This window comes from Salvelinus alpinus, chromosome 32, assembly GCF_045679555.1.
Source record: "Salvelinus alpinus chromosome 32, SLU_Salpinus.1, whole genome shotgun sequence".
In the NCBI taxonomy this organism is placed as follows: Eukaryota; Metazoa; Chordata; class Actinopteri; order Salmoniformes; family Salmonidae; genus Salvelinus; species Salvelinus alpinus.
This window is the reverse complement of record NC_092117.1, coordinates 20,294,255-20,438,433: the sequence shown is the minus strand read 5'-3', so window position 1 is coordinate 20,438,433 and position 144,179 is coordinate 20,294,255. Positions and strand designations below refer to the sequence as shown.

At 43.0% G+C, this 144,179-nt stretch overlaps 3 protein-coding genes across 6 annotated transcripts; 1 reads left to right on the top strand and 2 right to left on the bottom strand.

Moving 5' to 3' along the window:
- The first annotated feature begins 23,058 nt into the window (after nt 1-23,058).
- LOC139562489 (G-protein coupled receptor 26-like) lies at nt 23,059-29,432 on the top strand. Its single transcript, XM_071380216.1, has 3 exons — nt 23,059-24,147; nt 25,129-25,242; nt 26,149-29,432. The coding sequence occupies exons 1-3, from the start codon at nt 23,477-23,479 to the stop codon at nt 26,387-26,389; spliced, it is 1,026 nt and encodes a 341-aa protein (XP_071236317.1). The 5' UTR covers nt 23,059-23,476; the 3' UTR covers nt 26,390-29,432.
- A 35,111-nt stretch (nt 29,433-64,543) lies between these two features.
- Nucleotides 64,544-103,197, bottom strand: LOC139562361 (carbohydrate sulfotransferase 15-like). Of its 4 annotated transcripts, none has more exons than XM_071380038.1 (9): nt 102,975-103,197; nt 74,908-75,052; nt 72,997-73,977; nt 72,487-72,829; nt 71,459-71,602; nt 70,740-70,896; nt 70,182-70,338; nt 66,650-66,793; nt 64,544-66,479 (listed from the first exon to the last, which is right to left on the bottom strand). In XM_071380038.1, the coding sequence occupies exons 3-9, from the start codon at nt 73,375-73,377 to the stop codon at nt 66,327-66,329; spliced, it is 1,479 nt and encodes a 492-aa protein (XP_071236139.1). In that variant the 5' UTR covers nt 73,378-73,977; nt 74,908-75,052; nt 102,975-103,197; the 3' UTR covers nt 64,544-66,326. The 4 variants fall into 4 exon arrangements, with proteins under 4 accessions (XP_071236139.1, XP_071236136.1, XP_071236137.1 ...); XM_071380035.1 differs by having other exon boundaries at nt 66,646-66,793; nt 102,975-103,196; XM_071380036.1 differs by having other exon boundaries at nt 66,646-66,793; nt 72,997-73,974; nt 102,975-103,196.
- Nucleotides 103,198-137,743: 34,546 nt separating this feature from the next.
- On the bottom strand, nt 137,744-140,822 carry nkx1.2la (NK1 transcription factor related 2-like,a). Its single transcript, XM_071380215.1, has 2 exons — nt 140,442-140,822; nt 137,744-139,141 (listed from the first exon to the last, which is right to left on the bottom strand). Exons 1-2 carry the CDS (start codon nt 140,659-140,661, stop codon nt 138,522-138,524), a joined length of 840 nt encoding a protein of 279 aa, XP_071236316.1. The 5' UTR covers nt 140,662-140,822; the 3' UTR covers nt 137,744-138,521.
- Between the last annotated feature and the right edge of the window lie 3,357 nt (nt 140,823-144,179).

The following is a 144,179-nucleotide window of genomic DNA, read 5'->3' as shown; positions in this document are numbered from 1 at the left end:
ACTCCAAGCAGGCTGTCATGTGCCTTTTACTGAGGAGTGGCTTCCGCCTGGCCACTCTACCATAAAGGCCTGATTGGTGAAGGGCTGCAGAGATGGTTGTCCTTCTGGAAGGTTTTCCCATCTCCACAGATAACTCTGGAGCTCTGTCAGAGTGATCATTGGGTTCTTGGTCATCTCCCTGACCAAGGCCATTTCCCTCCGATTGCTCAGTTTGGCCGTACGGCCAGCTTTAGGAAGAGTCTTGGTGGTTCCAAACTTTTTCCATTTAAGAATGATGACGGTCACTGTATTCTTGGGGACCTTCAATGCTGCAGACATTTTTTGGTACCCTTCCCCAGATCTGTGCCTCGACACAATCCTGTGTGTCGAGGTGTGTGCTTACCCTCACCAATCCTTGATGAGGGTAAAAAAAAAAATGTTACATTTTAGAATAAGGCTGTAACGTAACAAAATGTGGGAAAAGTCAAGGGGGCTGAATACTTTCCGAATGCACTGTATGTGCACAGTAACTAAGAAAGCAATACTAAGTGTATGTTGTGTAGTAAGCTGTTAGTAGCCCATGTATCTCACCCTAATACTTTGATCCCTTTACCCCTCATAACATAGCCTACTGTTCTGACTTGGTGGTGCACAAGTAGTCTATAGCCTGTTTTAGAGAAATGTCATCATCGAATATTGTAAGAGCTTTCATTTTCTGCTTATATGCCCCCTTTATTTATCCTACGGTTCTGACTTTGTGCACAGGGAGAATATTGTAAGAACGGCCAATATTCTGAATTCTGTCGCTGTACATTTCAAAAGTGCTGAACAAGTAGTCATATTGACTACGTCCGTCTTAGCTTCTTTCATTAATGACTTCATTGAAATTATGGATTGCCTCTTATCCGCTCATCTTTCCCTTATGCCATAGTTTGTACAAATCAATTGTCAGTAGAAACCACATTTGTTTAAGCAAGTCAGCCATATTAGCTATGTTTTTTTTTAAGCAGTAAATGAGGCTGAATGAATTGTTCCGCTGCCAGACAAGGCTCCGCTGCTAGCCAGGTGTAGCAGTGGTAAGGATTCACTCCATGGTGCTGAAAAGAAAGCTCTGCCGTTGGGACAGCTTTATGTAGGCCCTAACAGTTTGTGGGCACCGTTTGTCACCGTTATAGCGCAGTTAATGGATTGTTTCGTTTTGTGTTGTGTAGTGGCTTTGCTGGCATGCATCTAAAACTTTTTTTCCCCCACTAAGATTTACATGCTAAAATCGCCACAGATTGTGTCTGGATATCTTACAATTGCAGACAGATCTGGACAGAGAAATCATTTAAATCATAATTAATTATTCAATATGTATCTTACAAAAAATAAATATTATTTTGAAAGAATAGGTGTGAAATAATTTGCATAAAGGAAGGGACCAGGAAATCTGGTCACAATGCAGACACGGTGGACGGATAACAGACACATTTTAATACCATTTGTAGACATATTTCTGGAAATGTGGGCACAACTAGAATGTAGACAAGATTAGGCCAAGGACCCATGTTAGCACCAGGTATAAACATGGCTCTTGTTAACGTCCAAAAGCGGAAGTCGCATTTCCATTTCCCCTGAAAACCCTATGCATCCAGTTGTTTCTGACCCGCAGAGGGTGCCTGCTGCCCAACAGGTTATGAAAGTAGACTTCATACACTTTGAGAAGAGGATACGAGGTCCTCCAATCCAAGTGATTCTGGGAAATGTATAAGATTTTTAAAAAATTGCTTTGTATGTAGTATCACATTAACTTTTTTTTCCATTCGCAAATACACTTGCTTAAAACATTCGCCAGGGACCTTGTTACCTCACACAACAGGCTATGTAATATCATTGGACATTGTCTATATTAATTGTATATATATAGAACTACTGTAAATGCGGCTTACTTTGTAAAAATTTAATATTTGTATAGAGGCTCAGTTCTCTATAAAAAGTGGCCCTCTCTTTATGAAGTGGCCCCCAGGAGCCCTCCACCCATCCTCTCTGTCAGTGGGGCTTGTCTGACAACCGTCTGGACTTTAAAAAGGGGTGATAACTTAATTTCTACTCATGTCAACACTAGCACAGGGGCCAAGATGAAACTGTGGCTCTTTTGTGCATCTGTCATAACGTCCTACTTATTGCGGCCTCAAGAATGACAAATATTTAAGTGGCTTTGATGTCCGGGATCATGTTGAACTGCTCTGATGGCCCGCATATACTGGACTCCAGGGGCCCTCATCTCCTCCCTGCCAACCCACTAACACACATGCACACAAGCCCTGTGTATGATTGGAATATGTTATGTAAAATAAACCGACGGAAATTTCTGTCACTTACAGTATATACAAATATAGAGCCATAGGTCCAACCCAGGTTGTCAGTGTTATCGTGTGTGTGTGTGTGTGTGTGTGTGTGTGTGTGTGTGTGTGTGTGTGTGTGTGTGTGTGTGTGTGTGTGTGTGTGTGTGTGTGTGTGTGTGTGTGTGTGTGTGTGTGTGTGTGTGTGTGTGTGTGTGTGTGTGTGTGTGTGTGTGTGTGTGTGTGTGTGTGTGTGTGTGTGTGTGTGTGTGTGTGTGTGTGTGTGTGAGTGAGTGAGTGAGTGCGCTTCCCTTCAGCCAGTGGCCATGGCCTGAGTCGAACACAAGTGGAAGTCTTGTGTAGGAGCAACCCTGGGCCTGGGGGCGTTGACAGCAGCTTATATCTGCCAATCTCACTGTGGATATTGTTGCAGTACTGGCAGACAGACAGCCAGGGCTTGTGGATAGACAGATCCCCTCAGTCAGCGGGTTATCATTTCCAATTAAACCATGGCCCTTTCATCTACACGTACAGTCAACTCCCTGGCAACTCAGAAATGACCTCTCATTGTATCCAGAGGCCAGATGATTGGCAGATCTTTTAAGCATTATAGTTGTAGAATATTTTATTATCTTGACATCAAATAGTTTAGAACTTGGGGGCTGTGGTGGCTAAGGTCTATACTGCATGAAGAAATATACATTTGATTGACACACTGGTATTTCCTGTGAAACCTCAGTTATAATACAACAGCCTTCTTGTCTAATTTTGGTCTGACAGCACCAATAAGGACACCAGTGTCCCTATCAGCTACAGTATAAATAAGAGGAATGCTCACTGAATTCAATAAGTCTCTGTTGAAAACAGCCTCACAACATTTCATTTCCCTTCTTAAGATGGCCCCTGCGGCAAAGCAATGGCATCCGGATGAGCAAACTATATAAATGCAGATTAACCCCCCAAGTCATCATTGCCCAATCAATCATCAAGTGTGTGTGTGTGTGTGTGTGTGTGTGTGTGTGTGTGTGTGTGTGTGTGTGTGTGTGTGTGTGTGTGTGTGTGTGTGTGTGTGTGTGTGTGTGTGTGTGTGTGTGTGTGTGTGTGTGTGTGTGTGTGTGTGTGTGTGTGTGTGTGTGTGTGTGTGTGTGTGTGTGTGTGTGTGTGTGTGTGTGTGTGAACTCATCTTATCATGAAATGATTCCTATCAATATCCCATTTCAACATGTGAGAGGACTGAAGTAGTCAAGTACAGGCTTGCTCAGTACATGGCCATTCACCTAGACTCTCAATTTGTTGGCACTGGAAACTGAATAACCCCATACTTTTTAACTGGAATCAACTACAGTACATTGTCAAAATGTGCCGATACAGAATAACAAACCACAAGTGCATGTGTTGTATTTAAAAAGTATAAAAGGTTATGTATATTCGTGAGGCAAGGACCAATCAAATAACATTGACGCGGTACTCTGCTGTTAAGGCAGGACAAGTTACAGTGCAGAACGAGCTGCAACTGATACCCCCACCAGCAAATCCAGTCCAACTGTTCTGGCATGTGAATACACTTTGCGATCTGTCTTGTTTTACAAAGAGAGGTTTTAAGTGCAATTCAACTCACAATTTCCTCCTTTAACCCTACAGTGAGATATCCTGCAGCCTTCTAGAAATGTACCCCCTCTAACCCACACCAACTTCCTGCTCAAAGACACAAAAGTGGACACTATTAAAGCAGTCAAGAATTCCGATAAGTGCGGCATTAAACCCAATGTCAGACTTACTCCTTTCCCATTTTCTTAATCTGCTTTAAATCGGACAATAATACTTTATTTATTCAGAGTGGAAGGAAGGTACAATTGTCCAATGGTGAGATGTGGTTGCGCTTTAAAGAGTGCAATTCATGCAGAAACTAATCCTTTGGAAGAGAGGGATAGAGGAGAGGGAGAGAGAGAGAGGGGGGGGCAGGTGGGGGGAGAGGGGCGGGTGAGAGGGAGAAGGTAGGGGTAGCATAAATAAAGCGAGAGAGAAAGTTACCTTTACATGAAGTACTGTAAAAGTACACCCTCAGAAATTCTAAGCTAATCTGCTTAGTTCGAATGGTTTTGAAATTCTATGAAAGATTAGGTAAACAGTGTATTTGATTAATGGGAAGAGAAGTCAATTGGCCATGGAGCGTGAAGTAAAACCCTCAGTTCACAATGCTCCATTCATACAGCACATCCTACCCCTCACTGGAGGGATAATAACACTATGGATGTTTGCTTCAGAACTTTTTTTATACTCTCCTCTCCTCAAAATGCGATGTAACACATTTTTTGAAGGACTGATAGTTATAGTGGGAATCTTGAACAAGTGCCAGAACAAGTAGTTATGTAACCCAGACCTACCTCCTCTCCCCAGGCCTACCTCCTCTCCCCAAGCCTACCTCCTCTCCCCAGGCCTACCTCATCTCCCAAACACTACCTCATCTCCACAGCCCTACCTCATCTCCCCTGCTTTAAAGTTAGGTAACCTAGGTCTACCTCCTCTCCCCTATAGCTCAGTAAATGATAGATAACCCAGCCCTACCTCCTCTCTGCTGGCTCAGTTAAGCAGTAAAGTTGAGGTAACCCAGGTATACTTCCTCTCTGATGGCTGAGTTAAGCAGTAAAGTTGAGGTAAACCAGGTATACTTCCTCTCTGATGGCTCAGTTAAGCAGTAAAGTAGAGGTAACCAAGGTGCTTGCCCTCTAATTGATTCCTTTCCACCAGACCGGGGATTTGTGGCTGCCTCTGCAATGACCCATTCAAACTTAATGTCATCTTTACTTTTGAGAGTGAAATCCCTAAGGACCAGGACGTTCATATGGCGGGAGATGAGAGGGGGTTGTCGGCTAGCATGAGTGGCCTTTTCAAAGGCGCCTTTCACCTCCTGGGCCAAGCAGGGAATGTTTGGGCACGCTCTCACACACATACACACTGTTGCAGACACACACTCACTCGCGCACACAAAGACATTGCTGAGGAATGCATGTTTCAAGTGGGAAGCCTTTTAATTGCTGTATACAGTAAACATGGTAATAGGTTTGTCTTGGTTGCAGCATTTCACTTTCATGCATTGAGTGCATTCTTTGCAGAGAGGCTACACAGACTCTAAACCTCTTATTGACCTTGAAAAATGATACTACAGCTTTTCTCATCAATGAATTAACATTCTGTCACACCTAAAAAGCATTAAAATGTTATTACTATTTATATTCTATTTCATTGTACTCAATAACACACACACACACACACACACTTTCACATGCCTGGAGGTCACAGTCCACAGGATGCCACAGAGTCCACAGTAGCTGCTAAACCCTCTCTGTAGCCTGAGGCAGTGTAAGGCAGAGTAAACCCTCTCTGTAGCCTGAGGCAGTGTAAAGCAGAGTAAACCCTCTCTGTAGCCTGAGGCAGTGTAAGGCAGAGTAAACCCTCTCTGTAGCCTGAGGCAGTGTAAGGCAGAGTAAACCCTCTCTGTAGCCTGAGGCAGTGTAAGGCAGAGTAAACCCTCTCTGTAGCCTGAGGCAGTGTAAGGCAGAGTAAACCCTCTCTGTAGCCTGAGGCAGTGTAAGGCAGAGTAAACCCTCTCTGTAGCCTGAGGCAGTGTAAGGCAGAGTAAACCCTCTCTGTAGCCTGATGCAGTGTAAGGCAGAGTAAACCCTCTCCTATCCTCCCTGCTATCTTTCACCTGCTTATTTACTACTCTACAATCCCTCCGTTCCACTCACCCTCCCTCCTTCCATCCGTCCTTCCTCAAATCCATCACATAATCCTCTTTAAGGACATTACCTGCTAATATATCCAGTCATAAGGTATAAAAGCTCAGCTATTTATTTTCCGCCATAGGCAGTGTGCTAAAGAGCCCATTTAGGAAGGCAAGCGACCAGGGGATATCACTGTTTTGAACCTAAACACCGCTGAGTTATCTGTCTGAGTGTGTGTCAGGGGCGGAATGTTCCAAGTCTCCAGGACTATTGGATAAGAAAGGGGATTCTGGTGGTACAGATACGGTAGTGCAATAGGCTATATGGCATTAGACTTGATAGAGTCTCCTCTGGGGTAAAGTTCGCTATGACCCAGGATCTAGAACCTGCTTAAAGAAGTGTTCAATTAATGCTGTGTTTCAGGCAGGAAGAGCAGAAACCCTGGTGGGGAAGACACAGACAAGCTGCATGCAAATACATATCAGATAAAAAAACAAACAGACTTAAAAATCACTATGACAACAACCTAATGGTTCTGTCCTCATAGTTGTAAATAAAGCATTTTTACCTAACAGAGTGTGATCTTAATGGACCTGTCAAAGATCACTTGTTTAGTTTCTCAGAGGCCAAACAGCTGTTCATTGAGCCACAAATAAAGTGATATGCACGATAATGTAAGGAAAACCCACTAGTACATGCTGACAGGTATATCAAGGCTGTTTGGAGAGTAAAGAGTGCCCTCTGCTGGTTGGAATAGGGAATGACAGTTACCAGGAGTTGAGTGTTGGGTTCTGATACTCGTAAACACCATTGCTGTTCTTGTCTCCTTTCTTTCCTTCTCGGCAACTGATCTGAGAGGGACTGAATAGATGACAGGATAATAGGGAAACCCATTGAAGATTTCCTGGTCCAGTTATGTCCAGTTATGTCCAGCAACGGAAACCCAACGGAAGTAAACAGAGCATACGGAACAGGGAGGCGCCTACCTGAATTTGTCCAATAGAAACTCTCGTTTTCGTTGCAAAACGTTTTCCGGTTGGAGTAAACGTTTTGCAATAGACGAAACATTTTATTACAGAATCGGTGTAATGAATACACCCCTGCTCTCAGTACTGCCACACTGGTTTCCCTTTCTTGTCTCGTTGTCCACCGCTCCCTGTGAGAGATACAGCCAAAACCACAACAGGTCCGCTAGTTTTTCAAATGTTTCATTGATTATGTTGAGGCAGCAGGGGGAGCCACTGTTTCACTAATAATCAACGATAACCATACCTGAAGCACTCCAGGAATGTTAAGGTTGAACACTATTGCAGACGATACATTAGTGCATACATTAATTTCAGCAGCGTTATTTAGCCATTGTCAATCAGTCATTCAAATCCTCATTCAGACCCACCATAGAAACACAGTATTAGACAGTATGCACTCAGCCTCTCTAGTTAGGAATTAGAGGTGGCAGCACAGGTTCAAAAGTGGTATGGCAAAATGTGTAGGTATCTTTTCTGGGGCCTGGAGTTTTTCCTTATCTCATGACCTGGTCAGGTAAAACTCTGGGTCCTATTCCTAGGTTATGACAAAATATTATTATTATAGATAGCTTCCCTTTTCATCTGTGCTATGACTGGGCTGGGGTTTTTCTTGTTGGGTCATGTGTATTCAAAACCCTCCTGGCCTAACGTGGATCAAACCCTTTCAAATGACCACAAACCTTGTTATTATTCATTCTGCATCTGATATCAAAAGAGCCAGAGAGACAACAACTTCAATGGACAACATACTCTGTAATTTAGTGAACTACTGTAGCAGGGCTTGGCATTATGCAAATAATATTTTTAATGTCTTTCAATATTAATTTCACTCTATACAGACACATGTTAAGCAGTGGACTTTGAAAAATAAAAAAGACAGACATGTTTACATTTTTATGAAATAAAACCTATTATTTGTTAATCTGATTACGGGGCTCTTTTGCAATTATTCATTGTGTAAGGCAGGGTTACATTTAACACTATACACAGTAGACTCTAACAAAGCAGGGTTACATTTAACACTATACACAGTAGACTCTAACAAAGCAGGGTTACATTTAACACCATACACAGTAGACTCTAACAAAGCAGGGTTACATTTAACACTATGCACAGTATACTTTTTATGTGTAAGTCATGAAACCACTAATGTAGTTGTCCTGGTCTCCATCTGACCCATCAGAGGCTGGTTCCCTGGCGCTCACTGTAGGAACTGATTGCCTGTAAAATCCCCCTTTTCATTAAGAAGATTTTATTGAATGTCACTCATTCTATTGAACTCTATTCTAACCAAACCCGCATGACTATTTCTTATCAGTAGGTGTCACTATGCACTAGCTAGTAGAAAAAGACTGACGCCACTGGCTGCCTGTCTCTGTATATGTGAAAGTTATGGTGGTGCTAGAATCCACCAATCCTCTCTTTCTGCATTTGCCATCCATCTATTATGGTTGGACAAATATGTTCATATTGTCTGTGTAGACTGTTCTGTGGCAGAATAAATTTTTTAAACTTTTAAGACAGTGACATTTTCACCACAAACATTTGTGAATAATCACCAAATCAAAATGTATTGGTCACATAAACATATTTAGCAGATGTTATTGCGGGTTTAGCGAAATGCTTGTGTTCCTAGCTCCAACAGTGCAGTAGTATCTAACAATTCACAACAATACTCACAAATCTAAAAGTAAAAGAATGGAATTAAGAAATATATACATATTAGATCGAGCAATGTTGGAGTGGCATTGACTAAAATACAGTAGAATAGAATACAGTATATACACTGCTCAAAAAAATTAAGGGAACACTAAAATAACACATCCTAGATCTGAATGAATGAAATATTCTTATTAAATACTTTTTTCTTTACATAGTTGAATGTGCTGACAACAAAATCACACAAAAATTATCAATGGAAATCAAATTTATCAACCCATGGAGGTCTGGATTTGGAGTCTCACTCAAAATTAAAGTGGAAAACCACACTACAGGCTGATCCAACTTTGATGTAATGTCCTTAAAACAAGTCAAAATGAGGCTCAGTAGTGTGTGTGGCCTCCACGTGCCTGTATGACCTCCCTACAACGCCTGGGCATGCTCCTGATGAGGTGGCGGATGGTCTCCTGAGGCATCTCCTCCCAGACCTGGACTAAAGCATCCGCCAACTCCTGGACAGTCTGTGGTGCAACGTGGCGTTGGTGGATGGAGCGAGACATGATGTCCCAGATGTGCTCAATTGGATTCAGGTCTGGGGAACGGGCGGGCCATAGCATCACTGCCTTCCTCTTGCAGGAACTGCTGACACACTCCAGCCACATGAGGTCTAGCATTGTCTTGCATTAGGAGGAACCCAGGGCCAACCGCACCAGCATATGGTCTCACAAGGGGTCTGAGGATCTCATCTCGGTACCTAATGGCAGTCAGGCTACCTCTGGCGAGCACATGGAGGGCTGTGCGGGCCCCCAAAGAAATGCCACCCCACACCATGACTGACCCACCACCAAACCGGTCATGCTGGAGGATGTTGCAGGCAGCAGAACGTTCTCCACGGCGTCTCCAGACTCTGTCACGTGCTCAGTGTGAACCTGCTTTCATCTGTGAAGAGCACAGGGCGCCAGTGGCAAATTTGCCAATCTTGGTGTTCTCTGGCAAATGCCAAACATCCTGCACGGTGTTGGGCTGTAAGCACAACCCCCACCTGTGGACGTCGGGCCCTCATACCACCCTCATGGAGTCTGTTTCTGACCGTTTGAGCAGACACATGCACATTTGTGGCCTGCTGGAGGTCATTTTGCAGGGCTCTGGCAGTGCTCCTCCTGCTCAAAGGCGGAGGTAGCGGTCCTGCTGCTGGGTTGTTGCCCTCCTACGGCCTCCTCCACGTCTCCTGATGTACTGGCCTGTCTCCTGGTAGCGCCTCCATGCTCTGGACACTACGCTGACAGACACAGCAAACCTTCTTGCCACAGCTCGCATTGATGTGCCATCCTGGATGAGCTGCACTACCTGAGCCACTTGTGTGGGTTGTAGACTTCGTCTCATGCTACCACTAGAGTGAAAGCACCGCCAGCATTCAAAAGTGACCAAAACATCAGCCAGGAAGCATAGGAACTGAGAAGTGGTCTGTGGTCACCACCTGCAGAACCACTCCTTTATTGGGGGTGTCTTGCTAATTGCCTATAATTTCCACTTGTTGTCTATTCCATTTGCACAACAGCATGTGAAATGTATTGTCAATCAGTGTTGCTTCCTAAGTGGACAGTTTGATTTCACAGCAGTGTGATTGACTTGGAGTTACATTGTGTTGTTTAAGTGTTCCCTTTATTTTTTTGAGCAGTGTACATATGAGATGAGTAAAGCAGTATGTAAACATTATTTAAACGTTATTAAAGTGACTAGTGTTCCATTATCAAAGTGGCCAGTGATTCCAAGTCTATGTATATAGGGCAGCGGCCTCTAAGGTGCAGGGTTGCGTAACCGGGTGGACCCGGCTAGTGATGGCTATTAAACAGTCTGACGGCCTTGAGATAGAAGCTGATTTTCAGTCTCTCGATTCCAGCTTTGATGCACCTGTACTGACCTCAACTTCTGGATGATAGTGGTGTGAACAGGCCGTGGCTTGGGTGGTTGATGTCCTTGATGATCTTTTTGGCCTTCCTGTGACATTGGCTGCTGTAGGTGTCCTGGAGGGCAGGTAGTTTGCCCCCGGTGATGCATTGGGCAGACCGCACCACCCTCTGGAGAGCCCTGCAGTTGCGACCGGTGCAGTTGCCATACCAGCCGGTGATACAGCCCGACAGGATGCTCTCAATTGTGCATCTGTAAAAGCTTGTGAGGGTTTTAGGGGCCAAGCCAAATTTCTTCAGCCACCTAAGATTGAAGAGGTGCTGTTGTGCCTTCTTCACCACGCTGTCTGTGTGGTTGAACCGTTTCAGATCATTTGTGATGTGTACGCCGAGGAACTTGAAGCTTTCCCCCTTCTCCAATGCGGTCCCGTCGATGTGGATAGGGGCGTGCTCCCACTGCTGTTTCTTGAAGTCCACGATCAGCTCCTTTGTTTTGTTGATGTTGAGTAAGAGGTTATTTTCCTGGCACAACTCTCCCAGGGCCCTCACCTCCTCCCTGTAGGCTGTCTCGTCGTTGTTGGTAGTCAGGCTTACTACTGTTGCGTCGTCTGCATGATTGAGTTGATGATTGAGTTGGAGGCGTGTGTGGCCACGCAGTCATGGGTGAACAGGGAGAAAAGGAGGGGGCTGAGCACGCACCCTTGTGGGGTACCTGTGTTGAGGTTCAGTGAAGTGGAGGTGTTGTTTCCTACTTTCCCTACTTGGGGGCGGCCCGTCAGGATGTCCAGGACCCAGTTGCACAGGGCAGGGTTCAGACCCAGGGCTTAATGATGAGCTTGGAGGGTACTATGGTGTTGAATGCTGAGCTATAGTCAATGAACAGCATTCTTATATAGGTATTCCTCTTGTCCAGATGGAGTAGGGCAGTGTGCAGTGCGATGGCGATTGCACTGTCTGTGGATCTATTGGGACAGTAAGCAAATTGAAGTGGGTCTAGGGTGTTAGGTTGTCCAGCACAAGTACTACTGTCAATGTGTTGGTAGAACTTCGGTAGCATTTTCCTCAAATTTGCTTTGTTAAAATCCCCAGCTACAATAAATACGGCCTCAGGATATGTGGTTTCCAGTTTGCATAAGGTCCAGTGTAATTCTTTGAGGGTCGTTGTGGTATCGGCTTGAGGGGGAATATGCACGGCTCTTCGGAGGTAATACGGTCGACATTTGATTGTGAGTTATTCTAGATCGGGTGAACAAAAGGACTTGAGTTTCTGTATGTTATCACAATCACACCATGAGTAGTTAATCATGAAACATACACCCCTGCCTTTCTTCTTCCCAGAGAGTACCTTATTCCTGTATGCGCAATGTACTGAGAACCCAGCTGGCTGTATGGACAGGGACAGTATATCCCGAGAGAGCCATGTTTCTGTGAAGATGTGAACTAATCAATATGTCTGGTAAGCACGTTTGGTGCCGCTGCTTTTAAAGTGGTGTGGTGGCTCCACACCACATTGAAAAGTACTGGTGCAAATGCTGTCTCGCATTTTCTGGAGGCTCTGATAAGAATGTCTGCATAAATGACAAAGTATGAATAATGAATTCGGCCAGTCTGTCTGAGAGGATAGTTGGACGGATGAGCTTGTGCCTACGCCTCAGACAGGGTGGGCGTGATGAGGAGAAGTGACAACAGAGAAGTCTAATCAGGATGAGCAGGCAGACTCACAATGTGAACATTCTTCATTTCCACAGTCACTTTGTGTGTCGGCACAGAGCTTTTAAAAAGCTTTCACAAGGCCAACATGAGTCTGTGAAACAGCCATCCAATCAAACCTGGTTTCAAGTCAAGGCCCTTTCAAAATGGCAAATGGTTACAGTTGACAAAGAGTTCTGAGTCAGCCACCATCATAATGTTTACCTGGCTGTAAGAACAACTGAATGAAACCAACCTCTGTGACATACAGTGCCAGTCCTTGAAATGAATGCATTTGGCAAACAGCAAACAAGGACTGAAAATAAATTGAGCAACAATTCTGCAGGCCTTTTAGAGATATTTTGTTGAAAAGCATGAAACAATACAAGTGGTTGAAGCGCTCTCAAAATAATTGGGAGATGGGGGACAGGAGGGACGGGAGAAAACATTATCTCCATCACTCATAACCCACATGAGTCGCATACACCATCTGAATATTTGCAGTTGGGACCCACATTTCAAATAAATAATTTGTGACATGGCGGGAACATGAATATGTTAGTTTGACATGGTCTCTAGCATCATATTCAAATGTGCATTAACAAGTTTTGAAGTGTTGATGGAAAATATACATGACCCACATACCGCAGGTATATTCCCTTACAAAAAAAAACACATGAACAAATCACGTGAAAAATGTAATGTGTGAAGTCACATGATATTTCACATGACTCAGACATGTGATAGTGTAAGATTCACATGTGTGATTTTGTAACTGGCAGGATTAGAAATCAGGTCTCCCAATGTCATTCATTTTCAAGTCGCAGGCCGGGCTACCTCATCACTTGACCATGAGCAACCATGACCGACTCGTGTCCACTACACTTTCACATGTGCATTTTCACATTTTAATGTCAACCAGGGCTGTCAAATGACCAAAAATTTAATTGAGTTTATCACAGGGTTTTCTGTGATTAATCACGATTAACCACAAATTCATAATTTACATAACATCAAAGTCAACTTGTTTTGACATCACATCATTGTTTTTAGCTGTATAGATGGTGTATTATGGATGTTTTCATTGTAATTTGAATGTTTTTAGACAATAACCAGGTTTCCATCCAAAGTTATTTATGCGAGTAAGGTAGGTCGGATAAAAAATGTCACGACAGGCCTGACGGAAACAGAACATTTGTTGGTAAACTTTCCAAATTTTGACAAAACAAAATACGCTAGACAAGGTGGGATCTTTTTGTGTCTGTAAAATGTATTATATGAGAAATGGCGGTGGACACATCTTTATGCACAAATATTGACATAATAACCATCATATCGAAGTAAACTTGAAGTAAAGTAATGATATGTTGTTTGGTCCTCCCACTACAACTTGGGAAAGCATATAGTTTATTAGGCTACAGATTAAATACGTTATGATGAACTTCACATGGTGGTGAAAGTGCACGGTGATGAGCTTGAGGCTCCTTTCCAATAAATACTGAGGGTCTTATACTGGTGACATGATGATCGATGCTTGGCTGCCATTTGACAAATAAAAATGTATCTCATCATATAGGTAGCCTACCCGTACTGTATATAAGAGCTGTTGACTAGAGCGCAGATGCCAATACCAGACTGGGCACATTTGCTATATAATGCAAAATAAATTCTGACAAAACCATCAGTAGTTAAAAACATGATGGAAACCCATTTAACTTAAATGTTTTATTTGGTACGTGAATAGTTAAGAGCAAAAGTAATTTTATGTGGACTACGTCATCACGCACAGCCTTTTAACAACAACAAGTGAATTTGATGGAAACACATCCTGGTTGGAAAAGTTGCAATGTTTTTCATGCAGATTTTACAATAGTCACATGAAAATCTGTGGCCATTTGGATGAAAACCTAGTTTATGTGATAAAAAAATGTGATCTAAAGTTACAAAAAGTTAACTTGAGTTACTTTATTAATTCTGACAGTGCTAATTGTAACATGTTAAACAGGATAAATAAGGAGACACAGAGCTCTAGCTTCTCTGTTCTTTTCACTGGGCTTCTTCCAACGGTCACTGACAAACGTATGAAGAAGAGAGGCGCTTCTTAACACCCGCTCGCATAACCCGGAAGCCAGCAGCACCAATATGTTGGAGGAAACACTGTCCACCTGATGACTAAGATCTGCCTGCAGGCGTCTGGCCCACCACAAGGAGTCGCTAGAGCGTGATGAGCCAAGTAAAGCCCTCCCGGCCAAATCCTCCCCTAACCCAGACAACGCTGGGCCAATTGTGCGCAGCCCTATGGGACTCCAGATCACGGCCGGTTGTGATACAGCCCGGGATCGAACCCGGGTCTGTAGTGCCTTAGGGCTCCCGAGTGGCACAGCGGTCTAAGGCACAGCATCTAAGTGCTAGAGGCGTCACTACAGACCCTTGTCCGGTTCCAGGCTGTATCACAACCGGCTGTGATTGGCAGTCCCATAGGGCACAATTGGCCCAGCGTCATCCAGGTTAGGGTTTGGCCGGGGTAGGCTGTCATTGTAAATAATAATTTGTTCTTAACTGACTTGCCTAGTTAAAGGTTAAGTAAATAAAATAAATAAACCGCTGCGCCACTCGGGATGGCCCAGAAATAATAATTTTTTACCCACTTGAATTATTATACTTAGGTAGGCTAAGTTACCTTTTTACAGAATGGCATTACAGAATCTGCAATTCCATATGTGGAAACATTGCTACTGTGAGTTGTTTACACCACCTTTTCACGTGAGGAGACGAACACTATTTCACCACCACATGCGAACTTGCAATTCCACATATCGCCAGCAGCATACCACCCTGCATACCACTGCTGGCTTGCTTCTGAAGCTAAGCAGGGTTGGTCCTGGTCAGTCCCTGGATGGGAGACCAGATGCTGCTGGAAGTGGTGTTGGAGGGCCAGTAGGAGGCACTCTTTCCTCTGGTCTAAACAAAGATCCCAATGCCCCAGGGCAGTGATTGGGGACACTGCTCTGTGTAGGGTGCTGTCTTTTGGATGGGATGTTAAACAGGTGTCCTGACTCTCTGAGGTCATTAAAGATCCCATGGCACTTGTCGTAAGAGTAGGGGTGTTAACCCCGGTGTCCTGGCTAAATTCCCAATCTGGCCCTCAACCATCACGGTCACCTAATAATCCCCAGTTTACAATTGGCTCATTCATCCCCCTCCTCTCCCCTGTAACTATTCCCCAGGTCGTTGCTGCAAATGAGAATGTGTTCTCAGTCAACTTACCTGGTAAAATAACGGATAAATAAAAAAATAAATATGAAAGTGAGATTTTCACGTGAATGTTTTTACATGTGAAACTGCAAATTAGATTTTCACATGTGAATGGTTTTTACATGTGAAACCGGACGTATTGCATGTGCAACTACAATTCACATGTGAGGTGAAACATGTTTTTCTTCTCACATGTGAGAAAGGTGGTGTTAGCATGTGAACTACATGTAAATCATGTGAAAATATGGTTTACATGTTAAATTTAAGCTCAACGTGTGAAAACAGCGATTTTCACTCATTTTGACATGTTTTGTTGTTGTAAGGGCTGTCACAGTCCAGGAGTTAGGTGGCTTTGTTTACAATGTGATTCAGAGGACTTACTCCAGCTGTGACGGTGAAGCTGTAGCGTTTACATCATGGGTGTGATAGGTGCATCCTACGGACAAACTCCATGACAGCCAGGTAAGCGTATGATTGGAAAACACATATATAGGAGTAGAAACACCAGGGGGAAACCAATCATATTGACACACAGTAACTACAAAAGGGTTCTACGGCTGTCCCCATAGGTGAACCCTTTGAAGAACCCTTTTGGTTCCACGTAGAACCCTTTTGGATTCCATGTAGAACCCTTTCCACGTAGGGTTCTACATGGAACCCAAAATGGTTCTACCTCAAATCAAAAATATTTTTTTTTACCTCAAACCAAAAAGGGTTCGTCAAAGGGTTCTCCTATGGGGACAGTTGAAGAACTCTTTTGGAACCCTTTTTTTCTAAGAGTGTATATACTGAGGTGTTTCAAGTTTGCACTATTCCCCTTGTATTTACTGAGATCTCTAAGAGATATGTGTTGTATCCCGGCTTTAATCCGACATTTTGAACTATTAGTTGACACACAGCAAGGGGGCGACTGACCAGATTCTAGACTGTCAAAACATATTTTGAAAGACTCAGTTTCACTGATTTAAATAGTTCACTAGCCGTCTTCCAGAGGGAGAGAGGGAAGAGGGAGGGAGAGAGAGAGAGAGGGGGGGGGGGGGGGTGCCTGGAGAAAGGAGAGGGCTGCCCAAGCACAAACAAACAAAGGCTAGTGTGAAAAAACAGCATCTGAAATTGTGCATAAGCCAGTAGGGGCTGCATAGCTTAGCCAGGCGTGTGTTCATTCTGCTACGACATGAGTCACCCATCACCAACAACCATACACAGAGAGAGAGAGAGAGAGATTGTTGTTGTAGCTGTTATTAATGGTAATCCCATGTCCACTACTACTATTATTATTGCTGTTAATCCCACCATTTATTTATATATAAATATATATATATTTTGTGTATATATATACATATATATTTTATAATTTTTTTTCGATATGTATACTTTGACAATGTAAGTAATAATAACTTGCCATGTCAATAAAGTCAATTGAATTGAATTAGAGAGAGAGAGAGAGAGAGAGAGAGAGAGAGAGAGAGAGAGAGAGAGAGAGAGAGAGAGAGAGAGAGAGAGAGAGAGAGAGAGAGAGAGGGAGAGAGAGAGAGAGAGCAAAAGAGGATGACTGTCACGATCGTCAATGGGAGAGAGAGAGGACCAAGGCGCGGCGTGTGCAAAATACATCTTCTCTTTATTTAGAAGACAGGAAAAACCACACGAACCAAACACTAGACACAAACTAACAAAATAACAAACTGACGACCGTGAAGCTATATCTACCAATAGTGCTGACACAAACACTACACATAGACACAGACAATTACCCACAAAACCCTAGTGCCTATGGCTGCCTTAAATATGGCTCCCAATCAGAGACAATTAATGACATCTGTCTCTGATTGAGAACCATTCAGGCAACCATAGACACAGCTAGACTTCTATACTAAACATAAACCCAACTACTCAAATAAACCCCCTAAACCTTACAACCACCCTAGACACTACAAAAAACACATACATTCCCCATGTCACACCCTGACCTAACTAAAATAATAAAGAAAACAAAGAATACTAAGGCCAGGGTGTGACAGTACCCCCCCCCCCAAAGGTGCGGACTCCGACCGCACAAACTGACATAGAAAGGGGAGGGTCCGGGGTGGGCCCCATCATGGCGGCGGCTCGGGTGCGGGACGTGGCCCCCACTCCACCATTGTCCATACCCGCTTTGGTAGCCTCCTCCAAATGGCCACCCTCCAAATACCCCCACCTAAAATAATAGGCCTCAGCAGGACAAGGGGCAGCACCGGGACAAGGGGCAGCACCGGGACAAGGGGCAGCCCCGGGACAAGGAGCAGCACCGGGATAAAGGACGGCAGCTCCGGACTGAGGGGCGGATCCTGGCTGGCTGGCTCTGGCGGATCCTGGCTGGCTGGCTCTGGCGGATCCTGGCTGGCTGGCTCTGGCGGATCCTGGCTGGCTGGCTCTGGCGGATCCTGGCTGGCTGGCTCTGGCGGATCCTGGCTGGCTGGCTCTAGCGGATCCTGGCTGGCTGACGGCTCTGGCTGGTCATGGCTAGCTGACGGCTCTGGCTGGTCATGGCTAGCTGACGGCTCTGGCTGGTCATGGCTGGCTGACGGCTCTGGCTGGTCATGTCTGGCTGACGGCTCTGGCTGGTCATGTCTGGTTGGCGGCTCTGGCAGATCCTGTCTGGTTGGCGGCTCTGGCAGATCCTGTCTGGTTGGCGGCTCTGGCAGATCCTGTCTGGTTGGCGGCTCTGGCAGATCCTGTCTGGTTGGCGGCTCTGGCAGATCCTGTCTGGTTGGCGGCTCTGGCAGATCCTGACTGACTAACGGCTCTAGCGGCTCCTGACTGACTAACGGCTCTGACGGCTCGGGACAGACGGGCGGCTCTAATGGCTTTGTGCAGACGGATGGCTCAGATGGCGCTGGGTAGACGGATGGCTCAGATGGCGCTGGGTAGACGGATGGCTCAGATGGCGCTGGGTAGACGGATGGCTCAGATGGCGCTGGGTAGACGGATGGCTCAGATGGCGCTGGGTAGACGGATGGCTCAGATGGCGCTTGGCAGACGGATGGCTCTGGCTGATCCTGTCTGGCGGAAGGCTCTGGCTGATCCTGTCTGGCGGAAGGCTCTAGCGGCTCCTGTCTGGCGGACGGCTCTAAAGGCTCATGGCAGACGGGCGGCTTTGAAGGCTCAGTCCAGACGGGCAGTTCATGCGGCGCTTGGCAGACGGACAGTTCAGGCGCCGCTGGGCAGACGGCAGACTCTGGCCGGCTGAGACGCACTATAGGCCTGGTGCGTGGCGCCGGAACTGGAGGTACCGGGCTAAGGACACGCACCTTTAGGCTAGTGCGGGGAGCAGCAACAGGACGCACAGGACTCTGGGGACACACAGGAGGCTTGGTGCATGGTGTAGGCACTGGTGGTAATGGGCTGGAGACACGCACCATAGGGCTAGTGCGTGGAGGAGGAACAGGGCTCTGGAAACGCACTGGAAGCCTGGTGCGTGGTGTAGGCACTGGTGGTACTGGGCTGGGGCGGGGAGGTGGCGCCGGAAATACCGGACCGTGCAGGCGTACTGGCTCCCTTGAGCACTGAGCCTGCCCAACCTTACCTGGTTGTATGCTCCCCGTCGCCCGACCAGTGCGGGGAGGTGGAATAACCCGCACCGGGCTATGTAGGCGAACCGGGGACACCATGCGTAAGGCTGGTGCCATGTAAGCCGGCCCGAGGAGACGCACTGGTGGCCAGATGCGTTGGGCCGGCTTCATGACATCCGGCTCAACGCTCAATCTAGCCCGGCCGATACGTGGAGCTGGAATATACCGAACCGGGCTATGCACGCGTACAGGAGACACCATGCGCTCTACTGCGTAACACGGTGTCTGCCCGTACTCTCGCTCTCCACGGTTAGCCTGGGAAGTGGGCGCAGGTCTCCTACCTGCCCTCGGCCCACTACCTCTTAGCCCCCCCCAAGAAAATGTTGGGTTGTACTCACGGGCTTCCAGCCTTGCTTCCGTGCTGCCTCCTCATATCGCCGCCTCTCTGCTTTCGCTGCATCCAGCTCAGCTTTGGGGCGGCGATATTCTCCTGGTTGAGCCCAAGGTCCCTTACCATCCAATTCGTCCTCCCATGTCCAGAAATCCTGTGTAGGTGGGTCCTGTTGCCGCTTGACACGCCGCTTGGTCCGATTTAGGTGGGTAATTCTGTCACGATCGTCAATGGGAGAGAGAGAGGACCAAGGCGCAGCGTGTGCAAAATACATCTTCTCTTTATTTAGAAGACAGGAAAAACCACACGAACCAAACACTAGACACAAACTAACAAAATAACAAACTGACGACCGTGAAGCTATATCTACCAATAGTGCTGACACAAACACTACACATAGACACAGACAATTACCCACAAAAACCTAGTGCCTATGGCTGCCTTAAATATGGCTCCCAATCAGAGACAATTAATGACATCTGTCTCTGATTGAGAACCATTCAGGCAACCAAAGACACAGCTAGACTTCTATACTAAACATAAACCCAACTACTCTAATAAACCCCCTAAACCTTACAACCACCCTAGACACTACAAAAAACACATACATTCCCCATGTCACACCCTGACCTAACTAAAATAATAAAGAAAACAAAGAATACTAAGGCCAGGGTGTGACAATGACATGCTTACAAATGTATGAAGGTCTGATATAAACAATGTATTACTGATTACTGTCATATGAAACTATCAACTATCTTTTTTTTAATGAAAGAATATACCATGTACAGTTTAACCTCCCCTCCATACCAATTCGCTGCATTGTCACCCGTGATAATCTAATATGCCACTATTTCATAATGCTATCATACTGTAATTATCCCTGTAACATGCCAAAAATTATGACAGACTTAATGGCCCTAAACACCTACACCTTCACCTACACATATGCACATACACACACACCCGCACCGAAAGAGCACTGGCATCCATTACCACACTCACTCATTAACACTTCCTCTCCTTCCATCTTCAGAAGCAGACAGCTGCTGACTACCATGCCAATATATTGTATACTGTAACATCACGCTCATTACCAGGACAGCGCATCAAAGCAGATGGGAGAGCATGATTGGCTGGGCACAGACTGGTGACGTGTTACAGCCAGCCGGCCACGCAGGCCAGCACAGGGCATCACAGCCGGCAATCTACAGGAGAAAGACCATGATGATGGGGTCTAATTAAAAGTATGATAGGATAGGGTGTAGATAATTTGCATGTGCTGCTATCTCTGGCCAAGCCTTCACAGCTAATGGATCATATAAACTGGGTGGTTCGAGCCCTGAATACTGATTGGCTGACAGCCGTAGTATATCAGACCGCATACCACGGGTATGACAAAACATTTATTTTTACTGATATAATTACGTTGGTAACCAGTTTATAATAGCAATAAGGCACCTCGGGGGTTTGTGGTACATGGCAAATATACCACGGCTAAGGGCGTTGAGTCGTGCCTAAGAACAGCCCATAGCCGTATATTGGCCATATACCAGACGCCTTCGGGGCTTATTGCTTAAGTAGAGCACCACAAAACTCCTCCAACTACTGAATAGACATATCAGCAGAGGAGCAGTAGTGTCATATTTAGAATATGCAGTAGTACGCATCATATCAGCAAGCATGGACTTTTGTTTGTACTGTACCTGTCATATGTAAAGATATTTGGATAGCTTTATGGTTCAGAAAGTTTCAAATAATAACAGCCAACAAACTTTCGCTAACCATCTAGTTGTATCTCACAATCTCTGCCTTGTCAAAAGTGTACCATTAAAAATGATTTTCTTGGTTAAACTAATTAGAAAACTATCTGTAGACAATATCAATGCCTTGCGACTACCCAGAATTCCTGGATCACTGTCTTGACCACTTTCTATTCGAAGACTGATTGTGGTCCTCTCTGGTGGTGGAGAAATCTCTTTCAATCTAATTACATCATATCAATGCATTTAATTCAGCCCAGAAACAAATCTAATATATAAATGATTTTGTGCAAATTAGTCATTTCAACTTTCCTCTTTACTCTGGCCATTCTCATTGAGTATGTTAATTGAACTTTCCAATATAGAAAAAGATGGGAGGGAGGTGTCTGACAGTGTTAAATGAGTGCCATTTGATCATGTGTGATGATTGTGTGAACAGTCTGGGGCAAAAACTAGAGAGGAAAGAGACATGGCTTACAGGCCACGTATGCATCCCATGTCATAGTATGTTTAAATTCTCAATAAATACAAAATAATTTCTCTATTGATTGAGACATAACTATGTCTGTCTGGGTCTGTCTGTTCTATTCTGTGTTTACCAGATACACAAGTCCCCCATCTGGCCCTGCCGCTGTCATTGACGTGAATCCGTGCAATCACCTGTTGTCAACACCGTCAGCAGCAAAGTCCCATGTCCACTCCAGCAGCATCGCAACATGAACCATCCTCTCTTGTCTTGTGGAGAAATAACACATATTTGTAATTTCTCTACATTGTGTAATTCTCTTGTGTTATTCATTAACATTAATAGCATTCAACACTGAGCAGAAAAACAGTAGTAGCTACAGTTAGATACTCTCTCATACCATCCCATTTAGTATGAATGCCAACCTATGCCTGTAGGTCATGGGATGCTATCAGAGATCTTTCTAGACAGGGGGCTGTAAATAGTGTGTGTGTGTTGTGTGTGCCTAAGAAGCCAGTATACTATCTGTGCAACGGACCATACAAATATGGATGGGGACAAGCCGAGCATTAGTCATTGGAAAAGCAGTGTTTTTGAAAGAATGGCAGCTTCAGGCTTCAAAAAGCTTTTGTAGATAATCACGCTGGCTGTTCGTCCACACAATTAATAGAAAAGAATAGAATACAACTTTATTGTCCATTGGTTAGAACAAAGAACATTTTCTGCCTTTATCAACACCCCCAGATACATACAAACACATTGAGAGATACAGGGTCAGCAGAAGTGCAACACCACTGTGTGGAGAGAAAATGTGGGGGGTCAAGTGCTTTACTCATGGGCACAATGGCAGGAGATGGTGGTACATGGGATCAGAGACCAGCAGCCATCCAAGTATGATTTCAGTTCCATTCTCATTTTTGTGTTGCCCTGCCTGGGGCTTGAACCAGAAACCTTCTGGCTGCTGGACAGCCTCTCCAACCTCTAGGGCTTAAAAGCTACTGCTGCCGATATGTTGTGTGTATAATATCTATAATTATAAATTGTGATATCAGTCATTTAAATGCTCCATACTCTTGTGGATTAACTACATCCTGGTTCACTCCTATAACGCAGTAATATGGGATTTAGATCAGCTAGAGATAACACAAAGATACATTTGTTGTATAATGTTTATCGATTTGTAGGGTCTAGCACGATGTCAGTTACATGAGTTAACACTTACCGCATGATATTGAAGAAAAATACATTGTTGGTTGCTTTGGGGAGGCGATGGAGTGTGTAGCATATGGGTGTGGGTGAGGTGTGACATACGACATAAGCATCGCCAGAGACAGACCATCCGAGAGACTGCGCTGGGCGTTTGCAAAGCTGTCCATCAGTGCACTACGCAATTGCGCAATAAGCGGATGTTGTACGAGCAGTGGCAATAAATAAATAGTTAGAAACTTAGTGCAGCCACACGTGCAGGGGTGTGTCTGTTTGTAATCACCCATCCCTGGAGACACTGGGTTCAGCACATCGAGGATACTTGGATGCCCCTTCTTGCGACTCTCCATAGTGAGCCGGCTGTATCGTTACATGGAGACACGAGAAGGACAACGAAGAATAACCGTGGAACTGTGTCGGATGTTTGCTTGTTGGACCTCGTAGTTCCAGCACGATGCTATATGTAATTTGTTTCAGAAGCTGGACGGTGGATACAATTGTCAAAAGTGCGGATATCTGAGCGGGACGCACGCACAATGCACATTGCGGACATGGCTGTCTCTGTGTTTGTAGTAGTGATCATCGCCGTCTCGTTTCTGTCCAACGTGGTGGTACTGATCTGCTTTCTGTACAACCAGGAGATTCGAAAGCAGGTGCCCGGGTTGTTTATCCTCAACCTAACCGTCTGCAACCTGTTGCTCACCGTGTCCAATATGCCTCTAACTCTGGTCGGACTTATCAACAAAGGAAACACTGGAGGCAGCGGGTTCTGTCAAACTGTGGGTTTCCTGGACATTTTTCTCACCACCAACTCAATGCTCAGTATGGGGGCTTTGAGCATCGATCGATGGGTGGCAGTGGTTTTTCCGCTGAGCTACCACTCCAGAATACGACACCGGGACGCAGTGATAGGGCTTGGATACACGTGGATGCACTCGCTCTCGTTCTCCACGGTGGCCACTTGCTCTTCCTGGGTTGGGTACCATCACCTTTACGCATCATGTACGCTCTGCAATGCGAGAGCAAGCGGCTCCCGTACGCAGTTTATCATCTACACTGTGGTTTTACACTCTCTCACTTTTCTCTTGACCTTAATCGTGTTGTGTGTAACGTACCTGAAAGTTCTGAAAGTTGCGCGGTTTCACTGTAAACGCATCGACGTGATCACTATGCAGACCTTATTGCTGCTTGTGGATATTCACCCGAGGTAAGCCGTTGAGCCTAGTCTGAGTCATTTGCTTTTGACATTTTTTCAGATTATCCCACGAATTGTAATTGCAAAATTCCCAAAGCGACTTCAGTGGAGTTAGGATTGATTTCAGCCCCACCGTTTTGGTCCAATGTTAAAGGTCTCAGATCTCAGCCCCCTTTATCAAAACTAAAATGACACAAATATATTCCTAACCAAGAGCTCTTCACATACAGATCAAAACCCTTATAAATTGTGACCATTATAAAACTAGATTTTCCTGTGTTTTATATACATTCCCACCCTATCAGGTTGGAATAATACTGTGAAAATATGAAAATGATAATAAGAGCTGTTTGAAAAGGCGCGTGAAATTTCAGCCTGTCATGGTGGGATGGAGTTTTGGCCTGCCTCCCCCTCCCAACTCTGACCACTCCCAGACAGTCCTAGCTAAATTCTTGTTTGAGAAATTGCTCTTTACTAAGAAGCTATTTTTGTTTATTTTTGACCATGTACATTGAAAACAATCACATTAAGGTACTTAATTGTTACCCAGAAATTATTTGATATTGAGATAAAAACGACTGCATTGGACTTGTATGGTTTACTGCATTTGATTATCCCTTTTCAATCACCTCCACATTACATAACTCAAATAGTTAAACTAGCCTCAAATAGGTAAATTGATGCCATCTCACTGTCACTTTCTCTGTTATCTGTCTTTCTTCTTTCTCAGAGCCGTGGTCAATTCCTTGTGATTAGCGATCAATTAAACAATAAGTATTGACCTGGAATTGGACTTGATTTACATAATGGATGTGTTACAGTTTCGATATCTTGAACAATCCATTGGCATTGACCTGAGGCTGTGCTCTGATACTGTCCATAGAAGCATGCAGTTTTCTCCATCACCCTTCATTCCACTCGAGAGGCCATGTTTGAGGCTGTGCTCCTGGGTCGTCCCCTGGGTTGATAACGGTCCCCTCTGTCCTTTGGTAGTGTGCGTCAGCGATGCCTGGATGAGCAGAGACAGCGGAGGCAGAGAGCCACCAAGAAGATCATCACATTCATTGGAACGTTTGTGGTGTGCTTTGCCCCTTACGTCATCACGAGGTGAGCAGTGGTTCAAATCTATCCTCAACACCCCTATGCATGTGGGATGGTGTTATATTGTGGGATTGGCTGCTGCGAACTGCGTTGACACCAATTCCCCAATGAGACCAACGAAAGTTGTCTCCTTCCTGTGCAAATGGCTTGTGCTTTAGCCCACTGGGTAGAAAGATTGAATTTGCAATGTGGACGATGGGTTTTGTGTTAATGAATTTCAATCCAGTCTACAGTGGACCATAATCAATTTCTACAACCCCATCTTATTATGTTCTATCGATCCATATCTAAATCACTAACCAATCAGCTTGAGGGTGATTATGTTGTAACCCTTTTTCTTCATGAGTTTTAGGATGAAACCCCAGGGAAGGGAGAAAGAGTGTAAGAGAAAGATAATCTGTAAGAGAGTTAGCACGGGTGGACATGTCATTATGAGTGAGTCAGAGACCATGACGATACTTCTCATTACACCTGCTGCCTATTGTAAAAGTGCAGCTTCAACCCTTCAGAAGGGGATAGAACATAACCGTGGAGATGGAGATCACATCAGGGGCTATAATTATAGTGAGATCCACATTGTGAATTTGATAGCTGCTGGAAATCACAAGACCACTGACCTGAGCTCATCATTCTGAGAATAAGCCTTGTCCTTGTGAAACGCCTCCATACACTTACCTGGTAAGGACAGTGAGACAAACAAGAGCAACTCCACATCCCCTAACATTCACTATCGAATCAGAGCCATGGCATTTTGAAGCAAAATGTTGACATTTCTGAAAGCTTATTAAAGACTTTCCACAGGACATTAGCTTTTTTGACATCTGTGTTGTTTTTTCACTGGTCTATGAAACAGTCCTTTTAAGCTATCCACTGTTCATAATATAACTTATCTCTCTGTGCTTGTCGTGGCAGAATCTTCGAGCTCTTCACGCTAGGACAGATAAACCCTCACTGGGGTGTCTTGTCTAAGTGTTTGGCCTACAGCAAGGCAGCCTGCGACCCTTTTGTCTACTCACTGCTTCGGAACCAGTACAGGAAGACATGCAGCGACCTGACCAACAAGATCCTGAAGAGAAGTTCCTTTAACTCCTCCTCCCGCATGGTGGAGAACGGCAGGGCCAACGACACCATAAACATCAAACCCAGCCATTGACTATGGCAAGATGGAGACATTGAGGTACTTACATACAGTTGAAGTCGGAAGTTTACATACACTTAGGTTGGAGTCATTAAAACTCATTTTTCAACCACTCCACAAATTTCTTGTTAACAAACTATTGTTTTGGCAAGTATGTTAGGACAACTACTTTGAGCATGACACAAGTAATTTTTCCAACAATTGTTTACAGACAGATTATTTCAGTCATAATTCACTGTATCACAATTCCAGTGGGTCAGAAGTTTACATACACTAAGTTGACTGTGCCTTTAAACAGCTTGGAAAATTCCAGAAAATAATGTCATGGCTTTAGAAGCTTCTGATAGGCTAATTGACATCATTTGAGTCAATTGGAGGTGTACCTGTGGATGTATTTCAAGGACTACCTTCAAACTCAGCGCCTCTTTGCTTGACATCATGGGAAAATCAAAAGAAATCAGCCAAGACCTCAGAAAAAAGATTGTAGACCTCCACAAGTCTGGTTCATCCTTGGGAACAATTTCCAAATACCTGAAGGTACCATGTTCATCTGTACAAACAATAGTACGCAAGTATAAACACCATGGGACCACGCAGCCATCAATCCGCTCAGGAAGGAGACGCGTTCTGTCTCCTAGAGATGAACGTACTTTGGTGCGAAAAGCGCAAATCAATCCCAGAACAACAGCAAAGGACCTTGTGAAGATGCTGGAAGAAACAGGTACTACCATATCTATATCCACAGTAAAACGAGTCCTATGTTGACATAACCTGAAAGGCCGCTCAGCAAGGAAGAATCCACTGCTCCAAAACCGCCATAAAAAAATCCAGACTACGGTTTGCAACTGAACATGGGGACAAAGATCATACTTTTTGGAGAAATGTCCTCTGGTCTGATGAAACAAGAATATAACTGTTTGGTCATAATGACAATCGTTATGTTTTGAGGAAAAGGGGGGAGGCTTGCAAGCCGAAGAACACCATCCCAACCGTGAAGGACGGGGGTGGCAGCATCATGTTGTGGGGTGCTTTGCTACAGGATGGACAGGTGCACTTCACAAAATAGATGGCATCATGAGGAATGAAAATTATGTGAATATATTGAGGCATCCTCTCAAGACATCAGCCAGGAAGTTAAAGCTTGGTCGCAAATGGGTCTTCCAAATGGACAATGACCTCAAGCATACTTCCAAAGTTGTGGCAAAATGGCTTAAGGACAACAAAGTCAAGGTATTGGAGTGGCCATCACAAAGCCCTGACCTCAATCCTATAGAAAATTTGTGGGCAGAACTGAAAAAGCATGTGCGAGCAAGGAGGCCAACAAACCTGACTCAGCTACACCAGCTCTGTCAAGAGGAATGGGCCAAAATTCCCCCAACTTATTGTGGGAAGCTTGTGGAAGGCTACCCGAAACATTTGACCCAAGTTAAACAATTTAAAGGCAATGCTACCAAATACTAATTGAGTGTATGTAAACTTCTGACCCACTGGAAATGTGATGAAAGAAATAAAAGCTGAAATAAATCATTATCTCTACTATTATTCTGACATTTCACATTCTTAATATAACGTGGTGATCCTAACTGACCTAAGACAGGGAATTTTTACTAGGCTTAAATGTCAGGAATTGTGAATAACTGAGTTTAAATGTATTTGGCTAAGCTGTATGTAAACTTCCGACTTCAACTGTACCTAAGTAGTGAGCCATGGTTGGAGAGTGGAGAGAGTTGAAAAAACCTGAGAAGAGATTGTTGCTTTGTATCGATTTCGTACTTTCGCAGTTTTGAGCAGGGTTAAGTGTTGCTCTGTTGTCTCATGGTGTGACATGAGTGAGAAAACATGATGTCCTTAATTGACGGAGAGTCATGTGGGTCATGAATTACTGTTGCTAAGCCAGTGAGTCACTCGTAGTTCATTAAAGTGAAATGGTTTCATTCCAACCGAGTGGTTTTGATGGAGTGATTTCTTGTTGTAGCATGTATGACTTCAGATAAGACAAATTAGATTTTGACATATGTTGCTGCTCATTAGTGTAGCAACATCACCAGGATTCACTGTTCCTGGGCCCAATGAGTTGGTGTGCAAGGTAGCATGCCCTGACTATGACACGCATAGCTAAGATGATGTAGCTGCATGGGCAAAATTCTACACAATTGAGTGCCTTTCAAACGCGTTATTATATCACTGTAAAAGGGATAACATGTCTCTGTATCACTATCACCTAGGTGTAGTAACATCTGGATGGATAACTATGGGAATATAAAGCATTTGAGATTATTTTTTGTTGGTATGATACCTTGTGCTGCAAAAGTGTATACAGTGACTCGGCGACATAGTTGTGTACAGATGTAGGGTCTTAATTTGATCACTGTTTTGTTGCTGAGAATGTTCCTGCTGAGCAGGAAATGCAAACTTTTAGTGTATTCAAGGTTTAAAAAGGATTCTAAAGTTTGTAATTTCCACAAAAATTTCAGAATGGATTTGCTGTAACAGAAAATGTACCAACCCATACAAAAAATGGCCATTAATTATAATCCACGTCATATTTAACATTTCCTGTTGCTGCAGGATTGTTTTCCTGCTGTAGCAAACTGGCTCAAATTTAAGACCCTACATCTGTATGATGGTAGTGTATGGTAAGCTGATGATGTGGCGTTATCAAACTGTTTCTTGAATATTATTAAATTGTATTATCACATCATGCAGAAAACTGGATAATTTTGTATTTGAATGTGATAGTATAGCCATTATATCTATACTGTATAATGCATTTTTAAACATTCTATTTTTGCTCTACATTACTAACACCCACAGTATTACCACTTCATCTATAGAGGAGTCACCTGAGCGGTCTGTAGATTACATTTTCACTTGTAAAGTTAATGAATTGTGGTGATGTTGGCAACCAAGGTAAAGTGTTTTACTTTCATTTCCTTTGAGTGTTTGATGCCCTAGACAGATGAAAATGTATATTTATTTTGTTAAAAGCAGTGTTCAATTTTGCTAAATACATTTGTGACTTTATTGAAATAAATGCTGTGCATTTCAAAAGGGAAAATGCTTCACTCAAGTTATTTGGTTGTATGCATAATGCCTTTGGAGGTATCATACTGTCCAGTAGTTCTTATTAGTTGTTGTGACATGATAGTCAACTCTATTTCACACTTTTCATCATTGGCCATTGCAGTCATACAAAATAAGCTAAGGAGACTATTTTTATTGTAGCTCAATACATGTTACTGGTGAAGAAGTAGTGCCAACTACTAGTCTTGTCTTTGATTAAGTGACAAGGGTATGGTTTAAGAGGTGACATCTGTGTGCATTTCATTGCTATAACAAGACAGACCCTCACAATCTGCTAGCTCAAAATGTTGGCCATCTAGTAGTATGGATATCATAAAGAGTCTTCCAGATATCCAGTCACATTCAATATCCAGGATCGTGATGTGGTATTATATTGCATGTTAAAGGTGTGAGGGTACCATTAAAAACTCGTTATGGCGTACAGACAATTGAACTTTACCCAATTGTGTCCTACTTTGAATGTTCAACAACAGTATATCTCAAAGGACAAATCTTTACATTGTAATACTACACTCACAGTCAGAAGTAAAAGACAATGTAGGAAGGATAATTTGTTTGAGGATTAATCGTTTAAAATACGTTACACCCACCTCTACCCTGCTGAAAGGATGACAGCGCAGCTACATTCTCTTACCCTGGGATTTCACAATAGAAACAGGTTGACAATTAAGGGCCATGGTAATTGCAGGGTTGTGAGGAAATAAGTGGAAAAAGAGGAAAGAGAACAGAGGAAAGGGGAAAGGGGGGGGGCATATCTCTAGAAGCGCTACAGTGAGCAGGCAGCTGTGACAGAGCCAAAGGATGATGGGTAATGACGGCCCATCGCCCTTCCCATCACCACCTCACAAAACGGTCTAAACTAACACAGAAATGAAAGTGAACTTCAAAAAGAGTAACACAGTATGAGTCATAATACCCATAGAACCTAGCAATCAAACAAGGAACTGGTTCCAATTGTTTTTCCACCATTCGTTTTACATTTACATTTTTTTTTTTTACATTTAAGTCATTTAGCAGACGCTCTTATCCAGAGCGACTTACAAATTGGTGCATTCACCTTATGATATCCAGTGGAACAACCACTTTACAATAGTGCATCTAACTCTTTTAAGGGGGGGGGGGGGGGTTAGAAAGATTACTTTATCCTATCCTAGGTATTCCTTAAAGAGGTGGGGTTTCAGGTGTCTCCGGAAGGTGGTGATTGACTCCGCTGACCTGGCGTCGTGAGGGAGTTTGTTCCACCATTGGGGTGCCAGAGCAGCGAACAGTTTTGAGTGGGCTGAGCGGGAACTGTACTTCCTCAGAGGTAGGGAGGCGAGCAGGCCAGAGGTGGATGAACGCAGTGCCCTTGTTTGGGTGTAGGGCCTGATCAGAGCCTGAAGGTACGGAGGTGCCGTTCCCCTCACAGCTCCGTAGGCAAGCACCATGGTCTTGTAGCGGATGCGAGCTTCAACTGGAAGCCAGTGGAGAGAGCGGAGGAGCGGGGTGACGTGAGAGAACTTGGGAAAGTTGAACACCAGACGGGCTGCGGCGTTCTGGATGAGTTGTAGGGGTTTAATGGCACAGGCAGGGAGCCCAGCCAACAGCGAGTTGCAGTAATCCAGACGGGAGATGACAAGTGCCTGGATTAGGACCTGCGCCGCTTCCTGCGTGAGGCAGGGTCGTACTCTGCGAATGTTGTAGAGCATGAACCTACAGGAACGGGTCACCGCCTTGATGTTAGTTGAGAACGACAGGGTGTTGTCCAGGATCACGCCAAGGTTCTTAGCACTCTGGGAGGAGGACACAATGGAGTTGTCAACCGTGATGGCGAGATCATGGAACGGGCAGTCCTTCCCCGGGAGGAAGAGCAGCTCCGTCTTGCCGAGGTTCAGCTTGAGGTGGTGATCCGTCATCCACACTGATATGTCTGCCAGACATGCAGAGATGCGATTCACCACCTGGTTATCAGAGGGGGGAAAGGAGAAGATTAATTGTGTGTCGTCTGCATAGCAATGATAGGAGAGACCATGTGAGGATATGACAGAGCCAAGTGACTTGGTGTATAGCGAGAATAGGAGAGGGCCTAGAACAGAGCCCTGGGGGACACCAGTGGTGAGAGCACGTGGTGCGGAGACAGATTCTCGCCACGCCACCTGGTAGGAGCGACCTGTCAGGTAGGACGCAATCCAAGCGTGGGCCGCGCCGGAGATGCCCAGCTCGGAGAGGGTGGAGAGGAGGATCTGATGGTTCACAGTATCAAAGGCAGCCGATAGGTCTAGAAGGATGAGAGCAGAGGAGAGAGAGTTAGCTTTAGCAGTGCGGAGCGCCTCCGTGACACAGAGAAGAGCAGTCTCAGTTGAATGACTAGTCTTGAAACCTGACTGATTTGGATCAAGAAGGTCATTCTGAGAGAGATAGCAGGAGAGCTGGCCAAGGACGGCACGTTCAAGAGTTTTGGAGAGAAAAGAAAGAAGGGATACTGGTCTGTAGTTGTTGACATCGGAGGGATCGAGTGTAGGTTTTTTCAGAAGGGGTGCAACTCTCGCTCTCTTGAAGACGGAAGGGACGTAGCCAGCGGTCAAGGATGAGTTGATGAGCGAGGTGAGGTAAGGGAGAAGGTCTCCGGAAATGGTCTGGAGAAGAGAGGAGGGGATAGGGTCAAGCGGGCAGGTTGTTGGGCGGCCGGCCGTCACAAGACGCGAGATTTCATCTGGAGAGAGAGGGGAGAAAGAGGTCAAAGCACAGGGTAGGGCAGTGTGAGCAGAACCAGCGGTGTCGTTTGACTTAGCAAACGAGGATCGGATGTCGTCGACCTTCTTTTCAAAATGGTTGACGAAGTCATCAGCAGAGAGGGAGGAGGGGGGAGGAGGGGGAGGAGGATTCAGGAGGGAGGAGAAGGTGGCAAAGAGCTGCCTAGGGTTAGAGGCAGATGCTTGGAATTTAGAGTGGTAGAAATTGGCTTTAGCAGCAGAGACAGAAGAGGAGAATGTAGAGAGGAGGGAGTGAAAGGATGCCAGGTCCGCAGGGAGGCGAGTTTTCCTCCATTTCCGCTCGGCTGCCCGGAGCCCTGTTCTGTGAGCTCGCAATGAGTCGTCGAGCCACGGAGCAGGAGGGGAGGACCGAGCCGGCCTGGAGGATAGGGGACATAGAGAGTCAAAGGATGCAGAAAGGGAGGAGAGGAGGGTTGAGGAGGCAGAATCAGGAGATAGGTTGGAGAAGGTTTGAGCAGAGGGAAGAGATGATAGGATGGAAGAGGAGAGAGTAGCGGGGGAGAGAGAGCGAAGGTTGGGACGGCGCGATACCATCCGAGTAGGGGCAGTGTGGGAAGTGTTGGATGAGAGCGAGAGGGAAAAGGATACAAGGTAGTGGTCGGAGACTTGGAGGGGAGTTGCAATGAGATTAGTGGAAGAACAGCATCTAGTAAAGATGAGGTCAAGCGTATTGCCTGCCTTGTGAGTAGGGGGGGAAGGTGAGAGGGTGAGGTCAAAAGAGGAGAGGAGTGGAAAGAAGGAGGCAGAGAGGAATGAGTCAAAGGTAGACGTGGGGAGGTTAAAGTCACCCAGAACTGTGAGAGGTGAGCCATCCTCAGGAAAGGAACTTATCAGGGCGTCAAGCTCATTGATGAACTCTCCAAGGGAACCTGGAGGGCGATAAATGATAAGGATGTTAAGCTTGAAAGGGCTGGTAACTGTGACAGCATGGAATTCAAAGGAGGCGAAGGAAGTCTAAAGAAGTCTATTCCCTCTTTTACCCAGAGGGAATAAGGGCTGTGTTTCGTGTAGGCTTACCCTGGCATGACATTTTGATAACCGTGTAAATCTCTCTAGGACAAGGTGAATTTTATCAATATATCCGCCTGTATTTGCCCCTTGAAAATGAAATGCTAATTAGCTGCTAATGTGGCTATCATAAAGAACTACAAATGCCATAATGATCTGGACGAGACTGCCAAACAGAGGCAAAGGTAAGAATCTCTGGATTAACTATCCAATGTTAGCTAAATACAGTAATGAATAAATTGGCTACATTAATTTCAATTGACAATTCTGTGAACAGTCTTGTACAAGTTCTAAATTGACACAATACCTGTTAGCAAAGGTGTCAGCTAGAGATGACGTGCAGGAGCTTGCAGGGATTTGTAGTCTTGTATGATGTCTACTATGATGCTAATCAGCATTTTAGAATCTCAGAGTAAATAGAGCTAAATATATTAATAAAATTCCCCTTATCCGAGAGAGATTTACATGATTATCAAAACGTCACGCCAGGGCAAGCCTACATGAAACTCAGCCCTTGTTTTAAGTGTTTCTAAAATTCCCTATGGGAAAAATGAACCTTTTCCCTGTTTGCCTGCTAGGTTTTATGGTTATTATGATACCTCCACTGTGGGGCTCTATGGCGTTATTTCCCTTCCATTATCTCTATGGAGATGTTTCATACAGATGTAGGATCTTAATTTGATCACTCTGTTGTTGCAGGAAATTCTAACTTGTAGTGTATTCAAGGTTTGAAAAAGGTTCTAAAGTTTATAATTTCCACTTTAAAATTTCAGACTTGATTTGCAGTAACAAAAAAATGATCAACCCCTGCAAAAATTGTCCATTCATTATAATCCACATAATAATTCACATTTCTTGTTGCTTCATGATGTAGCAAACTGGCTCAAATTAAGATCCTACATCTGTATGTCATGAATCATGATGATACATTTTCACTGGAGCGTTGACAATTGAAAAGGTCACTGTAAAATCATCTGCTTCATTTTTAGACAGCAAGTTCTTCACCTGTCAGTATTCATTGTTAACACAATGGATCTGAGGGAAAGGTTCCCCAAAAAGTTCTGATCACACTTTCTGTGAACTATCTAATAGATTCTTAATGGGAGCCATTATAAGGAGAAATTAGTTTTCAATGCTTATAGCGGACAACAACTATGACTATTATGACAACTATACCTATTATGAAACCTGTATTAATAATAGCCCATACTTTATGGCTTTGAAAAGGAACGCTATATGAAACTATGAGCTGATATGAATGTCTGTGAGAAGTCTTAAAATGTACTTTAGGTTTATAAAGGGTTATATAAATACATTCACATGAATTCAGTACACATAGGCAGTTCATTGAAACTATGAGCAAAGTACCTGCCTCCTCAACCCTTTGAGAGTCACGGAGTGGGCTTGAGATGGAAACAAACCTGCACCAGCCACGGTGAATACCTGCCCTGTGACTAAATTACAGAGCGTAGGTAGATAGAGAGATAACAAGTGGAGGAGCGAGGGAGAACAGATGAGTGAGGCGGCCGACTTCACACAACCCCACCTCGTGGGAAGGCCTAGCCTCATTAGGAGAAGTAAAAGTTAGCGCAGACAGGATAAGAACAGGCATCATCTATGGCAAGTACATAAGGCTGCTCAGGAGACTTCAGACATTTTGGTTCTATCTTGTATATGTTCCCCACAAGCATTAGTCTTATGTTTATAGAATCAGGGTTGCTTATCGTGGACAATGATCTGTGGACAATGATAACATTGTGGCACAGTCCACCTTGCCTGACACTCAAACTGAATTCTTCCGCTGCTCTATGTTCGCTACAGTACATTCTTCAGTCTGAGACTGCCATCGTTGAAGTCGTTTGTGGTGACGTCAAAATTAGGGGTGTCATACAAAACAAAGTAATCAGCGATTGGATCATCTCTAAACAATCAGGGTATCAAACGCCGCTTTACCCATGCGTGTTCTGGCTCTGGCCCAATCCAAGGTTTCTGGAACCAATCAGAATGGTTAGAATGTGTTTACGTTCTAGAAATTGTCGGGGACGTACCTACTCATTGCGGAGACAAATGTACGTCCTTGGGTGTGGCGTAGCGTTTGACCAGAGCAAGGAGTTTGGCTAGCCAGGCAACAGTCCACCAGCCATATAATGTCAGCTGAGGGGTACAATGAGGCTAAAGCTCATCACAGTTGAGCATGTAAAAAAGAGCTGTGTGAGGCTCATTAAAGCACGCATGTTGGCCAGCATCACTGGTAAGATATTAGACCAATGCAGCTACAGTATCAACTAAATTTAGTTATGTCCCATTTGGTCTAGATAGATTTTAGCAAACTGGCTAAATTTTTGATGTTATTCCTGAACTCGATAACCTAGTGGCTGCTCTCTGTGAGTCATCATCATTTCAACTCCTCTCAGTAAGGCTGCCATAACCTTTCACTATCACAATGCCTTCCTGAGCTGCACATTGTTCAGGTTTCAAAGCAATAAAAGATGGGAGAACTTAACTCAAGTTGCCCTTTAAAAACAATTAAGGAGTGAAGTGGTCCAACCTGTTTTCACCTTTCAATAGAATTATTTCCGGACACCACCAGATAGATAAAGCATAATAATATAAACCCTGGGGAATATAGTGAGAGATAAGATTCAGTCTGTTACCTCAGTATTTTACAGTGCACCCTGGAAATATTTTTGTTCTCTTTCCTCGTTCCACAAAAACAAGCAACATAAAATAAACATTGCAGAAAAGTTGTCCTGATATCTTTTTGCCTTGAGACACACATTATTCAAAACTCTATCACCCACACAAACATACTGACATATGGGAAATGTTACTTTTCACAGTAACTGTAGTGACATTTGCTGCACCAAGAAGCAAAACATAGTATTACTGCTTTACATGGGTGAGTCAGAGCCAATGCTGAGTAATCCCCCCCGAATTAAACAACCAACAAGAAATTCTGGAGGAGGGAATCCTATCATATTCTGCATTTAAAAATAGATCCGAGAAATCTTCGTCCTTTCTTTCTAATTACGATACAGAGTAGACAAACATGTCAAGGAGTAGCCAGAAACCTGTCATTTCCATAGTAATGCGGAATGAATTGATATTGATCTAAACGTTTATTTCAGAGCACCACGTAGTGATAAGAACACTTGTGTATTTTTAATGAAGACTTAGGTGTTCTTAATGACAGTTTGTAAGTGGCCATATTGTGTTGACTAACTGCACCAGCAGCAGAAGATGCTTCCCTAACTGTTAATGAGTATGTGATTTATGCAGTTTGAATTTTCAACCATCTGTTTATTCATTAATCATGAACTAGAATAACAGAGGAAGGAAAGGAATTTATAATCTGGATATGCATGCATATAAATTATCTTCTGATAGTTTTATTTTTGCCCATAGAAGTTTGTTTTAAAACGTGGTCTGTTTGTTGTCTGGACTCTGACATTGTCAGGAAGGAATTATGATTATATTGAGAGAAGGGATGTTAGGAGTATGTGTTGTAGACTGTTTGGTGTTCTCATATGATCAATAAGGTTTGTATAACTGAAGACTGCCCACTGAGCTAACAGGAGTTTTCAGGTCACAGGTTTCTCATTAGATGAGCACAGTTCACTGAATCACCTCTGCTACTCTAAGGAAAGTTGTACCTGATATTTTGAGGATCTTCTTTAATGAAATTCAAATTCATACCATCGGTTATGACTGTGCCTTGTTTGTTTTTTTTGTTTTTAAAAATGTATTTCACCTTTATTTAACCAGGTAGGCCAGTTGAGAACAAGTTCTCATTTACAACTGCGACCTGGCCAAGTTAAAGCAAAGCAGTGCGACACATACAACAACACAGAGTTACACATGGGATAAACAAACGTACAATCAGTAGTGGATGTAGTTTAATGCAATGTTACTGACATGTGCCCTTGAGCAAGGCACTTAACCCTAATTGCTCCTGTAAGTCGCACTGGGTAACAGCATCTGCTAAATGATTAACACGTACATTTAACTCTAATAAGGTCCATTTAGTCTGATATAATGGTGTCTGTCTCTCAGATAAAATTCTATCTCTGACAATGTATGACCTTCACTCTCCATTTAGCATGTTGGCCATGTTTATTACCATCGGTTAGTATACCAGGGGCATATCCAGGCTGCTACTTCCATTCATCAATGACTCGATGTAGACCTGCATGAAAACACACACTCGTACTCTCCTGAAATCCATTACCCTGGAGTGTTCTACTTAGCTAATATGGAATTGTTTTAAGATGGTCATAACATGGATCATTTTGCTATTTGATTTGGAATTTTAGGAGCCCTGTAGGTACCTTTACTACTATAGCCCATGGAAATGCATTGAATAACACATTCATCAACAGCAATTAAATCAATTTTCAGCAAGCAACATTTAATGAATTTGCTTTTAAAGGGTGTTTGCTTTTTTTCTGTCAAAACAAAATCTGATTACCTTCAACTCTTATGTAAAGTGCCATCCATGCCAACAAGTCTGTTGAGCCAAATACACAGAGTAGAAGATGAAACGAGACTAAACATGGCAGAGATACGTGCACCTTGCTACTTTTAAGATGGAATAGAACATTAGAGCATACACTAAAGTAAAGATTACGAAAGGGATGAAAAAGTGCAAACTGTAAATGAAAGACCATATCATATTGATGTGTTTCTTAAGCCTATAGTTCTTTCTCTTCATACTCATAATGTTCTAGATGAAAGAATAGGGAATATAAATTATACAAGCAAAATACATATGTCACTCATCACATCTGTTCAGGTCATTCTATCTCTGAGACAGCCCGCTGGGCACAGACTTCATTTCAACGTCTAGTTTTGATTTACATCTGGTTGAGTTTTCAACTAATGTGACTTCATTGTGAAATCAACTAAACAATGTCACTGTGTCATTGGATTTAGGTTAAAAGTTTTGGGGGGGATACTAAATTAATTTACGTTGATGACTTTTTGCAAAAACAATCAGTTTTCCACATTGATTCAACGTCGTCACATCGTTTGTGTTGCAAAGTTGATTCAAACCGTTTTTTCCCAGTGGGAACATGGAGATGTAACACATCCCCACCACCACTATGTTAAGCCACAGGTCCAGAAAGGTATTTTCACCCCTCTCACTACATATTGTAGCTGTTGTAGCTGTAGAGGTGGAGGTTGTGTAATATAAATATCCAAACTGTCTCAACTCCCAGCCTTTCATCCTAAACCAAATCGAGACATTCAATCTCTATCCTCTCAATTTAAATGTGTTTTTGGTTTGTTTAGCTCTTTATGTGCTTTGAGATTCAAACTGAAACAGTGTGGTCTATCCCCTTTTTCATCTGCCTGAGATAGTGCTTTACCAGGAACAAAGGTGGAGACAGGGGGATGGAACCTTTCACTGTTGTGATATCATTTAGAGATCACAATTTGATGTGTGGTGTGTGTGACACCACACGCCACAATGTGATTATGTGGAATATTGGAGCATCTCTTAATGAAAGGATGACATGAACAGGATGTTGTCATATAGGATGAATATAGCTCTGTCATATATCTGACTTACTGTGGTTCCTTAAGATTGACTTTCTCCTCCTAAGATTTCTTTAGCAGGGCTTTTGACTTGGACAGAGGATTGTAGATGGTCCAGGTCATCTACAATCCTTCGTCCAAGTCAACAGCCCTGATAAAGAAATCTTAGGAGGAAAAAGTCAATCTTAAGGAACCACAGTAAGTCAGATATATGACAGAGAGCACCCAGTAAGAGGGATTCCTCTCCAATCTGTAACGGTGTTCCTCCTCCCCTTCATACGAAGAGGAGGAGTAGTGATTCGACCAAAATGCAGCGGGTTTTGAATACATAATGATTTATTAAATCAATCGACGAGACACGAAAACAAACACTGGGAAGGATTACAAAATAACAAAAAACGAATGTAGACTGACCTACACCATGAGTACTTACATAAAACACGAAGCACGTAGGAACAGGTACAGACTAATAACAAACGAACGAACAAACGCTACAGTCCCGTGTGGTACGCAGACACAGACGACAATCACCCACAAACAAACAGTGAGAACAACCTACCTTAATATGACTCTCAATTAGAGGAAACGCAAAACACCTGCCTCTAATTAAGAGCCATACCAGGCAACCCAAAACCAACATAGAAACAGCAAACATAGACTGCCCACCCAAAACTCACGCCCTGACCAACACACACATACAAAACAACAGAAAACAGGTCAGGAACGTGACAGAACCCCCCCCTCAAGGTGCGAATGCCGGGCGCACCAGCACAAAGTCCAGGGGAGGGTCTGGGTGGGCATCTGACCACGGTGGTGGCTCAGGCTCCGGACGCTGTCCCCACACCACCATAGTCACTCCCCGCTTCTGTATCCCCCTCCCAATGACCACCCTCCAACTAAACCCACCTAGATGAAGGGGCAGCATCGGGATAAGGGGCAGCAGCTCCGGGATAAGGGGCAGCAGCTCCGGGCTGAGGGACTCCGGCAGCTCCGGGCTGAGGGGTCCGGGCTGAGGGACTCCGGCAGGTCCGGGCTGAGGGACTCCGGCAGGTCCGGGCTGAGGGACTCCGGCAGGTCCGGGCTGAGGGACTCCGGCAGGTCCGGGCTGAGGGACTCCGGCAGGTCCGGGCTGAGGGACTCCGGCAGGTCCGGGCTGAGGGACTCCGGCAGGTCCTGGCTGAGGGACTCCGGCAGGTCCTGGCTGAGGGACTCCGGCAGGTCCTGGCTGGACGGCTCTGGCTGATCCTGGCTGGACGGCTCTGGCTGATCCGGTCTGGCGGAAGGCTCTGGCTGATCCGGTCTGGCGGAAGGCTCTGGCTGATCCGGTCTGGCGGAAGGCTCTGGCTGATCCGGTCTGGCGGAAGGCTCTGGCTGATCCGGTCTGGCGGAAGGCTCTGGCTGATCCGGTCTGGCGGAAGGCTCTGGCTGATCCGGTCTGGCGGAAGGCTCTGGCTGATCCGGTCTGGCGGAAGGCTCTGGCTGATCCGGTCTGGCGGAAGGCTCTGGCTGATCCGGTCTGGCGGAAGGCTCTGGCTGATCCGGTCTGGCGGAAGGCTCTGGCTGATCCGGTCTGGCGGAAGGCTCTGGCTGATCCGGTCTGGCGGAAGGCTCTGGCTGATCCGGTCTGGCGGAAGGCTCTGGCTGATCCGGTCTGGCGGAAGGCTCTGGCTGATCCGGTCTGGCGGAAGGCTCTGGCTGATCCGGTCTGGCGGAAGGCTCTGGCTGATCCGGTCTGGCGGAAGGCTCTGTAGGCTCTTGGCAGACGGGCGGCTTTGCAGGCTCATGGCAGACGGGCAGCTTTGCAGGCTCATGGCAGACGGGCAGTTCAGGCGCCGTTGGGCAGACGGGCAGTTCAGGCGCCGCTGGGCAGACGGGCAGTTCAGGCGCCGCTGGGCAGACGGGCAGTTCAGGCGCCGCTGGGCAGACGGGCAGTTCAGGCGCCGCTGGGCAGACGGGCAGTTCAGGCGCCGCTGGGCAGACGGGCAGTCCAGGCGCCGCTGGGCAGACGGGCAGTTCTGTAGGGAGGAGACGGAGAGACAGCCTGGTGCACGGTACCGGAACTGCAGGCACTGGGCTGGAGACACGCACCATAGGGAGAGTGCGTGGAGGAGGAACAGGGCTCTGGAGATGCACTGGAAGCCTGGTGCGTGGTGTCGGCACTGGTGGTACTAGGCTGGGGCGGGAAGGTGGCGCCGGATATACCGGACCGTGAAGGAGGACACGTGCTCTTGAGCACCGAGCCTCCCCAACCTTACCAGGTTGAATGATCCCCGTAGCCCTGCCAGTGCGGCGAGGTGGAATAGCCCGCACTGGGCTATGCAGGCGAACCGGGGACACCACCTGTAAGGCTGGTGCCATGTACGCCGGCCCGAGGAGACGTACTGGAGACCAGATACGTTGGGCCGGCTTCATGGCACTCGGCTCGATGCCCAACCTAGCCCTCCCAGTGCGGCAAGGTGGAATAGCCCGCACTGGGCTAAGCACGCGTACTGGGGACACCGTGCGCTTTACCGCATAACACGGTGTCTGACCAGTACGACGCCCTCTTACTCCACGGCAAGCCCGGGGAGTTGGCTCAGGTATCCAACCCGGCTTCGCCACACTCCCCTTTAGCCCCCCCCCCCAAGAAATTTTTGGGTGTTACTCACGGGCCTCCAGCCTTGCTTCCGTGCTGCCTCCTCATAACGTCGCCTCTCCGCTTTCGCTGCCTCCAGCTCCGCTTTGGGGCGGCAACACTCCACTGGCTCTGCCCAGGGTCCTTTACCGTCCAGGATCTCTTCCCATGTCCAATCCTCCTTTTCCCACTGCTGCTGTCGTGGTTGTCCGTTAACCCGCTGCTTGATCTGGGTTTGGTGGGTGATTCTGTAAAGGCAGTCATTGTTGTTCTCCTCCTCAGACGAGGAGGAGCATGGATCGGACCAAGATGCGGATTGGTGATTAATCATACTTTTAATGAAAACAGCAAACAAGACACTACAAAACTACAAAACAACAAACGTGACTAACCTTCAACCGTCCTGTGTGGCCCAAACACTGACACAGGAACAAACACCCACAAAACCCCAGTGAAACCCTGGCTGCCTTAGTATGACTCTCAATCAGAGACAAACGATACACACCTGTCTCTAATTGAGAATCATACCAGGCCGAACACAAAACCCAACATAGAAATACAAAACATAGACTACCCACCCAACACTCACACCCTGACCAATAAAGACATACAAAACAAGAGAAAACAGGTCAGGAACGTGACACAATCAGTAGGACAAAGCAGTACCTCGGTAAAGCTGATCCATACAATAATTGTTTGGACTAACAAAAACGACTGGCTTAGGACCATAAAATCATTGTTTCGACTAACGAAAACCCCTGGCTTAGGAGAATCAATTAACTAATTTCATTAGGATATACTTCAGATGTGAAAAGACTGGCCAAGAATGGGGACATTCTGAGGAGCCCGAGCTATCAATATACCTGTGTTTGCCCCACTTAAGGTCAACATGGAAAGGAAACTCACCCGCTGCATTCCAAACAGAAGGACCATTCCAGAATGAATATTCTTCAAACTAGGGACATTGTCAAGACCTGGGATAATCTATCAATCAGTCTACCATGCAGAGGGCCTTTTACAATCTTCTTCAATTAAAGCAAAGTACATTTTTGTAATGCTCTACTACTACAGTCACACTGTAGATACAAAAATATATTTGGAAAGATAGATGTCAAATGTTTTACTGTAAGATGAAGGTTTTAACTGTATTGTTGAATGAGGAATCATTACAATGGGGAAGAAAAACGTGAAATAAATCAAATCTAATTGTATTGTATTGGTCACATACACGTGGTTAGCAGATGTTATTGGTCACATACACATGGTTAGCAGATGTTATTGGTCACATACACGTGGTTAGCAGATGTTATTGGTCACATACACATGGTTAGCAGATGTTATTGGTCACATACACGTGGTTAGCAGATGTTATTGGTAACATACACATGGTTAGCAGATGTTATTGGTCACATACACGTGGTTAGCAGATGTTATTGGTCACATACACGTGGTTAGCAGATGTTATTGCGAGTGTAGCGAAATGCTGATGCTTCTAGATCCGACAGTGCAGCAGTATCAAACAGGTAAAATCTAACAATTCCACAACAAAACCTAATATCTAACAAATCCCACAACAATACCTAATACACACAATCTAGTAAAGGAATGGGATGAGAATATATAAGTATAAAATATATGGATGAGCAGTGACAGAGCGGCTAAGATGCAATAGATAGTATAGAATAGATAGTGTAGGATACAGTATACAGTATATACATATGAGATAAGTAATGCAAGATATGTAAATATTATTAAAGTGACTAGTGTTCCATTTATTAAAGTGGCCAATGATATCAAGTCTGTAGGTAGGCAGCCGCCTCTCTGTGCTGATGGTGGCTGTTTAACAATCTGATGGCCTTGAGATAGAAGCTGTTTTACATACAGATACACCACGACTCTACCTACATGTACATACTGCCTCAACTATCAGGCACCCCCTCAGTTCAATAAGCCCATCACTGAGAGTGGCTTCAGGACCAAATAACGGTCAGCCCCGAATTTATCCGTGCCTGTCCTATCTGTTGACACCTGTGACAGTAAATAGAGCTCTCTATGTGTGTGCCTGATCTGATCCTGGAGCAGCAGAGATGCTACAATATGTTTGATGGCTTTGCCAACTCTCCTCCTCCATCACATAGTCTTCAAATATGCACCACGCATTTTCAACAGTTTCAAAACTTTAGAGAGCCAGGAAACCATGGCAACTAGGGGTGTGTTTATCCCCTATCAGATTCATAGGGAGGTTGTTAATTCAGTGTCTATTAACGTCATAGACTACTCACATCTGCTGTTGTATGATGTTGCGTGTATGTCGGTGTTTGCATATGTGCGTGGGTCTGTGTGTGTGTGTGTGTGTGTGCGTGCGTGCGTGTGTATGCGTATGTGTGTGTGTGTGTACGTGTGCATTGTGTGTATTGTGGAGGGGGGTTGCTGCAGGCTCAAATGTGTATCTGTGAGTCAAACTCATCATTGTCCCAAAACATCACCACATCAACAATTCAATGCAAATGACAGCAAACCAAAATGTAATTTGTGACTATTATGAATCCAATGTCTCTGTAACATACTGTATGCTCCCTTTTAACATAATGTAACAGATGTATGCTTCAGTTGGTCACATGTGAGTAATATAAATCACTATCCAGTATATGTTCTTCAGAGTTCGTGCTGAGCTGCTGTTGCAAGAAACAGTTCAAGTTGTGGAGAACCCAAGACTGGTCAACAGTACATTTGGATATTGTTCAGTCATGTACAGGTAATGGGAATGATTGAAACAAAAAAGGTGCATTCAGTGGGTGTCCTTTTCGAGTCCAGTTGAGACGTCCAATTGAGATGATAATCCGGTCACACAATTCAATGACTAGAATCCGTATCTGAAAGTGTTACTTCCTCCATCTGTACAGAGTATCTTCATTATTTTTGTTCCAGATTTGGAGAGAAGATGTGGCCAGTCGACCAGTGGAACTGGGTGAGGAGCCTTTGTACTGTAGTTCACAAGAAGAGATGATGTCTCCTGTTTGTCAGATGCAATGTCATACCGCCCCCGTTTCCCATCCCCACACATATACACACACAACATGTGTCCAATTCTCACTCCATGCCTCCGCTCTTCCAGTGTCTGCCTCCCCCAGCTCCATACTCCCTCACAGCTGGGTGATAGCGTGAGAGGGAGAAGGCTTGTCAGGAACAGGGTCTCTCCCACTAATTATCCCAGAGCGTATCTGGCTGAGTGCAGACTTCATGCACAGACTGGATCACTGAAGTCGTCAATTCATAGCTTAGTAACAGCTCTGCTATTGAGCTCTATCACAACGGAAAGGAAAGGGGGATACCTAGTCATTTGTACAACTGAATGCATTCAAATGAAATGTGTCTTCTGCATTTAACCCAACCCCTCATAGTATTATACTGTTTTCTTACCCTATGCCTTCCCAGCGGCCAAAAACGGGTTAAAATGACATCATAAAGACTTCATTCCAAACATTTTTGCCTGCTGGGTTGGTTGTTTACAATGGAAAATAGAGATTGAATCCATCTTTGTGGTGGCTCTTTCTTTCTTGTCTTTCTTTTCCTGCAGACCCATCCTCTATCTTTGAATCCAATTTAGAAATAAATCAAATCAAATTTATTTTGACACATGCGCCGACTACAACAGGTGAACAGGCGTGCAGTTAAATGCTTACTTACGAGCCCCTAACCAACAGTGCAGTTTTTTTTAAATGGATAAGAGTAAGAGATAAAAGTAACAAGTAATTAAAGAGCAGCAGTAAAAAATAACAATAAATACGTGAGTTTAGGTGTAGACTCACTGTGACTGCCACATGCCATGGGGATGTTCTGTGTTGACTGACAAAACAAAATTGATTGTCTCAATTGATTGACAAAATACAATCAGAATCTGTTCCAAGAATGGTCATTTTGACATCGACGTGCTCCCCTTTACAGAGAAAGCTTTGACATACAGTATGTTTACATTTCAATAACTACGGTAAGAAGGTGTGATATGTGCTACTTTCCACACACAAACAATGTGTGCTTATTTCATCACCAACCCACATTATGGAACATCCATTTGACCAGATTACCATAATAGATGAGTGTATGACAACAGACACACTTACACCCTGTTTATACCTGGTGCTAACATGAGTCCTTTGTTCTGATCTTGTCTACATTCTGATTATGCCCACATTTCTAGAAATGTGTCTATACATGGTATTAAAATCCATCCACTGTGTCTGCAGTGCATTGAATAATGTGTGTACGTTAATGTGTATGTTGAATAATGGGTGTGTGTTAATGTGTATCTTGAATAACGGGTGTATGTTAATGTATATGTTGAATAATGGGTGTATGTTAATGTGTATGTTGAATAATGGGTGTGTGTTCATGTATATGTTGAATTCATGGGTGTATGTTTATGTATATGTTGAATAATGGGTGTATGTTACTGTCTTTCTTGAATAATGGGTGTGTTTTCATGTGTATCTTGAATAATGGGTGTGTGTTCATGTGTATCTTGAATAATGGGTGTGTGTTAATGTATATGTTGAATAATGGGTGTATGTCAATGTATATGTTGAATAATGGGTGTGTATTAATGTACATATTGAATAATGGGTGTATGTTAATGTATATATTGAATAATGGGTGTGTGATAATGTATATATTGAATAATGGGTGTGTGATAATGTATATATTGAATAATGGGTGCGTGATAATGTATGTGTGAGTTAATAATAGTGATCAGCACAGCTAAAGGTCACCATCTGTCACATGAAGGTGTGCGTGCTGGCGTGGGGGTGAGTAGGCCAAGTGACTAACACTGAGTACTATGCACAGACAATTTGGTTTTTTCATTATATCGTTTATTATAACCCAAGTAGTTCAGGGTCATATCATTCCGTCCAATTATTTCTCATCTAAAAAAATATGCGTAGTGTGTAACCGGATTGATCCGTAAATGAATTTACACATGGCTTTACCAGTGAAACCACTGAATGAGTTAAATCATAAATTAAGCAAGCACATTGGGTGGTCTCTATGGCAACATGACCTTGAAAGTTATCTGTGTCAAAGAAGATTTGTTTCTTTGCAGTAGTGCATATAATGGACAGCCGAGTGTCCTATCATCTTAGTTATATTGCATTACAGTATGAACTGATGACAATTCATGAGGCTTGGGAAACATTTAAATTACAAGAAGATGATAATAAAATGCAGCTTTTAATTCATAGCACACATCATTTTGCTTATCAGTGTTAATATATATATATATTTTTCATGCAAAGACATGCCTGATCCTTCTTAACTCCTATAACCTTTGTGTAAATCTTGGTCTGGATTTTGAGTCATTTGAACAAACCTTGAAGTGATGCTACCTGAGCAACTATGACAGATTCCCCTCAAACACAAGTTACAATAGATACATTGTATGCATTGATACAGTACTATAAATGCATCTCATATAGGGAGCAGTAACTGAATATTTCCATTCTGTGAGCGCAGAATGAACACAGACCCAACACTGTGCAGCCAAACAGGACGATGGGCTTCTTCTAGGCTGAAATTGAAGGCATACACACAGTTGAACCATGACAGATTGCTTCTGCTTTGGCCCAGTGGAATACAAAGATGTATCTCTTTCTATTTGTCCTTGAAAATGAGACGTGCTGCATTCAGGTGAAGTTATTGTTACTTCAAGTAATACTTAAACTCTCCAGTAGGTTTACCAAAACATTCAAAGGTAATTTTCTCAAACGTGGGGTTACAAGTTTATTAACTTTCAAAGCAGAATTACTTTCCCATTGTTCCTCAACTGTAGTGTATGATATACCATTCTCTAGCTCTGAGTCTTTACTTTTATCCAATGCAAAATGTTGTTACATAAGACCGAATCGAGCTGGTCAGTCACATATGCTTAAATCATCAGAGTTATTTTTATGCGCTCTAGAGAACAACATATACTTAGTTTAACCTGCATTCATTACTAATTTCAGATCAATAAAGTTTTTCTGTAATATAATGAAGGCAGATGGTAGTTCAGACAGAGCCTGGACAACTGTGGGGGCAATAGTATACACAACAGTATCCTAGGCATACAAGTGCAGTTTACCATTTTTTTACAGACAAGTCAATATTGTTAATGACAAACGGTAAAAAGTACAGGACCTAGAATCGACCCCTGTGGGACACCTTTTGTAATATCCAGGAAACGTGATTTAACACCATCAGTAGATACACATTGAGTTCTATCTGTCAAGTCATTTTTAAACCAGTTACATGCAGCCTGGTCTAGGCCAATTGAGGAAAGCCTCTGAATTAGCAGTGAGTGATCAATAGTATCGAAAGCCTTTGACAGGTCAATGAAGAGGGCAGCACAATGTTGCCTTCTATCCATACAATTAACCACGTCATTTATAACTCGGGATGCAGCAGAGATAGAACTATGACCTGGTCTAAAACCTGACTGATGTACATTTAGGATACATTTCAAAGATAAGAAAGATCTTATCAAGGTCACCACCTTTGTGAAGGGGGAGTACATGGGCCGCCTTCCAAACCTTGGGGAGAGTACCAGATTTAATCATCAGCTTAAAATATGGGTTTATTATCATTTAACAATCAGGGGGGCAGAGAGCTGCAGTAAAAATGGATCAAGCATATCAGCCCCAATGGATTTGTTTTTACCTCAATCTTAAGCAAGGCATCTAGCACATCACAGATAGTAAATTGTTGAAATTAAAACAAAGGTTCAATAGAATATGACAAGTTAACCGTCGAATCAGCTAGAGGCTGACAGAGGGAGGAGCAGTCCATTGACTGACCAGGGTCAATTAAACAACCGTTTCTCTCAAATAAAAAGCCTTCCATGATAAAATAATGATTAGTTATGATGCAGACAGAACTTTCTTATGCAGGGAAGAAGAGGAATATGTACACTTCAGTGCATTGACTGTTTTCCAAAATGTTGAAGGATCACCAGCAGAGTCCGAGACAGAGCTTAACAAGTAGCTTGATTTAGATTTCTTAATGGAGATAGTACATCTGTTTCTCAATTGTATAAAAGAATGCCAGTCCACTACAGAGTCAGTTTTCCTTGCTTTGGCCCAGGCCTGATTTCTCATCTGATTAAGCTCAGAAGACAACTAAGGGTTAGATCTATCTTTGACTCTGAATTGTTTAAAAGGAGAGTGTCTATTTGCCAGAGGAATAATTATGGAGGAAACATTTTCCAGAGCCAAATCAAGGTCAGGGGTATAGTAGAATCAGAGTAGAACATGTCATGTAAAAACCCTTGAGGAGAAAATATAAAAAATGTATTTTCTTAATTAAACAAGGATTAGTATTTTGCTGTTTTATATCTCTAATACATACTATGGGACAATGATCACATGTAAATACTCCACTATGGGGGTTATTAGTAAGAATTAAATCAATAAATGAGGAGTTAAACAGTTTTTTTAACAGTTATTTTAACATATCTGATACTTATCTGATTTTTCCCTAATGTGTAAACAGCAAAAAAATCTGATATTTTATCTTCCGATTTAAACCATCTCCATATATGGATCTGAATCCTGATACAAACCCGATCCTCTATATGCGACCTCTGTCTGGACGTTCAGGTCAGAAGTGTTTTTTTGTACATGACCTGATGTTGACAACCACCCCAAAATGTAAAGGAACAGTGACAGGAAATGAGTATGGCATCTGTGTGCTACATCAGTGTGAATTCGCAAATTTGATATGGGTCACATGTAAACTGTGTTTGGAACAGTGGAGGCTCCTCAGAGGAGGAAGGGGAGGACCATCCTCCTCAGGGAAATTTCATAAAAATAAAAATAGTGAAACACTAAAAAAGTTATATTTTTTAGATAAAACTATACTAAATATATTCAAATGTCACCAAATAATTGATTAAAATACTGTTTGCAATGAAGGTCTATAGTAACTTCAACAGCACTCTCTGGGGTAGCACCATGGTGTTGCCGGAGGACAGCTAGCTTCTGTCCTCCTCTGGGTACATTGACTTTAATGCAAAACCTAGGAGGCTCGTAGGCCACACCCCCTTCCATAGACCTAGATGGTAATTATGACCACTTCCGGAGGATGTCCTCCAACCAATCAAAGCTTTTTCAGTATGAACTGACATGTTGTCCATCCAATCATAGGATTAGGATCAGAGAATGAACCTAGTGTGTTGTATTAGGGTTGTGCCACAGAGCATTATGGGGGGTTATATGTGTTGAGAAGCTTGGTGAGTTGGTGACATTATTGGATAGAGATTGAAAAGTGATAGTTTAGTGTTTTTGGGATATTATTCAATTCAAATTAGTTTCTTCAAATTACAGGAGACGGAGGAGGTAGATTATGAATTATTTTCTTGGTTTTATAACTTTACAGTTAGTGCAATTTATTTCAATTTGCCTTGCTAACTTCAGTAGCAAGTAGCAGTAGCTAGCTACCAGCTCAAGTGTGCGTGCATCTTTCGCCGCCGAGCTGGTAGCCTATGTGCGCTGTCCATTTGGTCAGGGTAACTAATTGGTAACGTTATGTATCTATAGTCCATTTGTGTGTCAGGAGAAAATGTCAATGTGATCAAATTTGGTTTCTATACAAAATTCATCTGGCTAGGCTGCCTATATGTTTTCAATCCAAAATTATTAACTAGAATTAATCAATCAACATAATACTGATGACAGATGTGAGTACATTTTTTACAAGGCCTACAGTTGCATAGGCCTGCATGATGCAAACAAGAATAAAGCAAACTCAGCCCTGTGAGTTTTATTGTCTATCAGTTGTTGTCTCTGTGTCTGGGTAGAGGTAATCCCCCTCCTAATCTAGTTGAAATATAATTCATATGAACACGTATACGGTTTCTGCAGTTTGACAGGGTTTTTACAACTGATTAATCCCTGTCATACCGTATAGGGTCCAGGATTTTCCTGGTTAGGTAAACAGATAAGGAAAAACTCTGGGCCACAGGGGGTAAAAATTTCCCCACCACTCTGGGACCTATGATGCCACCAGTCTGCTTGCAGTAGTCAGTTATCGTCAGGTATGTGGATGATCAGGGCTTTATTCAGGAACGTTTCTTGGGCTACTTTGATGTGTCAAGTGGGTGAGATGTTTAAAACTTCTCTAGGATAGGGGGCAGCATTTACTCATCCCCAGAAGATAAGATATGCATATTGTTAGTAGATTTGGATAGAAAACACTATGACGTTTCTAAAACTGTTTGAATCATGTCTGTGAGTATAACAGAACTTATTTAGCAGGCGAAACCGCGAGGACAAACCATTATTTTTTTGAGGCCACTCTCTTTTCAATGGATTTTCATTGGGAATACAGATTTCTAATTGACATTCTTGCAGTTCCTATCGCTTCCACTGGATGTCAACAGTCTTTAGAAATTGGTTGAGGGTTTTTCCTTTGTGTAATGAAGAAGTACGGCCATCTTGAACTAGGGTCACTGGAAGTGTCTTCTTTGTTAGAGGCGCATTACCAGAAGGCTAGCTACAGTTTGTTTTAATCCTGTATTGAACACAGATCATCCCGTCTTCAATTTTATCGATTATTTACGTAAAAAAATACCTAAAGTTGTATTACAAAAGTAGTTTGAAATGTTTTGGCAAAGTTTACAGGTAACTTTTGAGATATTTTGTAGTCATGTTTCGCAATTTGGAACCAGTGTTTTTCTGGATCAAACGCGCCAAATAAATTGACATTTTGGATATATATCGACGGAATGAGTCGAACAAAAAGACCATTTGTGATATTTATGGGACATATTGGAGTGCCAACAACAGAAGCTCGTCAAAGGTAAGGCATGAATTATATTGTTATTTCCGCGTTTTGTGTCGTGCCTGCAGGGTTGAAATATGCCTCTCTCTTTGTTTACTCTGTTGCTATCCTCAGAAAATAGCATTGTTTGCTTTCGCCAAAAAGCCAATTTGAATTCTGACATGTTGGCTGGATTCACAACTAGTGTAGCTTTAATTTGGTATCTTTCATGTGTGATTTAATGAAAGTTTGATTTTTATAGTAATTTATTTGAATATGGCGCTCTGCATTTTCTCTGGCTTTTGGCCAAGTGAGACAGTAGCGTCCCGCCTAAACTCAGATTTCCGGATATAAAAATGAACTTTACCGAACAAAACATACATGTATTGTGTAACATGAAGTCCTATGAGTGTCAACTGATGAAGATCATCAAAGGTTAGTGATTCATTTTATCTCTATTTCTGCTTTTTGTTACTCCTCTCTTTGGCTGGAAAAATGGCTGTGTTTTTCTGTGGCTATGTACTGACCTAACATAATCGTTTGGTGTGCTTTCGCCGTAAATCCTTTTTGAAATCAGACATGTTGGCTGGATTCACACAAAGTGTAGCTTTAATTTGGTGTCTTTCATGTGTGATTTCGTGAAAGTCTTCATTTTCCACTAACATTGTCAACTCTCTCGACATAAACTGAAGCCACGTCTCATGTGCCCGCTCATCCACTGGCACATGGAATGTTTCCTTTCCAAGCACTGTGAGTACCCCTATCAATTTTCTCTCATTACTTTATGTAGAATCAATCATATACACAAACACAATCACATTATTACACATCAATGATTTTACTCCTTGCTTGGACAAACTCATTCTTAGTTCTTTTGTCTAACTGTGTAGTGTGTTGTGTTATTTTTTTGTTGTCTTCCCAGTTAAATCCTGTCCTGCACTGAAGTCAATCATCTGAGCACCTCAACTCATGCCTCATACCCTCATTCAATCACTGCTGTGGTCCCTTCCCAAAATGGTGGAAGTAGCCCTCTCACTCCCATTCCCCATAATATTGTACTATAAATGTCTTTATTAAATGCTTTAGGTAAAAATAATTACTCTTTGATGATTTTTGAAACACACTTACAGTAGACATCTCCGTGTGTTCCACGCCTATACCGTGGGTCTCCCATCCTCCTACATTTTTGAAGTCACCAGCCTCCACTTGTGTGGACAGTCAGGAAAAAAAGGATTGATATAGAAAGAAAATTACATTTTGGTTCTTAGGGTGGCTGTCTCAACACCGCCTCAGCCTTCTGGGGACGGGCCATGAAATGTAATTAATATGGCTGACTGCTATCTGAATCACTAAAGAAGATAGAAACATTGGGTTGTTCACAGCATGCATGACCTCAAAATGTTGATGTTAACAAAGAATTGTCTCAAATTAAATTAGAATTTGGTTGATGAATAACATAGTATGCCTCCTAACCTTATAAAAAGCCTTTTTGGCACACTGTAGTACATTTACATTTTAGTCATTTAGCAGACGCTCTTATCCAGAGCAACTTACAGTAGACTGCATACATTTTATTACATTTTACATACTGAGACAAGGATATCCCTACCGGCCAAACCCTCCCTAACCCGGACGACGCTATGCCAATTGTGCGTCGCCCCACGGACCTCCCGGCTGCGGCCGGCTGCGACAGAGCCTGGGCGTGAACCCAGAGACTCTGGTGGCGCAGCTAGCACTGCGATGCAGTGCCCTAGACCACTGCGCCACCCGGGCCTGTCGATTATTCATATTCTCTGTCTATAATTTGAAAATTGTCCATTTGTTGCTGATAATTATCATTGTCATAATGTTAGTAGCAGTATTGTTGTCATCATCATCATCGCCATAATCATCATCCCCGTCACCATCATCATCATTATACAGTATGTGTTAGGTGCATTTGTCATCCTAAACTTAACTAGATAGAAAGTCACTTTCATGCACTTTTTCATGTGCAATGAAGTTAAATCACTACTGTTGTGGTTGTATCCTCCTGATTCCTTCTTACAAGCAAAAATTAAAGCAGGAAGCACCGGTGACTCGGTCTATAAAAAAGTGGTCAGATGAAGCAGATGCTAAACTACAGGACTGTTTTGCTATCACAGACTGGAACATTTTCCGAGATTCTTCCGATGGCATTGAGGAGTACACCACATCAGTCACTGGCTTTATCAATAAGTGCATCGAGGACGTCGTCCCAACAGTGACTGTACGTACATACCCCAACCAGAAGCCATGGATTACAGGCAATATTCGCACTGAGCTAAAGGGTAGAGCTGCCGCTTTCAAGGTGCGGAACTCTAACCCGGAAGCTTACAAGAAATCCTGCTATGCCCTGCGACGAACCATCAAACAGACAAAGCGTCAATACAGGGCTAAGATTGAATCATACAAAACCGCCACCGACGCTCGTTTTATGTGTCAGGGCTTGCAAACTATTACATAATACATACTACAGCCGCGAGCTGCCCAGTGACACGAGCCTACCAGACAAGCTAAATCACTTCTATGCTCGCTTCGAGGCAAGCAACACTGAGGCATGCATGAGAGCATCAGCTGTTCCGGACGACTGTGTGATCACGCTCTCCGTAGCCGACGTGAGTAAGACCTTTAAACAGGTCAACAAACACAAGGCTGCGGGGCCAGACGGATTACCAGGACGTGTGCTCCGGGCATGTGCTGACCAACTGGCAGGTGTCTTCACTGACATTTTCAACGTGTCCCTGATTAAGTCTGTAATACCAACATGTTTCAAGCAGACCACCATAGTCCCTGGGCCCAAGAACACAAAGGAAACCTTCCTAAATGACTACAGACCCGTAGCACTCACGTCCGTAGCCATGAAGTGCTTTGAAAGGTTGGTAATGGCTCACATCAACACCATCATCCCAGAAACCCTAGACCCACTCCAATTTGCACTACAGGAAAAGGAGGACCAAGCACGCCCCCATTCTCATCGACGGGGCTGTAGTGGAGCAGGTTGAGAGCTTCAAGTTCCTTGGTGTCCACATCAACAACAAACTAGAATGGTCCAAACACACCAAGACAGTTGTGAAGAGGGCACGACAAAGCCTATTCCCCTTCAGGAAACTAAAAAGATTTGGCATGGGTCCTGAGATCCTAAGAAGGTTCTACAGCTGCAACATCGAGAGCATCCTGACTGGTTGCATCACTGCCTGGTACGGCAATTGCTTGGCCTCTGACCGCAAGGCACTACAGAGGGTAGTGCGTACGGCCCAGTACATCACTGGGGCAAAGCTGCTTGCCATCCAGGTCCTCTACACCAGGCGGTGTCAGAGGAAGGCCCTAAAAATTGTCAAAGACCCCAGCCACCCCAGTCATAGACTGTTCTCTCTACTACCGCATGGCAAGTGGACAAAAAGGACAAAAAGGCTTCTCAACAGTTTTTACCCCCAAGCCATAAGGTAATCAAATGGCTACCCCGTCCATTTTCATTGCGTGCCCCCCCCCCCCCCCCCCCCCAGCCCCTCTTTTTACGCTGCTGCTACTCTCTGTTTATCATATATTCATAGTCACTTTAACTATACATTCATGTACATACTACCTCAATTGAGCCGACCAACCAGTGCTCCCGCACATTGGCTAACCGGGCTATCTGCATTGTGTCCCGCCTCCCGCCTCCCGCCTCCCACCACCCGCCAACCCCTCTTTTACGCTACTGCTACTCTCTGTTCATCATATATGCATAGTCACTTTAACCATATCTGCATGTACATACTACCTCAATCAGCCTGACTAACCGGTGTCTGTATGTAGCCTCGCTACTTTTATAGCTTCGCTGCTGTATATAGCCTATCTTTTTACTGTTGTTTTATTTTTACACCTACCTATTGTTCACCTAATACCTTTTTTGCACTATTGGTTAGAGCCTGTAAGTAAGCATTTCACTGTAAGATCTACAGCGGTTGTATTCAGCGCACGTAAAAAATAAACTTCGATTTGATTTGTTTGTTTTACAACTGTAAAACAAAAGAAAGCCTGATGTGTGATTAGCTGGAGTAACTATGCTGGCTTTTCTCCCTCATTGTGTGGGTCACTATCCCCATGGCAACACCTCGAGCCTGCTCTGTGCTACACCACATTGCTGGTAGAGTACAGTGATAACAAGTGGAACATCCACATGATAACAGCTAAAGAAGACATGCTAAGCTGCTGCTTGGACATGGATGAGCTAAATGGATGCACTGATTTAACATGAAGCCCAGACCAGGGCCTTACACAGATCTTTTGGGTGACGTGCTCAATTTTCTTTTCTTTTTTTTGCATCATGTCCTAATCATCCAAATGTATCTCAAATGGATTGTGAAGCTCAACAAAGTCACTTATAGATGATTTGAACATGATGCACAAAACATTTTAATGTCAGTCCCATGAATGGTATGTATGCCACAAATGGGGAAACAGTGCCAGGGAAACTAAACCAACGCATGGATTGCTGTCATACCTTGTCCATAGACTGATTACAGGGTAAGGAAACCAAAGTGTAATTTTGAAATTTGGATTAAATATCCCTTTAATTAAGAAGAAGTCCCGTTTAGACTTTTCTAGACTCATGGCTGTTGTCACGCCCTGGCCATAGAGAGGTTTTTATTCTCTATTTTGGTTAGGCCAGGGTGTGACTAGGGTGGGCATTCTAGTTTCTTTATTTCTATGTTTTCTATTTCTTTGTTTTTGGCCGAGTGTGGTTCCCAATCAGAGGCAGCCGTCTATCGTTGTCTCTGATTGGGAATCATACTTAGGCAGTCCATTTTCCCTCTTTCATTTGTGAGTTCTTATTTTTGCTTTGGTTGTTATTTTGCCCTGCAAAACGTCACGTTCTTATTTTGTTTTGTTGTTGTCGGTGTTCATTAAAGAAAGAAATAGAATGAACACGTAACACGCTGCGCTTTGGACCACTTCTTCCCATGACGATCGTGACAGAAGAACCCACCACAAAAGGACCAAGCAGCGTGGCCAGGAGGAGAAGGGATCCTGGGCACCGGAGAGAAGGGAGTTTAGGACATCGTGGACATGGGAGGAGATCATGGCAGGCGACAAAAGCATGCCATGGAAACAGGCGGAGGCAGATAGAGAGGAGCGGAAAGATCAGGAGTTACGGCAGAGACGGGAGCACGAGAGGCAACCCCCCCCCAAAAAATTGGGGGAGGCACACGGGTTAGCAAGCGTAGTTGGTCACGGTTCCAGTGCCATGTTTTCCGGTTTTAGGCACCGTGCCTTCAGTGCAAAGTCACAGCCCGGTGCGTGCAGTACATGCTCTCCGTACCTGCCGCGTAAAGAGGGGTATCCAGCCAGGAAGGGTGGTGCCGGCTCAGCGCTCCTGGTCTCCAGTGCGGGATATCCTGCGCCGGCTCTGCGCAAGGTGTCTCCAGTGCACCTGCACAGCCCAGTGCGTCCTGTGTCAGCGCCTCAAACGTGCCGGGCTAAAGTGGTGATTCAGCCAGGAGGGGTTGTGCTAGCTCCAGGCCTCCTGTGTGGCTCCCCAGCCTGTTGAGTCCTGTGTCTGCTCCACGCACCAGGCCTACAGTGTGTCTCCCCAGCCTGGTGAGTCCGGAGCCTCCAGCGACGGTCCCCAGTCTGGGGCCTCCAGCGACGGCCCCCTATCCGGGGCCTCCAGCGACGGTCCCCAGTCCGGGGCCTGGAGCGACGGCCCCCAGTCCGGGGCCTGCAGCGACGGCCCCCAGTCCGGAGCCTGCAGCGACGGTCCCCAGTCCGGAGCCTCCGGCGATGATCTGCGGCCCGGTTCCTCCAGTGAAGGTCCATGCACCAGGGCCGCCACCAAAGCGGAGGGATCTGCGGGCGGAGGGGGGTCTACGTCCCGCACCGGAGCCGCCGCCGTAAGGGGTGCATCCTGTTTCCGTTGATCATCCTTGAGATGTTTCTACAACTTGATTGGAGTCCACCTGTGGTAAATTCAATTGATTGGACATGATTTGGAAAGGCACACACCTGTCTATATAAGGTCCCAAAGTTGACAGTGCATGTCAGAGCAAAAACCAAGCCATGAGGTCAAAGGAATTGTCCGTAGAGCGCCGAGACAGGATTGTGTTGAGGCACAGATCTGGGGAAGGGTACCAGAACATTTCTGCAGCATTGAAGGTCCCCAGGAACACAGTGGCCTCCACCATTCTTAAATGGAAGAACTTTGGAACCACCAAGACTCTTCCTAGAGCTGGCCGCCCAGCCAAACTGAGCAATCGGGGGAGAATGTCCTTGGTCAGGGAGGTGACCAAGAACCCGATGGTCACTCTGACAGAGCTCTAGAGTTCCTCTGTGGAGATGAGAGAACCTTCCAGAAGGACAACCATCTCTGCAGCACTCCACCAATGAGGTTTTTATGATAGAGTGGGCAGACTGAAGCCAATCCTCAGTAAAAGGCACGACAGCCCCATTTGAGTTTGCCAAAAAGCACCTAAAGACTCTCAGACCATGAGAAACAGGATTTTCTGGTCTGATGAAACCAAGATTGATCTCTTTTGCCTGAATGCCAAGAGTCACATCTGGTGGAAACCTGTCACCATCGCTATGGTGAAGTATGGTGGTGGCAACACAATGCTGTGGGGATGTTTTCAGCGGCAGGGACTGGGAGGCTTGTTAGAGTTGATGCAAAGATGAACGGAGCAAAGTACAGAGAGATCCTTGATGGAAAACCTGCTCCAGAGCCCGCAGGACCTCAGACTGGGGCGAACGTTCACCTTCCAAAAGGACAACGAAACTTAAGTGGCCCAGCCAGAGCCCGAACTTGAACCCAATCGAATATCTCTGGAGAGACTTGAAAATAGCTGTGCAGCAACGCTCCCCATCCAACCTGACAGACCTTGAGAGGATCTGCAGAGAGCAATGGGAGAAATTCCCCAAACACAGGTGTGCCAAGCTTGTAGCGTCATACCCAAGAAGACTCAAGGCTGTAATCGCTGCCAACGGTCTGAATACTTAGGTAAATGTGATATTTCTTTTATTTATATAAATTAGCAAACATTTCTAAAAAGCTGTTTTTGCCTTGTCACAATGAGGTAATGTGTGTAGATTAATGAGAACAAAAAAAATAATTTATTCAATTTTAGAATAAGGCTGTAACCTAACAAAATGTGGAAAAAGTCAAGGGGTCTGAATACTTTCCGAATGCACTGTATTTTCCTGATCACAGCAGATTCTTTTTTAAAGGCATACTGTACTCTATACCATCTACTGCATCTTGCCATCTTTATGTCATTCATGTATAACTAGCCACTTTAAACAATGCCACTTTTATATGTTTACATACCCTACATTACTCATCTCATATGTATATACTGTACTCGATACCATCTACTGCATCTTGCTCATGCCATTCTGTACCATCACTCATTCATATATCTTTATGTACATATTATTTATCCCTCTACACTTGTGTGTATAAGGTAGTTGTTGTGGAATTGTTAGGTTAGATTACTCGTTGGTTATTACTGCATTGTCGGAACTAGAAGCACAAGCATTTCGCTACACTCGCATTAACATCTGCTAACCATGTGTATGTGACAAATAAAATTTGATTTGATTTGATTTTGTGTTGGTAATTTAAATGACTTCTGGGGAGGAATGGAACACGATTGAGGTTCAGCTCATTCTTTTGGAATGACCATGGAATGACCAGTTTATTGATGAGCAGTAATTGTGACTACTCACCCTTGATAGGAGACTGTCTTGTTTGATGACCTAATGACAACCTAATGTTTGACAACCAGTAGGAGGTGGATCACTCTTGCATTACAGTATATTTTTGTCACATACATTTTGCACTGATCATGTGATATGAAACATGTGCATTAAGAGATTGTTAAAGCAGGAGAAACCTGTCCTAGCCCATCACACATCGGGCATGTCGTCTAAGTCCTTGACAAAATGAGAGAATGTCAAAAGAGACCCTATCAGTTTCCTTCCGCCTGTCAAAATCCAGGGGAGGATTACTGTTGATAGCACAAGGAGGGGGCAATCAACCACGCTTCACTGCTGCTTCTTCACTCACCACGCACTCACTCGCCACTGTAGGAAGACAGTCTACATTACCAGTTCTACCCAATCACACTATCCGACCATAACCACCCTACAACTCCCTAATCAGAAAGCAAAACATGTTGCTATTCATCCTCTGCACTAATCACTTTTCATCAAAAGAGAGAGTTGGTTGCAAAAAATAATCTCATCTAACACCTGCGGTTATAATTGCAATCAAGGTAAACAATGCTCTTGCCAAAGAGGCATTTTCAAGCACTGCTATTTTTGAAATATGTGACTGATCTTACAAAACAGAGCACTTAACCACTTTATGTTGAGAGTCAAACTGATCCATTGCTCGAAAAATACTACCGCATGCAACAGGGACAGTTTTTCCATAACGGTATAACACTGTTCCAGGGTATTTCTCTGTGTTTGGATCTATGGCATACGCTTACCTATGTGATAATGTTTTTCCCATCTACGACCTAGCAACCAGTCCCTAGAGACAAAAAGAGTGATTCCAGGGGCCAGTGATTTAACTCTGGCTCAGTGAACACTCTCCCTTTACTGGAAGCCAGAGTTGTTTTCTGTCAAACAATTCTCTCGAGATTCTATTTTAATGTTAACAATATCTATTGCCGCTAGTGGCAAACAATTTACCAGAAGTCGTTTCTGGTGAACACAGGAGTTTGAAGACCAGTAACTGTTGATGACCAGTCAGGGGGAGAAGACAAATCAGTTGGAAATGGAAACCAAGCGATCACCCTACCAAAGTTGTCTGCTGAGTGTCTAACAAGTTATGAATTAAACTACCTAATAAACTTTCAAATTGTGTTAGCCTGGTTAGCAATGTCATGTTTTATGGGATAGAATGACACATTGTGTTGGTATATCAGTTTCAACCTGTCAGCTCCACTGGCTGGCTAGCTAGCTATCTAGGGCTAGCGCTTAGCTAACTATGATATTTTTGCACAATGAGTGTGATAGCTACTAGCTAGCTAGCAAACTAATGATTTTTAGATATTTTAAAACATCTATTTTTAGGTGAAGAAGTTGCTGTCTTTTAATACCAATACCCATGTCAATATGCTATTGTCACTGTTCAGTAACATGTTAGCTAGCACAACAGCTAGCAACAATATGAGCTGACCTGATATTAAGGCAAAACTTCATTTTGCAGATGGATATCCTTCTCCTACCCATGGTGTTGGAAGAAGCTGTATTGAGAAGAGGATGCATCAACACCCTGGAAATATGTTTGTGGTGCATTCACACATAACACTTTTTGTGAGTGATAAACTAGTGTATCAACTTCAAGCTTGATATGGTAAGCAAATGCATGATTTATTCTCATAAAAGTAGCCAATACATTAATTATTTCAATAAATGTTTCATTGCTTTAAGAGAGAAAGGGAAAATGGGGAGCCTCTCTCTCGCGCGCAGGAAACATTCAGAGGACACCTGACTACTTATGAAACATCTCGCTCATTTTTCAAAATAAAAGCCTGAAACTATGTCTAAAGCCTGTTCACAGCCTGAGGAAGCCATTGGAAAAGGAATCTGGTTGATACCCCTTTAAATGGAGGATAGACGGGCCAGGGAACACAGATTTTTTTTCTTTTTTATATCACTTCCGGGTTACATTTTCTCAGGTGTTCGCCTGCAGAATAAGTATTGTTATACTCACAGACAATATTTTGACAGTTTTGGAAACTTTGGAGTGTTTTCTATCCTAATCTGTAAATTATATGCATATTCTACGATCTGGGCCAGAGAAAATGTCCGTTTACGTTGGGCACGTTATTTAAAAAAAAAAATAATAATTCTGACCCCTAGCGCTAAGAAGTTAAACTAGTAGCTAACTCATTTTGATCACGTGTTCCCATATGAATAATTATTATAGTATACTGTAGTATTATTATATTTACAGTGCATTCGGAAAGTATTCAGACCTCTTCCCTTTTTCCACATGTTATGTTATAGCCTTATTCTAAAATGGATTAAATGAAAATAACAATCCTCATTAATCTACACCCAATACCTCATAATGACAAAGTGAAATCAGTTTGTTTTTTTCAAATGTATTAAAAATAAAAAACAAAAATACCTTACTTACCTTATTTATACCTTATCTGGGGAAGGGTACTAAACATTTCTACAGCATTGATGGTCCCAGAACACAGTGTCCTCCATCATTCTTAAATGGAAGAAGTCTGGAACCACCAAGACTCTTCCTAGAGTTGGCCGCCCGACCACACTGACCAATCGGGGACAAGGGCCTTGGTCAGGGAGGTACCTAAAGGACTCTAAGACCATGAGAAACAAGATTCTCTGGTCTGGAGGAAACCTGGCACCATCCCTATGGTGAAGCATTGTGGTGGCAGCATCATGCTGTGGGGATGTTTTTCAGCGGCAGGGACTGGGAGACTTGTCAGGATCGAGGGAAAGATGAACTGAGCCAAGTACAGAGATTTCCTTGATGAAAACCTGCTCCAGAGCGCTCAGGATGGTCAGACTGGTGCAAAGGTTCACCTTCCAAAAGGACAACGATCCTAAGCACACAGCCAACCCAACGCAGGAGTGGCTTCGAGACAAGTCTCTGAATGTCCTTGAGTGGCCCAGCCAGAGCCCAGACTTGAACCCGATCAAACCTCTCTGGAGAGACCTGAAAATAGCTGTTCAGCGACGCTCCCCATCCAACCTGACAGAGCTTGAGAGGATCTGCAGAGAAGAATGGGAGAAACTGCCCAAAAACAGGTGTGCCAAGCTTGTAGCGTCATACCCAAGAAGACGAGACTGTAATCGATGCCAAAGGTGCTTCAACAACGTACTGTGTAAAGAGTCTGAATACTTATGTAAATGTGATATTTCCGTTTTTTATTAGTACATTCATAAAAAAATTCAAAAAACTGTTTTTGCTTTGTCATTATGGGGTATTGTGTGTTGATTAATGAGGGAGGAAAACGATTTAATCAATTTTAGAATAAGGCTGTAACGTAACAAAATGTGGAAAAAGTCAAGGGGTCTGAATACTTTCCAAATGCACTGTATATACTACAGTATTCACTGTAGTGTTTTTGAGGACTGTAGTATAGTGTACTATTTACTGTGATATTTTCTAAATTATCTTTTGTTTATTACCTTTTTAATTAAATACATTTTATATCTCTTTTTGGGGCTTTCTCCTTGAGGAAACTTACTGGACAGAGACTAAACAAGCAAATTGTCCATAACCTGTAGGTCGATAGGTAGGACGGTGGTCTGACCAGTTAGGTTCAGCGCTTCTGCTCTTTTCTATAACCTGTAGAGAACACAATAGCTGGTATATACTTGGCATGTAGGTTTTTCAGTCATAGGTGGCACAAATTGGGATATGGAGGAGGGGAATGGGCATGGCATATGCAAATGTAACATTAGCATATCAATACAGTGTGTAGTATAGTATTCTACAGATTACTATGAAATTATATAGTAAGCACTTCACGGCCAAAGGATACTACAGCGTGTAGTATAGTATACTACAGTTAACTACAGTTTACTACAGAATACTATAGAATTATATAGTAAGTACAATAGTATTCTATAGTAAACTGTAGTATTTGTTATGTGGGTTGTTCCTTCTTTGTTTCTTTCTAGAAGGAACCAAGCAAAAAGACAGATTGCCAAGCCTGCCCATTAGCTACTGAGTCTACCTTTTAAGATGGCAAAATATAAAATGTTTTCAGTATCTTAATGTTGCTTTTGTTTTGTGTTTTCTGATTGTTTAAGTGCACGTATTCAACAAGCTCTGGACGAAGGACTTCCACAGGTCCGCAATCTCCAATGTTCACTCAGAAAGTCAAAAGCTCTGAACTGGGTTTGAAAGCTCATTGCTCAGTTATCAATTAGCTCACATAATTTCTGTAGTTGCCCCTTTAAACATCCTAAGGTCAACATCCCCATAGTGTTCACATTTCTCACATGTAAATGTTATAGCTACTATACATAAAAATATGAAACAATTTATTGGAGAAATATTCAGTCTTTGCTCTTTTCTTCATTAGCATGCTGATGATTTCAAAGTTAATATTGTAGCACTTGGCATAATATTTTCAATGTGAGATAAGATGTATTGGATTTATTTGCATCTGTTAATACATTGAATACATGTTGTTTAGTATTTTGTATATTAAGTAGGTTTTCTCTGTGAGAAGGAAGTTCATTTAAAGTTATATTTTATTTGGTTTATGTAGATAAGGCATTTTATTTTGGTTAATATACAAAGTAACCAATATACTTTCTCATTCTCATCAACTCATTTTCATAATGAGTTTGCAGCAAACAGTAGAATGTTCACCACAAGTTTCCCAGAATTGTTTGCCAGAAGTTCACAAGTCACCACAACAGTTTGCCACAAAACTAATTTGCATGTGAAAATATGAGCTTGCTGCTTTTTTACCGGTTCATTAGGGTAGTTAATACTGCTCGTGTGAACAGTTCCTCTGGATTTGTCTCAAATAATACAATGTAGCCCATTTAGTGCAATTTGTAGTCACCAAGCTAACAGTAGTGCACTATAAGGTATATATAGCCACCGTGCTTCTACACCTGCATTACTAGCTGTTTGGGGTTTTAGGCTGGGTGTCTGTACAGCACTTCGAGATATTAGCTGATGTACGAAGGGCTATATAAAATAAAATTGATTGATTGATTGATATATACGCTGAGTGTACAAAACACTAGGAACACCTTCCTAATATTTAGCTGTAACCCTTTTTCCATCAGAGCATTCTCAATTTGTCAGGGCATGGACTCCACAAGGTGTCAAAAGCCTTCCACTGGAAAGCTGGCCCATGTTGACTCCAATGCTTTCCACAGTTGTGTCAGCTGGATGTCCTTTGGGTGGTGGACAATTCTTGGTGCACACGTGAAACTGTTGTTTGAAAAACCCAGCAACGTTGCAGTTCTTGATACACTCAAACCGGTTCGCTTGGCACCTACTACCATACACCATTCAAAGGCACTTAAATCTTTTGTCTTGCCCATTCACTCTCTGAGTTGCACACCTACACAATCCATGTCTCAATTGTCTCAAGGCTTAAAAATCCTTCTTTAACTTGTCTCCTCCCCTTCATCTACACTGATTGAAGTAGATTTAACAGGTGACATCAGTAAGGGATCATAGCTTTCCCCTAGATCCACCTGGTCAGTTTATGTCATGGAAAGAGCAGGTGTTCCTAATGCTTTGTATACTCAGTGTAGGGTGTGATTTGAGTCAAGGACTCTATTATGACAGTAAAACACTTGAAAAACACGCCAACCTGTGCTGAGACACATAAAAAATTAACTAGAGATTCAAGTCGGTGGCTGTTAAGTTATCAAATCAAATACATTTTATTTGTCACATGCGCTCAAATACAACAGGTGTAGACTTCACCGTGAAATGCTTACTTACAAGCCCTTTCCCAACAATGCAGAGTTAAAAAGTAAGTAGAATTTGCAAAATAAAAAGGAAATAGTAACACAATACAATAACAATGCTGTATATAATAAGTACCAGTACCGAATGTGCAGGGGTACAAGATATTTGAGGTGAGGTAATATGTATACGCAGTTTGGGGTAAAAGTGACTCGGCAATCAGGATAGATAATAAACAGAGTAGCAGCAGCGTATGTGAAGAGTGTGAAAGTGTTTCTATGTGTTAGTTTGTGTGTGTGTGTGCGTGTGGCGTCAATATGCATGTGTTTTGTGTGTGTGAGCGTGTGTGTTGGAGGGAGTGTCAGTGTAGTATGTGTGAGTCCAGTGACTGTGCATAGAGCCAGTGCAAGAGAGTCAGTGCAAAAAAAAGGGGGTCAACGCAAATAGTCCTGCTAGGCATTTGACTAACTGTTCAGGAGTCTTATGGCTTGGGGGTAGAAGCTGTTCAGGAGCCTTTAGCTCCCAGACTTGGTGCTCCAAGATGAGAGGTTGTTGTTCTGGCACCACACTGCCAGGTCTCTGACCTCCTCCCTATAGGCTCTCTCATCATCGTTGGTGATCAGTCCTACCACCGTCGTGTCATCAGCAAACTTAACGCTGGTGTTGGAGTCGTGTGCGGCCACACAGTCGTGGGTGAACAGGGAGTACAGGAGGGGACTAAGCATGCACCTCTAAGGGTCCCCCATGTTGAGGGTCAGCGTGGCGGATGTGTTGACGCCTACCCTCACCACCTCGGGGCAGCCCGTCAGGCAAGTTAGGCTTGATGCTTGAGTTTACGTAAAATGTGTCCATGTGCAGAGCGTGTACAAACAAGAAAACTACTGGAAAATATAAGTTAGAAACAAATATGCCAGTCTTTGGTGAGAAGATAGACTTGCATTGGCGGGAAATGAGATTCCATAGTGTGTCTCTGTGGTTCTGTTGCCCTCTGGTGTGAGGATGTGTCGATTGTGTGTCTAGGCCAGTGTAGAACAGCATCGAAATATTTCACATTAAAAAAAGCAGGTTATGACCACGTGGTCACTTCCTTGCCGTTTACTTAATAGAATGTAGTTAAAAAGAACAGTGTATGGCGTTGAAGCCAGGGTGTTTCATGTTTGTTTTTAAAGAAAATTGAAGGCAACATCATGATAAAATCCATTGTGCTGTTTGCTCCCATATTGTTTTTTACATAATGGTTTCACAATGATTGAGAGTGAAATACCCAGTGGCAAACAGTATTTTCAAATGATCAATCATTAGCATGTGAAGGCTCTCTTTTTACTCTCAATATTTGTCGTGTCAAAGCTTTCCCACTAGAGGGAGTAGTCCACCAGGCTCTACCCCAGTCATTTTCCAGGAGTCTCTCCTACAAAAAGCAAACTATTCTCCAACATACAGTATAAGGGCACCGCCGTCAATGCATCATCACGAAAGGCAAACAAAAGGAAAAACTTCAAGCACTAGACAGATGCATTGTTCAGATCTTCAGAGCACCTCAGACATTTTACTGACTAAATGTTCTCCCATTGTGACTTAATTCATGTCCATGGCTTATCCCACTTGATCGTTCATCTCATAGGACTCAAATGACCATGGGGGATTTAGTACAGTACTTATTCCTCAGGTCTGTATCCATCTGAGATGAAGCCATTCCTTATGTCTCTGTCCAGTGGAAGGCCTTGTTGTTCAGGATTATGGCCAGTTTGTGGTTGAATGGCTGGTGGAACTCCCTGAGGAGGTCCCTGGTGCTGGGCAGCATGGGGCCCAGGCTCCTGTCTGCTGCTCTCCGTGTGTTGGACATGGGTCTCTTGGTGAGAGCTGCCTCCGTCTGCTCAGATAAAGGCCCTGAGGGACATGCAGTACAGACAGGCACATACAGGATCAGCAAATGTTGAAATTCACACAGAGGAAGAAGCAGACATGCATCACCAACATTGTGTCCTAGCTCTGGACACACCTAGGATGTTGATGTAGAATCAGTGGAATAACTGTTTTTAATCCCGGTACGTACCCACATTTAGGAAGTCAAAGACTTTATGTATGGTGAGTCTCAGATTGGCAGCGTAATCTTCTAACTGCAGAACTTGGATCTGATCTCTTTGGAAGACAGTCAACCAGTCCAGCAGGAAGACAATATACAGTCCTAGGTTCAGTCTGACCTGGAGAGGATCACAACAAACACTGCAGGTAAGACTTCTATATGATTTCCATAACTCTTCTACCAAGGCTTCATTGTGAAGGTGGAGAACAAGCTACATGCTATGACTCCTGTTAACAGTACACAAGCTAACCTGCAGTGAGTGCTAGAGACCACAGCATGACTCCTGTTAACAGTACACAAGCTAACCTGCAGGGAGTGCTGGAGACCAACCGACAAAAGTAATTATGTCTCTGCAGATGCAGCAAAGAGAGAAGAGGCACCTTCTGAGCTGATGAACTTTACACATTTTTAAAATGATCATAAGCTCAACCGCATGGATTCAGAAGTCAAATGTAAATGGGGAGCTACTGTAGGTTAACATCCATGTCGGTTGACAATGACATCCACGTTGCTGAACGTCAAATACATTTTACTTAGAAAATATGTGCCTCAATAGGTACACACGGAACTCTGAGCACCATGTTGGCACCAATACAATAACATTACTACCACAAATCAGGCTGAGATGTATGTAGAACAGTGTGAACAGTGTGAACAGTAGTGTACATCTCTGGCAGTAGGTATCTAGATTTGTGCTTTTCCTATGTAAACGAGCTGTGCCCCAGGCTATGACAGCTGCACCCAAGTAAGGAAATGTTTACAGCATTAAAACTTGTGGACCCCAGGAAGAGTAGCTGCTGAAAGTGTAACAGCTATGAGGATCCAAATAAACTAAACAAAGCATACATACTGTGCCTGTATAAAACTGAGCCAATATCAATTTCAAGGTAGTAAAATAGTTAAAACAGTAATAAGAATTTCTGTAAATAAATGCCAATATTTCCAGAGACAACTACTTCCTAAATGACTTTCAGTAAGTGCATCTCCGTCGAATCTGTTCTGAAAAGAAACTTCACGGTTCTTGATTAGTTAATCAGTTATCAAGTCAGTAGATCTACTGAGGCATATGTCACAGCACATTTTCACCACCTTCCAGGAAGTGGCCGTGATTTGAATAACAAATCCTATTAGACATGGAAAATAAAGGCCTGAGTTATGGATCACAATTTGGCATGGAATCAATTTAGTTAAGTATTACAATTTGGCATAGACAAAGCCATCTCTGTTTAACTTTGTATGCACTTTGTTTACATAATCAGATCTCTTAATAAATGCAGTCAAACTAAGTGTTTCTTCTTGCTTTTGCACAATTTTCTTATGTTTCCATCTAGACAATACACTATCCACCAAGAACAGTGATACAACAGGATATGCATTCCAATGAATTTACCCTGAATACCTACGGTAGTGCTGAGCGGGGGGTGGGGTGGGGGGGGGGGGGGGGGGGGGGTTCTGTTATTAAACAACCGATTGACCAACGTCGGTTCAATCATTTTTTTGTGAGCTCAACACTGTTTCTCTAGAGAGAAATCAAATCACTCAAGAGAGAAATTCAAGAACTATGTGGGACGCTGGATTATAGGCACATTTTAGTTGTAGTTTTCATTAGGCAAATATTCAACCTAGTTCAGAAGAGAAACATGGTAATTAACTACAATTACCATTATCCATTGTGCCTGTTCTTCCCGACTCTGACAGAGACGGATAGCCTACACACAGACCGCATGAGAGAGGAATGTACACAACACAATGATGAGAGGGATGGAGGAAGTTTGTGAGGTAGCTCTACTGCATTGATAGTTGTAGTAGTTAATAGGTAATAAGCAGTCTTGAAAGTATTGGGACAGTGACCATTTTTGTTGTTTTGGCTCTGTACTCCAGTACTGATATAATACAATGACTATGAGGTTAAGTACAGACTGTCAGTTTCAATTTGAGGGTATTTTCATCCATATCAGGTGAACAGTTTAGAAATTACAACACTTTCTGTACATAGTCCTAATTTTAGGGGACCAAACGTATTGTGCCAAATTCACTTATATGTGTATTAAATTAGTTAAGTTAGATATTTGGTCCCATATTCATAGCACACAATGACAACATCAAGCTTGTGACTCTACACATTTGTTGACTGCATTTTGTCACACCCTGATCTGTTACACCTGTCTTTGTGCTTGTCTCCGCCCACCTTCCTGTTTTCTAGTTTTCCCGGGTTTTGACCATTCTGCCTGCCCTGAGCCTGCCTGCCGTTCTGTACCTTGTCACACCGCCCTGGATTATTGACCTCTGCCTGCCCTGACCCTGAGACTGCCTGCCGTTCTGTACCTTTTGACTCTGATCTGGATTACTGACCTCTGCCTGACCTTGACCTGTCGTTTTGCCCGCCCATGTTCTAGTAATAAACTTTTGTTACTTCGACACTGTCTGCATCTGGGTCTTCCCTAAAACGTGATACATTTGCTGTTTGTTTTGGTCGTGTTTCAGATTATTTTGTGCACAATAGAAATTAATGGTAAATAATGTACTGTGTCATTTTTGAGTCCCTTTTACTGTAAATAAAAATACGTTTCTAAACACTTCTACATTAATGTGGATGCTGCAGTACCAGGATTACGTATAAATCATGAATAATGAGTGAGAAAGTTACAGACACACAAATATCATACCCCAAGACATGCTAATATCTCACCATTACAATAACAGGGGAGGATGTTAGCATGTCTTGGGGGTATGATATTTGTGCATCTGTAACTCTCTCATTCATCTTTATTCACAATTCATTCAGGATTATTCATAATCAAGGTTGCATCCACATAAATGTAAAAGGGTTTAGAAACATATTCTGTTCTTGATGTAGTCATTGCGTGCTATGAATATGGGACCAAATACTTAACTTTTTACTACTTTAATACACATGTAAGTGAATTTGTACCAATACTTTTGGTCCCCTAAAATGGGGGACCAAATATGTACAAAAAGTGCTGTAGTTTCTAAATGGAAAATACCCTCAAATTAAAGCTGCACTTTAACTTCATAGTCTTTGTATAATTCCCTCCAAATTGCTGGAGTACAGAGCCAAAACAACAAAACAATTGTCACTGGCCCAATACTTTGAGCTCACTGTACTTGAACTGGTAAAATGATTTTGTCAGACAGCTCTCCAATGTGGACCTGACAGAAACAATGGAATGTTTTCAATGTTTTGGAAATTCAATGTTCACTATTTTTGGCTTTGTGATATTCATTAAAAAGCTCTAAAATAATTTTAATGTCATTATTTCATAATGCATTTAATGTTTAAAAAAAAGATCTATACCAAAATCTAAAATAGTGATTATTTTTTAATAACCTAACCGAAATCGAACCGACCTCAAAAAGCACTCATCACTAATCGTTCAGCACGAACATACAGTTGAGAGTGTTGTACATTTTCAATGCCAGCAGTAAGAGTAAAGTATGTCTGCTAAATGGCATATTTATTATTTATTCATAAGAGTCCCACTCACCGTCATGGCATTGGAGAGGCTAGTGTTGTAGACACAGGAACGCACAGAGTTTTCTGCTAAACAAGCCTCAAACAGCTGTAGGGATTCTGAGACCCTCAGGTCAAAGTCCTCCACAGACTTGTTAGCCATGTTGAAGTACAGGTAGTCTGAATATAACCTAAACCAGAGGGAGACACACACACCAACCAGAAAACATACTTTCTTCAGCTACATTGACCAAATGCACAGACATGCCTATAGTGAAAACTATGTGACAGCATGTCAAAACATTACTGAGTCCTACAGGTATAGGACTTCATTTGATCACGCTGTTGTGTGAGAAGTTTCTTTGATCACCCTGTTGTGTGAGAATGGTGTACTCAAGGTTTAAAAAGGCTTCTAAAATTTGTAATTTCCACTTAAAAACATCAGACATTATTTGCGCTAACAAAACATTTATCAACCCCCTACAAAAATGTCCATTCATTATAATTCACATAATCATTTACATTTCCTGCTGCTGCATGATTATTTTCCTGCTGTGAGAAACTGGTCAAATTAAAATTCCCACATATTTACCTCTCTACTGGGTCTCTGAGCATGACAATGATTTTAGCATTGGGCTGAACTGCGTGGATGAAGTCCTGGGCCAGGAAAGGAGGCTCCCCATCTGCCCGGTAGTTATAGAGATAGCTCCAGGCTTGGTTGTCCCACATTGTGGATGCGCTTGCTTCACCTGTCAATCAAACATATTTGTGATACCCATTATGTGATTACACTTGACACTGCATATAACACAACAGTGGTAGCCTCTCATAATTCCTAAATAACACTGGACCGTATGGTGGCTTTAGCAACAACATTCTACTTCAAAACCTTGTCCTTAAATGTCAATTTTGAGTGTTGGCATTATCATGCTGGTTAGTGCAGAGCCAATTAAGAGGGAATGGAGTGAATAATGGAGTGAGAGAACTGATAATGGAGGAAGGAGAAACAAACAGTCTTCTGGTGTTAATCAGTGTCGAAGGTCCTAGACTGTCTGTGAATACTGAATGAGGTTTGTAATCACACAACATCTCTTTCTCACACACACACACACACACACACACACACACACACACACACACACACACACACACACACACACACACACACACACACACACACACACACAAACACACACACACACACTTTGTTGAAAGCAGTACATCCCAAGAGTTTATAAAGATTTTAAAAAGTTACCTAATTTCATTATAATTCAATATGTATCAGGTAGATATAGATGACCTGTAGGTTACCTGTAATAATGTGTCGCTGGCTGTGGTCTCCAGAGGTATTCCCCAGTATTCCCTCCTGGATGTGGTAGGCAGCCAGTTCAAACAGGTCCAGGTAATCCTCCACAGGGAAGCGTTCTAGGAGGCCATCTTTAAGATGGATGATACCTGCAAGGGAGCGCAACACCATGGTCAATGATGTCATCATTCAATCAAATGTCACTACCGTCTACTTCCATCTATGATCTATCATAGACCTTCTCAAAAGCAAATGAAAAAGTGTTGTACCAAACCTTCTGTGTCATTCAAAAGGTGATCAAAGTCAGAGGAAGTTCTGTCCATATTTTCACACTTGTCAGAGCTTAAAGAAGATCAAGACTTCTTACTAGATGTCCCCAGGAGACCTGATGTAGATGCCCTTCTCATTCAATTGTCAGCACAAAGATCAACATCCCAAACCATTTCCCCATGCTGCTTTGAACGCCCACAAACCCACTTGGCGATGGAGCCTGAAATCAATGCGCTCTGCATGATTAACAGTATAGCTCTCCTTAGAGTGTGATCTGACACCTACGCTGCCTCTCAGACTCTGAAACATCTCATTCAATTAGATGAATTACAACAGACACTAGTTTGGGTGGCTGGACCTGGTCTCATCCATCACCCACACACTACAGTAGAGGTTCAGAGCAACACTTACTCACTCTGTACAAATCTTTGAAAAATAACTGTAAGGAAAATTATAAGCAGATGATTATCATAAGAGACAACGCTTTGGGTTTTCATTCAGTTATATTGTTACTAGTGTGCAAAGTATAGAATGTAGGTACAATAATTAGGAAAAGAAGCACACAGTATTACCTCAAAATAGATATAATATGAATATAAATGGAAAGAAGTTATTCCACACATCACTGATGGTTCCCCGTAGAAATGTATTTTGACAGGGTGAAAAGGCTGTTGAAGCCAATGTAAAAGTTTTCCATCCAAATCAATGGAAGCCAAGTTCTCTGGGCAGCTCTACCAAAGTAAATACAGGGACTAGTGCTTACCAAACCTTTTCCTTGTCCACCAGTGGGGCTCTTTCATGGTGGTGAACTTGACCTCCGGGTGTAGCAGCAATCGGTGAAACAGGTCCGTTGTACCACATTTGGGCTGGCCAATGATGTAGAAATATGGCAGACAGCGCAGGCGGTATTGCTTGTTGTCGTCACTGTGGTACAAGTGTTCCTGGAAATGTTTCCTTAGGTAGTCACAGACAGTCCGGAAACTCTTAGAGCGAACTGCATACAAGTTTTTACTGTAAGGATCCACTTTGGTTTTCCCAGAGAGCTCCTCATACCAGCATGGACTCTTGATATTGGGTAGGAACTGACGAGGAATAACGGAAAACAACTGGGAAGAACAAAACAGAAAAATCGTCAAAATACCTTTCAAACACTTCTAGACAATTGTAATGATGCTATTATCTTATTTGCTATTATAAATGCTTGAAAGGATTTTTGTCCTGAGACAAAACGGCACACATGAAACAACAGGCCAGATACTTTGCTCATACTCACATGAGAGTCCGTATTGATAACGTCCTTCAGAAGAGGCAGCTTCCTTGGGCTGAACTCAAGCTTAGATGTAATGCACTTCACCAGGAGCTTAATGTTGGCGTAGTCCTTGGTAGAAGACAGGTTATGGGAGAGGGTGCTGCTTGGGTTGACTATAGTCCTGAGGTGGAACGGTGACAGGGTCAGCATCAGACCCTTTTTATCCCAGGTTAAGATGTAAGAAGCCATGATGAGGAAGGTCAACGTCAATCCTAGCAGGAAGCTGATAACCTTGACCTTTCTGACACTCCTCAGGGGCCCCAATGACCATAGAGGAACCCACCTCAACTCTAGGACACTGGGCAGGCCTCTGCGGCTGTTATCCCCATCGTCCAAACAGGGCATTGTGCGTCTCTTCCTGTAGTTCTCAACTTACATAGGGCAGGGTGGGCCATATGTGTAGTCCATTTGAGGAATGGCACCATGTTTGTAGTCTGTGAGAGACATGCTGTAGACCGGATGGAACAGGGCTGTGTGGAGGGGGATGTCAGAGGGGAGGGACTTCGAGGCACATCTGCCGTCAAGGCACATCTATTGTGGGATGGAGGTGTGTGGAGGAGCAGTGGAGGGTTCATCCATCATGACTGCTCCAAATGTTGCTGTAGGCACACCAGGTACTGTTACACCACATATGGTGCTTAAAACAGAGGAAACTTTTGGACACGACAATTCTCAATTAATCTGTGATTCGTTTTTCCCCTTCAATGGTGTAGTGTTTTGAGAGGCCCTGGACTTTGTTATAGACAGCTCACAGCTGTTTCCTGACCAGGTGCTAAGTATTATTCCAGGATGAGGGTTCAGTTAGGGGCGATCGAACATGAGACATCTCAGATGAATTCTTCTTCCTCCACTAGCAAGGGTGACTTCAGCCCAATTACTCATGACAACCTCACAGGCAGCTCATAGCAGAGAGAGTGTGAGTTCTTGTCGGATAACGCTCCCCTGCTTTAGGGAGAAGGATAATACAGTGGGTACAAAAGCTTAAAATGTGAGAGCATAATGGTAAGTCTGCACCTTCATCCTCTGCATTTAGGGCTTATCAAAGTCCTTAGAAGACAGTTTCATCACTATAGGCTAAAATAAACATCAACATTTTAGAACACGCCAGATCTCTATCCTACAAGGAAATACAAGGTTATCCATAAAAATGTTATGTTTTGGAGATTAAAGGTTTTCTCGTGACACCAAAAGTGTACTGTATTGATACAGGTGGACGAGCAGTGCTGCAAAGTCTTTCCCTCAAGTTAGAGAGAGAAAGTGAGTATTATTTCTGGACCTGTGTGTTGAAGAATTCCAGACACAGGACCGACCAAATGTTTCAAAAACTCTTCCATCACACTTCCTGGAGCCATAATTCATTCTGCTTTCCTTTCTTCCAGAGTTTATACACGTTAACAATTACTCTGGACGTTGAAATTTACCCCCTGCCCAGATACAGTGAATTACACTTGGTACATTCAATGAATTCACAGTGTTATTTCTCATTGCATAAATGTTGTTCTATTCACTCTTGGGCCTTATTAAACAGAGACCACTAAACACGTCAGTGATTTTAAATAATCACATATTATGTTTCTATCACTAGCTGTCAAAAACTGTGGGTTACACTTTACTTGAGCAATGTGTCATACAACCTTTAGCGTACAGCAATTAAAAACACATTTAGTTAAAAGACACATTCAATGTATAATATGATACAGTATATGCCATTTAGAATATGCTTTTATCCAAAGCGACTTACAGCCATGCACGCATAAATTGTTTACATATGAGTGGTCACAGGAATCAAACCCACTATCCTGGCACTGCAAGCGCCATGCTCTACCAACTGAGCAATGCATCATTATGTAGTATAAAGGTTTGTATCCTACTTACAAGGTCTCAGCTGAATGTGTTCTTCTCCTGGTCTTGATCTTGGTGTTGCTGATGGAGAGGGTCTCCTGTCCTCTCTCTGTAAAACCCATGGAAAGTTATTGTCTGCCAGAGCCAGCATCAAATATCCGAATTGTAGGCTTGATTTCTGTAGAGAGAGAAGAAGGGGATGGGGGGTGGGGATGTGCAGGACAGAGAGATGAGGATAGACAATATGAAGGAAAGAGTAAAGACAAGGTACGAAGGAGAGAGGGCAAGGCAACCATTAAAGCCCAAATAGAAGCATCTGTGACGGAACTTGCGTGGGAAACTGACAGGGGCTGAGAAGGAGGACGGGGCTGAGGAGGTTGTGAGGGGAGGTGGGAGTGTGGGAGCCAGAACTGAAAAAATATATCTTTTAGATTTAAAAAAAAAATATTGCAGCTTTAAAGACATTTTAAATACATTCCAACATATATTACGGAATGTAGTTCAAATCTATAAAAAAAAAAATGTTAAAATGTATAACAAAATATATGTTAAATGCATCGGAAAATGTATTTAAAGTATTTCAAAAAATATATACAGTATCAGTCAAACGTTTGGACACACCTACTCATTCAAGAGGTTCTTTATTTTTACTATTTTCTACATTGTAGAATAATAGTGAAGACATCAAAACTATGAAATAACACATATGGAATCATGTAGTAACCACAAAAGTGCTAAACAAATCAAAATATATTTTATATTTGACATTCTTCAAATAGCCACCCTTTGCACACTCTTGGAGCATTGTACGATGTATAGTTTTTGTTTAAATCAATAAAAACAAAAATACAACAATATATTTTTTTATTATAAAACATTCATGCATGTATTTGTATTGCCATATTATCAGTAGCCTATTGCAATTCTACATATTGAGTGTTGCTAATGACCTTTATATTAGAAGTGTTGATCACATGCTACCGTAGTGACTGTAGAGTTTTTTAAACTTTCCAGTTTGCTCTCTGCTCTAGCGCATGCACAGTAGCTATGCCATTAGATAAGATATGTAGCCAGGAACTAGAGAAAGCTATGCCTTAATCCCCTTAGGCCTTACATGTCTCTTTCTTTCACATGGTTATTTCTTATGGCATGTAAATATCCCTGTGTTTCATACTATATTATTTTATTTTTTTCACCTTTATTTTACCAGGTAGGCTAGTTGAGAACAAGTTCTCATTTACAACTGCGACCTGGCCAAGACAAAGCAAAGCAGTGTGACACAGACAACAACACAGAGTTACACATGGAATAAACAATAAACAAGCCAATAACACAATAAACAAGTCAATGACACAGTAGGAAAAAAAGAAAGTCTATATACAGTGTGTGCAAAAGGCATGAGGAAGTAAGCAATAAATAGGCCATAGGAGCGAATAATTACAATTTAGCAGATTAACACTGGAGTGATAAATGAGCAGATGATGATGTGCAAGTAGGGATACTGGTGTGCAAAAGAGCAGAAAAGTAAATAAAAACAGTATGGGGATGAGGTAGGTAAATTGGGTGGGCTATTTACAGATGGACTATGTACAGCTGCAGCGATCGGTTAGCTGCTCAGATTGCTGATGTTTAAAGTTGGTGAGGGAAATAAAAGTCTCCAACTTCAGCGATTTTTGCAATTCGTTCCAGTCACTGGCAGCAGAGAACTGGAAGGAAAGGCGGCCAATAGAAAGCCGATTCTAGATTTGATTTTGGATTGGAGATGTTTAATATGAGTCTGGAAGGAGAGTTTACAGTCTAACCAGACACCTAGGTATTTGTAGAGTTCCACATATTCTAGGTCGGAACCGTCCAGGGTGGTGATGCTAGTCGGGCGGGCGGGTGTGGGCAGCGAACGGTTGAAAAGCATGCATTTGGTTTTAGAAGCGTTTAAGAGCAGTTGGAGGCCACAGGAGGCATTGAAGCTCGTTTGAAGCTCGTTTGGAGGTTAGTTAGCACAGTGTCCAAGGAAGGGCCAGATGTATACAGAATGGTGTCGTCTGCATAGAGGTGGATCAGGGAATCGCCCGCAACAAGAGCGACATCATTGATATATACAGAGGAAAGCGTCGGACCGAGAATTGAACCCTGTGGTACCCCCAATAGAGACTGCCAGAGGTCCGGACAACATGCCCTCCGATTTGACACACAGAACTCTATCTGAGAAGTAGTTGGTGAACCAGGCGATGCAGTCATTAGAAAAACCAAGGCTATTGAGTGTGCCGATAAGAATACGGTGATTGACAGAGTCGAAAGCCTTGGCCAGGTCGATGAAGACGGCTGCACAGTACTGTCTTTTATCGATGGCGGTTATGATATCGTTTAGTACCTTAATCGTGGCTGAGGTGCACCCGTGACCGGCTCGGAAACCGGATTGCACAGCGGAGAAGGTACGGTGGGGTTCGAAATGGTCAGTGATCTGTTTATTAACTTGGCTTTCGAAGACTTTAGATAGGCAGGGCAGGATGGATATAGGTCTGTAACAGTTTGGGTCTCGAGTGTCTACCCCTTTGAAGAGGGGGTTGACCGCGGCAGCTTTCCAATCTTTGGGATCACGGACGATACGAAAGAGAGGTTGCAACATTGGCGGCGGATAGTTTTAGAAAGAGAGGGTCCAGATTGTCTAGCCCAGCTGATTTGTACGGGTCCAGGTTTTGCAGCTCTGTCAAAACATCTGCTATCTGGATTTGGGTGAAGGAGAAGCTGGGGAGGCTTGGGCAAGTAGCTGCGGGGGGGGGGGGGGGGGGGGGGGCGGAGCTGTTGGCCGGGGTTGGAGTAGCCAGGAGGAAGGCATGGCCAGCCGTAGAGAGATGCTTATTGAAATTTTCGATTATCATGGATTTATCGGTGGTGACCGTGTTACCTAGCCTCAGTGCAGTGGGCAGCTGGGAGGAGGCCAGGCATTACCAGGCATCCTTGACTGACTGGATGAGGTCAATATCCTTCCAGGATACCCGGGCCAGGTCGATTAGAAAGGCCTGCTCGCAGAAGTGTTTTAGGGAGCGTTTGACAGTGATGAGGGGTGGTCGTTTGACCGCGGAGCCATAGCGGATATAGGCAATGATGCAGTGATCGCTGAGATCCTGATTGAAAACAACGGAGGTGTATTTGGAGGGCAAGTTGATCAGGATAATGTCGATGAGGGCGTCCATGTTTACGGATTTAGGGTTGTACCTGGTGGGTTCCTTGATGAATTGTGTGAGATTGAGGGCATCTAGCTTAGATTGTCGGACTGCCGGGGTGTTAAGCATATCCCAGTTTAGGTCACCTAACAGAACGAACTCTGAAGCTAGATGGGGGGCGATCAATTCACAAACGGTGTCCAGGGCACAGCTGGGAGCGGAGGGGGGTCGATAGCAGGCGGCAACAGTGAGAGACTTATTTCTGGAGAGATAAATTTTTAAAATTAGAAGTTCGAACTGTTTGGGTATAGACCTGGAAAGTATGACAGAACTTTGCAGGCTATCTCTGCAGTAGATTGCAACTCCTCCCCCTTTGGCCGTTCTATCTTGATGGAAAATGTTGTAGTTGGGCATGGAAATCTCAGAATTTTTGGTGGCCATCCTAAGCCAGGATTCAGATATGGCAAGGACATCAGGGTTGGCGGAGTATGCTAATGCAGTGTGCAAAACCAACTTAGGTAGCAGGCTTCTGATGTTAACATGCATGAAACCAAGGCTTTTTGAGAACACATAAGTCAACAAATGAGGGTGCCTGGGGACACGCAGGGCCTGGGTTTACCTCCACATCACCCGAGGAACAGAGGAGGAGTAGGATGAGGGTACGGCTAAAGGCTATCAAAACTGGTCGCCTAGAGCGTTGGGGACAAAGAATAAAAGGAGCAGATTTCTGGCCGTGGTAGAATAGATTCAGGGCATAATGTGCAGACAGGGGTATGGTGGGGTGCGGGTACAGCATAGGTAAGCCCAGGCACTGAGTGATGATAAGAGAGGTTGTATCTCTGCACATGCTGGTTATAATGGGTGAGGTCACCGCATGTGTGGGAGGTGGGACAAAGGAGGTATCAGAGGTATGATTTGTGGAACTAGGGGCTCCATTGTAAACTAAAACAATGATAACTAACCTAAACAACAGTATACAAGGCATATTGACATTTGAGAGAGACATACAGCGAGGCATAAAGTAATCACAGGTGTTGATTTGGAGAGCTAGCTAAGACAACAACGGGTAAGACAACAACAGCTAATCAGCTAAAACAACAACAACAGGTAAAATGGCGATGAATAGGCAGAGAGGGTCAGTTAACTACACACAGAGCCTGAGTTCGCGGCTGGGGTCGACAGATAAACAAAAAATAAACAGAATGGAGTACCGTGATTAATGGACAGTCCAACAGGCATCAGCTATGTAGCCAAGTGATCATAGGGTCCAGGGGGCAGCAATAGATGGAACAGGGAAGCCGCGGAGTAGTCGCTACTATGCTAGCACGCGGGCGACACGGCGTTTTAAGTTAGCAGGCCGGGGCTAATAGAAGCGTCTGCTCTGATGTCCGACGGAGGTCGCTTGAAGGCACAGTGGATGGAGTATTCGTCGGCAGACCAGTCGTGGTGGTGCGGCGGGGCGCCGTGTCGACAAAGGACCCAAGCCAGATGGCGAAAGAGGTATTGTAGTTGTAGTAATTTAGTCTGCGCCTGGCTCACGGCTAACTGGTGCTAGCATCGGGGCAGGGGCGTTAGCCACTATAGCCACTCGGTAGCAGCGGTGATCCGGTGATCCGGGCCTCAGGGATAGCTTCGGTACTGGGTACCTCGGTGGGTGCTAGCTAGCTGTGAAGATCTAGAGTAATGATCCAGGGTATACGGCAGGAACCCGGCGTTGTAGTGGAGAGACAGTCCGATACTGGTAGGCTGGCGAGTATTATCCAGCCTAAAAATATATATTTTTAAAAGGGCTGGTATCTGTCCAGAAGGTAAAGGCCGCTAGCAGTGGCTAACAATGACTAAATAGCTTGTAGCTAATTAGCTGGTTAGCTTCTGATGGCTAGGTGGTTCTGGCTATAAGGTCTAAAAATTTTAAATAATAGCGGTTCCGTATCACATTGGGTGAGGCAGGTTACCGGAAGGTATAATTTAATTAAAATGGAAAAGAGATTGAAAATAAAATTGAAATATATTTTAAAAAAGACGAAAAATACAAAAGTACACGAGAGGACGAACAAAACACGTCTGCACTGCTTCGCCATCTTGGAACAGGACGTTACAGCAATCATTTGTAGGTATAATATCATACCTTATGTTTGTATATTACTCTGCATTGCTCTGCATGGCTCCTAATGATTGTTTACTCTGCCTTTGTTAGAACCACAATCACATAAAACACATTAAAATGGAAACAGCTATGTGTGTGTGTGTGTGTGTGTGATGGGCTTCACTGTCATGTTCTAACCGAACAGCACTACAGTGGATAGAACCAAAACCAATCAGTATTAAGTGTATAGTGTGTTAGTGCATATCCAGCCAACCACTCAGACGAGCTTCAGCTAGACGTTTTTACATGGTCCTTCGCATCGCCAGATTCTGACCTGCTATATTTGAGATGTTGAGGTGCCCCAAAGAGGAGTCTGTGCATCTTGCCAAGAGACGCCTGTCAGCACCCACTTCAGCCCACAGCGCCACACAAAGCCGTCACTGAAGAAGATGGCACAAGTTCTGGTTAGCAACCAAGTTGCCTGTGTTTATTTTTAGGAAATGTTGTGCGTGCATCCGCAATGTAAGTTTGGGGGTTTATATTGTTGTGGATCATTGATGATGTTCACTGCATCCTACTGATACTGTACCTGGCTAGTGCAATTTATCTTGTTACATCTGTAACTTATTTGTTATTTTGCCAGCTGGTAGCATTGTTTGCCTGTTTAATGCATAAGTCTAAGTTCAGAATGGCCAGTTAAAGATGCACTATGCAGAAATTGCTCCGCCATTTCCTGGTTACAAAAATTCTAATAGTTCGCCTAATTTCAGTTTATGAGACAAAGTAAGCAAGTATAGTGTAGAGAATCATTATACCATCTAAACCGATGTGAAATATTGTTTCCATAACCAAAAATATTATATTTTTAGCTGTTTGAAGCTGGTGTACAAAACCAAAAGTAAGACGCATAAACAAAACTTTAGAACAGGAAGCATACACATATGGCACATAAAACAGTCCTACCGCGTCTTAGACTTGCTTTCAAAGAGAATGACAGCTCTATAACACACATTTCTAAAAAGTTACATATTGCCGCTTTAATGGGCCTATTGCATCATTATATTTATTATTATGAGTATCAAATTAAATCAATGCACCGAATACAACAGGTGTAGACCTTAACGTGAAACGCTTACTTACAAGACCTTAACCAACAATGCAGTTAAGAAAATATTGACTAAATAAACAAAAAAATTTTTTTTAAGTTACACAATAAAATAACAATAATGAGGCTATATACAGGGGGTACCGGTACCAAGTCAATGCGCGGGGGTACAGGTTAGTCGAGGTAATTTGTACATGTAGGTAGGGGTAAAGTGACTATGCATAGATAATAAACAGCGAGTAGCAGCAGTGTAAAAACAAAGGAGTATGAGGTGCATGTTACTATTACTGGAAGAGAGTGTTATATGCCAGCTAAAGTTAGTAAGTTAGTAGAAGATTCTAGACCCCTGGAGCGCTTCCGCATGCGCATTTGATTTATCTGATAAGCTCTCTAGCTGGCGAGAGGTTCTAGGAGTTTCAGAGACCGTCCTCCATGCTCCAGCATGCACAGTAAGATTCATGACTCAGGCACCAGACTCAGATAAGATTTCCACCAGTCAGCAGAGAGGGCCATAAATCTAGCCTGTCTAAGTAATTAGTTCTCTCTCTGAGATATGTTTATAAATATACTGCTGTAAATGTGTATGCTGTTATGTGAATATCCCTGTATAGATGCTACGCCAATCTCTCCTGAGTAGATATTCCCATTGCATAGCTTACAACATTGTTTGTTATTGCCTTTCAGAACCACAAGTCGATTTCTAAATCACTGAAGAGTGTGCTTATGTGTTAATACTACATGTGGTGGTAATGAAGATAAATAAAACAGGATATGGACACATCTGCCTTGTAGTGAGTCAGAACCTTAACAATCAGCATTAAGTACTTGCGGGTGAGGGTATTCACAGGTAGTCGAAGCTCTGGCTGAGGGGGGTGCAGACCTTGGTGTGGTAGACTGTGCACTCTGCAGTTGTCTTCATCTGCTGGGGAGCTAAGGCCGCTCCGGGGAGCAGAAGCAAACCCGATGCTCCCTTGCCTCTGCCCAGGGGAACTAGAGGGATGTCTTTCGGGAAAGCGGCTAGACCACCACGGGGGGGGCGGTGCGGCGCGATATAGGCTCCAGCCGGAGGGGCCTGGAGTAGTGTCTCTCAGGGGAGGGCCAACTAGGGGAGAATCGGCTGCGGTGGCGCTCCAGCGACAGCGACAACGGCTCTAGAGCAGGATTTCTTCAACTCGGTCCTGGGGCCCCCCCTTGGTGCACGTTTTGGGTTTTGCCCTAGCACTACACAGCTGATTCAAATAACCAACTCATCATCAAGCTTTGATTATTTGAATCAAATGTTGTCGTGCTCGGGCAAAAACAAAACGTGCCCCCAAGAGTGGGGGCCAGGACCGAGTTTGGGAGACCCTGGCCTACAGAAGTGACGGTCATGAGAGTAGAGGCGGTATTGATGTGTCCATATCAAGAGTTTTATTCTGTAGTTCACCACCACACAGTTGCACATACACACAAGATCACTTCTGATACAGCCAACTGCTTAGCTACCCGTTTTTAGACTACCAGAAGAAGGTAATCATTAGCATCATCGCTAACAGCTACACAAAGTGTAGACATACGCTCGCCCCGCACATACAGTGCCTTCGGAAAGTATTCAGACCCCTTGACATTTTCCACATTTTGTTACATTACAGCCTTATTCCAGAATTGATTCAATTGTGCCCCCCCCTCGTCAACACACAATACCCCATAATGACAAAGCAAAAACAATTTTGTAGAATTTTTTGATAATTGTTTTCAATAAATAATTGAAATATCACATTTACATAAGTATTCAGACCTTTCACTCGGTACTTTGTTGAAGCACCTTTGGCAGCGATTACAGCATTGAGTCTTCTTGGGTAAGACGCTACAAGCGGGGCGGCAGGTAGCCTAGTGGTTAGAGCGTTGTACTAGTAACCGAAAGGTTGCAAGATTGAATCCCCAAGCTGAAAGGTAAAACTCTGTCGTTCTGCCCCTGAACAAGGCAGTTAACCCACTGTTCCTAGGCCGTCATTGAAAATAAGAATTTGTTCTTAACTGACTTGCCACGGAAAATAAAGGTTAAAAAAAAGCGTGGCACATCTGTATTTGAGGAGTTTCTCCCATTCTTCTCTGCAGATCCTCTCAAGTTCTGTCAGGTTGGATGGGGAGCGTCGCTGCACAGCTATTTTCAGGTCTCTCCAGAGATGTTCGATCGGGTTCAAGTCCGGGCTCTGGCTGGGCCACTCAAGGACATACATAGACTTGTCCTGAAGCCACTCCTGTGTTGTCTTGGCTGTGTACTTAGTGTCGTTGTCCTTTTGGAAGGTGAACCTTCTCCCCAGTCTGAGGTCCTGAGCGCTCTGGAGCAGGTTTTCATCAAGGATCTCTCTGTACTTTACTCCGTTCATCTTTTCCTCGATCCTGACTAGTCTCCCAGTCCCTGCCGCTGAAAAACATCCCCACAGCATGATGCTGCCACCACCATGCTTCAGCGTAGGGATGATGCCAGGTTTCCTCCAGATGTGATGCTTGGCATTCAGGCAAAATAGTTCAATCTTGGTTTCATCAGACCAGATAATCTTGTTTCTCATGGTCTGAGAGTCTTTAGGTGCCTTTTGGCAAACTTCAAGTGGGCTGTCATGAGCCTATTACTGAGGAGTGGCTTCAGTCTGGTCACTCTACCATAAAGGCCTCATTGGTGGAGTACTGCAGAGACAGTTGTCCTTCTGGAAGGTTCTCCCATCTCCACAAAGGAACTCTAGTGCTCTGTCGGAGTGACCATAGGGTACTTGGTCATCTCCCTGACCAAGGCCATTCTCCCCTGGTTGCTCAGTTTGGCCGGGCAGCCAGCTCTAGGAAGTGTCTTGGTGGTTCCAAAGTTCTTCCATTTAAGAATGATGAAGGCCACTGTGTTCTTGGGGACCTTTGATGCTGCAGAAATGTTTTGGTACCCTTCCCCAGATCTGTGCCTCAACACAATCCTATCTCAGAACTCTACGGACTTTCCTTCAAACTCATGACTTGGTTTTTGCTCTGACATGCACTGTCAACTGTGGGACCTTATATAAACAGGTGTGTGCCTTTCCAAATCATGTCCAATCAATTTAATTTACCACAGGTGGACTTCAATCAAGTTTTAGAAACATCTCAAGGATGATCAATGGAAACAGGATGCACCTGAGCTCAATTTCAAGTCTCATAGCAAAGGATTTGAATACTTATGTAAATAAGGTATTTCTGTTTTTTATTTTTAATACATTTGCTAAAATTTCTTAAAAACTTGTTTTCGCTTTGTCATTATGGGGTATTGTGTGTTGACGGGGGGGAAACATTTTAATCAATTCTAGAATAAGGCTGTAATGTAATAAAATGTGGAAAATGTCAAGGGGTCTGAATACTTTCCGAAGGCACTGTATGTGCGGGGCGAGCGTATGTCTACACTTTGTGATGATTTTTTTTTCATCCATTTTATAATAAGGCTGTAAAGTAACAAAATGTGGAAAAAGGGAAGGGGTCTGAATAATTTCCGAAGGCACTGTGACAGGGGCATGCCTGTGCAATTTCAGAAGGTTGCATGAACATACAAATCACTGATGCATTTTGTTCATGTCTTATGATTAACTTGGGCAAAATACTGAATGTTCGTCCTCCCGAGTGGCGCAGTGGTCTAAGGAACTGCATCGCAGTGCTAGCTGTGCCCCTAGAGATTCTGGGTTTGAGTCCAGGCTTTGTCGCAGCCGGCCGCGACCGGGAGGCCCATGAGGTGGCGCACAATTGGCCCAGCATCGTCCGAGTTAGGGAGAGTTTGGCTGGCAGGGATATCCTTGTCTCATCGTGCACTAGCCACTCCTGTGGAGGGCCGGGCGCAGTGCACGCTGACTTCCGGGTTGGATGGGCCTTGTGTCAAGAAGCAGTGCGACTTGGTTGGGTTATGTTTCGGAGGACACATGGCTCTCGACCTTCGCCTCTCCTGAGTCCGTACGGGAGTTGCAGCGATGAGACAAGACTGTAACTACTACCAATTGGATACCACGAAACTGGGGAGAAAAAAGTGGTGAAAAAAATTAAATATACTGAATGTTCTATTACTTTCAACACATTTAGTTGATTTCCTACTCAGTTCAATAAATCTTTTACATATATTTAACTAGGCAAGTCAGCTAAGAACAAATTCTTATTTACAGCTCCTAGCCTGGCCAAACCCTAACCCGGATGATGCTGGGCCAATTGTGCGCCACCCTATGGGACTCCCAATCACGGCCGGTTGTGATACGGCCTAGAATCGAACCACAGTCTGTAGTGACGCCTCTAGCACTGAGATGCAGTGCCTTAGACCACATATTGTTGAATTCAGTTTTAATGTCTGGATTCTATGATCCCGTCCGTGTTCTCCACAACGCAGATTTTATAGGGCCCTACAAAACGCTTTATAGGGCCCTATAATACATAGAGAGGAATTTAAGAAGCCGAATTAGGAGCCATTTTGGCCACCCTGTAGACTAGATGACATTGCCATTCATTTAATAATATTATCAGGCATTACATACATTTGAGGAAATATGCAAATGTATTTAAAATACATTTTATATATATTTTTATACCGTATGGAAGGGAATGATTGATACAGTAACACACACCCACAGTAATTTCTACCATAATCTAGAATCCTTGTGGATATCCGAGCAGATGTTTGCAGCCACCATGAGTGCTCAATGTTACAAAGGTTGATGTGAGTCATATTTCCATTTGGATTACTCACAATGTCTACATGCTCTTGAGCTGAGTTAGAAATACAATTACCCCCCAAAAATGCTATGTGTTTGAGGTCCTCTCCACAAGGTGGTTGCCTGGCTACCCATCCACATCGCTCCGGCCAATCTGTCTCACTGTCTCTTTCTCTGTTTTCTGAATGAAATTGGAGTATTAGGGCCTGCAGGAGCAAATATCAAGATTTATACGTGGCTTTCATTCCCTGCCAAGGAGATAAATTGTAATCTATTGACCTGAGCTGAGTGAGGCCAGCCAGATAAACATTAGGAGCGTGTGTAACTTCAGCATTATGCTTATGAACGCAAACACACTCCGACTGTTCTGATTGGTCCCAGAAACCGATGGGTTGGGCCAGAGCCGGCCTAAACAATGACGTTATCAACTTTGGTTACATTTGTTAGAGACGTTCCAATCACTGATACATTTTTCTGTACAACGCCCCTCACACAAACAACTTCTAGGATGGCAGATTAATAAATGAGTATTGGGACAGTGACAAGTATTTTGTTGTTTTGGCTCTGTACTCCAGCACTTTGGATTTGAAATTATACAATGACTATGAGGTTAAAGTGATGAGTGGGAAAGTAACAGACGCACAAATATCATACCCCCAAGACATGCTAACCTCTCATCATTACAATAGCAGTGGAGGTTAGCATTTTTTGGGGGTGGTATGATTTTTGTGCATCTGTAACTTTTTCACTCATCATTATTCACGATTCATTCAGGACTATCCGTAATCATGGTAGCATCCACATTAATGTGTAAGTGTTTAATAACATATTATATTCTTATTTTCAATAAGAGTGATGACACAGTACATTATTTACCATTTATTTCTATCGAGCACAAAATAATCTGAAACACAACCAAAACAAACAGCAAACGCATCAACAAATTTGTAGTCACAAGCTTGAAGTAATCATTGTGTGCTATGAATATGGGACCAAATACTACACTTTTGACTACTTTAATAACCATATAAATGAATTTGTCACAATACGTTTGGTCCCCTAAAATGGGGGGACTATGTAAAAAAAAAAGTGTTGTAATTTGACCCCTTTAAAAATGAGTGGATTTGGCTATTTTAGCACGTTGCTGACAGGTTTATAAAATCGAGCACACAGCCATGCAATCTCCATCGACAAACATTTGTAGTAGAATGGCCTTACTGAAGAGCTCAGTGACTTTCAATGTGGTACCGTCATAGGATGCCACCTTTCCAAGAAGTCAGTTCGTCAAATTTCTGCCCTGCAGCTTCCCCGGTACCGGGGCAGTGGAAACATCTAGGAGCAACAACATCTCAGCAGCTACGTGGTAGGCCCCACAAGCTCACAGAACGGGACCGCAGAGTGCTAAAGCGTGTTGCGCATAAAAATCGTTTGTCCTCGGTTGCAACACTCACTACCGCGTTCCAAACTGCCTCTAGAAGCAATGTCAGCACAAGAACTGTTTGCCGGGAGCTTCAAAATTTGGGTTTCCCTGGCCGAGCAGCCACACATAAGCCTAAGATCACGATGTGCAAAGCCAAGCGTCGGCTGGAGTGGTGTAAAGCTCACAGCCATTGGACTCTGGAGCAGTGGAAACACGTTCTCTGGAGTGATGAATCACGCTTCACCATCTGGTAGTCCGACGGACGAATCTAGGTTTGGCGGATGCCAGGAGAACGCTACCTGCCCAATTGCATAATGACAACTGTAAAGTTTGGTGAAGGAGGAATAATGGTCTGGTGCTGTTTTTTAATGGTTCGGGCTAGTCCCCTTAGTTCCAGTGAAGGGAAATCTAGTCTTTTTAAACCTCAAATACACTACAAGTTTTACATTTCCTGCAACAGTAGGGCCGGGATGATACCAGTTTCATAATATTTTTTTCCATGGCAAAAATGAAAACAACATAATGATGTTAGTTTCCAACATTAGAAGTTAAATCCGCTTTGTGTTTTGTTTTACTTCCCATCCAAATAATGAGTATTGCGATACTGGTATCGTCCGGGCCCTATGCAACAAGGTGATCAAATTAAGATCCTACATCTGTACTGGTACTGGTGGAGGAGGGAGGGGAGATATAAAGCTGAAAGCAGGGTTCTGCCCTCTCTTCTGTGTCTTATTTTTGTTGTTGGGGGGGGCAGTCTGCTCTACCGCTGAGGAATGAGCTAACGTAAAACACACCCGACCCCCCACACTCAGGAGGGCACGGAAACACCTGAATACACAAATTAAAACTTTAAAAATAGCAGGTCTCCTTGTAATGATATGCAGTTACAAGACAGATGCCTACAGACTCAGGGACATGGAAACCCTGCAGCCCCAAATCTCATGTTTAACTTCCTCTGTAAACACAGAAGGGATGTCTTCAGGAGCCCATTACAGCAGGTCTCTCCCTTTCCCACACACCTGTCCACCAAGGTACACACACAAACCCCCAACAGTGACCGTACGCACATATTGTCACGAACCGGCTCGAAGTTCGTAACAAAAAGGGAGACAAATGGAGATAAGGAATAACAAAATATATTTATTAACTAAAGTAAACTAAACACAATTAACAATGGTGTGTGTAGTCAGTAATCAGTAGTGTAAGTGAGTGGTTGCGTGCAAAAATGTGATAATGAGGGGTGTTGAAAGGTGCCAACGCAAACAAACAAAACAGCCACAAACAAAATCTAAGTGTGTCTGCATGGAGAGAGTCTCCTCAATGAATGAGGAAGAGGTGTATTTATCCTGGGACACACCCAAGCCCAGGTGTGTCCCATTTTGCTGACGACACTCGCAGCTCCGCCCACCGGCATCCTAATAAAGAAAACAAGAGCAAAGAGAAAGAATACGGCAGACAGAGTGGGAGGGTCGTCACAATATCCCAACCATAAGCCAAGGAGTACAGGCAACATCCGCAGTGAGTTAAAAGTTGAGCTGCCACTTTCAAGGAGCGGGACACTAATCCGGACTCTTATAAGACATCTCGCTATGACCTCCTACGAGCCATCAAACAGGCAAAGCGTCAATACAGGATTAAGATTGAATCCTAATACCCCGGCTCTGATGCTGGTCGGATGTAGCAGGGCTTGCAAACTATCACGGATTACAAAGAGACACCCAGCCGCGAGCTGCCCAGTGACACAAGCCAAATGCCTTCTATGTTCACTTCGAGGAATGCAACACTGAACCATGCATGAGAGCACCAGCAGTTCCAGACAACTGTGTGATCTCGCTCTCCGTAGCAGATGTGATTAAAACCTTTTGTCAATAGGGGGAGCTGTTAGCATTATTTATTTTTTTACATTTCCAAATTAAACTGCCTCGTACTCAATTCTTGCTCGTACAATATGCATATTATTATTACTATTGGATAGAAAACAATCTCTAGTTTCTAAAACCGTTTGAATTATGTCTGTGGGTGAACCAGAACTCTTTCTACAGCGAAACTCATGACAGGACATGCGAAGCTCTGAAAAATAGTCTCTGATCTCGGATCAGTTTAAAACTCTGTGTGTGCCCTATGGCTTGACATGAACTGCACCCGCCTTCCCCTGGATGTCAGTAACCAATGAGAAGTGGAATGGTGTCTCTACGTGTTTGTCAGAGTTTTTAAAAGGGAATGGAGTGAGATGTCCCTTCTTTTCGACGCTTGCCAGGACGCAAGGGAGGACATCAGAATCGCATGCTCAAAAGCTCTCGTTATTGATCAAAGATATATCCGTCTGTGATTTAATTCGATATAGGTGTTAGAAACATCATAACGAAGTTATCTGAAACCGATTTATATCAGTTTATGCGAGTATATTGCTATTTTTCTGAATTTCCTTAGTATTGCGTTTGAGGATTTGGGCATGTGTGTGCCGTGTAGCTATCGTTAGCTGCTAGTTTCGAAGTTGAGGAGGTCATTTTACAACAAAGCAACGATTCTTTTGGACAAAGGACACATTGCCCAAGATACTGATGGAAGCTCGTCCAAAAGTAAGAGTTATTTATGATTTTATTCCGTATTTATGTGGAAAAATGTAAACACAGTTGTCAGCCATTTTTTGCGGCACTAGTCTGGCTGTAACTCACAATGTATGTCTAGTAACGTAAATTTTAAAAATCTAAATCAGCGGTTGCATTAATAACCAATGCATCTTTCATTAGCTGTCCAACCTGTATTTTTTTAGTCAATCTAATCGATAAATAATCGTAAACATAGGTGCCTTTCCAAGATGGCGCCGGCCCGAATGCATGCCATGTTTTGACAGATTACATTGCATAACCACGATTTGTGCTGCTAAATATGCACATTTTCTATATTTTCTACTATATGCATTGTGTAATATGATGTTACAGGACTGTCATCTGAAGAATTCTGAGAAGGTTAGTGAAAAATTTAATATATTTTGGTGGCGATAACGTTATCGCCCCTTTTGCCTTGATTTAATGCTGGTGTGATGTTAGCTCATGTGGTATGCTAATATAACGATATATTGTGTTTTCGCTGTAAAACACTTAGAAAATCTGAAATATTGTCTGGATTCACAAGATCTGTGTCTTTCGATTGCTGTAGGCTGTGTATTTTTCAGAAATGTTTTAGGATGAGTATTTGGGTAATTGACGTCGGTCTCTGTAATTATTCCGGCTGCTTCCAACGCTATTTCAGATTGCAGCTGCAATGTACAACTGTGATTTATACCTGAAAAATGCAAATTTTTCAAAAAAAAACATATCCTATACCATAAATATGTTATCAGACTGTCATCTTATGAAGTTGTTTCTTGGTTAGTGGCTATATATATATCTTTATTTAGTCGAATTAGTGATAGCTACTGATGGAGTAAAAAACTGGTGGAGTAAAAAAAGTGGTGTCTTTTGCTAACGTGGTTAGCTAATAGATTTACATATTGTGTCTTCCCTGTAAAACATTTTAAAAATCAGAAATGATGGCTGGATTCACAAGATTTGTATCTTTCATCTGGTGTCTTGGACTTGTGATTTAATGATATTTAGATGCTTGTATTTACTTGTGACGCTATGCTAGGCTATGCTAGTCAGCTTTTTTACTGTGGGGGGTGCTCCCGGATCCGGGATGAGTACCAAGTAAAAGTTAAGAACTTTAAACAGGTTAACATTCACAAGGCCCTGCGACCAGACGGATTACCAGGACACATACTCAGAGCATGCACTGACCAGCTGGCGGGTGGCTTTACTGACATTTTCAACCTCTCCCTGACCTTTTCTGTAATACCTACATGTTTCAAGCAGACCACCATAGTCCCTGTGCCCAAGAACGCCAAGATAACCTGTCTAAATGAATATTGCTCCACAGCAATTCACATCTATAGCCATGAAATGCTTTGAAAGGCTGGTCATGGATCACATCAACCCCATCATCCCAGACACCCCGGACCCACTCCAATTCGCATACCGCCACAACAGATCCACAGATGACACAACCTCTATTGCACTCCACACTGCTCTCTCCGACCTGGACAAGAGGAACACCTATGTGAGAATGTTGTTCATTGACTACAGCTCAGCATTCAACACCATAGTGCCTCCCAAGCTCATCACTAAGCTATGGACCCTGGGACTAAACACCTCCTTCTGCAATTGGATCCTGGACGTCCTGAAGAGCCGGCCCCAGTTGGTGAGTAGGTTATGCAGTCACCTGTATTTCAAAGCCTCCATATCCATCCATCCATCCACCCACACACACACACACCCACACACCCACCCACCCACCCACACACCCACACACCCACACACCCACACACACACACACACACACACACACACACACACACACACGGCAATCAGCCCCCTCTTCACCCCTCTCTGTGCTGTGGGAGAATGTGACAGGCAGCAGCCCAGTGGGATTACTAGGTAGGCTTTCAAAGACACAAAGTACTATCATAGGGGATGTCTCCTTCCTTTAAAGTACTCGCTTTCATCCATGTTATGGAATGGGAGTGTAAAGTATTTTTTTTTTTACTGAATATATTCAGACGTCAACATTTCCTCAATCAAAGTTTGTACCGACAGATGTAGCCAATTGAATAGCATATCATTATAGAAAATGCATCCTCCAATTGCAACGTCTGCATATGCCCACACATATTGTCTGAAGAAAGGGTTGTATTTTAATACCCTCAAACACCAAGCATACAGGAGGCTACCTAATTTCAAAATAGGCCATCATCACGGTCAATGGTGAATGATAATTATTCAAGTTTTACCGATGAAACATCCAAACTGCATCTCCATGGCAATGACTTGATTGATCTCAATCAGTTTCATGGGAATATTAATTTAGAGTGAATTAGAGCAGATGGTATTAACAAACTATAGCCTTTCTTGTATTGTTTCAATCAAAGCGTACAGTGCATTTGTAAAGTATTCAGACCCCTTTACTTTTTCCATATTTTGTTACAGCCTTATAAAATGGATGAAATAATTTTTCCCCCTCATCAATCTACACACAATACCCCATAATGACAAGGCAAAAATAGGTTTAGAAATTTTTGCAAATGTTTTTTTTTAGTATTGGGTATTCAGACCCTTTGCTATGAGACTCGAAATTGAGCGCAGGTGCATACTGTTTCCATTGATCATCATTGAGATGTTTCAGCCACTCCTCAGTAAAAGGCAGATGACAGCCCACTTGGAGTTTGCCAAAAGGCACCTAAAGACTCTCAGACCATGAGAAACAAGATTCTCTTGTCTGATTAAATCAAAATTGAACTCTTTGGCCTGAATGCCAAGCATCATGCTGTGGGAATGTTTCTCAGCGGAGGGACTGGGAGACAAGTCAGGATCGAGGGAAAGACGAACTGAGCAAAGTATAGAGACATCCTTGATGAAAACCTGCTCCAGAGCACTCTGGACCTCAGAATGGGGCGTTGTCCAAAAGGACAATATTTACCCCCCAAAATAAAGTAAAAAAATTAAAGACCAACAATAAAATAACAATAACTATGCTACATACAGGGGATACCAGTACAGAGTCAATGTGTGGGAGTACAGGTTAGTTGAGATAATTGAGGTAATATGTACATGTAGGTAGGGGTACGCACAGATAATAAATGGCAAGTAGCAGCAATGTAAAAAAGGGGTTGGGGGGGGGGTCAATGCAAATAGTCCGGGTAGCCATTTGATTAGCTGTTCAGCAGTATTATGGCTTGGGGGTAGAAGCTGTTAAGCCTTTTTGGACCTAGACTTGGCGCTCCGGTACCACTTGCCGTGCGGTAGCAGAGAGGACAGTCTTTGACTAGGGTAGCTTTGGTCATTTTTAGGGCCTTCCTCTGACACCGCCTGGTATAGAGGTCCTGGAAGGCAGGAAGCTTGGCCCCAGTGATGTACTGGGCCACACGCACTGCCCTCTGGTGCGCCTTGCGGTCCGATATGGAACAATTGCCATTACAGATGGTGATGCAACCATTCAGGATGCTCTCGATGGTGCAGCTGTATAACTTTTTGAGGATATGAGGACCCATGCCAAATCTTTTCAGTCTCCTGTGGGAGAATAGGCGTTGTCGTGCCCTCTTCATGACTATCTTGGTGTGTTTAGACCATGATAGTTTGTTGGTGATTTGGACACCAAGGAACTTGGAAGCACTCAACCTTCTCTGTGCTGGGCCCTCCTTTTCCTGTAGTCCACAATCATGTCCTTTGTTTTGATCACGTTGAGGGAAAGGTTTATGTCCTGGCACCACACTGCCATGTCTCTGATCTCCTTCCTATAGGCTGCCTCCTCGTTGTTGGTGATCTGGCCTACCACCTGCTTTGATCGAACGTTACAAAATGAGCACCATTGTGAGAAATGATAATCTTCTATTTGTAATAATAAAAATAAGTGATGAGTATGACTATTCGGCGTAGGCAACAGATCTTGATGATATGTCATTTTAATTCAAGCGATAGGAGTGCCCTTCGTGGTGCTGAAAGGACAGCCCCAGAATAGCACAATGATGTTAATTCTTTAGAGTCTAAGACGGGGGGAGGTGCTAAGCTTACCTATGGAATTGATTTAAGATGGCCATACTATTGATCATTTAGCTATTTGATTTAGAATTTTGGGTGTAAGAAAAAAAATAATAAACAAAGATATTGATTTTGGCCTTTACTACTAAAGCCTATAGAAATGCATTGGATAACACATTCAGAAATGGCAAAAACGACAGTCAATAGCTAAATCATAAGAAACAAGGTTTTGAAGTATCTGTCCTAAATCTAAGAGATATATATATTAACAGAGTTTTTTTTATATGTTTTTTTTTACACATATTTAACCCCTTTCGTTGGGTTGCCACAAAACTACCTCTAACGTCCATTTGTTGAACCAACTTGTAATGCTGAAGGATAGCTGAAGGATAGCTCTGCCATTCAGCCAGTTCACGAACAAACCACAACAATGTGCAGTAACCTATAGCCTAATAGCCATGGTATATTGGTATAGCTATTTGTAGGCTATAGTCTAATGTAAATACAAATACATATAGTTTAGTTTATTACTTCGACCATTTAGAAAAAACAAGCACCCTTGGAAAAACTTGAAAAAGCCATCCATGCACATGAGCAAAATCATGAAGGATAACACACAATACAATCTGGGACTTATTTCCATTGTGGTCCTCTTGAAACAAGATGGCTAGACAAGATCGAACACGGTTGAACACAGTATGACAGCACCAGATCCTACTCCTTCTGATCTGGCAGACTCACTAAACACAAATGCTTTGTTTGTAAATTATGAGTGTTGGAGTGTGACCCTGGCTACATGTAAAAAAAAAAAGTATAATAATTGTGCCATCTGGTTTGCTTAATATAATATAATGTTAAATTGTTCGTACTTTTACTGTTGATACTTATATCGTACATTTTAGCAACTACATTTACTTTTGATACTAAAGTATTTTTAAAACCAAATACTTTTACTGAAGTAGTCATTTTCTATTAAGGTATCTTTACTTTTACTCAAGTATGACAATTGGATACTTTTTCCACCACTGGGGGTCATTCATATGGGCACAGAAGACATCAAACAGTTTACCTTATTTTTAAAGCTGCCCAGAGAGGATGTCGTTTTTAAGGGCAGAGGCAACTCATTCTACTCGGAGGCTCCAGTATACAAGAAAGTACATTTCCCAGCATTACTCCTGAACCTCTATAAGCATACATTAGCAACACCTGATCTGGTGCTGTGATTGTGTGTGTCCCTAACATGGTGAAAGTAGTCAGTTAAATATCTGGGCGCAGAACCATAAATACTCCTGTAAACCATACCTAGTCTAATCTGGGACACCCTAGCATCAACAGGCAGCCAGTTGAGTTCCTGAAAGCAGCTCCTGCCTATGTGAGTACGTGGACTCACCTTCAATACTACCCTGATCAGCTTATTCTGGGATATCTGGAGCTTGCCCTTCATAAGCTTAGATAAGTCCCCAAACTAGGAAGTACTAGCGTAGTCAAAATGGCATTGAATAAGGGCAGTGGCTAGTATTTTCATGGAGTTCTTATCAAGCAGCTTGGACTTTCTAGCCAAAAACTCAGTCCTGGCATTAACCTTCCCTCGCACTTTAGTAGCCATGCTCACACCTCCCAAGCTTCCATCAAGGATGCATCCCAGGTAGCTAACAAAGGTTTTAGTAGTCAGCACCTCACCCCTTAACTCCATTATGATTTCAGAGATCCTACTGTACTCAATTCAGGTCTGGATCCAAAAAGAATTGCCTCAGTTTTACCTTAGTGCAGAGATGGTGCATTATCTCCAAGCCATTTGCTAATGTTAGTAAGCTCTGTGCTAAATATGCTCTCCAACATAGTTTTACTTCGTGCGACACAGGAAGGGTCGAGTCATCCGCATAAAGGAAAAGACGGCAAGAACAAGCATCTTTCATATCGTTAATATACAGTAAAAACAGTAGAGGCCCAAGCACGCTCCCCTGCGGAATGTCACAACTCATTGGTTTTGCCTGAGACAGTGAACCATTATCCTCTACTACTTGCTCCCTTCCTGATAAATAGGACTTTACCCAGCCTAGAGGGATACTGCTTAACCCCAGTGCCTCCAGTTTGGAGATTAGGAGACAGTGGTTAACTGTATTAAAGGCCTTCTGTAGGTCAAGCAGTACCATTCCACAGAGATTTCCCTCATCAATCTCTTTCCTGATGAAGTCAGTCAAGTAAAGTAGACATGAATCAGTGGAGTATGTTTTTCTAAAACCCGACTAAAAATCATACATTAGACTTTGTTTGTTGACATGTACATGAGCAAGTGTATTAATACAACTCTCTCCAGGATCTTTGATGTTATACTGAGGATAGATACAGGCTTATAATTCCCAGGTTCAGACCTTATCCCCTTCTTATACAGAGGTATAACTTTAGTGTGTTTAATGTCCCTGGGAAAGGTGGCTTGTTCAAAAGAGAGGTTAACGATATGCGTAATACAAGGGGCAATTTGCTCAGCAGAATCTATAAGAAACCTTGTGTAACAGTATAACTTTAGTCCGTCCCCTCGCCCCGGGCGCGAACCAGGGACCCTCTGCACACATCAACAACAGTCACCAACGAAGCATCGTTACCCATCGCTCCACAAAAGCCACGGCCCTTGCAGAGCAAGGGGAACCACTACTTCAAGGTCTCAGAGCAAGTGACGTCACCGATTGAAAGGCTATTAGCGCGCACCACCGCTAACTAGCTAGCCATTTCACATCCGTTACACTTGCAGGAATGTTATCCAGGCCTGTGGCTTTAGAACATTTAAGCTCTGCTAGCATACTTGCTATTTTGGCTGTTGCTACCTTTGCAAAAGAAAAAGAGTTTGGCTGAACCCCTAACTCGGCATAATACTTCTTGACTTGGTCATTCCCATACAAACCACAACTGGCAGGCAGCTTGCTAGCCAGCTTACTGGAAACAGAAGTAATAAAAGAGTTGAATTCATTGGCAACCTCTGCTTTTTCATATACCATCTCCCCCCTGATGTTCAGCCTAATATTGTTTAGTTTGTTTTTGGTAGTACTACTACAGCCTAGTTAAATTATTTTGGGTCTTTTCTTTTCAATGATTTTATCAGCAAAGTAACCTCTTTTAGCTTCATCCATCCTGCTCTATGCTTCATTTCTGTGACGTTTATATAGGACAAAATCCAGCTGCTCTTGAGAGTTCTTAAATTTGGCCTTATTCCTTGCTTGGATAGACTCTAGAATCTCATGATTAAACCAAGGGCTAGATCTCTGCTTTATCCTGACCCGTCTAATGGGAGCCATCACATTCACCTCACCAAGGAATCCACATTTAAAGACTTCACAGGCACTGTCTACCCCTACACTATCCAGCACAGGTGACCAGTCAATTTTAGCCACTTAAACATTTCAACACAGTATTTTTTGAGTCCTCTGATTCTAACAGTTGTGACACTTAAATGTATCTTTAAAAACTCTCCTTGTGCAAAATGTAATAAAATGATCACTGATTCCATATACTATTACTCCACTCTGCTATATTTTGGATTGATCAGACACCAATATTAAGTCAATCATACTTTACACTGTTTCACATACCCTAGTGGGATCTTTTATCAATTGGGTCAGAGAAAGTGATCTACAGAAGTGCAAAAATACATTGTGGGTTGTGCTATCCTTTTTGCAAACATCATTATTGAAACCCCCTAACAAAATTATTTCCTTCACCAGGGAATCATTACAATTTTACAACAATTTAAGACCTTCATTGAATGCAATCTGATTGCGCGGCCTGTAACACACCCAACAAAATCGGCTTGGTTTTGGAAAGGCAAATATCCAACCAGACAATCTCCAGCTTAATATCATTGCACTGTTTGCAAGGATAACTTTATTGTGAGTAGGCATTTCATTGTATTGTGAAGCTTACACACTCTATTATAAATAAACGTTGATTTGATTAGTTTTGCGGACATGAGGCGGTCATGGTCACGCAACCAGGTAACCCTGCCTGCGAAATTCAAAACCAGTGTCTGCCCTCAGCCCAATTGGGAATTTCCTATTGGTCTAAGACATTGGTTGCTCCTGTGGGAGACCTAGGTTCATATCCCATGGTTACAATATACAGTACTGTACAAAAGAAAACAGAGAGGTGAACTATCAATTCATATAATTTATTTGCATAGATTAAACATTCTATCAAATCAATTGAACAAGCAGTGAACATAAATAATTGCAGGAAATTTGTTTTAAAACAGCCATAAAATCAAGCTTTTGGTGTGGTGTATTGATGTATCTCAATAAACTATAACCTACATGCATTATTACCTCCAACTTGGACCAATTCACATTTCCAATTGGCCACCCTGACATACCAAGCTAGAACGGGCCCTGCATCTCAACCTATAGCCAATGAAGGCTAAATATCACAAGCAGGGCTACAGCAACTTCCAGAGAGTCAGGCTCCTTGGGCTATGCGGTGGCCACTCTGGTTGGGGTGTCCTTGGCAGAACGGTGTAACCAAGTGGTCACATATCATTCTGGGTTCCATTGCGCAAGACGGGTCCGTGGAGGTTTATGAACGTCAAGGCAGACACACAGTGAATTTGGATTTTTTTGTAATGTTCTGATTGGCCAAGGTGATCAAGACTCCGACGAGCCTCCGCATTGCACACGTGTAGTCTATAGTTTTTCATCATTCTCGCCACCATCAGAGAAAAGACAGGGAAGAAACCACCATTTACCTCTAGGCTACGATACATATTTATTTGGTTTGTGATTCTATAATTTTTCATGGAATTTTTGTGGTAATTAAATATAATTTATTTAGAATTTATCCGAATACATTTTCCAGAAATTGTTTAACCAGTACATTGTATTCTTAAATTGAAAAAAAGTGAGGGAGTGCCACTCCTCCGCACTCTGGCAGCACTACACCCCTGGTATTTACAGCCTTCACAAAGATCTGCTTTGGGCAGGATTAACTACAGAAAAGGAGAAGGAAATAAAATACTACAGAGAGTGTGTTCTCTTTATAAATCATGCCATTATTTCAGATAAAATATGACATTAAAAAGTATTCTCTTCCCTCTCTCTCCTCATACTCCGTCTCCTTTACCCATTCTACATTTCTCCTTCCTCTCACATTGACTGACTATAGACAACTCTTGCCTGACTTTGTTGTGCAGTCCATCTCTCTCTTAATACTCTGTCGTTCCAGAGACTTGGCAAAGCAGTTGAAGAGGAGAGTAAGAAAGTGAACTAATCCTGTCTACATGTTTACCACTTCCAGAGGAATGTCTTGTTCAGAACACTCTGTGAGGGGCTACCGGGATTGGGAAAGAGATGGCACAAAAACACAACCATTGCAAAAGAGTGCGATAAGAGAGGAATCCCCTTCTGTTAGGGGAGATTTGTGATTTATATTGTGCAAAACAATAAGTAAAAACTAGGCTTTGTGGTAAAAAGAACTGGAACGCATTGGAATAACAGCACACTGTTCATCACCCTCCATTGAGAATAAGTGCATCCAGGTAGAGAACATACTCTGGGCCAGGCCTAAGGCTAAGTACAATTAGATGTTGGCAGGGACATAGCCTTAGGCCTGGCCCAGAGTAAGTCCGGTTACATGTTGGCAGGGAAACCAAAATGTGTTCTTAGAAGAACACAGAGATCTGGAAGTCTGATTAATTTACCTCATTGGGTCAGATTAGGTTTCTTTTTTCCACCATTATTTTTGTTACAGAGAAAGAGAGTGATTCACTACTGAAATATATCAACATCAGGCTATTTTCTCTCATTTCTGAAAATGTAATGAACATGTAACCACAAAAATCTTTCCCTCAATATTTTAACTTTGACATTCATTGGAGGGTTGTGTCTGTAAGTTAATGAACTCGCAACCCCATTGACACGGGTTGAATATCTATGCAACTAAAGACTCTTACCGGCAGCAACTATTACATTAGCACAAGGGCTCCCAAACTGGCGTAATCACCCCGATTCTATGAACCAAGCTCAATTTTTTATTTCAGAGTTTCTCTCGCAACCCCATTTTCAAATCAGGTGACCCCACATGGGGTCGCGAACGCTAGTTTGGGAAAATGGGGATTTCAAAGGAGTCTATAAGACCTATATTGTATGTCCATGTCCTATCACTTGAGAGATAAGGATAATTAGCCTAGTGTTGTAAGAGTCATTCCCAAAAGACACTGTTTTCACTGGTGAGGTCTTGACAAGTTCAGGACAGCAGGTCATTGCAGTCCAGTGCTGGGCCATCTGGCACCAAGCTGTGGTTTTGAGCTAAGATCTGTATGTTTCTATTGAAGTGTGGGACCATTGCACGGTGCTTTAATGTCATTAAAACTTCATAACAACCAAGGTTATGTTGAAAGGTTCCTCCTACTGTTTAACAGGTGCATTTTCAGTGAGGGGGAAAGAGGACAGGGGGCAATGGACCAATGGGGACAGGAGGTATACAGAAGATGTGGAACTATGACTGAATGGGGGAAAAGCATAACATGGCAACAGACAAACCACTGTAAAATAGATTACAAGTATCTAGAGCCATAAATGTAGATATACGTCTCTGTATCTATCTATTCAAAGGAATGTATTTGATGGGTGGGAATATCATGGAATCCTGTGGTTAGATGTACCTTGAATGGCCTGGAACAGCAGATAGCAAATGCACTAAATCTTTGTTATGGCCCACAGAAGATAAATGATGTCAGCACAGCCTATTAAATGTGAGTAGCCCTTGGGGAATAGACTCTCTCTGCCTGATCACTAACTGGGCATCGATCAACTCAATCAATAGCTGCCATGGAGGAAGGGGTGGGACTTGCGTTAGCATTACCCATAAAACAACAGATAACGATCTTCATGACTCAAAAACAAGTCAAGGCGTCAGGCTAATATGCCTACTCCTCCACTGAGCCCATCAATCCGAGGATGTAGCTACAGTATATGGATAGAAAAGAGCAGAAGCTCTCCAAGGAGGTCTACTGTACTACAGCACTCTAAGAAGCTGCCACTGTTTAGAGGCAAAGCGTCACACTGAAGATATAAAGTAACAGTGATGTTGAAGCTTCCATCGGGAAGTCTATCGATCATTTCACCTGTCTTCTCCTTCTCCCTGGACTAGGGTCAGCAGTGTGGTTGGCTGCTCTTGCTGTGAAACTGCTTAGACACACAGACTGTCATCACCACTGTTGTGGTTCTGAGCATGGATCCTGGGTTGTGCATGCACGCACGCACACACAAAAGCTATTCCTAAAATGACTAAGTATTTTTTCCCCCAATTTGGGCTTGGCGGCAGGGTAGGGTAAGCTTCCCCATAGCAATCTCTTTTCATGCTTTCAACATGACCAAAGTGTACAACATAGTGCCAAGAGAAACACAGCCTTGGTGTCTCAAAAGCTCCCAACTTTTGCTCAGCCTATGGGTGACCACGAAACCTCTAGTCCAGTGATTCAACCTCCAGGGTAGGGCACAAACATGGAAAAACAGGTACTGGGGAGACTGAGTTAAGAAGAGGTCCTCCAACCTCAACCACCCACTTCTCCCTAACCCCGACCCACCGCTTGCTCAAAGGCACTTTAAGCGTAAGTCAACATGAGTCCACAGAGACAGGTTTATCCAAAGGTCATCTGTCTACCTACCATGGCCTCACGTCAGAGCACTGAGCAATAGCCTACCACAGCTCTCAGACAGGAGGGGGAGAGGAAGTGGAGAAAACGTCAGAAGGAAACAGTGGGCACTCTGACATCTGGCAGATGACAGATTGTACCACTGATTCAGACATCAAACACCTCTGGATACCGGTGGATGATTCATGCAATATTGTATTGCCATCCTACCTGACAGGTGTGTGTGTGTGTGTGTGTGTGTGTGTGTGTGTGTGTGTGTGTGTGTGTGTGTGTGTGTGTGTGTGTGTGTGTGTGTGTGTGTGTGTGTGTGTGTGTGTGTTTAGATATAAAGTAATGAAACAATTAAATTGTGAGAGAGAAGAAACTACATTTCTGATGTGCCGAGAAATTAATTTGTTAATTCCACCTCATGGAATAGCCTTTTGTGGTTTAGTCTCTGATGGACTAGAAGAGGATTCGACCTCCAGGAATGACACTGAGACATTCTACAGCTGTTCACTGAGGAAAAATAAGTCTGCCTCAGAAGAGCTTTCTGACACAGCTCCTATCTGAGCAAGCACCTCTATAATATATTTCGTTTTGATTTACATTTGGTTGAGTTGTCAACTACTGTGAATTCAATGTGAAATCAACAAAACATTTCACCATGTCATTGGATTTAGGTTCAAAGTTGAGTGAAAAAAAAGACTAAATTCCCTTACATTGATTACTTTTTGCAAATCCAACCAGTTTTCCACCACGATCAAATTTAGTTTTTGGTTTGAAATGAAGTGGGAACAATGTTGATTACACCAGTTTATGCTCAGTGGCAGGTGGAAATGCAATTTGGCATTCAATTTGGCCCCAATAGTGTGTTAGATATAATGTGTTAGTGGATGTAATCTTCAATTAATGGGTACACATTTAGTTCACCCTAAGGGCACAGTTTGTCTTTATATATCTTCTAATGCAATCTATTGTAGGAGTACATAGCCACAAAGCATTAAACTAACTGGCTGCTCCTTGTGTGTTGAAACTCTAGTTTGATTCCAAGATGAGAACATTAAAATGTTGACAACTCACAAAGATGGTCACTGTCGCTAAAATATTGGCATGGCCATTGAAATTTACTCAGGATAGGCTAATTTACAAAACTTAATTTTCTGCAAAATGTTGAAGTTGGTTATCAGAAACAAGTACATTGCCGGTTCCATTATTTATTTTGTTCATAAAAGTCATCACAAGTTGGAGTGAAGGCTATATATAGTACAACCCCTGAATAGGGTAAATATTTCTAGGTGGAATAGCAGTACTCTACGAGAGAATGCTCTCATTATTAAGCCACAGTAGGACCACCAACTTTGTTTGGTTTGCATATCGGGCAAAAGAAAACGGTCAAATGTTGCCTACACATGCTGGTAATAACGAGTGGACAAATTATATTGCTGTTACTCACGTTCAAGATCCGATGAATCAATCAACGCGACTTCTTTGCGCGCTCTTCATGAACATTCCATATCCATTCTAGTAATACAAAATTAACTCAGTTTTGTCTCAATAAGGTAAGGTATACGAGTTTACACAAGCACATTATTATGAATTCACAACTGCGTTCTTTTGAATGGCACTCTATCAAACACTGGTTGTATAGCGCGGGCGTTTAGTGACTATCAAGCAATGAGCTAAATGGGATACTTCGGATGTCCACACTCTGACGTCACTACATTGAAATTCTAATTCAAAAGGGTTAAATTAAGGTAACAGTTGAGGTTAGGATTTAGGGCATGGACATCCCAAGGATCACATAAAGCAATAACCTATGTAGCATCTCGTCTCTCCAGATTATTTTTACCGAGCTGCAAGACAAGGGAAGAGAGGAATTGGGTACTGGACAGCCGCAATAATCACAGCAATACAACGAACATTCCTGCTGTAGGCGACACCAGTGTCTGCATTTCTAGCCCCTTCTACTATCCTTAATTGAAAAGCTGCAGACTGATTAAATCTAGTTATGATGCAAAACTAGGGTCATAAATTAAGGTTGGCAGAAATATTTAGGAAAATTTTCAAAAAGACTGACAATACCATCAAAAACACGGAGTCCAAAATACAAAAGGATTCGGCCTAAACAGGCATTCCTGCCAATATACAGAATTTTAGCCTACTTGGCACAGGTGTAGGTAGGGTCTACCAGGCTCTGACCAGCCTCACCATAAGCAATTCCAACACAGGTAAAAGTTACTAAATATCTTCGAGACGTAAGTATTCATGCTGCATTCATAACCAAGTGGGAAGGTGGTAATTACCCTTTTTTTTTGAAGGAGCAAATTGTAACCAAATAAGCTTTTTTTAGAGCGATGCCATAAAATAACCACTTTATGGCCTCTGAAGAACCATAGATGTGATGGTTCTTTAAAAAATAATAACAAACTCAAAACCAGAAATGTTTCAGCCCTCCAAGACAGGAATTGAATAGCCCTTATGTAGGGTTTTAAGCCTTATTTCCATATTTCCCAGAGTGCCTTTCGAGTGAATTCCAGAGTTACCAGTATCACCCATGACTGTGTTTGCTAGTGACAGAGATTTGCTTGTTGCGTTCATTCATTTGCAGTCCTGTGGCCTTCATCAAGTGAGACCTTAGGTGAATATGTTGTGATAAAAATGGTACTATTTAAAACAATACAATTTCTTAAGATATTCAGTTAAGTGCTTAGTTTAACCCTAATACAGTGACCTGAAACTCATGTTTTACAGACCACATCAGGCCTGTAAATCACATTATGCCTTTTGGAATCCAACTAGAGTGGGGAAATTCAACATTTGACATTTTTATTCAACTGCAACTTGTTTCAGAATGACGGCCAGGGTTGGGAAGACTGGGAAGAAGTTAAACGTCTGAACTGGAACAGGTACAATACGGGTACAAACGGGTACAATAAGTCCAAGTAACAGATTGGAATAGTTTAGAAAATGTTATGTTATTTATATTTGAGATTATTTAATCAATCAATGTACATGCAAAAACATACTGTAGATATTGAAAGAAACTATTTAAAAAATCTACCTGCAACAAAGCATGCTGGGAAATAACATAATAATGGGCATGGTTTTGGTTCAACTGTGGTCATGAACACCAACACTGTGGTTCTTTTAAACCACTGAGTGTTAGTTTAATGTTAGTTTAGTGTTAATTTAACTCTTGAATCAACACTACAAATGTTACACTGAAATATCAACACTAGTTACACTGACCAATTTGCTGTGTGCTAGTAAAGGGATACATCTGCAGGCTTCCAGCATTTCAATAACCTTTTATAATTCTGAAGAACCACAGATGCCACGTCCAGAACCCCAAACTTAACTCAAAGGTGCTTTATCGGGCAAGAGTTCTCCAAGGAACCTTAAGATCTGAGGAAGAACCATTTAAGAACCTTCATTTGCAGTTGTGAAGTCGTAAATATGAGTTAAGTGCATTCGCGTAATGAACTGGGAAACACCATCAAATATTGAGGTCATTCGAAGACGTATGATTGTTTTGCTTTTTTTCCCCACAAAAAGCTGCTTTCACTTTCTAAACCAAATGGAAGATGAACAGAATACCTTTTGTATCATCAATTTGTATATTGTTCTTACCATTACCAACAGTTGCTGTAGAGGCCGCCATTGTTGTTGTCTTTTTAACTGACAAATTACGTCAGAGGTAGAAGTAGGAAACTGGGAGCACAGGGATTATAGACGAGTTTCCCACTAGTAACTAACAGTTGGAGGGGCGTTCAAGTGGACATTTTCCAGTCGTATACTGGTATATGAGATGTCACAAACACAACATTATTGGAACCTCCCCCATAGCCACACCTTGGATTATACCATGACCCAAGTGGAGACTGTTTAATTCCACATTAAACAGTCTCCACTTGGGTCATGGTATAATCCTATGTAGCCTAGTGGTTAGAGCGTTGGACTAGTAACCGAAGGTTGTAAGATAGAATCCCCGAGCTGACAAGGTTCAAATCTATCGTTCTGCCCCTGAACCCACTGCTCCTAGGCTGTCGTTGAAAATATGAATTTGTTCTTAACTGACTTGCCTAGTTAAATAAAATAAATAAAAACCATTCACGTGCTAGTCAGAACTAGGAAACTGAGACATTTCTGACTTGCTAACTGGTTGAACACGGCGCGTGAATAACTACAACCAAATTGTAAATTTCAACTAGCACGTGAACGCGGCATAATTACCTTCAGCAAAAATACATAATCAGGTAAAATACTATTTTCTTAAATAAAGTGAACTTCTACTTTAAGACAGAAATTATAGGAAGGAGGATGGGTGGGCATATACCATAATCATCTAGCAATCCAAAATTTGCGTGTTCAGGTCGTGTTGTCGACAACTGTAGCTTTTTAGCTACGCCTTCCCCTAACCTTTATTCTAATCTTAACCCAATTCACCTAACCATTTACGTAAATTCTCCTTGTTGTTAGTTCTCTTTTTCTCCTTTGTTGCTGACACAACAAGCAACCTTGTCTCGGAAAAAGACGTATATTACTATACGCCGGTAATACTAATGATGAGTTACATCATTCAATTCGTATGTTATTGTATGACCGTATTATAACTTACCCCCTCTAATTCATATGATATTGTGTGACCACTATTCCATTCATAATGTAACCTAACATAAAGTAATGTACCAACCTAAATGGAGGGGAACAGATTTACGTACCAAATCTTCCAAACTGCCCTGAGACTAGGTTGTGGAGGGAGAAGGTGGAAACTGAATAAGCAACTGACCTTGATATATCTGAGAAACTGAGATTGTAAAGGCCAAGGCAGCTTTTTACTGCAATTTGGCTGTCAAATTCTTTATTTCTTTATAGTCTAAGACACTAGTCTTAACTCCTTTTTTTGGGTAGGCACAAAACTACCTTCATACTTCCATTCATTATTTTTTAAATTGGCTACCTTCAGACAGGTACAGTGACACTTATGGGGTCGTAGAGCGAAACGGAGAACACCATTGTGTTTGTGAGAGTCTCCCCTTAATAGTAGGTCAAACCGTTTGGATGCTATAGATGTTTTCGTGAGAAGACCGATTTTTGGGATGTCTTATGGTCTGACTAACTTCGCTCTAACTCTGCCACCTTTCACCGCAGATGAGGTGGATTGAGACGCATCAAATGCAAAAAAGCTGATATCTCTAGCTTAAACGGACAGATTTTGATGGGGATTGTTTTGTTACGTAACTTAGATTGTGTAGATGCAAAGCCTCACACTGAAGATATGAAGTAACAGTGATGTTGAAACTTCCATTAGGAAGTTCATTTCAGGATCATCTCATCATCTCTCATTCTCCATGGACTAGCGTCAGCAGTGTGGTTGGCTGGTCTTACTGTGAAACTGCTTAGACACACAGACTGTCATCACTACTGCTGTGGTTCTGAGTGTGGATCCTGGCGTGCGCATGCACACACGCAATTTGGCCTTGGCGGCAGGTTAAGCTTCACCATAGCAATCTCTCTTTTCATGCTTTCGACATGACCAAAGTGTACAACATAGTTTCAAGAGAAACACAGCCTTGGTGTCTCAAAAACCTCTAGTCCACTGAGAGCCTCCAGGGTAGGGCAATACAGAGATAAAGAAAATAGAGAAATAATAGAAAAATAAAACACATCTTAATAAAAGTAATATTAGATACATAATGAGTAACGAAAACTTGGCTATATACACGGGGTTCCAGTACCGAGTCGATGCGCAGAGGTACGAGGTAATTGAGGTAGATATGTAAATATAACTAGTCCCACTGGGCACACACTGGTTGAAGCAACGTTTTTTCCCAGGTAATTTCAATGAAATTACGTTGAACCAACGTGGAGTAGATGTTGAATTGACGTCTGTGCTCAGTGGGGTAAGGCCTAAGGCTTTTTGCTGATATACTGTATTATTTGTAGCAGACACTCTCCTAGGAAATTAAACAGTAATTCACCATAGCCATCCACATAGAACAAAAGGATCCTCATCACAGCAATCGATTTTCATTACATGCCAAATTGCATAGAACATTAAAGTGGCTACCAGACTAGAGATTGTAATGAAATCTCTTCAGATGAGACTGTAGTCTTGCAGTGGTGATGGAAGACATGCTTATACATCTGTATCAAGCACATAACATATTTTAGAGGACCCAGTGAAGCTTGTTTGTTTGACTACAGTCATGTTCCTATAACGGTAACCTGTTATGATCTCCACAAACTGAAATATGACAAACAATCTTTCAACCGTCAGCTGACGTGTACTTCACATTACATTGCAGCTAATTGAAACACACTGTGTGGTGTTCAGGGAACAAAAGAGAAGATTCACTACCCACATGTTTCCTCTACTACTTTGAATCGACATGGTCACATAAGACATGGCGATATCACGGTGAGACTAGTGAATTATGAACTGTATCATACAGAGGCTATTAGGATTTAGACCTACCTTTTAAAGTGATGTGATTAGCATTATATTCCATCATACGTCAAAAGACTAGTGTGCAAAGAAGCAAATACAGTCAGTTGTGTTATACAGCAACTGTATAAGACAACTAGACTGAATATAATTCAATGTAAAGAATGCATCGACTTGTAATGAAGGCAGTTTCCATTTTGACAGGCAGAGTTGCCTGAGCAGGGGGTGAAATGTACACCCAGACCATGCTAAGGTCCATGTATGACATGCAAAATGTACCACTCACATTGTTGGAGATGACATGTCTAGAAGACTAGATTAGGGGAATAGAGACATTGGAGGAGGGAGTTGCAATGACCTTTGACCGTAAGAGGATCATCATCATCATCTGTGTTTTGGAATCCATAAGAACTTATTTAACGTGGTCTCTTTTGTCTTCAAAGGCCATATGAAGCAGGGATGCTATTTAGATTTGGAGAGAAATAGCTAGAATGATTGAAAATATTCCCAGAATCCCCTGGTTTTTAATGGAATCAGAGACCACTTCCCATTGTTCTTGATAATGCCAAACACTCTGTCAAGGACAATCCTCTTGCCATAATATTACATTCTGTGACAACCAAGGTTATGTAGAAGTGTAACGATTGTCGTCGGGAGAAGGAGAGGAGGACCAAAGTGCAGCGTGGTACGTATCCATAATACTTTTAGTAAAGATGAACACGCGAACAAAAACGACCAACGAACAGTTCTGAAAGGTGCAACAAACACTTAACAGAAAATAACCACCCACAACTCAAAGTGGGAACACAGGCTACCTAAGTATGGTTCTCAATCAGAGACAACGATTGACAGCTGCCTCTGATTGGGAACCATACCAGGCCAAACACAATAGAAATAGAAAACATAGACATACAAACATAGAATGCCCACCCACATCACACCCTGACCAAACAAAAAATAGAAACATACAAAGCAATCTATGGTCAGGGCGTGACAAGAAGTGGACGATTATAGGGTAAATGATACTATACTGAGTGGTGTTGTTAGAGACTGCTAACATTTACTGTGATGAGTCATTGAACTGCTCTATTAATAAGGTACAGTGGGGAGAACAAGTATTTGATACACTGCCGATTTTGCAGGTTTTCCTACTTACAAAGCATGTAGAGGTCTGTAATTTTTATCATAGGTACACTTCAACTGTGAGAGACGGAATCTAAAACAAAAATCCAGAAAATCACATTGTATGATTTTTAAGTAATTCCTTTGCATTTTATTGCATGACATAAGTATTTGATACATCAGAAAAGCAGAACTTAATATTTGGTACAGAAACCTTTGTTTGCAATTACAGAGATCATACGTTTCCTGTAGTTCTTGACCAGGTTTGCACACACTGCAGCAGGGATTTTGGCCCACTCCTCCATACAGACCTTCTCCAGATCCTTCAGGTTTCGGGGCTGTCGCTGGGCAATACGGAATTTCAGCTCCCTCCAAAGATTTTCTATTGGATTCAGGTCTGGAGACTGGCTAGACCACTCCAGGACCTTGAGATGCTTCTTACGGAGCCACTCCTTAGTTGCCCTGGCTGTGTGTTTCGGGTCGTTGTCATGCTGGAAGACCCAGCCACGACCCATCTTCAATGCTCTTACTGAGGGAAGGAGGTTGTTGGCCAAGATCTCGCGATACATGGCCCCATCCATCCTCCCCTCAATACGGTGCAGTCGCCCTGTCCCCTTTGCAGAAAAGCAGCCCCAAAGAATGATGTTTCCACCTCCATGCTTCACGTTTGGGATGGGTTCTTGGGGTTGTACTCATCCTTCTTCTTCCTCCAAACACAGCGAGTGGAGTTTAGACCAAAAAGTTATATTTTTGTCTCATCAGACCACATGACCTTCTCCCATTCCTCCTCTGGATCATCCAGATGGTCATTGGCAAACTTCAGACGGGCCTGGACATGCGCTGGCTTGAGCAGGGGGACCTTGCGTGCGCTGCAGGATTTTAATCCATGACGGCGTAGTGTGTTACTAATGGTTTTCTTTGAGACTGTGGTCCCAGCTCTCTTCAGGTCATTGACCAGGTCCTGCCGTGTAGTTCTGGGCTGATCCCTCACCTTCCTCATGATCATTGATGCCCCACGAGGTGATATCTTGCATGGAGCCCCAGACCGAGGGTGATTGACCGTCATCTTGAACTTCTTCCATTTTCTAATAATTGCGCCAACAGTTGTTGCCTTCTCACCAAGCTGCTTGCCTATTGTCCCGTAGCCCATCCCAGCCTTGTGCAGGTCTACAATTTTATCCCTGATGTCCTTACACAGCTCTCTGGTCTTGGCCATTGTGGAGAGGTTGGAGTCTGTTTGATTGAGCGTGTGGACAGGTGTCTTTTATACAGGTAACGAGTTCAAACAGGTGCAGTTAATACAGGTAATGAGTGGAGAACAGGAGGGCTTCTTAAAGAAAAACTAACAGGTCTGTGAGAGCCGGAATTCTTACTGGTTGGTAGGTGATCAAATACTTATGTCATGCAATAAAATGCAAATTAATTACTTAAAAATCATACAATGTGATTTTCTGGATTTTTGTTTTAGATTCCGTCTCTCACAGTTGAAGTGTACCTATGATAAAAATTACAGACCTCTACATGCTTTGTAAGTAGGAAAACCTGCAAAATCGGCAGTGTATCAAATACTTGTTCTCCCCACTGTATATGCAGGGTTGGAGTTATAGACTGAGGTGGTGAATACATTATTTTCAGAGAAGTTTTCCGAGTGAATCCACACGGAACAAAAAGAGACCATGTTTTGTTTAGTTTTTTATCCATATAATGGTCCTTTGGAGGAAGGATTGTTGAAATATATTTGACATTTATATCTAATAGCATCATTTAGAAATGATTCATCAAATCTTTCCAAATGCATATATTAATGTAAGAAAAGTGTTATTGATATTACAGAAGCGGTAAAGCGTCATATCATACCAAGTTTTGCTTTGTAGAATCTACAGATGAAACATTATGGAGTCTTAAAGGAGGCCTGGGTAAGGCCACTATGTCATAAATATACCAACTTTGATGAATGATTTCTCAATTATGCTTTTAGATAGACATGTCAAATATATGTCAACAATCCTTCCTACTAAGGACCGTTCTATGTATAAAATGTTGTGAATTACTCTTCTGTAGTGTATCTTCTACTTTAAGAAGAAAATGTATTCTTCTGTGGAGATCGAGCTCTCCCCCAATCCATTACATCTGTTTCTTGGTCTGAAAAATAAATGAAATGTTGATTGCTGCACGATGTTCATCTTTCCAAACTCCCAGCAGTTGCGGCATTAAAAGGTGAGATAGTTCATTTCTGACAAGTGAAAAAGCCAGCCGGAGAAGGTCCATGGCTCTGCGCACACAGAGATAAACACTAATTTGAATAAATCATTTCCCACCAGCGCAAATCCATATTCATGAGAGGCTGAGTCTAATTGCTGATAATTCCCGGCTTGAGCGATACAGATTTATACACATTTCACTGTAGGAGGCTGGGTCCGCATGCCGATTGGATCACATCATCTGTCAACTCTCTTAGGCTCTCAGGTGAATCCTGTTAACTGGATAATCAGTTCTGATCGATATTTAATTGGTTTGTTATTGAAACTCTTTTTTAGACAGGGGTTGATGCACTCATGCACATATCATTAAATGACTTAACACAAACACATCTGGATCGGCTCAGGATAGGAAACTCAATTTTCATGTGGACACACATTACTCCTTCTCATGAAGAGCCCAAATTACACTTCAGATGACTCATGCCATCAAACAAGGACAATAGCGGACTGGCCACCGGGAGCACCAGGAGGACTCACGGTGGGCTGGTCAACCTCTGGGCCGGTGGGCCGCCTGCCTTATACATTTTATACTACTAATAAAAAAGTTGGCAGAGTGACACGGGCCAACCCCCCCCTTACCCCCAGGCCCGCTAGTCTATTCCAAACGAACATCTATGCAACCCTTAACCCCGCCCCCTTTGTCTCGCTCACACTCACAAACACATTGACACAAACAGCTCAAAAACTAGCTACAATAGAAAATGGAAAAGCAGAGTAAAAAAACGTAAGGGTGGGGCTGAAAAGTTAAGAGACAAAAGAGTCAAAAGTCTTCACTCAAATGCAAATAAAGGTAAAAAACTAACCGACTTATTTGGTAGTAGTAGTACTAAACTCAGCAAAAAAAGAAACGGCCCTATTTCAGGACCTTGTCATTTAAAGATAATTCGTAACAATTCAAACAACTTCACAGATCTTCATTGTAAATGGTTTAACACTGTTTCCCATGCTTGTTCAATGAACCAAAAACAATGAATGAACATGCACCTGTGGAACGGTCGTTAAGACACTGACAGCTTACAGACGGCAGGCAATTAAGGTCACAGTTATGAAAACTTAGGACACTAAAGAGGCCTTTCTACTGACTCTGAAAAACACCAAAAGAAAGATGCCAAGCGTCCCTGCTCATCTGCGTGAACGTGCCTTAGGCATGCTGCAAGGAGACATGAGGACTGCAGATGTGGCAGGGGCAATAAAGACAAGATGGACAGCTGATCGTCCACGCAGTGGCAGGCCACGTGTAACAACACCTCACAGGATCGGTACATCCGGACATCACACCTGCGGGACAGGTACAGGATGGCAACAACAACTGCCAGAGTTACACAATCCCTCCTGCTCAGCCTATTGCGGACAGTCTGAGAGAGGCTGGACTGAGGGCTTGTAGGCCTGTTGTAAGGCAGGTCCTCACCAGACATCACCGGCAACAACGTCGCCTATGGGCACAAACCCACCGTCGCTGGACCAGACAGGACTGGCAAAAAGTGCTCTTCACTGACGAGTCGCCGTTTTGTCTCACCTGGGGTGATGGTCAGATTCGCGTTTATCGTCGAAGGAATGAGCATTACACCAAGGCCTGTACTCTGGAGCAGGATCGATTTGGAGGTGGAGGGTCCGTCATGGTCTGGGGCGATGTGTCACAGCATCATCGGACTGAGCTTGTTGTCATTACAGGCAATCTCAACGCTGTGCGTTACAGGGAAGACATCCTCCTCCCTTATGTGGTACCCTTCCTGCAGGCTCATCCTGACATGACCCTCCAGCATGACAATGCCACCAGCCATACTGCTCATTCTGTGCGTGATTTCCTGCAAGACAGGAATGTCAGTGTTCTGCCATGGCCAGCGAAGAGCCTGGATCTCAATCCCATTGAGCACATCTGGGACCTGTTGGATCGGAGGGTGAGGGCTAGGGCCATTCCCCCCAGAAATGTTCGGGAACTTGCAGGTGCCTTGGTGGAAGTGTGGGGTAACTGCAGAACTTAATGCAGTACTTCCTTGGTGGAAGGAGATGCACTGCAGTACTTCTGGCCACACCAGATACTAGCTGTTATTTTTGATTTTGACCCCCCCTTTGTTTAGGGACACATTATTCCATTTCTGTTAGTCACATGTCTGTGGACCTTCTTCAGTTTATGTCTCAGTTGTTGAATCTTGTTCTGTCCATACAAATATTTACACATGTTAAGTTTTCTGAAAATAAACACAGTTGACAGTGAGAGGACGTTTCTTTTTTTGCTGAGTTTAGTACCAGTGCCACAGACACTAACATTGAAGTGCTAGACCGGCAAGAGGAAGATGCCACAACCTGGTTTGTAGGTAAAAGAGTAGGCGGGTGTCAATATGATGTGTACTGGTGGCGAAGTCAGGTGCAGGAGAGCAGAGTGAAGTGAACAGGCGCACACTTTATTATGGTAAAATACCAAAAGCACATGAACGTGTCCAAAACCCGGAACATAGACAAATGTCTGGCGCGTAACAAAACACCACATAACAAAATACACGTAACACAAACAATCTTACACAAAGACATGATGGGGAACAGAGGAATAAATACACGTAGATTGATTGGGGAATGAAAACCAGATGTGCAGGGAACAAGACAAAACAAATGGATACATGAAACACGGAGCGGCGATGGCTAGATAGCCGGTGACGTCGACCGCCGAATGCGGCCCAAACAAGGAGAGGAGCCGACTTCGGAGGAAGTCATGACAGCGGGAGGGCAGAGAAGCCAAAAACAGTACAGCCGAAGCAGTAGATATGGTCCTAAATGTGTTACAAATACAACATGTTATATCACAATTTAAGAGTGAAATGCAAATACTATTGTTCAGCTATTGGTGTGTAAATGTACCAGAAAGAAATAATTGAGGTAAAGAAATACAGTAACTGGTTGTTCAAACCGGCTAATGGAAAAACTCAAATTTGACACCTAGCAAAGCTCTGAATGCCTAGATTTCGCCTTCCTGTAGGGATTTTTTGGGAAATGGCAATCACTTGAGTATCAGTGATTTACTGTCGTATAATTTTACTTAGCTAAATATGCATTTTCATTTGATTCTGCTTGCTTTTGCCTTGTCTTTCTAAACACTAAATTGCATTAGACATATACAAACGTTAATTAGCTAATTTTATTTCATATTTATACAGCCATTGTGTCGCGCTGGTATAAAGGGTCGGGAGACAGGCGCAGGAATGCGTAATAGGGTTTTTATTTAGCCCCAAATTACAGCGTGCCATGTACAGGCACGGGGACGAAGACAAAACAAACACGTATACAAAACACAGGGTAGAAACCCAAACAAAAGAGCGAGAAGTACCTCGAATAAATAAATAATCGCACAATGATTATCACATGGGACGAGACCCGTAATCATCTGCACAATATACGTGGCATGAAAGCCAAAACAACATAGCACAGGTACTCACACGACCACCGGACATTGGAACAATAATCGACAGGACAATGGTCAACAAAGGGCACACTTATGCAATTACTAATCACTGGGAATGGGGGCCAGGTGTGCATAATGAAAGTTCCCGGAGGGATCCGTGACAGTACCCCCCCCCCCCCGACACGCTGCACTAGCAGTGTAATGACACCGGCCCCGAGGATGATCACAGGAACGCAGTGCGGGTTGATCAGGACCCGATGCAGCTGCCAAAGTTGCTTCGTCTTTGGACGGGCCAGTTGCAGCTGCCGAAGTTGCGTCGGCGTCGGATGGACCAGTTACAGTGGCGTCAGACGGACCAGTTGTGGCAGCGTCGGACGGGCCAGTCGCAGCGTAGTCGGACGGGCCATTCCCGCTGTCTCCCTTAATGGTCGATTATTCTGTCGCGCTGGTATAAAGGGATTCGGGAGACAGGCGCAGGAATGTGTAAAAGGGTTTTTATTTAGCCCCAAATTACAGCGTGCCGTGTAAAGGCGCTGGGACAAAGACCAAACAAACACGTATACAAAACACAGGGTAGAAACCCAAACAAAAGAGCGAGAAGTACCTCGAATAAATAAACAATCGCACAATGATTATCACATGAGACGAGACCCGTAATCATCTGCACAATATACGTGGCACGAAAGTCAAAACAACATAGCACAGGTACTCACACGAACCAACGGACATTATAACAATAATCGACAGGACACTGGAGAACAAAGGACATACTTACACAATTGCGAATCACTGGGAATGCGTAATGCCAGGTGTGCGTAATGAAAGTTCCAGAGGGATCCGTGACACATTGGTTGCAAATAGTATACATATTGTAAAACCAATCAAGTCCTTTCCCTCTCAAATTCATATTTTGTGCGGGAGAATATGGCTACAGTGATTTGCTAGCAATGATCCTCATCGCCACAGTTCCTGCCACTTCTCCTCTTACTAGACAATTCATTGAAACTCATCATCATGCCAACAGTCCGGTGTGAACGGCGAGTAAAGCCACACAAAAAAAACATGTTGTGTTGTCATTCATTCACTTGATATGAAATAGTGGGGCTGCTGCTGTGTTTTTGTAGTTTTTCAAAATTTGACTTTTATTAGTTAATTTATATATTATTTTATTAATATCCAAGTTGATGATAGGTCCATTCCAGTTTCAGTGGAAGTGAGCATTGATGTTGATGACCGGGCCAGTCCAGTTTCCGTGGAAGAGAGTATTGAGGTTGATGACAGACCCAGTTCAGTTTTATTGGAAGAGAGGATCTTTGGGGTTGATGAGAGGCCCAGTCCAGTTTCAGTGGAAGAGAGAGTCAGGGAAGGCCAGGATGCCAGACAAAGTTTAGATTATTTCAATAGACCCAAGTCAAATGACCTAAAAACATTTTCTGGTTTCCACCCTATGCAGAAATCAAAGAACTGTGGTACAGAGGGCTTTCTGTTTTAAAGACGGCACCAATCGGAAATGGCAGGCATACAATGAAGAAAGCTATGCGTTATACTGTTCAATTTGTATGGCATTTGCGAAGCCTACTGACAGCAGTATTTTTATGAGTGGAATGACAGATTGGAAACATGTTCACCAAAGGGGAGAGGAGCACGAGAAGAGCAACATGCACAGAAGTAGTACTGATGCATACTTTTTAAGGTCCTCCAAAGCAGACATTCAAAGTCTGCTCAGTGGCAGTCAGGTCCCTGCCCACACAGAGCAGGTACGCAGGAGAAGGCAGGTGCTGGAACGTGTCGTAGACATAGTGAAAGTCATTGGCAAGAGGGGGCTTAGTTACAATGGGATGCAGTCTGAGGCTGCGTATACATTAGAAGACACCAGTATCGATCACAGTCATTTCTTAGAGATGATAATACTGCTGGGAAAGTATGACGTCTGCTTGAAAGAACATCTCACCGAATGCTTTGAGAAAAGCAAGAACCTACATCAGTCTGGGGCAAGAGGCAGAGGTTCTCTAATCACACTCCTTTCAAAAAAAACTGTCAACGTCGTCATTCACACAATTCAGACCATTATCCAAGAGACCATGTCAAGTAAAATTGAGCCAGCTGGAATGTTCTCTGTCCAGATCGACACAACTCAGGACATAACTTCTCAAGACCAGTACTCTGTCATTGTGAGATATGTGACAGACGTCGTACAAGAGAGGCTTGTGGCTGTTGTGAGGTGTGAGGCATCCACTGGACAGTACTTTGTCCAGTTGTTGACAGATGTCGTGGATAAACTAAAATTAGACATGAGCAAGTGCATTGGCAATGCTACGGATGGAGCATCCAATATGCAGGGCAAATATAAGGGCTTCTCTACTCTGTTATCCTCAAAGTCCCCCAATCAAGTCCATGTATGGTGCTGTGCACATGTCCTTAATCTGGTTGTCTGACACAACTGAAATTGAACTGAAATTGTCTTAGCAAGTGGGTCACTGTTTGCTCTCCTTAACGACATTGCTGTGTTACTCCGTGAATCCTACCAAAAGATGGATGTGTGGGAGAAGAAGAGCCAGGACACGCAACACAGACACCTATCTCCAATTGGAGAAACACGCTGGTGGGCTAAGGATAGTGCTTTGAAGAAGGTCTTTGGATCCTTTGGAAAACCAGACCAGGGTCTCTACGTTGAAGTACTCCTCACACTATCAGCCATGCAAGGACAGGCCAACATGAAGACTGTTCGTGTGAAGGCAAGAGGATTTACTGAGGTTCTTCTCCGGTATGAGACAATACTATATTTCTTTGGATATTCGAGAACACGTCACCACTGTCCAAATACCTGCAGACAAGCGGGATGAGCATCCTGTCTGCCCATCGAATGTTTGTAGCTACACAGGAAACCCCGAAAGGCATGTCAAGAGGCTCACACCATTAAGGCAGCTACAGACACATTTGTTCAGTATGTAAATAAGAAGATCAAAGAACAGGACGAGGACACAGAGCTGGAGGAGGTGGAAGCCACTCTGCCACAGAAAAGGGCAAGAAAGAAGAAAATCATGGCTCAAGATGAAGCTTTGACAGAGGCAGAGAGTGCCTATAACGTTCAAGTCCACAATCAAATGACGGATAGAGTCACAGATGGTATCCACAGGTGATTTCTGTCTCATGGCACTCTATATGCTGACCTAGCCCTTCTGGACCCTAGAAACTTCTCCCAAATAACATCCAATGGTCTTCTAGAGACAGCCCTTCAAGAGCTCAGCAAATGTTTCCTTCGATTTGATAGCCAAGCAACTGTTGACAATTTGCAGTGTGAGCTGAATAGCCTCGCTGTACAGTGGAAAAGACTGAACAGTTCAGGATTGGAGGAATACATGACCAGGACAGTGGAGGATGGCACTGATGTAAATGAAGATGAGGTGGAAATTAAAAATAAATGCTGCTCATCCTGCAAAGAATGTCCACTGCGTTGTTATCAGATGGTGAGACGGTACAACCTGCTGACTGATGCATACCATATCCTTAGCCTTGGCTACATGTTCCTACTCACCCTCTCAGTTACACAGGTAGCTTGTGAATTAAGTTTCTCTACCTTAAAGTATATCAAGAGCAGACTCAGGAGCACTCTCTCACAAGAACACCTAGAGGCCTTGCTGATGGCCACTGAGAAGGACATCCTAATGGCCCTAGATACTGACATGGTTACTGAGAAGGACATCCTAATGGCCCTGGATACTGACATGGTTACTGAGGAGGACATCCTAATGGCCCTGGATACTGACATGGTTACTGAGGAGGACATCCTAATGGCCCTGGATACTGACATGGTTACTGAGAGGGACATCCTAATGGTCCTGGATACTGACATGGTTACTGAGAAGGACATCCTAATGGCCCTGGATACTGACATGGTTACTGAGAAGGACATCCTAATGGCCCTGGATACTGACATGGTTACTGAGAAGGACATCCTAATGGCCCTGGATAATGACATGGTTACTGAGGAGGACATCCTAATGGCCCTGGATACTGACATGGTTAATGAGAAGGACATCCTAATGGCCCTGGATACTGACATGGTTACTGAGAAGGAACATCCTAATGGCCCTGGATACTGACATGGTTACTGAGAAGGACATCCTAATGGCCCTGGATAATGACATGGTTACTGAGGAGGACATCCTAATGGCCCTGGATACTGACATGGTTAATGAGAAGGACATCCTAATGGCCCTGGATACTGACATGGTTACTGAGGAGGACATCCTAATGACCCTGGATACTGACATGGTTACTGAGAAGTACATCCTAATGGCCCTGGATACTGACATGGTTACTGAGAAGGACATCCTAATGGCCCTGGATACTGACATGGTTACTGAGAAGGACATCCTAATGGCCCTGGATACTGACATGGTTACTGAGAAGGACATCCTAATGGCCCTGGATACTGACATGGTTACTGAGAAGGACATCCTAATTGCCCTGGATACTGACATGGTTACTGAGGACATCCTAATGGCCCTGGATACTGACATGGTTACTGAGAAGGACATCCTAATGGCCCTGGATACTGACATGGTTACTGAGAACATTCTAATGGTCCTGGATACTGACATGGTTACTGAGAAGGACATCCTAATGGCCCTGGATACTGACATGGTTACTGAGAACATCCTCATGGCCCTGGATACTGACATGGTTACTGAGAAGGACATCCTAATGGCCCTGGAAACTGACATGGTTACTGAGAAGGACATCCTAATGGCCCTGGATACTGACGTGGTTACTGAGAAGGACATCCTAATGGCCCTGGATACTGACATGGTTACTGAGAAGGACATCCTAATGGTCCTGGATACTGACATGGTTACTGAGAAGGACATCATAATGGCCCTGGATACTGACATGGTTACTGAGAAGGACATCGTAATGGTCCTGGATACTGACATGATTACTGAGAAGGACATCCTAATGGCCCTGGATACTGACATGGTTACTGAGAAGGACATCCTAATGGCCCTGGATAATGACATGGTTACTGAGAAGGACATCCTAATGGCCCTGGATACTGACATGGTTACTGAGAAGGACATCCTAATTGCCCTGGATACTGACATGGTTACTGAGGACATCCTAATGGCCCTGGATACTGACATGGTTACTGAGAAGGACATCCTAATGGCCCTGGATACTGACATGGTTACTGAGAAGGACTTCCTAATGGCCCTGGATACTGACATGGTTACTGAGGACATCCTAATGGCCCTGGATACTGACATGGTTAATGAGAAGGACATCCTAATGGCCCTGGATACTGACATGGTTACCGAGAAGGATATCCTAATGGCCCTGGATACTGACATGGTTACTGAGAAGGACATCTTAATGGCCCTGGATACTGACATGGTTACTGAGAAGGATATCCTAATGGCCCTGGATACTGACATGGTTACTGAGAAGGACTTCCTAATGGCCCTGGATACTGACATGGTTACTGAGAAGGACATCCTAATGGCCCTGGATACTGACATGGTTACTGAGGACATCCTAATGGCCCTGGATACTGACATGGTTACTGAGAAGGACATCCTAATGGCCCTGGATACTGACATGGTTACTGAGAACATCCTAATGGTCCTGGATACTGACATGGTTACTGAGAAGGACATCCTAATGGCCCTGGATACTGACATGGTTACTGAGAACATCCTAATGGCCCTGGATACTGACATGGTTACTGAGAAGGACATCCTAATGGCCCTGGATACTGACATGGTTACTGAGAAGGACATCCTAATGGCCCTGGATACTGACGTGGTTACTGAGAAGGACATCCTAATGGCCCTGGATACTGACATGGTTACTGAGAAGGACATCCTAATGGTCCTGGATACTGACATGGTTACTGAGAAGGACATCCTAATGGCCCTGGATACTGACATGGTTACTGAGGAGGGCATCATAATGGCCCTGGATACTGACATAATGATCCATAGAGTTGCAGAGAAAAGCGAGCTGTTGAGAAAATTGCTCCTCCAATCAGGTAGTTGGGACATACTTCCTATAACTTGTTTACTTACCATTATTTGACTCCCACATTTCTAATGTCTCTTTTTCCTGTCTGTAATATTACTGTCCAATACTTTGACAGAGTGAAGCCAGCCAGCTGATCCTGAGCAGCAGTTAGACAGTTCTATGTCTCAGTCAGTATTGTGGATATTATAGCATCTCTTTTTTACACGAGGCTTCAGGTGATGTAGATGAATCATGACCCATGGTGGCTTATGCTGCTCTCTTACAGGTTACGTTCTATGTTTGGAGAGGTGCTCAACCATTGTTTTTTAGAAGGTACTCCCATGACATAAAGCCAGCCAGCTGACCCTGAGCAGCAGTTAGACAGTTCTGTGTTTCAGTGAGTATTGTGGATATTATAGCATCTCTTTTTCACTCTAGGCTTCATGTGATTTGAGGTAGTTAAATCATGACAAGTTCAGTGTGTGTTCTGTAGAAGTTTTATAAAAATGTGCAGCGTTTGTGTGTGTGTTCTGCAGCCTTTTTAAAGTTATACTGCGATAGCGATCAATGGTTGATGCAGCTAGGTGGTTGTATTAGGGGCTGGTCGTTTTCTGCCAGTCCGTCCTTGCACAAGGAAGATAAATCCATCTCACTCTGAATGAAGAGGGTTTTCAAACTGAAGCTTTGTTGTGGAAATTCTAAAGCCTGTTTCCTCCTCAAGACATAAGAAAACGAATGCTTGTGTTTCTCTCCAAAGTGTTATTCTATTCTCACATATACTGTAGTTATATGAAATCTGTTCCATTAGTCATCTCCTGAAGATACAAACACAATAGATTAAACAGTAAAAACATAATTTTTTAACTCTATTTTTCATCAACAATGACAAGCGGTATTCTTTGGCCTTTATCCTGCCCCCTCAAGGATCCCCATCTGAGATAAGATGATGTAATAAAGAACAGAGTGTGTATGAAGTGTTATTCCGATTCTGTTGTGAGTCCCCATATGTCTTATTGATCTCTACAACAGCAGAAACACTACGACTGTAGCCTTTGCCTTTCTGCCTGTAATCTATTACAAAACAATCTGAATCTCTGCTCATGGTTCAGTGATTCATCTCTAGCACTGATTGAACATTGTTGAAACCATGCCTCGGTCTTCTGGGAACCCAGTCAACTTTCCTTCAGAGGATTCTGCTAGTGGTACCCTCTTCCAGAATAAATGATTTAGGCTGTTGCATCTCCTGTCTCTATCATTGGGCCTATATAATATATAGAATAACATTGAAGTTCATTCGTCAGTCATTAGTTCGTTGGCAAAGCCATTTTGAAGGGACGTCTATAAATGCTTGCGTTAGCGGGTGAAGGCACTGACAGCACTGAGGTCTTTGAATCTGACAGGATGTGCTGTAATTAACACTGTGTGTTCTGTTGAATGTTATCTGTGCAGCTGACCTTTGACTGGACCAAACCAACAACAAAATGCATTCTAGGGAAAACATGACAACACTGTAGCTTTTGTGAGTGGAAAGATGAGAATGCTGTGCCTAGTATAGAGAGGGAGTGCATGTTTCAGCCTGACGAATATAGTGGGACATTAGGCTGTATTGATTTCTTCCTGGAGAGGACGTGCCGAAAGTACCTTTTGCTTTATGTGGCACTTTGAGATTGTCTATGTAAACATGAAATGTATGATTCTGTAAAAATGTTAAAGTATCATTATGAAGGTATTCCCAAAGAGGACGTGCCAAAGTACAAACAGTACGTGGCCAATGACCTGAGCCTCTCTGTGAGTCTGCAGTAGGATGTGTTTGAACAGAGAGAGTCTACGTAATTAGTTTTTGGCCAAGTCCCTGTGATGAGAAACATATTCCTCTCAGCCTATCCTGGGTTCAGGCTGAAGTTCAGGATGACTCAAGGATATGGAATCCGTCCTCTAACCACGATTAGATCCCCCACATGCCGTAGCTGAAAGGCTTTCTCTTACAAAATATATTTTCATCTACTGCTTGCAATGGGGCCAATGGCCATAGAACCACATCAATGTGCTCCCAAAGACTTGGGAAAGGGAGTTGAAGCATTAAAATGTGGAGTGGACAAGCTTTATCTTCATGGCTTGCCATGGATTTATTCAGGCCTTGTTGCTTGCATCACTCAAACACTGACTTGCCATTTCCTGACTGTCTTGTAAATTGAAGTAGAGTGCAGTCGGCCTGGGAAACCATCCAAATGCTTTCCAAAATGCCAGACTAGACTCGAAGCCCCATTCTTAATCAAGTTTGCCTCTGACTCCATTTTGATATTGACTTAACGATTTCATGACACCACAACAAGGTCAGCTTCAGGAGAATAAGTTAGAGGAAAATAGTGGAGTGATAATGAGCTATAAGAGCAGCAGTAGTTCTGAGTTGTATGAACTAATCCTGCTGATCCATTAGTGGATTTGAGGGTGATAATGACCTATAAGAGCAGCAGTAGTTCTGAGGTGTATGAACTAATCCTGCTGATTCATCCACAACACTATAGCTTACTGCAATACTGCAACAGACATATATCTCCATCTGTATATCTTTATCTTATAAACTCTTTAAAGACTATAGTATACGTGTAGGCTATAGAATGCAATAGGTTTGTTGATGCTGTGCAGAAATTGGAGCCTACTGGTATGCATTTTATGCCACTTGTCTTAAGTGTGTGCTGTCAACATTTGTGAGATTTCTGATTTGTAATAAGGTTTGGTGCCTTCCCTTCTCTGTCAAGATTGCCTTCATTTTCTCCTTCAAGCATGTATCTTTTGTGCTTTTCAGTCGCTTTGTATGCCGTTGTCACATTTCCATGAGAAAGATCTGCTTGAGGGAGACATTAAAAAAAGTACATTAATAAGATTAGAAAGGGAACAATTTTGTATTTGGAGGAGTTATCACAAAGATAGATTGTTGAGAAAACCCAGTCTCAGAACAGTCACAAAACTGCAGATATGAAAAAATGAATAATCTTTCTCTTCCAGATATCAAGACATTCTGTTCTATATCCTTTTGTTGCGTGCTATCTAGCCAACAAAGAGAGCAGCAATTGTTATGGGATCGTTGAATCCTAATAAAACATAATTTTGTTATGACCAGGGACAACGGACTGATAATGCTCCTCATTACAGTTCTTTGTACAGAGCCAGCTGTGACAGGAAGCTAAAGGCATGACAGGCCATGGCCTAATACAAGGGAGTAGTTGAGCTGCCGTGCCCTTGGCAACCTTTTCACTTTAATCACAGTCACAGTGTCAGGTCATTTGATGTTAGGGGCGTTCTATTGTAAGAGGATAGAGAGAGACATGTCAAGGGTTAACAGGGAGAACCATATGGGTCTATAATCATACTTTATAGACCTTGACTCTAAGATGATTTGTTGTATTCATTCTGTATTTATAGCATAGTGTTATGTGTATAGTAATCGATGAGTATAGTATAGTGTATAGAATAGTATAGTATAGTAGCCAATGACGCCAACTGTGCTATTTTGTGTGTTTTTTCACATTGTTTGAAACTTATTTTGTACATAATGTTGCTGCTACCGTCTCTTATGACCGAAACTAGCTTCTGCATATCAGAATAGCGATTACTCACCTCGAACTGGACAAAGATTTTTCTTTAATGTGTCCGACACGAAATATATACTGTTTCTCTGAGACCAGGCCCAAATCCCTGTCATTCGCATGAAGAAAAGATGGAGGTTCAGGGGGCAGAGATCAGGGTGCCTTGTGAGAATTCGTAAGCGAGTGTTTAACCCGCCTCTACCATCTGTTCTATTGGCCGACGTGCAATCACTGGAGAATAAACTAGATGAGCTCCGTTCGAGAATTTCCTAAAACTATAATATATTGTGTTTCATTGAGTCGTGGCTGAACGACGACACGGATACTATACAGTTGACTGGGTTTTCCGTGCATCGGCAGGACAGTACAGCTACGTCTGGTAAGAGTCACTGCTACTTCCTAATTTAGTTTTTGCTTGTGATTCCTGCTCACAAACAAAAACTAAATTAGGAAGTACCAATGACTCGCTTAATACGGAAGTGGCCAGATGACGAGGATGCTACGCTACAGGACTGTTTTGCTAGCACAGACTGGATTACAGGCAACATCCACACTGAGCTAAAGGCTAGAGCGGGACACTAGAGCGGGACACTAATCCAGACGCTTATAAGAAATCACCCTATGCCCTCAGACAAACCATCAAACGGGCAAAGCGTCAATACAGGACTAAAATTGAATCCTACTACACCGGCTCTGACGCTCGTTGGATGTGGCAGGGCTTGCAAACAATTATGGACTACAAAGGGAAACCCAGCCGCGAGCTGCCCAGTGACGTGAGCCTACCGGATGGGCTAAATGCCTTTTATGCTTACTTCGAGGCAAGCAACACTGAAGCATGCATGAGAGCACCAGCTGTTTAAGATGACTGTGTGATCACACTCTCTGTAGCCGATGTGAGCAAGACATTTAAACAGGTCAACATTCACTAGGCCGCAGGGCCATACGAATAACCAGGATGTGTACTCAGAGCATGCGCGGATCAAATGGCAAGTGTCTTCACTAACATTTTCAACCTCTCCTTGACCGAGTCTGTAATACCTACATGTTTCAAGCAGACTACCAAGCAGTCCCTGTATCCACGAAAGCAAAGCTAAATGACTACCACCCTGTAGCACTCATGTCGGTAGCCATGAAGTGCTTTGAAAGGCTGGTAATGGCTCACATCAACACCATCATCCCAGAAACCCTAGACCCACTCCAATTCGCATACCACCCTATCCACAGATGATGCAATCTCAATCGCACTCCACACTGCCCTTTCCCACCTGGACAAAAGGAACACTTATGGTGGAATGCTGTTCATTGACTACAGCTCAGCGTTCAACACCATAGCGCTCACAAAGCTCATCACGAAGCTAAGGAACCTGGGAGGTGTTTAACCTCCCTCTGCAACTGGATCCTGGACTTCCTGACGTGCCGCCCAAGGTGGTAAGGGTAGGCAACAACACATCTGCCATGCTGATCCTCAACATGAGGGCCCCTCAGGGGTGCGTGCTTAATCTCCTCCTGTACTCCCTTTTCACCCATGACTGCATGGCCAAGCACGATTCCAACACCATCATTAAGTTTGCTGATGACAGTGGTAGGCCTGATCACCGACAACGATGAGAAGGGCCTATAGGGAGGAGGTCAGAGATCTGGCAGTGTGGTGCCAGGACAACAACCTCTCCCTCAACGTGAGCAAGACAAAGGAGATGATCGTGGACTACAGGAAAAGGAGGGCTGAACATCCCCCGATTCACATCGACGGGGCTGTAATGGAACGGTTTGAGAGTTCAAGTTCCTTGGTGTCCTTATCACCTACAAACTATCATGGTCCAAACACACCAAGACAGTCGTGAAGAGGGCACGACAACGCCTTTTCTCCCTCAGGAGACTGAAAAGATTTGGCATGGGTCCTCATATCCTCAAAAAGTTCTGCAGCTGCACCATCGAGAGCATCCTGACCGGTTGCATCACCGCCTGGTATGGCAACTGCTCGGCATCTGACCGTAAGGCGCTACTGAGGGTAGTGTGTACGGCCCAATACATCACTGGGGCCAAGCTTCCTGCCATCCAGGACCTATATACTAGGAAGGCCCAAAAAATAGACTATGACCCAGGTCATAGACTGTTTTCTCTGCTATCGCACGGCAAGCAGTACCGGAGCGCCAAGTCTAGGTCCAAAAGGCTCCTTAACAACTTCTACCCCCAAGCCATAAGACTGCTGATCAATTAATCAAATGGCCACCCGGACTATTTACATTGTATACACTATTTACACTAATTACATTTACTATTTACATTTACCCCCCCCCCCCCCCCCCCTTTGTTTTTACGGTGCTGCTACTTGCTGTTTATTATCTATGTATAGTCACTTTACCCCTACCTACATGTAAAAATTAACTCGACTAACCTTTACCCCCGCACATTAATAACTCTATTTATTTAACTAAATTGTTGGTTAAGGGCTTATAAGTAAGCATTGCACAGTAAGGTCTACACCTGTTGTATTTGGAGCATGTCACAAACACAATTTGATTTGATTTGATTTAACTGAGGCTATTCATCTGCATTTTTACATTTCTACTTTTTTTAAATTAAGTTCAGAGCTAGTATGTGACTCAAGCAAGTTTATACCTTAGTCATCACTGCCCCAGTCAGATTTTTAAACACATCAGACTACAGTTTACTCAATACTAGTAAACAAATTAATATTAATGTTGACAGATTTCAGTTTGGCAGACAGATGCACTACTGGGACTTTGATGCGGTAGGTGCGGTCACAAGTCTTGGCAGTGCGTGCCCACACACTCACAATCCCAGTGTAAAATATGACTCAAAAAACATCTAGAGGCCTTTCAATAAACTGAGTAACAAATCGGTACGTATTTCACTAGATCTACTGTACACACCTGTGACACCACATCTTTTAGAAATGCCTTTATGCATGTATGAAAATCTTCACACTAACAGACAAGTGATAACATAATAGGATAAGCACCTCCTTGTGTGAGATGACTTGCTTCAGTGAAATGAGTTCCAGTTGTTGGCAGAGAGATTAAATGATGGAATCAACATTGTGTTGCTTTCCTTTGATTTCCTATGTGACTGAACTCCTTTCAAACACATCTTTACTTCCAGGGAAGGTAGCTTTCATCCAAGCTGGCTGCTGTCTGGTTTTGGAGAACCAGTTCTGATCTTCTTATGCTTAGATGGGAAGTCCTGCAGTGTTGAAGATGAAGCAAACTGTGAAGGAGAATTGGAGCAATGCAAACAGATGGAGTTGGGATGCCTGAATGCATCATATAGCCACCAGGTGTCTTTTGTCAGTGGATTTACAAAAATGATATTGATTAAAAGAGCTTGCTATATTTTTTTTATGTAAGCAACCAGACATGATCATAATACTTCCACATGTGCAAGTTGAAAGACACAAAATATTTGCAACATGTTACATACACAGTGGTTCTATAGTAAGGTGATCTGAATTTCCACAATTAAAGGGACTCAAGCACTACCACCCCATACTCCCTGGAATAAGCTGTAGTAGATCCATGTGTTCACTGTAGGACTGTAGGATAGCAGACTGGCTTGTGTGGGTGTGATTTAATGACCTACATTAGGGTGTGCAGAACGCTGTTTGCAAACAGTTCACAATGCCTTGTAATTGCCGGGAAACCAGGGGGAATTTCACAGCTACTCGGACAGAGATGCATACTGCATCGTTAGACCTGGCCTTAGAATAACTAATTGTACCTCTCTCAGGTCAGTCGCTGATTGGTAGAGGGCTACAGGAACACAGATTGGTGAGGCAACTGAGTTGGTCAAACCATTTTAAAGGTTCTTGGGGAGGAGGAGGGTCTACCCTTGAGTCTACTATAAATGCAATGAAATAATGTAATAGTCACAGAAAAGCCCTCCATTTCTTCAGGGTGAAAACATTGAAATAGAGACTAAGAGTTGTATAGCATGCTAATTGATGCATGTTGAAATAGTATTCATAATGTGCTTAAATTACAAAAATACACCAAAACCTCTCCTTTTACGTTATTCCAAATATTCCAAAGCACTCAGGTAATCTTACAAACCTACTGTTTGAATAAGCCATGATGTTCCACTGACTCCACACTGGTATTATCCGATTGACTGAGGCAGGCTGGAAAGTGATGCACAGCTGTGTGTGTGTGTGTGTGTGTGTGTGTGTGTGTGTGTGTGTGTGTGTGTGTGTGTGTGTGTGTGTGTGTGTGTGTGTGTGTGTGTGTGTGTGTGTGTGTGTGTGTGTGTGTGTGTGTGTGTGTGTGTGTGTGTGTGTGTGTGTGTGTGTGTGTGTGTGTGTGTGTGTGTGTGTGTGTGTGTGTGTGTGTGTGTGTGTGTGTGTGTGTGTGTGTGTGTGTGCGTGGGTGGGTGGGTGCGTGCGTGCGTGCGTGCGTGTGCAAGTGGTTGGTAGTGTGTGTGTTGCTGCAATGCATACACACCTCAAATCCCTTTCTAAGAGAAAGGGATTTGTTCTGGAAGGGACATTAGCTCTCTCCTTGCCGATGCCATACTTTAATGCACTGTGATATTGCCTTAAAATATGTACTTTCCTACTACTTGGTCAAGCATGTTCTTTCTTAATCAAATTAGCAGCATAATGGTAAAGTTATTCATCAATTAGGCTCTGATTATTAGCATATTGAATAATTAAACATATTTAGGAAGGTCAGTCAGAAACCTACAACGTTTATTGTGTTCTTCTTGTTTTTATATCTTGTGTCTTTTGTTCTGCCTTGTTATTTTTTTATTACATTGATAATGATTACTGCATTGTTGGGTTTTGAGTTTAAGAAAGGCATTTCGCTGTACTTGCGCACATGACATTAAAACTTGAAACTTGAACTTAATCTGTATTCCTGCATGAACTCCTCTGTGCGCCAATCAACCAACCCAACTCTGAGTTGACATTCAGGCAAATGGAACTCCTAGTAGTCTGAGCCATGTTGCCAGAAGACTGATAGTGTCCCTGTTCAACACACGTTTAATGTGATAATATTTCATCTGAAGTACCTAGGTGATGGTGTTTAAGTGTGCATCTTCAGCATGCTCTTAAAATAAAGATGGATACAGCCATACATATACCATACCTCATGCAAGATGAAGACTATCCCAGTTGTGCTACACTATCTCCAATACACAAAGATGGAACTTCAATATTTATCATGCTTTGTAACAGTCAATAATCCCCAGTTCCCACTTTATTCAATAATTCGTGGAGCACCAAGCCCAATCTTAGACTCTACTGACAGATTGAGGTCAAGCCTGCATTGTTGAGTATATCATACATTAAGAACACCTTCCCTTCTTTTCCCTCAGAGCAACATCAATTCGTTGGGTCATGGACTCTACAAGGTGTCAAAAGCTGGCCCATATTGACTGCAATGCTTCCCACAGTTGTGTCAAGTTGGCTGGATGTCCTTTGGGTGGTGGACCATTCTTGATACACGCAGGAAGTTGTTGAGCATGAAAAACCCAGGAGCATTGCAGTTCTTGACACAAACCGGTGTGCCTGGCACATACTGTACTACCATACCTCATCAAAGGCACTTACATCTTTTGTCTTGCCCATTCACCCTCTGAATGGCTCCACATACACAATCCATGTCTCAACTGTCTCAAGGCTTAAAAATCATTCTTTGGCCTCCCGAGCGGTGCAGTGGTCTAAGGCAGTGCTAGAGGTGTCACTACTGACCCGGGTTTGAGACCCATGAGGCGGCGCACAATTAACCCAGCGTCGTCCCGGGTTAGGGAAGGGTTTGGCCGGCCGGGATGTCCTTGTCCCATCACGCTCTAGCAACTCCTTGTGGTGGGCCAGGTGCATGCACACTGACTTCGGTCAGCAGTTGTACAGTGTTTCCTCCGACACATTGGTGCGGCTGGCTTCCGGGTTAAGCGAGCAGTGTGTCAAGAAGCAGTGCGGCTTGGCATGGTCGTGTTCCAGAGGACGCTTGGGAGGACGCATCCGTACGAGAGTTGCAGCGATGGGACAAGACTGTAACTACCAATTGGATATCACGAAATTGGAGAGAAAAAGGGGTAAAAATTATTTAACATGTCTCCTCCCCTTCATCTACACTGATTGAAGTGGATTTAACAAGTGACATCAATAGTGGATCATAGCTTTCACCTGGATTTACCTGGTCAGTCTATGTCATGAAAAGAGCAGGTTTTCTTAATGTTTTGTATATACAGTATTGTATAGTACAGTATTGTATTGTATAGTATTGTATTGTATAGTACAGTATTGTAATTGTGAAATCCCTTGACTGGTAATTTATCACAAACATTTCAGTTCAAGATAAAGTGCAGCTCCAGTGAGTAGTATTTAATAAAATGATATTCTCCTAGCCATAAAATAGGATTTTCTATTTCTGAATCAAACTGTTAAGGACACTAATTAAACTGAACCTGTATCCAGAAGTTTGCAGGTTACTACAAATTGCACTGGTGTTTTTAAAACACTAGCTGTAAAGTGGTGCTAAAAGAGTTAATATGATCAGAATGGATGACATGCTTTCGTCTGCCTCATTCTAATGCAAAAATATGCAATGGAAAAATAACCTTGGCGACCTGCAATGGAATGCAACTTGTGTGGGTGGCAACTGGCAACATCAGGACTGCTGCTTGTCCTATTGTCCTATTGATCTCTGATCAAAACAACCTTGGTACTAACATTGATTTTCTTCTGCTGCTTAGAGGAATGTGTATAAATGGATGTCGCCTTCTCTCATTAGGAATTACTAACCCAGTTGAGAACCAACAGTAATAACTGCAATTATTTGCCAAACACCAAGATGGAAGATCTTTCCCTCTCAAAAAGCTAAAAGCGTAATTGAAGCCTTCAATTTAGAAGTATGAATATCGTTCCATTTCAGATGTTTGCACTACCTGTTATATGACTCTAGTCTACAATGTAGAATTGATTTGTTTGATAGCCTACTGTTCATTTGTTCCAGCCATTACTATGAGCCTGCCTCCCCTCACCAAATGCCTTATAGTGTATTGGAATGACTTGATTGGTTTTGTGATCATTGAAGTGTAAATCAAAGGGAAAAAATAATAGATCAATGTATCTATACTGTTTACAATGGAAACCTGTTTAGAAGATATACTAGCTAAATGTTTATTAGTGCAGCCCATACCTTCTGTATCCATGACAACAAGGAAACCTTCCACACCGAAGACTGAGTTCTGGCTGAATCAGACACTCAGACATGCAATTTTAATTCTGTAGATCAATATAATGTATTCTGTATCACCATATAATTTACTGGAATCTTCATTCCATGCAAGTTTATCCTTCTCCATCTCCCTCTCCCTCTCTGTCTCCCTCTCCCTCTCTGCCTCCCACTCCCTCTCCCTTTCTGTCTCCATCTCCCTCTCTGTCTCCCTCTCCCTCTCTGTCTCCCTCTCTGACTCTCTCCCTCTCTGTCTCCCTCTCCCTTTCCCTCTCTGTCTCCCTCTCCCTCTCCCTTTCTGTTTCCCTCTCCCTCTCTGTCTCCCTCTCCCTCTCTGTCTCCCTCTCCCACTCTGCCTCCCTCTCCCTCTCTGTCTCCCTCTCCCTCTCTGTCTCCCTCTCCCTCTGTCTCTGGCCCTGTGGCTTTCAATAGAAATGCTACTGGTCCCTATGGACCTCTATGGCAGGAGAATATAGGCAGAGGCATGCATACACGATTCGGTCTGCATTCTCTGCCACCTGCTATTTTGGTTTACTTCACTCTCCTGCCTGTCCATTACCGTCAAATAGATAAGAAAATAAACAGGGACTGTGGATGTAATTTCCCCGCTTTACCACCTCAGGCATATGAGGACACTGGTAACATTAGCGTCTGACCTTGCCCCAGAGAATACTGTCACATGAATTTTAAACAGGTTCCTCCATCCCGGACCGAAATGACCCCAAACAGACACCATGGACATTGTGCATTGTCATTGGCTAGCCTCCAGCTAAAAGCCGGTGGAATCCAGAATTATGTCGCCTTTCGTCAAATATTGATTACATGTGTTGACAGTACAGTTTTTCCCTGGTTTTATGACTGTGTTGGAATTAAACACTGTGCACTATGACAGGGACCGATCATTTACCAGTAATGTAGACATAGCAGCAATCCTCCTTGCAGAGAAGCAAAACAGAGTGAAAGTTATTATATTTTTTCCTATAGGCTACGAGGATATCAGAAGTCAGTGTTTACTTCATGTCAATACATTACATATGTGAGTTTTTGTCCCCCCCAAAAATAGAAAGACAAAATAATGCATTTTATTGGCACAGGAACATTGACATTTTCCTGCAATGTAAGTATAGGCTAAGAGTAAGACTTCAAGAGTTTATATTGAGTTTTCAGAGACAGAGTGAGAGAGAGAGAAAGAGAGAGAGAGAGACTGAGAGAGAGAGAGACTGAGAGAGAGAGAGAGAGAGAGAGAGAGAGAGAGAGAGAGAGAGAGAGAGAGAGAGAGAGAGAGAGAGAGAGAGAGAGAGAGAGAGAGAGAGAGAGAGAGAGAGAGAGAGAGAGAGAGAGAGAGAGAGAGAGAGAGAGAGAGAGAGACTGAGAGACTGAGAGAGAGAGAGAGAGACTGAGAAAGGTAGAAGGGTGATATTGATGCCTGCAGCTCTGTGACATGTTGACAGTCCTCTGCCTTTGACAGCGGAGTCTTCCATCCGGTCGACAGAAATGTGTCAACCCTCCAGACTTCAAGTTGATGTCAAGAGTACATTTTTCTCATTTCATAGTTCTACCAACCTCTCTCCCCTTCCCTTCGCAATTCTCCACTGCCCTCAGAAGACATGGCATTAATTAAAATAGTTCGCCCGCAGAAAGAGGACTAACAGATCAAAGGAGTCAGTGTGGTAGAAGCTTCTTGTAATTGAAAGCTAGGTGGAGCAATGTGGCCATGTATCACAGTACTACAGCCTTTGTTTTTGATGATAGTACATGCATATGAGGAACAGCATATATCACATAGGTGGTCTACCACAGCATATACCCTCTGGCTGCTGTACAAAGAGAGTTCATCCTCCAAGGGCCCCTACAAGACACACACACACACACACACACAAACATCTGTAGCCGTATAATAATATCAGCCATAAATTGTTAGTTCATATTCTTCTGGAAATACATGTGCTGCACATTTTATGCTGATAGTTTAAGAATGGAGGGCTATGGGGAGCTACGGAGAGCTATCGAAGGTATGGAAAGCTATGGAGAGCGATGGAGAATTACGGAGAACTATGGAGAGCTATGGAAGGTATGGAGAGCTATGGAAGGTATTAAGAGCTATGGAAGGTATGGAGAGCTATGGAAGCTATGGATGGTATGGAGTGCTATGGAAAGCTATGGAAGCTATGAGTGGTATGGAGAGCTATGGAAGCTATGGATGGTATGGAGAGCAATGTAAGCTATGGATGGTATGGAGAGCTATGGAAGCTATGGATGGTATGGAGAGCAATGTAAGCTATGGATGGTATGGAGAGCAATGTAAGCTATGGATGGTATGGAGAGCTATGGAAGCTATGGATGGTATGGAGAGCTATGGAAGCTATGGATGGTATGGAGAGCAATGTAAGCTATGGATGGTATGGAGAGCTATGGAAGCTATGGATGGTATGGAGAACTATGTAAGCTATGGATGGTATGGAGAGCTATGGAAGCTATGGATGGTATGGAGAACTATGGAAGCTATGGATGGTATGGATGGTATGGAGAACTATGGAAGCTATGGATGGTATGGAGAGCTATGGAAGCTATTAAGAGCTATGGAAGGCATGGAGAACTATAGAGAGCTATGGAGAGCTATGGAAGCTATGGATGGTATGGAGAGCTATGGAAGCTATGGATGGTATGGAGAGCTATGGAAGCTATGGATGGTATGGAGAGCAATGTAAGCTATGGATGGTATGGAGAACTATGGAAGCTATGGATGGTATGGATGGTATGGAGAACTATGGAAGCTATGGATGGTATGGATGAGCTATGGAGAGCTATGGAGAGCTATGGAAGGCATGGAGAACTATAGAGAGCTATGGAGAGCTATGGAAGCTATGGATGGTATGGAGAGCTATGGAAGCTATGGATGGTATGGAGAGCTATGGAAGCTATGGATGGTATGGAGAGCAATGTAAGCTATGGATGGTATGGAGAGCTATGGGAGCTATGGAGGGCTATGGAGAGCTATGGAAGTTATGGATGGTATGGAGAGCTATGGAAGCTATGGATGGTATGGAGAGCAATGTAAGCTATGGATGCTATGGAGAGCTATGGAAGCTATGGATGGTATGGAGAGCTATGGAAGCTATGGATGGTATGGAGAGCTATGGAAGTTATGGAAAGCCATGGAAGCTACGGAGAGCTATGGAAGGTATGGAAGGTATGGAGAGCTATGGGAGCTATGGAGAGCTATGGAAGGTATGGAAGCTATGGAGAGCTATGGAAGGTATGAAAGGTATGGAGAGCTATGGATGGTATGGAGAGCTATGGAAGGTATGGAAGGTATGGAGAGCTATGGAAGCTATGGAGAGCTATGGAAGGTATGAAAGGTATGGAGAGCTATAGATGGTATGGAGAGCTATGGAAGGTATGGAAGGTATGGAGAGGTATGGAAACTATGGAGAGCTATGGAAGCTATTAAGAGCTATGGAAGGTATGGATGGTATGGAGAGCTATGGAAGCTATGGAGAGCTATGGAAGCTATTAAGAGCTATGGAAAGTATGGAGAGCTATGGATAGCTATGGAGAGCTATAGAGAGCTGTGGAGAGCTATGGAAGGTAGTAAGAACTATGGAAGGTATGGAGCGCTATAGAGAGCTACGGAGAGCTATGGATAGCTATGGAGAGCTATTGAGAGCTGTGGAGAGCTGTGGGGAGCTATGGAAGGTATTAAGAGATATGAAAAGCTATTGAGAGCTATGGAAGGTATGGAGAGCTATGGAAGGTATGGAGAGCTATGGAGAGCTATGGAGCGCTATGGAAGGTAGTAAGAGCTATGGAAGGTATGGAGAGCTATGGAGAGCTATGGAGCGCTATGGAAGGTAGTAAGAGCTATGGAAGGTATGGAGCGCTATGGAAGGTAGTAAGAGCTATGGAAGTTATGGAGAGCTATGGAAGGTATTAAGAGCTATGGAAGGTATGGAAAGCTATAGAGAGCTGTGGAGAGCTGTGGAGAGCTATGGAAGGCAGTAACAGCTATGGAAGGTATGGAGAGCTATAGAGAGCTACGGAGAGCTATGGATCGCTATGGAGAGCTGTGGAGAGCTATGAAGAGCTATGGAAGGTATTAAGAGCTATGGAAGGTATGGAGAGCTATGGAGAGCTATGGATTGCTATGGAGAGCTGTGGAGAGCTATGAAGAGCTATGGAAGGTATTAAGAGCTATGCAAGGTATGGATAGCTATGGAGAGCTATTGAGAGCTATGGAAGATATGGAGAGCTATGGAGAGCTATGGAAGGTGTGGAGAGCTATGGAGAGCTATGGAGAGTTATGGAAGGTATGGAGAGCTATTGAGAGCTATGGAGAGCTATGGATAGCTATGGAGAGCTGTGGAGAGCTATGAAGAGCTATGGAAGGTATTAAGAGCTATGGAAGGTATGGAGAGCTACGGAGAGCTATGGGTTGCTATGGAGAGCTGTGGAGAGCTATGAAGAGCTATGGAAGGTATTAAGAGCTATGCAAGGTATGGATAGCTATGGAGAGCTATTGAGAGCTATGGAAGATATGGAGAGCTATGGAGAGCTATGGAAGGTGTGGAGAGCTATGGAGAGCTATGGAAGGTATGGAGAGCTGTGGAGAGCTATGGAAGGTATTAAGAGCTATTGAAGGTATGGAGCGCTATGGAGAGCTATTGAGAGTTATGGAAGGTATGGAGAGCTATTGAGAGCTATGGAAGGTATGGAGAGCTATGGGGAGCTATGGAGAGCTATGGAATGTATTAAGAGCTATGGAAGGTATGGAGAGCTATTGAGAGCTATGGAGAGCTACGGAGAGCTATGGAGAGCTATGGAGAGTTATGGAGAGCTATGGAGAGCTATGTAGAGCTATGGAGAGCTATGGAGGGTTATGGAGAGCTATGGAGAGCTATGGAGAGCTATGGAGAGCTATGGAGAGCTATGGAAGGTATGAAGTAAGTAAAAGAAAAGGTGGTAAAAGAGGGAAGGCCTTGGTATTCTTCTTCTCCTGAACATCATGATGATTGATGATCAGCGACAGTTTGCAATAGCAAGTTGAGTTGAGGCCAGGGTGAGCATTCCTTGGCACTGTTAAACATGTCTCTATAAACACACACACACACAGGTCTTACAAGCTTTGCTGACCTCTCATAGTTGCGGACAGTAATGACATTCCAGCTTCTCCGTGTTTGTGTTATATTTCCATTTTGACTCAGAGGAACACCATGTTGAGGTCAGTGACCAGCCATGTAGTCCATACTGACTACTTATATTGCTATGTACACCGCATTAGCTGAAGTACTTTGGTTGAGGTTACAGTAATATTGTGTCACGATCATACATTCATGTAAATGGGTGTTGACTCTCTAGCTACTAAAAACGAAGGAGCCTACAAGTTTACTTTAACATACATTTGAGTTGTGTATTGTGTACTTAAAGTCAACAAACCATTATTAGATAAGCAATATTACTAGCATACAAACTAGGTAATCAGTACCAGTGTTGTGAAACCAAGATATGTAGTTAAATCTGTGTTGAATCTGTTTTGTCCTCATGCGCTCACTGCTTATTGGGTATATTAAACAACGTGAGAAGATGGCGACCCTCTGTGGTTATGGTGTGTAGTTGAAGCATGTAAAACAAATATTTTAGTGTGAGTGCTTATGCATGAAGTAGGCCCCCTGAAGTCTTACCTTTTTTTGTCCAGAAGATGGCAGTGTACACAGATTTTTCAGAGAGGCATCGTTGATTTAAAAAAAACAACTACAATTATCTGCACTAAACAGAGATGACCTTTCTAAAACAAAATAATCAACCTATTGTGACCTATTCACCAACACTCATGTCAAATGCATTATCACCAGAAACATGGACCCTAGTCAATGTTAATGATTTACCCGAATTCAGCAATTGAGTCAATCATTGTAAACTAAATATTGTTTGTAGTGGAGTAAAAAGTGAATGTGTGACATCAATAACATGGAGCTATACTGGCCTGAACGGGTATTGAGACAAATTCATCTGATCTACATTGAACCTACTTCACCAGCATTTCCTCTATGATCGTAGTTCATTCTTGGACAGTCTAAATTCTCTGTTTTTGAACAATTAATTCCATTTGCTTCACACTAGCAACAACAAAAAACATAATTCATCAAATATTAGTACTCTATATATGTTTTAATTTACATGTGTTCATTTTAAAATGGACAGATATGAACAGTGAAATCTTGTGAGTGACAGACCCAAACATACCGTAAGGAGAGATGGTTTGTATCATGCCACATTTTGCTACAGATAGAGTCAAATACAGGGATAGAGAAAACGGGATATTGGTTAAGTTCATTATGGCAGGCCAACAATCTCTATAGTTCCTACATACACTGAAGGATCTTAATTATGTAGATATCTGCATGCAGCAGGTTTGCATATTTATTTGGCCCTCCATGATAAGCAGCTGTACAGCAAGATCTCCACATGAACTGTTGGTATACATCATCAGATACAGTAAAGACAAATAGTCTTGTTCACCACCCATGTGTCAGAAAAGGCTCTGTCCCGACATTTCTCTCCATCATCGAACAACCCACTGGGCACAGAGGTCAGTTCAACGTCTAGTTACCAACTAATGTGAATTCAATGTGAAATCAACCAAAAATGTGACCTGGTCATTGGACTTAGGTTAAAAGTTGAGTCAAAAAAGGACGAAATTCCCTTATGTTGATGACTTTTTGCAAATCCAATCAGCTTTCCATGTTAATTCAATGTCATCACATTGATTTTGGGGGGGTTGAAATGACATGGAAACAACATTGATTCAACCAGTTTTTGCCCATTGGGAAGAGTCTGAAGTTATTCTTCTGGTTATCATTTGAGGGTGCAGACTGTCTGTCATGACATCGTTCAACAGACCGTCACTTTTGTGAGAGAGAGTCCAATACCTAGTTATAATACTATCTCTCTGTGTCCATCCTCAAGTCACCATAGACGAAGTAGGTCAGGTCTCATAAATGTGGGGTAAAGTAGGACGGCTGGAGATGATAACCATTGGGCAAGAAGTGATGTAACAGCCCTCCAGTGGACGACAAAGGAACCGCGGCAGTGTGGAAGATCATATTCCCAGAGCTGAAGGACGGGAAAGTTTGGTAACTGGCTGAACTCGAGACACAAGTCACAGGACATGGGTTGACGCTGACCAAAGAGTTCGACCCAGGCGACATCGTGCTGTCCGCGCCCGGGTTCTGTTTCTTCCACTTGGTTCTTCTGTTCTGGAACCAGATCTTGACCTGCGTCTCGGTGAGGCTGAGGGACAGAGCCAGGTTGAGTCTGTCACACACTGACAGGTATTTCGTAGAGCGGAATTTGTTCTCCAGGGCCACCAGTTGTTCGTATGTGAAGGCAGTCCTGGCGCGTCGCGGCTTGGCGCAACCGTGATCCGAGCGCCGCCGTTTGTGAGGCGAGGGGTCATGTGTGGCTGAAGTTCCGACGCTGCTGCTGATGCTGTCCCCGGCCCCCTCTTCTTGCTCCTCTGGCTCAGTCGTTGAGTGTACTGAAAGTGGGTTGTTGACGGCTGCCTGGTGCTTAAGATCTGCGCTACTTGAGTGGTCAGTCCCTGTGTCTTCACCTGTGAACACAAACATGAACATTAGCACTGTAAATGGGCTTTCCAAAAGCTAAACAAATTCTCTGCAAATTCGATAATATTTTTGACCTCATACATAGGGAAATAAGATCTCAAAAGCCGGCGGCATGTTGTTGAGGAAGCGCATACATGCGCAAAACTGTAGGCCCTAAATGGTGCTGAATGGACAGCGCCACCCGACCGCCCCTCTTCTCTAGATCCATAACTTCCACCTAAATGTTTACAGTAGCCTATTTGAGATTAGTCTCCCTTGGCAGACGCGTTGCCTTCTACAACAATGTTCTAGGTCTGGTACTACCGAGACTAATTTGAGATCCTTGCGTAAAGTAAGAATTAGAAAAAGAAAAGACTATCCTTGAAATTGAAAATATAAGTATATTTAAGACTCTGTCTGAAATCCCTAAAACCAATACATAGTCTAAAATAGGCCTACCTAATAGAATAACTGTAAAATGTGTTTGATTAAAATCAGGACTTGTGCGAGTGGGACGAAGCGAGGGTTAAGAAGGGGACTATGGGTCGCTTAGCCTCTAATCCCCAAATAATGTATTTATCACAAATCGCCTCAAATGTCATGTTGCGGAAAGAAATCCAGGCCAAATCCAGCTCCACCATCTACCTATGACGTGCTAATGGAGTTTCATATTTGTTAGTGGATCGATAAATCTAATCTATTTAAAGGGAAGTTTTAATCGAATGATATTTAGGATCAGAAAGGGATGTGGTTTGAAGTTTGTACCTGCAAGGTGCTGGAGGGAGATATGCAGGATGCAGTAATGGGATATCGATCAAAGCGAGCGGAGGCATCCTCAATGGGACGATTTCAACAATTATCTGGCCAGCCTGTCCCAATGCCAATCACACACACGGGCAGCGGGAGCAACCCTTTGTGGGTTTCTTAAAAGGAAACGTAGCCTTGAAAATTAAGGGAAGGTCATATAGAGATGACAACATTTTATCTGATATAAAATAGCCACACTCTTAGTTGGTCAGTGAACCAAGAAGCTATAGATGTTTCTCATATTGGCTATTAGGCCTACGTCGTATTAACTATGGACATATTATATAATGTATTGAATCCCTATGTTGAAAATAAGTTATATGGACATTATTCATGTAATAATGCTAAACAAATATGTTATGCTGAACTGAACGAATAATCCACGTTACGTGGGCTATATACGTCTGTTGATTCTCTATTTTCCCCTAAAACAAAACAAAAAACAGCGGGTATACCTGTACCAAAAATAAATTGTTGTCTGTAGTTTTGTGATATCTTTACCTGCTGCTTCCGTGCGCACAAGTGGCGGCTCTCCATCTGCGCCAGCATCCTCTTCCAAACGTGCCACTCGTAAGTTCTGCGAAGGAAACGTATCCTTTGTTGGGAAAAGTTCGAGTATCTTCTTGCTATTAAATTTATTTGGGTCCATTATATCAATTATAGAAAAAGAAATCCTATGACTAGATGTCATTTTCACATTAGACTCATTGGAATCCAACATCCTTTTAAATCCCTCCAAATTGATCAGTGATAAGAGGTGAGAACTCTCGCGCGCTATTACGCATCTGGGTAGTCACTTGGCATACTTTCTGCACTTCTTTAAACGTTGGTTAAACTAGTCAACTGTCTGTCCCATAAAATGCACCTGCCCTCAGATTTCTATGTCAGTCTGGCCAAATGAAGGTCGATGAGTGAGGGGAGTGAGATCTTTAAAGCGTCTCCTCTCCGCTCGATTCGAAGAGACGCGGTTTCTGGCTCCCACGTGACAGCCACATTAGCCTTTCACAAGACCTCCTGTAATTGACTTAAATCATTTCGTCGATAATCACCCATATCATTAAATCCAATGATATTTGACCCTTTACCGAAAGTGAAGAGGTGACAGGTTGCTAAATAAAAATGTTTGGCAAAAACCTCCTGCCGTGAAAATAATTGGTGATACAATCCTCTATTTCCCCTCCATGATTCGTTTTTTAAAATAGTATTATCATCTGTAAAAAGTGTGAATGTTTCAAGGTTTGAAAATGTTGCTTTGTCATTTTTCACATGTAGGCAAATTTTGCTGTTGCTGTCTTCACAAGGGACACCAAAAAAGCCTAGTTAGTGCACACAACAAAAATAAAGCGAGACGTCAGTCACCATGGCGTATCTATTGCGTTTGTTTGGGATAGATATTATTTAGTTTGGTTTGTTTGGGATAGATAGTATTTAGTTTGGTTTGTTTGGGATAGATTTCCAATACTAATACATTTGGATAACCCAACAGTCCTGTAGTCTAATTATATCTTGAAGTGGATTATTTATTATACAAATTAACTATGATCCACATGATTACAGCCAAGTCTGCCCCACAATGAGCAAACGCATCTATAGTATGTTGTCTGATTATTTTCTCTCGTTTTGTGATATATTCATGTTCACAATAAATCGATTGGCCACTAAATATTTGGGATTAGAATTGAATGCACAGTGGCATAGGATTGTTTTAAACATTGAAGCCTAGCGATGGCCGAAATGGTGAAACCAGCACTGGATCAATATTCACAGCGGATGTCAAACACTGATAAAACTGACCATCATTACAGAGCATCGTTTTTAGGTTAGAAGGCCAAGCCATGACTAAAATGTGTAAACTATTAGAAGTATTATTGCTTGAATGACCCTTTTAGATCATTTTATTTAATGATATTGAAATGTATTTTTAGTAAACAATGGTAAATACTGTGTACGTGTGTGTGGGTGTAGGTGTGTGTGCGCGCGCCTTGCATGCGTTTTAGTCTATGTGCACCATGCAAGTGTATGTATATTATGTAAAGTAGGAACAATTGTCAATATCCTGTAAAACTACAGCACTACTCTGGGCAGATGGAGGCTAAAGTTACCTATTGACCCAGAGAATGAGAGGAGAATGGAGATAAAGCAGACTGGAAGATGTGTGGAGAAGCAGTATGTGGAGGCCTAACTGCTGGTGAAAGTGATCTCCTAACCATGTTGGTGCAACAGTTAAAGATGGACAGAAGATTGGCAGAGGAAGAGAGAAGATGTTCTGGTGCCATCGTCATCTTCTGCTAAAGCATCTTTGTAAGACTGCTGATGCTGAAGAGGACAAGAGCGTGGAGGCGAGCTGAGTCTTTGTGCATAGCTTCCTGTTCAAGCAAGCTGCTGCTTGTCTTCGACTTTCTTGATGCTGAACGTTGCTAAAGACTGAACTAAGAGACTGAACTGAAAGTGAAACAGGTATCTCTAACCTTTGTTCAAGCCTAATCAGTTTATCGTTGTTGTTTCTTGGCATGTTCTAACTACACTGTAAAAATTACTCTTCCGATCAACCTAGGAAAATTACTTCAACTGGTTACAAGTAAATACGTATTTTTTTCTCAATTGAAAAAAATGACATTTGTTGAAAGCAAATATATGATTGAATGACAACTTCTTTATTTGATCATTAACAAAACCATATTTCAAGTTGCAAACTATTTCTTTCAACATGCCACTTACCTTTCCCCTTTGGTTAAACTTAATAAATAACATAAATACAAACTAAGATCTGATATTTTTCCAATTAGATATTTTACTTAGGAGGTACCTACAGTATCCAGATATCTTTAACTGGGTAACAAGCAAGTAGATCAAATTCCTGTAAATCAAGATATTAAGTTTGTTCCATAAGATTAAATAACGACTCCATACACTTCCTTTAAATAGGATTTTCACATTTACTGGCTATGATATTGTAACCAACTGACTATCTCAACATTGAACTTACCAGGCTCTTTAGTATCACATGCACTTACACAACTGTTGTTTAGTATTCGGTGCTGGCAGTCAGCAACTATAATACTGAAAACCCCCCAAAAACTGAACAAATTAACTGGAATGACATTCATTCTCAAGGGTGGCCAAAAATGACAAACTTAAAGCCATGCCCCCAATAAGCCACACCCCAACTCTTCTGATAGGCTGCAGTCACTGCATTTCCCCCACCACTATGCTATGCACATGTGCATGAGTAGAATGATAAAACATTATTATTCTTTTGGATGCTGAAGATCTACTAGACTTGAGTTTTCTGAGGTAGTTTAACTTACAAGCTCTGGAGCTAGTTATGCCAGTCTTTAATATAACTTACTGAAAGTGAACATTGTATCTTGTGTCATACTATTGATTGACTACTGATTGGACTGCTGTATTTGTTTTACTCAGATTATTATTCGTTTAATATAAACTTGACATATTTTATGAAGTATACATTTTGTGTAAGCTTTTCCTTTCTCAGCCCACAAAATAAACTACGATGAAGTTAACCCAAACTAGGAAGAAGTTATTGTTAACCCTGGCTCAAGGGGCAGTAATGTCTCTGTTAAAGAGTGAGTGCATGGGATAATTTGAAATAAAAATTCCAAAGCTCCTGCTTCCGGGTGGGAATAGCAAGTGACAGTCTCTACCACAGAAACTTATGTGAGGTCCTACCTGTGCACTCTTATGGGTGAAGGAGGCAAACAGAAGCCCTATTTAGCTGTGGTTCCTGTCTATGTTAGTGAGGAAGTAGACCAAAAACAAATTTACACACTGTTAAATGGTCTCCCAAATTATTCTCCATCTACCATTTCCTCCCTGGTCCTGCGTAGTTTATGACTATGGGTGATTACTACTCTACATGGCTGCTTTGTTCCTGCCAGTCGTAGTCTGGTGGACTGGCATGATCCATAGTAGTTACATAGTAAAACATTTGTTAAAGCACTCCCCTCCTGAGGATCCTGTTTTTCTACATTAGCATGTGTATGGCGATGGCACAGCTACAGTTACTGTGGGGGCTCCATATGAATAGAGCACTGCACGCTGGAGGTTTACAACTTCCTGTGGCCGGACATCTGTTTGCATGAGGCCAGTACACAAAGCACGGCCCCGGGGACAAAGAGGGACCAGGTAGACATCAGAGGACGGTGACAGCAGCTGGCCTTGTATGCGGTGACAGTGGGCAGAGCCAGAGATCAGAGGGGGACCGCAGACGCAGCCAGA

Bases quoted from the DNA above. Each gene is read 5' to 3' on its own strand.
- nkx1.2la (XM_071380215.1), bottom strand. From the start codon at position 140,661: ATGTTGGATTCCAATGAGTCTAATGTGAAAATGACATCTAGTCATAGG. The intron at 139,142-140,441 runs GTAAAGATATCA...TTGTGTTCACAG, and splicing joins TGTGCGCACGGAAGCAGCAG to GTGAAGACACAGGGACTGAC.
- LOC139562489 (XM_071380216.1), top strand. From the start codon at position 23,477: ATGCACATTGCGGACATGGCTGTCTCTGTGTTTGTAGTAGTGATCATC. The intron at 24,148-25,128 runs GTAAGCCGTTGA...GTCCTTTGGTAG, and splicing joins CTTGTGGATATTCACCCGAG to TGTGCGTCAGCGATGCCTGG. The intron at 25,243-26,148 runs GTGAGCAGTGGT...TTGTCGTGGCAG, and splicing joins GCCCCTTACGTCATCACGAG to AATCTTCGAGCTCTTCACGC.
- LOC139562361 (XM_071380035.1), bottom strand. From the start codon at position 73,377: ATGCCCTGTTTGGACGATGGGGATAACAGCCGCAGAGGCCTGCCCAGT. The intron at 72,830-72,996 runs GTGAGTATGAGC...TGTTCTTCCCAG, and splicing joins TTATCAATACGGACTCTCAT to TTGTTTTCCGTTATTCCTCG. The intron at 66,794-70,181 runs GTGAGTGGGACT...GATCCTCTCCAG, and splicing joins GCCTCTCCAATGCCATGACG to GTCAGACTGAACCTAGGACT.